Here is a 121,896-nt window from a genome sequence, read left to right as displayed (position 1 = left end):
GAATCAGGATGTGTCACCCTTCTAGCACCAACCAGGAGGCTCAACTGAGCTTTGGTGTCCAGAGTTTTTATTGGGATTTCATTACATAGGCAGAGGTCACTGACCATGAACCCAGTCTCTAGCCTCCCTCCCCTTCCCAGAAGTTGACCTGGTATCCCCTGTCTTGAAGCTTCAACCATCTAATTATGTGACCAGTTTTTCCAGCATGGCCAATTTCCATCCTGAAACTATCTAGGGATCCACCATGAATAACAAAGACACTCCTATCACTGACAAAATTCCAACAATTAGAAGCTCTATCTCAGGAACCTGGGACAAAGACCCAAAAGATTGCTTATTATACAGTGGTTGCTGCTGCTGCTAAGTCGCTTAAGTCATGTCTGACTCTGTGCGACCCCATAGACAGCAGCTCACCAGGCTCCACTGTCCCTGGAATTCTCCAGGCAAGAACACTGGAGTGGGTTGCCATTTCCTTCTCCAATTCATGAAAGTGAAAAGTGAAAGTGAAGTCGCTCAGTCGTGTCCAACTCTTCGTGATCCCATGGACTGCAGCCCATCAGGCTCCTCCGTCCATGGGACTTTCCAGGCAAGAGTACTGGAGTGGGTTGCCATTGCCTTCTCCTATACAGTGGCAGGTATTCCTAAATTTACTGAAGATAACTTTATGATACAAAATGGAATTTCAAATAAAAGTGTGCAGACTCAGAAGGCCAGCGCATACCCTTGATGTTTTTAGAGACTTCAGCATGGACGCCCTGGATGGGATAACAGTGAGCTACCCACCCCTGAAGTCACTAGGGCTGAGGAGTACTGTTTGCTTCAGAAATCTGTCATCACGCAGGACCAGGTAAGTGGTTCTACCTTCTTACTTACCATCACCCAGCCTCTGGTAACCAGGGTGATAGTAGGCTCCTCTTGACTTCCCATTTCTGCAGTAGAAATATTCATATTACCTAGTCCTTCCCCCTTCATTCAAATCTCATGGAAAGAGCACTACCCAAAGCCTTGGGTTTGATGTTTGCTCTGCCACTTATTATTCTTTTTTTTTCCCCCACATATGATAATATACATGTTTCAATGTCATTCTCCCAAATCATCCCACCCTTGCCCTCTCCCACAGAGTCCAAAAGACTGTTCTATATATCTGTGTCTCTTTTGCTGTCTCGCATACAGGGTTATCATTACCATCTTTCTAAATTCCATATATATGCGTTAGTATACTGTATTGGTGTTTTTCTTTCTGGCTTACTTCACTCTGTATAATAGGTTCCAGTTTCATCCACCTCATTAGAACTGATTCAAATATATTCTTTTTAATGGCTGAGTAATACTCCATTGTGTATATGTACCACAGCTTTCTTATCCATTCGTCTGCTGATGGACATCTAGGTTGCTTCCATGTCCTGGCTATTGTAAACAGTGTTGCGATTAACACTGGGGTAGACGTGTCTCTTTCAATTCTAGTTTCCTCGGTGTGTTTGTCCAGAAGTGGGATTGCTGGGTCATATGGCAGTTCTATTTCCAGTTTTTTAAGGAATCTCCACACTGTTCTCCATAGTGGCTGTACTAGTTTGCATTCCCACCAACAGTGTAATAAGAGGGTTGCCTTTTCTCCACACCCTCTCCAGCATTTATTGCTTGTAGAATTTTGGATAGCAGCCATTCTGACTGATGTGAAATGGTACCTCATTGTGGTTTGGATTTGCATTTCTCTGATAATGAGTGATGTTGAGCATCTTTTCATGTGTTTGTTAGCCATCTGTATGTCTTCTTTGGAGAAATGTCTGTTTAGTTCTTTGGCCCATCTTTTGATTGGGTCGTTTATTTTTATGGAATTGAGCTGCAGGTGTTGCTTGTATATTTTTGAGATTAATTCTTTGTCAGCTGCTTCATTTGCTCTTATTTTCTCCCAATCTGAAGGCTGTCTTTTCACCTTGCTTATAGTTTTCTTTGTTGTGCAGAGGCTTTTAATTTTAATTAGGTCCCATTTGTTTATTTTTGCTTTTATTTCCAATATTCTGGGAGGTGGATCATAGAGGATCCTGCTGTGATTTATGTCAGAGAGTGTTTTGCCTATGTTCTCCTCTAGGAGTTTTATAGTTTCTGATCTTACGTTTAGATCTTTAATCCATTTTGAGTTTATTTTTGCGTATGGTGTTAGCAAGTGTTCTAGTTTCATTCTTTTACAAGTGGTTGACCAGTTTTCCCAGCACCACTTGTTAAAGAGATTGTCTTTTCTCCATTGTATATTCTTGCCTCCTTTGTCAAAGATAAGGTGTCCATAGGTGCATGGACTTATCTCTGGGCTTTCTATTTTGTTCCGTTGATCTATATTTCTGTCTTTGTGCCAGTACCATACTGTCTTGATGACTGTGGCTTTGTAGTAGAGCCTGAAGTCAGGCAGGTTGATTCCTCCAGTTCCATTCTTCTTTCTCAAGGTTGCTTTGGCTATTCGAGGTTTTTTTGTATTTCCATACATTGTGAAATTATTTGTTCTAGCTCTGTGAAAATACTGTTGGTAGCTTGATAGGGATTGCATTGAATTTAGTATACTAGATTCAATAGTATACTCATTTTCACTATATTGATTCTTCCGAACCATGAACATGGTATATTTCTCCATATATTAGTGTCCTCTTCGATTTCTTTCACCAGTGTTTTATAGTTTTCTAAATATAGGTCTTTTGTTTCTTTAGGTAGATATATTCCTAAGTATTTTATTCTTTTCATCGCAATGGTGAGTGGAACTGTTTCCTTAATTTCTCTTTCTATTTTCTCATTATTAGTGTATAGGAATGCAAGGGATTTCTGTGTATTGATTTTATATCCTGCAACTTTACTATCTTCATTGATTAGCTCTAGTAATTTTTCTGGTGGAGTCTTTGGGGTTTTCTATGTAGAGGATCGTGTCATCTGCAAACAGTGAGATTTTTACTTCTTCTTTTCCAATCTGGATTCCCTTTATTTCTTTTTCTGCTCTGATTGCTGTGGCCAAAACTTCAAAAACTATGTTGACTAGTAGTGGTGAGAGTGGGCACCCTTATCCTGTTCCTGACTTTAGGGGAAATGCTTTCAACTTTTCACCATTAAGGATAATGTTTGCTGTGGGTTTGTCATGCTGCTGCTAAGTCGCTTCAGTTGTGTCCAACTCTGTGCGACCCCACAGATGGTAACCCACTGGGCTCCCCCATCCCTGGGATTCTCCAGGCAAGAATACTGGAGTGGGTTGCCATTTCCTTCTCAGCTTTTATTATGTTGGGGTATGTTTCTTCTATGCCTGCTTCTGGAGGGTTTTTATCATAAATGGATGTTGAATTTTGTCAAAGGCTTTCTCTGCATCTATTGAGATAATCATATGGCTTTTATTTTTCAATTTGTTAATGTGGTGTATTACATTGATTGATTTGCAGATATTGAAGAATCCTTGTATCCCTGGGATAAAGCCCACTTGGTCATGATGTATGATCTTTTTAATGTGTTGTTGGATTCTGTTTGCTAGAATTTTGTTAAGGATTTTTGCATCTATGTTCATCAGTGATATTAGCCTGTAGTTTTCTCTATTTGTGGCATCTTTGTCAGGTTTTGGTATTAGGGTGATGGTGACCTCATAGAATGAGTTTGGAAGTTTACCTTCCTCTGCAATTTTCTGGAAGAGTTTGAGTAGGATAAGTGTTAGTTCTTCTCTAAATTTTTGGTAGAATTCAGCTGTGAAGCCATCTGGTCCTGGGCTTTTGTTTGCTGGAAGATTTCTGATTACAGTTTCAATTTCTGTGCTTGTGATGGGTCTGTTAAGATTTTCTATTTCTTCCCGGTTCAGTTTTGGAAAGTTGTACTTTTCTAAGAATTTGTCCATTTCTTCCAAGTTGTCCATTTTATTGTCATATAATTGCTGATAGTAGTCTCTTATGATTCTGTGTTGTCTGTTGTGATCTCTCCATTTTCATTTCTAATTTTATTGATTTGATTTTTCTCCCTTTGTTTCTTGATGAGTCTGGCTAGTGGTCTGTCAATTTTATTTATCCTCTCAAAGAACCAGCTTTTGGCTTTGTTGATTTTTGCTATGCTGTCTTTTGTTTCTTTTGCATTTATTTCTGCCCTAATTTTTAAGATTTCTTTCCTTCTACTAACCCTGGGGTTCTTCATTTCTTCCTTTTCTAGTTGCTTTAGGTGTAGAGTTAGGTTATTTATTTGACTTTTTTCTTATTTCTTGAGGTATGCCTGTATTGCTATGAACCTTCCCCTTAGCACTGCTTTTACAGTGTCCCACAGGTTTTGGATTGTTGTGTTTTCATTTTCATTCATTTCTATGCATATTTTGATTTCTTTTTTTAATTCTTCTGTGATTTGTTGCTTATTCAGCAGCGTGTTGTTCAGCCTCCATATGTTGGAATTTTCAATAGTTTTTCTCCCGTAATTGAGATCTAATCTTACTGCATTGTGGTCAGAGAAGATGCTTGGAATGATTTCAATTTTTTGAATTTACCAAGGCTAGATTTATGGCCCAGGATGTGATCTATCCTGGAGAAGGTTCCATGTGTGCTCGAGAAAAAGGTGAAATTCATGTGTTTTGGGGTGAAATGTCCTATAGATATCAATTAGGTCTAACTGGTCTATTGTATCATTTAAAGTTTGTGTTTCCTTGTTAATTTTCTGTTTAGTTGATCTATCCATAGGTGTGAGTGGGGTATTAAAGTCTCCCACTATTATTGTGTTATTGTTAATTTCCCCTTTCATACTTGTTAGCATTTGTCTTACATATTGCGGTGCTCCTATTGGGTGCATATATATTTATAATTGTTATATCTTCTTCTTGGATTGATCCTTTGATCATTATGTAGTGTCCTTCTTTGTCTCTTTTCACAGCCTTTGTTTTAAAGTCTATTTTATCTGATATGAGTATTGCTACTCCTGCTTTCTTTTGGTCTCTATTTACATAGAATATCTTTTTTCAGCCCTTCACTTTCAGTCTGTACCGGTCCCTTGTTTTGAGGTGGGTTTCTTGCAGACAACACTTATAGGGGTCTTGTTTTTGTATCCATTCAGCCAGTCTTTGTCTTTTGGTTGGGGCATTCAACCCATTTACATTTTAGGTAATTATTGATAAGTATGAGCCTGTTGCCATTTACTTTATTGTTTTGGGTTCAAGTTTATACACCCTTTCTGTGTTTCCTGTCTAGATAAGATCCTTTAGCATTTGTTGAAGAACTGGTTTGGTGGTGCTGAATTCTCTCAGCTTTTGCTTGTCTATAAAGCTTTTGATTTCTCCTTCATATTTGAATGAGATCCTTGCTGGGTACAATAATCTGGGCTGTAGGTTATTTTCTTTCATCACTTTAAGTATGTCCTGCCATTCCCTCCTGGCCTGAAGAGTTTCTATTGAAAGATCAGCTGTTATCCTTATGGGAATCCCCTTGTGTGTTATTTGTTATTTTTCCCTTGCTGCTTTTAATATTTGTTCTTTTTGTTTGATCTTTGTTAATTTGATTAATGTGTGTCTTGGGGTGTTTCGCCTTGGGTTTATCCTGTTTGGGACTCTCTGGGTTTCTTGGACTTGGGTGATTATTTCTTTCCCCATTTTAGGAAAGTTTTCAACTATTATCTCCTCAAGTATTTTCTCATGGTCTTTCTTTTTGTCTTCTTCTTCTGGGACTCCTATGATTCAAATGTTGGGGCATTTAACATTGTCCCAGAGGTCTCTGAGATTGTCCTCATTTCTTTTAATTCATTTTTCTTCTTTCCTCTCTGTTCCATTTATTTCTACCATTCTATCTTCTACCTCACTTATCCTATCTTCTGCCTCCGTTATTCTACTGTTGGTTCCCTGCAGAGTGTTTTTGATATCATTTATTGCACTATTCATTATATGTTGAGTCTTTTTTATTTCTTTTAGGTCCTTGTTAAACCTTTCTTGCATCTTCTCAATCCTTGTCTCTAGTCTATTTATCTGTAACTCCATTTTGTTTTCAAGATTTTGAATCATTTTCACTATCATTATTTGGAATTCTTTATCAGGTAGATTCCCTATCTTTTCCTCTTTTGTTTGGTTTGGTGGGCATTTATCCTGTTCCTTTAGCTGCTGGGTATTTCTCTGCCTCTTCACCTTGTTTATATTGCTGTGTTTGGGGTGGCCTTTCCGTATTCTGGCAGTTTGTGGAGTTCTCTTTATTGTGGAGTTCCCTTGCTGTGGGTGGGGTTGGACGGGTGGCTTGTCAAGGTTTCCTGGTTAGGGAAGCTTGTGTCAGTGTTCTGGTGGATGGAGCTGGATTTCTTCTCTCTGGAGTACAATGAAATGTCCAGTACTGAGTTATGAGATGTCACTGGGTTTGGAGTGACTTTGGGCAGCCTGTATATTGAAGCTCAGGGCTATGTTTCTGTGTTGCTGGAGAATTTGCGTAGTATGTCTTACTCTGGAACTTGTTGGCCCTTGGGTGGTGCTTGGTTTCAGTGTAGGTATGGAGGCGTTTGATGAGCTCCTGTCGATTAATGTTCCCTGGAGTCAGGAGTGCTCTGGTATTCTCAGGATTTGGACTTAAGCCTCCTGCCTCTGGTTTTCAGTCTTATTCTTATAGTAGCCTCAAGATTTCTCCATCTGTCACTTCCAAGGCAGTTCCCTCTGTTTGTTTTAGCTTCTTCTGTTTGCTGGTCTCTTCAGTGTCTACACTTTTTTAGGCTCATGTGTTCAGTCGTGCTGTAGGGAGGGAGGAACACTGCAGACAAATAACACTGGCATGTGTTTGCAGTGTCCTGGCCACACGGGTTTGCCCCCGCTCATGGCCTGTGTGCTTTCCCTGTCTACACTGCTTAGGTTCTAGGTTGCTCTGCCGGGAACTGAGGCTGGCCCTGGGTTGTATGCACTTCCCAGGTCTAAGCCACTCAGGTTCAGGCACTAGGGTAGTCCTCAGAGGTGCAGACTCAGTTGGGCCTGCGTTTTGTGCCCTTCCCAGGTCCGAGCAGCTCAGGTGACCAGGTGTGTGGTGAGCACGGTCGCTGCAACCTACCACCTCCCCTGTCCCTGCCGCTTGGTTTTCTGGGTGTACAACCAGCGCATCTTCTCAGGTGGATGTCAACCATCCAGAATCCCAAGAAGTCTTAGTTAGCAATGAAGCCTGCTTGCAGTTTGGTAAATGATGCCTCTCTGGGGCCATGATTGCCCCTTCTGGCTCTGGCTGCCCTTGCCTGCCTGTCTCCGGTGGGGGATGGGCTGGTCTGCAGCCGGCTAGCTCTAGTCAGTCCTTTGTTCTGTGAGCGGGCCTGGTGGTGTCTTAGGTTAGGGCTTTTCACGTGGTAGCTATCCCACAGTCTGGTTTGCTATCCCAAGTTAGTTCCCTCAGATTGCCCTCGGGGCATTCAGGCCCAGTCTTTAAGCAATGCAGCCTGCGCCTCCATGCCCAGCTCCCACTTGCTAGTGGCGGATGCGGTCGTCTGTGCTGTTTCTCTGCTGGGAGTTACTGTTGGGCACATAATCTATGGGTTTTAATTATTTATTTATTTTTCCTCCCAGTTATGTTGCCCTCTGAGGTTTCAAGGCTCACCACAGACTTGCCAGTGAGAGTGTTTCCTGGTATTTGGAAACTTCTCTTTTTTTTAAGACTCCCTTCCCAGGACGGATCTCCGTCCCTACCTCTTTTGTCTCTCTTTATCGTTTATATTTTTTCCTACCTCCTTTCGAAGACAATGGGCTGCTTTTCTGGGTGCCTGATGTCCTCAGCCAGCATTCAGAAGTTGTTTTGTGGAATTTACTCAGCATTCAAATGTTCTTTTGATGAATTTGTGGGGGAGAAAGTAGTCTCCCTGTCCTATTCCTCTGCCATCTTAGGACAGCCCCACTTATTGTTCTTTACCTCTCTGAACTTTATTTACCTTATCGGGAAGAGAAGAAGAATAACCTCTAACTACTCAGGGAGACTGTTATATTCAAATAAGTTGCTATAAGCAGGAGGTCTTTTTATAAAGAGGTGATGTATTAATTTATTAGGGCTGCCAGAGACTCAGGAAAGGCAGACCAAGTGCCACAGACTGAGTGACTTAGCAGAAATTTATTTTCTCACAGTTTTAGAGGCTAGAAGGCTGAGATCAAGGTTTCAGCGGGGTTGGTTTCTTCTAAGATTTGATGAAGAGAATGCAAGTGGAACAATGAACAAACCAAAGGACACAATTAGACAATTGCTTGAGAAGCATCTGAAGCACAGGGTCTGGATGGTCTGGGCCACCAGCTGCCCACTTTTGTACAACTTAAAGGAGAAGTGAAATTTAACATGTTCAATTCTCTTATGCAGGGATTTACCTCTGGAAGTGTCCTAACTTTTTGCTAAAGGAACAAGTGTTGTCTGGTCTTATGAACACTGAGGAGGCAGAGTGTAGGTAGAAAGGCCTGTTCTTCCCATCTCCTCCTAGCCTCCAGTGAAGATGGAGGGTCACACTTTAGTGGACTAGAACTCTGAACTCCAGATAGTCATCACAGTAGCAGGGGATGTATGCATGCATGCTAAGTCGCTTCAGTTGTGTCCGATTCTTGTTGACCCTGTAGACTGTAGCCCACTAGGTTCCTCTGCCCACCGGATTCACCAGACAAGAATACCAGAGTGGGTTGCCATGCCCTCCTCCAGAGGATCTTCCTGACCCAGGGATCAAACCCCACGTCTCTCATGTCTCCTGCATTGGCAGGTGGGTTCCTTAATACTAGAGCCACCTGAGAAGCCCAGCAGGGGATGATCCAGAGGCAATTCTTGAGAGCTACTTGGCACCAAAGGAACGTTCTGGAGTGGAATGGAAGATCAAATTTCCAACTAAGTCCTGTAATGTAAAGAATGTTGCTCCCAAATAGGAGATGGGGTATCCATCAAACTCCTGAGCTATTATTTAATAAATGTTGGAACAATTTATTATTTAAATTGTTTTTATTTAATTAATTAATTATTTATGGATATTATTTAATTAAGTGATGTGGGAATAATTAGATAATAAGATCTTAGATCACACCAAAGCCAAAAATTAATTCCAGATGGATTGAATTGCTAATTGTGAAAAAAAAAGTAGCAGGTAAAAAAATGAAATTGTCACATATAAGGTACAACATAGGAGGATTTTTTCCCCCCTAATAATCTTGCGGCTGTCCCAAGCAAGATATGAAACCCAGAAGTCATAAAAGGAAAAAAATGCTAGATTGAACCACACAGAAATTAACAAAGTTACCCTAAATAATAGCCAAGATACAAACAACAGACAACCAGGAGGAAATACTTGCAATACATGTAACAGATCCCCCTAAGTAGAAAAAGAACACCAACAAACTAATACGAAAAGGCAAAACAATCCAATAGGAAAAGATCAAAGGATATGACTAAGGACTTCATGGAAGAAATCAGATCAGATTAGATCAGTCGCTCAGTTGTGTCCGACTCTTTTCGACCCCATGAATCGCAGCACACCAGGCCTCCCTGTCCATCACCAACTCCCGGAGTTCACTCAGACTTACGTCCATCGAGTCAGTGATGCCATCCAGCCATCTCATCCTCTGTCGTCCCCTTCTCCTCTTGCCCCCAATCCCTCCCAGCATCAGAGTCTTTTCCAATGAGTCAACTCTTCGCATGAGGTGGCCAAAGTACTGGAGTTTCAGCTTCAGCATCATTCCTTCCAAAGAAATCCCAGAGCTGATCTCCTTCAGAATGGACTGGTTGGATCTCCTTGCAGTCCAGGGGACTCTCAAGAGTCTTCTCCAACACCACAGTTCAAAAGCATCAATTCTTCCGCGCTCAGCCTTCACAGTCCAACTCTCACATCCATACATGACCACAGGAAAAACCATAGTCTTGACTAGACGAACCTTTGTTGGCAAATTAATGTCTCTGCTTTTGAATATGCTATCTAGGTTGGTCATAATTTTCCTTCCAAGGAGTAAGCGTCTTTTAATTTCATGGCTGCAGTCACCATCTGCAGTGATTTTGGAGCCCAGAAAAATAAAGTCTGACACTGTTTCCACTGTTTCCCCATCTATTTGCCATGAAGTGATGGGACTGAATGCCATGATCTTCTTTTTCTGAATGTTGAGCTTTAAGCCAACTTTAAATAGAAATAGTCAAAAGGCATATTTAAAAAAAAAAAAAAAAAGCCCTGAGACTTTACAACATTTAAAGGAATTTGCATTAAAGTATCAAATGATTTTTTCACCAACGGGTAAAAAACGGGTTTATATAAATATAGAACAGGGTCTGGAAGAATACGCAGTAAATTATGAACAGGAATTCATTTTAAAGGAATGTAATTGGGGAAGCAGAGCAGAAGTCTTTCAATTTGTTACTGTATATACTTTTTCAAGTGGTGGTTTATTGGTGATTTTTACTTTGGGGATGTTTTGCTGTATAATTTAATTCCTTTGGAAGCAATGTAAACATAAATTGTCTATGCTCAGGAGGCTTAGAAAGCTTTTGTTTGTTTATTTTCATTTGCAAAATCACAAACATGTATGAGTTAATTAAAAGAATCAGACTAGTTTTTACCTACTCTCATGTTTCAAACCATTATTTATGCATACTATTTGTCCTTGTACTTAATTCCTGGATATCTTCAAATATATGTTTTTCCCCAAACACTTCTTTCTAGATACCTCCTTCCCCTGAAATAGGAAAGAAAGAGGAAAAAAGAAGTAAAGAAAGAAAAAAATAAGGTACTATATGTATGTAAGGATTTAATTGTTTTAATACATTATTAAAAGACACTTGCTCCTTGGAAGAAAAGCTATGACAAACCTAGACAGTGTATTAAAAACCAGAGATATTACTTTGTCAACAAAGGTTTGTCTAGTCAAACTCATGGTTTTTCCAGTAGTCATATATGGATGTGAGAGTTTGGATCATAAAGAAGGCCAAGCACCAAAGAATTGGTGCTTTTGAACTGTGGTGTTGGAGAGGACTCTTGAGAGTTCCTTGGACAGCAAGGAGATCAAACTAGTCAGTCCTAAAGGAAATCAATCCTGAATATTCATTGGAAGGACTGATGCTGAAATTGAAGTTCCAGTAATCTGGCCACCTGATGTGAAGAGCCAATTCATTAGAAAAGACCCTGATACTGGGAGAGATTGAAGGCAGGAGGAGAAGGAAATGACAGAGGACGAGATGGTTGGATGGCATCACTGACTCAATGGACATGAGTTTGAGCAAACTCTGAGAGATGGTGAAGGACAGGGAAGCCTTGCGTGCTACAGTCCATGAGGTCGAAAACAGCTGGACATGACTGAGTGACTGAACAACAATTACTTTTAGGTGAGGACCCAAGTGACCAAGTTAACAGTCAGATGTCACAATGGGAAACAAATTTCCAGAAATGTCAAAAGAAAATGGTTTACTATGTGGCTTGCTATGTGGCTTCTCTTGTTAGTGGCTTTTGAATAAGCCATTTGAAAAAAAATGGCATATTACAAGACATATTACACAATTCCAAGAGCCAAAAAGCGTCCTGTGAAGTTATGTCCCTGTCACCTTCGTCCTAAAGGCCATTACTAATAAAAATTTCATGTGCATCATTCCAGAGATATTCCATGCATATGCAAACATTATATGGTAGACTACCATACCATTACATCTTGCTTTTTATTTTTAAAAATATATCTTGGAAGTTGTTGTGTATCAGTACATCTAGAGCTGTACACTGTTTCTTTTTTTAAAAAGCTCCAAATGATTCTAATGCATGGATTTATTAGAACTTATTTCATTAGTCCCTTATTGATATGTTCAGGTTGTTTCCATTATTTTCTTTATCTGTACAAACAACACTGTAATAAGTATCCGTGTATACTTGTGATTTTGAGAATGTGCAAGTATATTTGTAGGAAAAAATATCCCTACAAGTAGGACTTCTGGCTCAAAAGTAAGTACAACTTAAATTTTGAAAACTCTGCAGCAATTGTACTCCCTTAAACCATGATGGGGAGTTTGTTTCCCTACACCCTCAACTACATACTGGTATCAAACTTTTGATCTTTGTCAGTCTTATAGGTGAAAAATGGTTTCTAATGTAATTCTGATTTGTCTTTCTTGCAAGTAATGTGGAACATTTTTGCATGTGCTAAACAGCAATATTCCTTCCTCTATGCATATTTCCTCTTCTATGAATTATCCATTAATTATGCTTTTTCTTTCATTTATTTACTTTTAAACTTTCATTCAAGTTATAAAAATAATGTTTGCTACTTAAAGATTCTCTTGTTAGGTAAGAAAAAATCTAGCTACATGGTATTTATAAGAGATACTTCTAAATCAAAATAATCTAGAATGACTGAAAAATAGGAGAGACTAATAAAAGATACATCAAACAAATGCATAAAAATGAAGTAGGAGTACGAACAAAACTAGTGGAGGTGATGGAATTCCAGTTCAGCTATTTCAAATCCTGAAAGATGATGCTGTGGAAGTGCTGCACTCAATATGCCAGCAAATTTGGAAAACTCAGCAGTGGCCACAGGACTGGAAAAGGTCAGTTTTCATTCCAATCCCAAAGAAAGGCAATGCCAAAGAATGTTCAAACTACTGCACAATTGCACTCATCTCACACACTAGTAAAGTGATGCTCAAAACTCTCCAAGCCAGGCTTCAGCAATATGTGAACCGTAAACTTCCAGATGTTCAAGTTGGTTTTAGAAAAGGGATAGGAACCAGAGATCAAATTGCCAACATCCGCTGGATCATCGAAAAAGCAAGAGAATTCCAGAAAAACATCTATTTCTGCTTTATTGACTATGCCAAAGCCTTTGACTGTGTGGATCACAATAAACTGTGGAAAATTCTTCAAGAGATGGGAATACCAGAGCACCTGACCTGCCTCTTGAGAAACCCATATGCAGGTCAGGAAGTAACAGTTAGAACTGGACATGGAACAACAGACTGGTTCCACATAGGAAAAGGAGTACGTCACCCTGCTTATTTAACTTATATGCAGAGTACATCATGAGAAACACTGGACTGGAAGAAGCACAAGCTGGAATCAAGATTGCCGGGAGAAGTATCAATAACCTCAGATATGCAGATGACACCACCCTTATAGCCGAAAGTGAAGAGGAACTAAAAAGCCTTTTGATGAAAGTGAAAGAGGAGAGTGAAAAAGTTGGCTTAAAGCTCAACGTTCAGAAAACTAAGATCATGGCATCTTGTCCCATCACTTCATGGCAAATAGATGGGAAAATTGAAAACAATGTCAGACTTTATTTTGGGGGCTCAAAAATCACTGCAGATGGTGATTGCAGCCATGAATTAAAAGACACTTACTCCTTGGAAGGAAAGTTATGACCAACCTAGATAGCATATTAAAAAGCAGAGACATTACTTTGCCAACAAAAGTCTGTCTAGTCAAGGCTATGGTTTTTCCAGTAGTCATGTATGGATGTGAGAGTTGGACTATGAAGAAAGCTGAGTGCCGAAGAGTTGATGCTTTTGAACTGTGGTGTTGGAGAAGACTCTTGAGAGTCCCTTGGACTGCAAGGAGATCCAACCAGTCCATCCTAAAGGAGACCAGTCCTGGGTGTTCATTGGAAGGACTGATGCTGAGGCTGAAACTCCAATACTTTGGCCACCTCATATGAAGAGTTGACTCATTGGAAAAGACTCTGATGCTGGGAGGGATTGGGGGCAGGAGGAGAAGGGGACGACAGAGGATGAGATGGCTGGATGGCATCACCAACTCGATGCACATGAGTTTGGGTGAACTCTGGGAGTTGGCGATGGACAGGGAGGCCTGGCGTGCTACGATTCATGGGGTTGCAAAGAGTCAGACACGACTGAGCGACTGAACTGAACTGAACAATATTAAAGTCAAACAAACTAAATTCAAAGCAATTTAATATTTCAAATTTATAAAAGATGCTATCCATCAAATATATACAATAGTCATGAGTTTTTATGAAACTAAAAATGGATTTTCAAAATATAAAACAAAAGATGTTGGAAATATAAGAAAAATAGATATTCACAAATTCATAAAATTTGGGGAATACCTGAATGGGCTTCTCTCGTAAATTAACATAAGTAAAGCTACAGAGGATTTAAATAACAAAATTGATAAGTTAATAAACAGGAAATACATATATTTCAAACATGCATGTGAAACATTCAGAAAAATAAAGTGCTAGACCATCAAAGACACGTTAATAATTCTAAAAAACAGATCATATACACTCTGACCACAAAGTAATAATATTATAAATTAATAATAAATGAATGGTCCTTTTCAAAGCAAAAGGAAAACTACAACCATTTACAAGTAAATAAAGAACTTTCTTTATGACTGTTAGATTAAAAAGAAAATCAAAGTGGAAATTACAAACTATTGGGAAATGAAGGACAGTGAAAGAAATTGCATATTGATCTCATTGGATATGGCCAAAATAGTATCATGAAAATATGGGGACTTTGCTGGTTGTCCAGTGGCTAAGATTCTGCATTCCCAATGCAGGGGGCTTGGGTTTGATTCTTGGTTGAGGAACTAGATCCCATGTGCTACAACTAAGCACTGCTGCTACTGCTAAGTCACTTCAGTCGTGTCCGACTCTGTGTGACCCCATAGACGGCAGCCTACCAGGCTCCCCCGTCCCTAGGATTCTCCAGACAAGAACACTGGAGTGGGTTGCCATTTCCTTCTCCAAAGCATGAAAGTGAAAAGTGAAAGTGAAGTCGCTCAGTCATGTCCTACTCTAGCGACCCCATGGACTGCAGCCTGCCAGGCTCCTCCATCCATGGGATTTTCCAGGCAAGAGTACTGGAGTGGGATGCCATTGCCTTCACTGACAACTAAGCACAGCCAAATACATAAAATATATTTTTTAAAAAAGAAAATATGCAGCATTAAGTCCATTCATTAGGAAACAAAATTGTATTAAACAATGATTTTTTTTTAAAGGTTAAAAATATAATCGTATTTCCTGGTAGGAATCAAATGGTAGAGTCTGCCTGCAGTGTGGGAGACCTGGGTTTGATCCTTGGGTTGGGAAGATCCCTGGAGAAGGAAATGGCAACCCACTCCAGTATTCTTGCCTGGAAAATCCCATGGACAAAGGAGCCTGGCAGGCTATCATCCATGGGGTTGGCAAAGAGATGAGCATGACTGAGTGACTTCACATCAACAAAAATAAAATATATCAAGAAAATGAACCCAGAAGGCAGAAAATGAATAAAGATAAAAGCATAAATTGGATTTCCACTTCTGTTAGTACTGGACTCAACTCTCTTTCAAAGGATAATTTGAAAAGCTGAATCAAATATGACCAGCATTCTCTTAAAGGCATCAGCATCAGAGAACAAACAAGGCAATAAAGGGTTATCAGATAGAACTCCCAAGGTAAGTTAGGTGTTAGGTACCACTGTCCTCTTAGTGCATGCTGCTCAGAAGCTCAGGCATGTCCAGCTCTTTGCGACCCCATGGACTGTAACCCACCAAGTTCCTATGTCCATGGGAATATCCAGGCAAAAATACTGGAGTGGGTTGCCATGCCCTCCTCCAGGGGATCTTCCTGACCCAGGGATGGAACCCACATCTCCTGCTTGAATTCAAGTCTCCTGCATTGGCAGGCAGATTCTTTACCACTGAGCAACCTGGGAAGCCCGTTCCTCGAAGTAGTATTTCTCATTTTCAGAAATTCATGGGGCTATGTGAAGTGTAACTGAAGTCCATAACCCAAAAGGATTAAGGACTGGAAATCCACTAGCCTTCTAGAGGACGGCAGTACAGCTATAAAGCATCTCATTCCTTGAAACTGGAATTCTGGTGATTCTGGATTGTGGGTGCCTTTAGGCAACTGTCAATAAATAAAAGTAAATCTTCTGCGAGGAAAATGAAATCATCCTAAACTTCAAATTTGTTCCACCAGAAACTTAAAGAGTACATTTTCTGAATGAACACACAATCAAAAGAAACCAGGCCCAGGAAGAAACCTGACAATATACACAAAACCACCAGAAATAATGGACAATAGAAATTGCTCCACATAGCTTCCATATATTGGAGTTATTGGTCATAATCCTTAGAACTTTTGTAATGATGCTTACAAAAGTAAAGGAGATAAGAAAAAATAAAATTAAGAATTTGGTACAAAATTAGAAATATTTAAAAAATAGATTTAAGAAAACTAATCAAAATTGAAAACTGAAAAATACAATAATAGAAATTTAAAATTCAATGGATAGATTTAACATAGACACAGCTGAAGAGAGAATTAATGAGCTAGAAGAGACTAAATGATAGAACAGTACAGAAGAGAGGGTAAGATACTGGGAGGATATATTTAGAAAGTCTAACATATAATTTGAAGTCCTAGAAGGAGAGGAGAAAAGTAAATGGGGTAGAAGGAAAGTTTGAAAGTCTGAAAACTTCCAGAACTAATGAAAGATATTCAGTCACAGAGTCAAGAAACTCTATGACCCGCTAAGGGGATAAATAAAAAGAAACCCACAATTAGCTACATGAGCCATCAATCTAATTTTTGCCCTCTTGATCTTAACAGGCCTTTACTGCCTCTGCCTGCCTATAAATAACCAGTTCTTCAAATGCTCTTAGAACAAACTTTATCCTCCTGCTGGTTCCACCTCTAAAGGGTTGAGTAAACTTTGGCTCCTTGTTTATCTTATATGTGTATGAGTCATGTTTTTAACATTTTGAAACTTGTACTTCGAATATACATATATGAAACGAAGATTTCATGAAATAATTCTTCTCCTTCTTGAAATATTTTCTGTTCTATTTTATTCTTTTCCATCTTATTAAAAGTTCATTTTGGTCACATTCACTAAATGTAATCTCAATCCGGTAATCTCAACCTGCCTTTTGAAAAATCCTGCCTCATCTGACAAGGGAGTGAGTGGGTGATGGGGTGGGAGAGGGGTAGAATTGCATTAAAAAAAAAACACCCTAATATTTAAATTAGTTACTTTGGCTTCCTCCCTCCAAAGAATCAGACGACTCTGGATACAGGATCAGGTTTTCTGGGATTTTGTTTTTCCTTTGGAGGATTTTTTTTTTTTTTTTTTTTTTTTTGCTCTTTCTTGCTCAGCGCTCGGACTCCGGGATTAATCCTGGGGACTATTTGGAAAAAGCCAGCGGCCGGCTCCATCTGGCCCCTGGGAAGAGAGGAGGCCAGGCCGCAGGGCAAGCGAAGGCCGGTCTCCCTGGGTGGGGCCTCGCGGCCTCGGAGGGCTCCGGGGTTGTCCAGAACTTCGCTGCACTCCTCGCCGGAGTTGAGACCAAGCGAACTTCGAGTTCACCTCGAGAGCTCGCGGAAGTGCGAGGTGGGCAGTCGCGGAAGGGGCGGCCATCGTCAGAGCTCCGTCGGGCTCCCCTAAGTCCCCCGTGCATCTTCTGCCTTGGGGTTGTCCGGCCCCTTCCCGAGCCAGGAGGCTTCCAGTTGGAAAGGGTGACTTCTGTGAGTCCCTTAGGTCATATCTGGAGGGACTGAAGACCGCGAGGAAAAGGGAACAATAAGGGCCCGCCTTAGTCCGGCACGCCCTGGGCCACCGGTACCCTTGAACCCGCCCCTGCTGTTCTGTCTCTGTGCAAATTCCAGGCGCTCTGGCTCGAGAGCCAAAGGCGCGGCGGGGCGAGCCATGAACCGAATGGGCGCTCTGGGCTCCGCGAGGCTGCGATGGGCGCTGCTGGGGACGCGGGCGGCACTCCCTCGCCTCGGCTCGTACGGGGCCAGAGCCAAGGCGGCGATCCCCTCCGCCCTCCCTGCGGCCCAGGCGGCTGAGGCTCCCGGAACCGGGCCTGGCGATCGGAGGCTGCGGAGCCTGGACGAGCTTTCAGGGCCAGGGCAGCTACGCCTCTTATTCCAGCTGTTGGTGCAAGGCTACGTTCTGCATTTGCACCAGCTCCAGGTAACCGAGCGAGGGTGGTGGCGGTGGTGGTGGGGCTCGCGCCAAAGGGATGCGGTGAGCACCGGGACAGAAAGGCTGGGGATGAGGAGACAGTGAACAAAAAGTGGAGGACATCAGGAGAACGTAGCCCGGGACCGACTGGGGCTGTGGTCATAACCCTGGACGTGTGTAGCGGTTCTGAGTTGAAATGAACAAACAAGTCAAGGAAGGGCATGAAGCCGGAGGGCACAGGTAGGAGATAAGTCAGGAGGCTAGGATTAAATTGGGCAGAGGTTAGGAGAGAAGGGAACTGTCTTGGTAATAGAATAGCAGTTGCAAGTGTGCAAGCTGCGGGATGTTATAGAACCACTTTTTCTGTGGTGATATCCCTACCAGACTTCTTTCAAAGGAAGTGGTTTCTGGAGGATTGCAGAGGTTTGGCAGTTTGCAGGGTAAATTTGCCCTTAGTGGAAAGAAAGATGTCATTGCTTAAAAGAGTGAAAGCAAAATCATAGACATTAATGAAAAGGCACATTTTTGTTATTAAGAAATCAATATCCAGTGAGAGGTTTATCCAGTGGAACACTGTTATGAGGCAGGGATGGATAGCCCACTGTCAATGGACAGAGACTGGAAAACCCAATGTTGGTTAAGTTGGAGAGGTTTTAGGAAGTGAACCGAAGAGATTCACATGGGATCTGTCTTCCTGAGAACTATTAAATATTAATACACCCACTCTGCCCCGGGAACTTTTCTAAGAACTGAGCTTCAATAAATTATGGCCAATACCCGTATGGGGGTTAAATGCTCCTTTTGGGGAAGAGGGGGATTGTTGTTCAGTCACTAAGTGATGTCTGACTCTGCCACCCCATGAACTGCAACACGCCAAGCTTCCCTGTCATTCACCAGCTCCTGGAGTTTGCTCAAACTCATGATGTCCATTGAGTCAGTGATGCCATCCAACCATCTCATTGTCTGTCATCCCCTTCTCTTGCCTTCAGTCTTTCCCAGCATCAGGGTCTTTTCCAATGAGTCAGAGTAAACAAATCAGTAATCAACTTATTTCAGAAAGACCTGAGTGCCCTGGGAGGAGAAGCCAGTCTGGGGATGGGGGAGAAGTGGGACCTTTGATTAGACTGTGCCATCCAGGCACATGTGAGGTTATCAGTGATTGACAGGAAGCATAGACAGCCCTTGGGCTGGGCTGATGAACTGACTGGTCACCTAGTGGCTGTGCTGGGCAGTAGTAAAAAATGAGGAGGAACTGTGGGGACTTGGGATATGACAGGCCTTTGAGGAGGGCCTTGAAGGCCAGACTGCGGGTCCTGGGAGTTCCTCTGAGGGGTCATGGTGGGCTCTTGAGCAGGCATGGGGAGAAGATGGCTTCCAAGGGACACTGCCCTGTTATGTGCCATGGGATGGATTGGGCAAGAGAATCAGAGAGAGCCTCCGATAGCAATAGAAATGGCAGTATTTGAGCAACCACCTCCCCTCCCCCTCCGGAAACTGGACTGAGTTAACAATGAGAGAGAAAATGACTGTGAGGCTTTGAAAGTCCAAACTGAACAATTTCTCTGCACCTGGCTGGGCCACTGCCATCTCCCCTGGGGTCTTCTCTGTTGGGTTCATATTTTTGAGATATGGTGGGCAGGTCACAATGCACTCAGAGATGGTTAAAAAAAATCATTTGCTGTGTGCTCCGCTCCAAGAAACTAAGTAAGCCAAGAAACCAAAGTCCTGAGAGCTTCTCCTGCTTGATTTAACCTCTAGAAATGTGAGCAACCCAGTGGATGCCCCAAGGGTGGATACTAAGACTTCTTACCATTTCTTAGGGAAAGTTTACTGGGAAGCTTTCCTCAGGATTATCTCTATAGCAGTAACTACCAAAGAAATTCTCGACTGCCCTAGAAAGTGGAAGAGGAAGCAGGAGAAAGCCAGAAATGCGTGACCTTTTAAAGGAGAAATCAGGACTCGAATTTTGCAGAGCCTCCTGGCTCTAGCCTTTGTATTTCAAAGATCTGGAGTCACGTGAACCTGGGCTGCTCCATGGGCAATATATTAACTCCTCCGCTGTGTGGCTGGTGTGAGTTAGTATAGAGTGGAGGGCTGCACATCCTTAAAAGCCCATTAATACCCTTTTTTTGAGGAAGAGGATGCTTCCAGTGACTCATTTTTTATCAGTTCAGATCTGTTTGGTTGCCATTCTCACAGGTTTAAACTATAAACCAGCTTTATTGGTTCCTATTAGAAAAGTCTAATAATTGTGTTAGATTATTGTGTCTAATAATATACCTGTGTGCCCATCAGGTATATTTTGCTCCAGGTATTCATGAGACCATCCAACCCACCATTTTGTTCTGAAGTTCTCTTGGCTCTGCTGTCTCACAGAACTTAGTTGATTGGCCTGGGTTAATTGCCCATTTCTGAACCCATCATAGTGGCCAAAGGTGTGCTATAGCTTAGACTCATGCAGGCTCACTCTTAGAGCTGGGGCTGGGATCCCTGCCACCTAAATAGGTGTCGACTGCATAGGAGGAGGAGTGGAACTGAGATAAGGGTAGCCGACCATAATGTCCTCTGCACCATCAGTTGTCCAAAACTGCATATTACACATAAAATTAATAAAATCAGCTTAGGGAAGCATTGTAGGACTTAAGGGGTCGGACTGGGAATTGAGACATGTGAGAACCATGCAAGTGCATAAAAGCCAGTTCCCTTCTCTTTTCTAACTAAAATAATGACAAGAGTGCTGAAAAAGTGAAATGTGAACATATCTTAAATTTATATGTAAATTTACAACAAATTGATATCTTTCAAAGGTGTGGACCCTGAGAATGATAAGATCAACTGTCTATTCTGTAGCTCTGATTGTGGACTGCCTGGGTTGGTGACCCCTCTTCTGTCTCCCTAATGCTTCCTGTACATATTTGTCCTTTCATGCATCATTTTTTTTATATATGTATATACTTAAGAAAATTTTTTTTCCTGTGAGAAGCACATTGAGATTTACTCTTTCAGCAACTTTCAAATATACCATATGGTATTGTCATAGTCACCATCCTGTGTATTACACCTTGGGAGGTAGTCCTGTAATCCCCACTTATTTATTTTATAACTGAAAGTTTGTACTTTTTGACCACCTTTATCCATCTTGCCCTCCTCCCATCCCTCACCTCTGGCAACCTATGGTGATGGGTTTTCTGTATGTTTGAGTTTTGTTTTAGTTTGTTTCTATTTTAGATTCCACATATACATGAGATCATTCAGTATTTGCTTTTCTCTGTCTGACATTTCATTTAGCATAATTCCTTCAAGTATATCCATGTTGTAAATGGCAAGATTTCCTTGTTTTTTATGGCTGAATAATATTCCTGTGTGTGTGTGTATGTGACATTTTATTTAGTCATTTATCCACTGATCAACACTTAGGATGCTTCTATGCTTCTATGTCTTGCCTATTGTAAATACTGCTGCAGTGAACATTGAAGTAAATAGTGTTTTCATTTTCTTTGGATAAATACCGAGAAGTAGAACCACTGGATCATATCACAGTTCTATTTCTAATTTTTTGAGAAACCTCCATACTGTTTTCCATAGTAGCTGCACCAATTTACATTCTTACCAACAGTGCACAAGAGTTCCCTTTTCTCCACATCCTTCCCAACGCTTATTTTTTTTTTTGTCTTTGAGCCATTCTGACAGGTACAAGGTGATATTTCATTAAAGTTTTAATTTGCATTTCCCTGATGATTAGTGATGATGACTACCTTTTCTTTTACCTGTTGGCCATCTGTATGTCTTTTAAAGAAAAATGTCAATTCAGATCCTCTGCCCATATTTTAATTGGATTTTATTTGTTTGTTTTACTATTGAATTGTTTGAGTTCTTCATGTATTTGGATATTAACTCCTATCAGATATATGATCTGCAAATATTTTATCCCATTTGGTAGGTTGTCTTTTCATTTTATTGATGGTCTCCTTTGCTGTGCAGAAGTTATTTGGTTTAATGTAGTCCAACTTGTTTATTTTTGTTTTCATTACCTTTGCTTTTGCTGTCAAATCAAAAAAAAATCATCATCAAGGCTAACCTCAAGTAGCTTACCACCTATGTTTTCTTCTGGGATATTTATGGTTTCAGATTTTATGTTCAGATCTTTAACCATTTTGGGTTAAGTTTTGTGTATAGTGTAGGATAGTAATATTTTGCATGTGGATATCCAGTTTTCCCAAAACCATTTATTTTGGAGGCTGTCCTATTATATATTCTTTACTCCCTTGTCATAAATAATTTATAATATATATATGGGCTTATTTCTAGGCTCTCTGTTCTTCCACTAATCTGTGTATATGTGTGTATGCCAATACCTATTGGCATAATAGTTTTGTAATATACTTTGAAATCAGGACACAAACCCTCCAGCTTTGTTCTTCTTTCTCAAGATTGCTTTGAATATTCAGGGTCATTTGTAATTACATGTAAACTTTAGGACTGTTCGTTCTATTTCTGTGAAAACTGTCATTGGAATTTTAGTAGGAATTGCAATGAATCTATAGATTGCTTTGGATAGTATGGACACTTTAATAATACTAGTTTTTCCAATCCATGAGCATGGAATATCTTCCCACTTGTCTTCTTTAATCTCTTTCTTCAATGTCATAATTTTCAGTGAACAGGTTTCCGGGATATTTTATTTTTCTTGATACAATTGCAAATGAGAGTATTTTCTTAATTTCTCTTTCTGATTGTTTGTTATTAGCTTATAGAAATTCAACTGATTTTTGTATTTTGATTTTTTATCCTGAAGCTTTACTGGATTCAGTTATTGCTTCTATGAGTTGTTTTGGTAGAGTCTTTGGGGTTTTCTGTATATCAGGTCATCTTCAAATAGTGATAGTTTTACTTCTTTTCTGATTTGGATACCTTCTTTTTTTCTTGCCTAATTGCTCTGTCTAGGACTTCCAATACTATTTTGAATAAAAGTGGCAAGAGTGGGCATCTGTCTTGTTCCTGGTCTTACAGGGAAAGCTTTCAGCTTTTTAGTTGACTATGATATTAGCCATGGGCTTGTTACATATAAGCTTTATTATGTTAACAGTTAGTTCAGTCACTCAGTCGTATCCAACTCTGTGACCCCATGAACTGCAGCTTGCCAGGCTTCCCTGTCCATCACCAACTCCCAGAGCTTACTCAAACTCATGTCCATTGAGTCAGTGATGCCATCCAACCATCTCATCCTCTGTTGTTCCCTTCTCCTCCTGCCTTCAATCTTTCCCAGCATCAGGGTCTTTTCCAATGAGTCAGTTCTTCATATCAGTGGCGAAAGTATTGGAGCTTCAGCTTCAGCATCAGTCCTCCTAATGAATATTCAGGACTGATTTCCTTTAGGATTGACTGGGTTGATCTCCTTGCTGTTCAAGGGACTCTCAAGAGAACTCCTATGTTAAGAGTACATTCTCTCTGTACCCACTTTTGTTAGCATTTTTATCATAAACAAATGTGGAATTTTGTCAAATGTTTTTTTCTGTATCTGTTGAGATGACCCTATGATTTTTATCCTTCATTTTGTTAATGTGTTGTTACATTCATTGATTTGCAGTTCAACCATCCTTGCATCCCTGAAATAAATCCATCTTGATCATGGAGAATGTTTTTTGTTTTTTTTTTAATATGTTGTTGAATTTGGTTTGCTAATATTTTGGTGAAGATTTTTTCATTTATAATCATCAAGAATACTAGCCTGTACTTTTCTTTTCTTGTAGTGTCCTTGTCTGGTTTTAGTATTAGGCAAATTTCAGCATCATAAAATGAGTTTGAAAGTGTTCCTTCCTCCCCTCCCCCACTTTTGGGGAAAAGTTTGGTATTAATTCTTCCTTAAATGCTTGGTAGAATTCCCCAGTGAAGCCTCCTGATCTTTGACTTTTGTTTGTTAAGAATTTTGGTGACTGATTCAATCTTTTTACTGATCTGCTCAGATTTTCTATTTTTCCTGTTTCAATTTTGGTATGATGTGTGTTTCTAGGAATTTATCCATCCCTTCTAGGTTATTCAATTTGTTGGCATTTAATTGTTCACAATAGTCTCTTGTGATCCTTTGTATTTCTGTAGTATCAGTTGTAATGCCTCCTCTTTCATTTCTGATTTTATTTATCTGAGTTCTCTTCTCTTTTTTCCTTTGTGAGTCTAGCTAAAGGTTTGTCTATTTTGTTTGGCTTTTTAAAAAGCCAGCTGTTAGTTTCACTGATCTTTTCTATTGTCTTTTTAGTCTCTATTTCTTTCTCTTAGACCTTCGTTTTTTCCTTCTATAACTTTGAGGTTAGTTTGTCCTTTTTTCTAGTTCCATGAGGTGTAACATTATGTTGTGTGAGACCTTCCTTGTTGTTTTTTTCTTCTTCTTCTTTTTTTACATCCTTCTTATTTCTTAATGTAGGCATTTATTGCTGTGAACTTCCTTCTTGAAACTGTTTTTGCTGCCTGCCATCAATTTTGGCTTTTACCGCTCTTTGCAGCCTTTCCGCAAAGCTTGTTCCCACCTTCTACTGGACATTAACATCAAAGGCCAGATGATCTGTGACCTTTTGAACCCAGTAGGCTTTGTTCTGCCCAACACAGAGGATATCATTCCCATGTTCAGCAGCTTCATCACCATGTCAACCTCCTTGCTTGTCTGCATCTTGGCTGGCAGCATGGGCAGCCCCACAGTGACTCTGGAAAAGGATGATGTCTGGGTGTTCCCTCCTGCTTGGTCTCCATTGTTGCTTGATCTGCCCCAACAATCTACCCACACACCACTGCCACGTCAGTGCCCCTAAAAGCATGTTTGATAAGTTGTTCACTTGCTCAGGAATCCCCACAGGACCTGGGGAATCATCCTTAAATATCTCAAGCAAACATTTGCATCCCCAGCCTCCTTTACCTAGGCACCCCTTCTTTAAGTTTTGGTATGTTGTATTTTCCATTTTCACTCATCTTCAGTTATTTTAACTTCTCTTTTGATTTCTTCTTTGACTTAGTAGTTTCTGTAGCATGTTGTTTAATCTCCACAATCTCCATGTTGTTTTATCTCTTTAACCAGTATTTGTGAATTGTCCAGATTTCTTCTTGCAGTTGATTTCTAGTCATACCATTATGTGGGAAAAGATGCCTGATCAGATTTCAGTCTTCTTAAATTTATTAAGACTTCTTTTGTGGCCTAACATTTGATCTATACTGGAGAACGTTCCATATTTGCTTGAAAAGAATGTGTATGTTGTCGCTTTTGGGTGAAATGTTCTGTGTAAATCTGTTAAGTTCATCTGACCTAATGTGTCATTTAAAGTCAATGTTTCTGTATTGATTTTCTGTCTGGATGATGAAGTGGATTTTCTGTCTCCTGATGTATTGCTATCTTTTTCTCCTTTTAGGTTTGCTATATATTTAAGTGCGTGTATTTCTTTCTTTTCTTTTTAATGCTCATTTATTTATTTGACTGTGCTGGGTCTTAGTTGCAGCTCATGGGATCTTTGATCTTCATTGCAGCATGTGGGATCTTTAGTTGTGGCATGCAGGTCTTTAGTTGCAGCATTCTAATTCTTTGTTGTGGCATGTGGGATCTAGTTCCATGACCAGGGATTAAACCCAGGCTCCCTGCATTATGAGCACAAAGTCATAGCCACTGGACCACCAGGCAGGTCCCCTAAATGCATTTGTTTCTTATCATTGCCTATTTATGTGGCTTAGAGACTGGGGTGTGAAGTTCCAAGGGATGGGCCTATGTTTTTCCCAGCTCTGTGTCCCCCCAGCACCAGGCACAGTTTTGGGTACAGGGGAGGTTCTTGGTAATGTTTGATAAATAAATACATTTCATGTACCAGTCAAAAGGCTGTGAGTGGTACTGAGCAGTAGCTACATCTGGTGGTAAACTTTGTGAGACTCTTCTCAGCTCCCTAATCTGAGTTGTTTGACATAAGATAGAGTGAAAAACAGACGATAATGGAGATGGGCATATTGATCAAGACTGGCCCTTCAGGTTTTAGCTTTGCAGGTTCAGAAGCTAAATTTTGTCAGTTCATTAAGCATGGGTAGACTACTGGGGACTGACCCCCATTGGCCAAACCCATAGAAACAAATTGTGGATTGGAGTATTTATTTATAAAACTTAGCCCTCCCAGGGATCTTATACTTCATCACACAGAAGCCCCCTATTCTAGTTGCTCCTACCTGTCAAACTATCCCCAAACTTAGTAGCTTAAAGCAACAGTTTGTTATTTTCCTCATGATTTTGTGGGTCAGGAATTTGGGTAGTTCATATCAGAAATGGCATATGTCTGCTTCACAGAGGAGTGGAGCTTTAGTTTGAATGGGTGAAGATGTCTGAGATGGATCAGGTAGGGCCGTATATTTGGGCCTCAGGTCTGACTTTTAGCTGGTTTCCTTAACTTTTCTCCATGTCACATATGCTGGGGCTGGAATTTCCAAGATGGCGTCTTCAGTTGCATGTTGGGTGCCTGGACTGGTTTGACCAAAATGGCTGAGTATCTCTTTCTCCACATAGCTAGCCTGGGACTTCCTCACAGCATGGTGGGTCTCTGGATAGTCAAGACTTCTTCCAGGGTGCTGGTTTCCCCCAGAGTGGATATTCCAAGAGATGAAAGTGGAAACTGGCCTAGCATCATTTTTGCTGTATTCTACCCATCAGAGCAGTTACAGAGCACACCCAGAACCTAGAGAAGAGGATGGAGACCTGACCTATTAATGGCAGAGGTATCAAAAAGTATGTGGCCCTCTTTAATAGGCTTAACCTCTTCCTAGAATCCAGGTACCTAGGGAGAGAAATTAGTAACTGCTTTAATGGATTGCCTGGTGTACAGAACTAAAGCATAGAATTGCATGGAAAAAAATTTCATCTAGGCCTTGGATAAACCTGTTTGAACGTGCTTCTCTGGTGCCTGTTCATTAGATTAAGTATCTCTCTCTCTTCAGAGATAAACACTGCCTATTTTTGCTGTTTGGCTCCTCCTTCTGGGTTTTGTAATGACCTCTCTCATCCTGTTAACACATTCTTTCTTCAGTTTGGCTAATACCGTTGATTAGATGGATTTTCTTTCCCAGTGCTCAGGTTACCATCAAGCCTTCCCGAGATTATCCTCCAGTTACCTTGACTTGGCTCAAATATTCCTCAGTCTCATCTGGCAGACATTTACAAATTGTCCCTGAGACTCTGGTGGAGTCTAATGTATCGCTTTAAAGACTCAGGGATGGGAAATTTGAAACTAGGTATTAGGGTATAGGTGGCTCAGTGGTAAACAATTTGCCTGCCAATGCAAGAGCCGTAGGAGACTCGAGTTCGATCCCTGGGTCAGGAAGATCCCCTGGAGAAGGAAATGGCAACCTACTCTAGTATTCTTGCTGGGATAATCCCATGGACAGAAGAACCTGGTGGGCTACAGTCCGTGGGATCGCAGAGTCGGACGTGATTACCGTTACCATTAGGGTATAAAGTGTCACTTATACCAACTTAGCAAATGCACTGCCAGAATTTTTATCTTACAGATAAAATTTGTGGTCATTGAAATATTCCAGATTATTCAATATAGCAGTATTTCTGATTGGGAAATGTTAGAATGACCTACATGTCGCAGTAGGGAACTAATTAAGTTACAGTACATTCATACAATGAAATTTTATGCAACCATTAAAAAGAATAGAGGCAGGAAGGCTTTCCTAGTGGTCTAGTGGTTAAGAATCCGCCTGCCAATTCAGGAGACATAGGTTCAATCCCTGGTCCAGGAAGATTCCACATCCTGTAGGACAACTAAGCCTGTGCACCGTAGCTACTGAGTCATCACCTGAGAGCTGACACTTCTAAACCTACGTGCTGCAGCTGCTGAAGCCTGCATGCCCTAGAGCCTGTGCTCCATAACAAGAGAAGCCATCGCAATGAGAAGCATGGGCACTGCATCTAGGGAATAGTTCCTTCTTGCTGCCACTAGAGAAAGCCTGCATGCAGCTACAAAGACCCAGCAGAATCAAAATAAAAATACACAAATAAATTAAAAACATCTTAAAATGTTAAATCTTTTAAATCTATGTGTATTAATATGAATTTCTTGCTATGATATGGAAGGAAAGTAAGGTCCAAAACCATATAATATGCCATCGTGCTTAGTTGTGTCCAATTCTTTGTGACCCCATGGACTGTAGCCCGCTAGGCTCCTCTGTCCATGGAATTCTTCAGGCAAAAATACTAGAGTGAGTAGCCATTCCCTTCTCCAAGGGATCTTCCTGACCCAGGGACTGAACCAGGGTCTCCTGCATTGCAGGCAAAAGTTTTTTACTGTTTGAAATTTTTTTACTGAGAGAGAGAGAATGTGTATAAAATATCCCTGGGAGGACACACAAGAAATTGGTAATTTCAGCTGCTTCTCTGTAAGAGTCTTGAGTCTGGACATGAGACTTAGGAGAAAGACTTAACTTTTTACTGCAGGACTGCTATGAACCTCCATCAGAGTTTCCTCTGGCTTCATCCTGCCCAGGCATAATTCACCAACTTTTGAGTCTTTTTGTACCCTTTTTGTACTGTTTACATTTTAACAGTGTGCATATACATATTCCCTTTAAAATTTTTAAGAACAACAACAAAAGAATGGAGAGCAAGAGATAAAAGGATGGCTGACCTAGCTTCCTGGTCCAGCATAATATTTTGAAGTCTTTAATAGGTCTTCCTCTTGTACTCCTGTTTGGCTCTGTGTCCTTACTTTTGATGTCCACTTCTGTGTCTGCACCCTCTTTTTAGTTCTGTGTCCATTGCTCGTCACCCTTGTCCTTGTTCTTGGAATACTCTCATTGTTCCACGCCAGACCAGCCCAACTGGCAGGTGTACACAGTGTACAGAGGTTTGCCTCTGGGTGTGTCAGGAGCGTGGCTTTGGGCTGGGAAATACTTCTGTTTTCCTAATAGCCTCTCTGAAGATGTCACAGGCAATGCCTTTTCTTGGATCACCTTTAGATCTTCCTCTACTCTCAGCCCATTGTTTCTCTACAGTAAACAGTCAGAGGGAAATTCTTATTGTTCACCTATCCTGTGCATGTCTTTGTAACCTTATGACAGTGTTTCTGTCTTGCATAAAAGCAGACATTTTTATGATTGTCAAAGTAATGGCTGCACACATGCACAAAAGTGTTTTTTTTTTGTAGCTTTGTTTGTAAAATAAAAAATTCAGAAGCATATTAAATGCCCATCAACAGGGTAGATAGATTGTGATATAGTCATATAGTGGAACACTATGCAATAGTTGTAATGCATGCACAAGCTTTTATATATCAATATAGAACTTAGCAGGGAGAGGGATAAATTAGGAGTTTGGGATTAACAGATACACACTACTATATATAAAATAGATAAACAGCAAGGAGCTACTATATAGCACAGGGAATTATATTCAATATCTTGTAATAACCTATAATGTAAAAGAATATGAAAAAGAAAAATATATATACATATGTGTATATATATATGTCAAATGGAATTACTTTTTGTATACTAGAAACTAATACAATATTGTAAATCAACTATCTTCCATTAAAGAAATAGAACTCAGAACCAAAGTTGAGTATAAAATGATATGTGTTGTTGTTCAGTTGCTCAGTTGTATCCTACTCTTTGTAACTCCATGGACTGCAGCATGCCAGGCTTCCCTGTCCTTCTCTATCTCCTGGAGTTTGCTCAAACTCATGTCCATTAAGTGGATGATGCCATCCAACCATCTCATCCTCTATAACCCTCTTCTCCTCCTGCTTTGCCTTCAATCTTTCCTGACATCAGGATCTTTTTCAATGAGTTGGCTCTTCGTATCAACTAACCAGAGTATTGGAATTTCAGCTTCAGCATCAGTCCTTCCAATGAATATTCAGGTTGATTTCCTTTAGGATTGACTGCTTTGATCTCTTTGCTGTCCAAGGGACTCTCAGGAGTCTTCTCCAGCATCATGGTTTGAAAGCATCAATTCTTTGGCACTCAGACTTCGTTATGGTCCAGTTCTCACATTAGTACATGACTACTGGAAAAAACCATAGCTTTGACTATATGGACCTTTGTTGGCAAAGTGATGTCTCTGGTTTTTAATATGCTTTCTAGGTTTGTCATAGCTTTCCTTCCAAAGAGCAAATGTCTTTTAATTTCATGGCTGCAGTCACCATCTGCAGTGATTTTGGAGCCCCCAAAAATAAAGTCTGTCATTGTTTCCATTGTTTCCCCATCTATTTGTCATGAAGTGATGGGACCAGATGACATGATCTTAGTTTTCTGAATGTTGAGTTTTAAGCCAGCTTTTTCACTCTCCTCTTTCACTTTCATCAAGAGGCTCTTTAGTTCCTCTTCACTTTCTGCCATAAGGGTGGTGTCATCTGCATATCTGAAGTTATTGATATTTCTCTCAGCAATCTTAATTCCAGAGTGATTCATCCAGCCTGGCATTTTGCATGATGTACTCTGCATATAATTTAAATAAGCATGATATGTAAGATACTGTCAATATTTCTAGAAATTAAAAGCCACATGAAGATGATATGAGCTATCATTGTGTGTGTATATAATATTACATATTATATTACATATAATATGTAATAAAATTACATAAATATTGACAGAACAAACACTTTTCAAATTCAAGGTAGTGGCTGCTCTGGGGCCAGGGCAAAGGGAAAGATAAAAAGGGGACTTTGAAATGCTTTCATGTTTAAAAAATATTTAAAACAAATATGACAAATATTAAAAGTTCTTGATTCTGGAGGGACAGTATATAGTGTTACTTTTTAAATCACACACATTAAAATATTCATAATAAAAAATACAAGTAATCATGCTCATCGTGAGTCCATATGGACACCTGGCTTGGTCTGATCTTCGAGAAGAGCGCTCAAGGCAAGATTCAGAGCAAGGAGAACCTGGGAATGCTGTTAAATATTCAGCACCTTCTGTCACTTGGAAATGTGAATTCCACTTGTGTGAGGGGGTTGAGGCTAAACTCTTGATGACACTTGGACAGCACTGACTCATGACTGTCCCAGCTGGACTCCTCTTCACCTTTGACCCTAAATGATGCCTCTTGCTGGCATCTGTCAGGGGAGGCAAAAGGGTGCCCTGTGCCTGAAGTTACATCTCTCTGTCTGTTTATCTACTAGATGGTTGCCAGCTTTTCGGGCCAGGTTTGTTGACACTGGCCAAAAAGCACTTGGTGTTTATGAGTTCACTTTTGTCCTCCGACTGTTTACTTGCTGTTTCAGTGTTGTTTTTCCTGTGCTGAGAGCCTCCCTAAAGAACCATCATCAGTAAACCAAACAGGCCCCTGAGTAGGAGAATAGAACATCACAAGGCAATATTCCGTTTTTTTTTATTTGAAGGGAGATTTTAGATTGTAAAGAATCTGCCTATAATGCAGGAGACCTGGATTCGATTCCTGGTTTAAGAAGATCTCCTGGAGAAGGGAATGGCAACCCACTCCAGTATTCTTGCCAGGAGAATCTCATGGACAAAGGAGCCTCGAGGGCTACCTACAGTCCATGGCGTCGCAAAAAGTCGAACACGACTGAGTGACTGTCACTTTCACTTTTACATGATTTTAATGTGTTTTTTTTTTTTCCTTCTGACAGCTTTCTTGAGATATAATGACATACCGTACAGTCCTTCAGTCTCTCATGTTCCAGGAGGATCACAAAGTCTGCCAAAACTCATGTTTTGAGCTCTTAAGCTGTAGCTCAGGTCTTTGAATGTGTGGATATGTGTGTGAGTTTGCCCCATGGCTCCAACCCTGACCTTTCACTGATCCAGCTAAGGATTCTCAGAGGCAGAGATCACCCCATCAGACAGACATTCTAAATATTTACTTTTATATATTTATTTAGCTGCATCGGGTATTAGTCTCAGCATGTGGGATCTTAGATCTTCATTGCGGCACATGGGATCTAGTTCCCGGACCAGGGATCAAACCCTGGCCTCCTGTATTGGGAGCACGGCGTCTTAGCCACTGGATCACTGGCGAAGTCCCCAGATAGATATTCTAATTTTACTGTTAGGAGCTCATACCAAATCTGTTCTGTTTGTCTTAGGCACCATCAGGTGGAAGTCACTACAACCATGACTCTCTCTAGTTTGACTAGGCGATTCATAGGGTCGCAAAGAGTCGGACACGACTGAGTGACTGATCTGATCTGATCTGATCTGATTTGGACTGCAGCAGACTACCGGAGAAGGCAATGGCAACCCACTCCAGTATTCTTTCCTGGAGAATCCCAGGGATGGGGGAGCCTGGTGGGCTGCCATCTCTGGGGTCGCACAGAGTCGGACACGACTGAAGCGACTTAGCAGCAGCAGCAGCAGCAGACTGCACCCAGGCTCCCTGTTCAGGGGACAACTAGAGTTGTCAGCAACCACACCTCCCCCACCTCAGCTGGGCCACAGAAGTTCTGGGCAGTGTGATTGTCTATTGCCACCCATGCTGAAGCATGTAGAACAACCCGTGACTGATGAATAAACAAAAGAGGCCAACGGTAGCAGGATGAGGCCGAACAGGCCAAATCAATGTCCAGAAAGTTAATCTTGCTCTGTCATCTTTAGTGGAGACTAGTTTTCTGATGTCACTGGATCTTGGGACATTTCTGAGAGTTTTCAGATCACATTCTCTCTGGCCAGTGGTCAAGTTGAGGGTGGTGACAGCAGTCTGGATTAAACTGGTGAGATGTCTGTAGACAAGAACTGAAAGAGAGAGATTAATAGTCCCTCCCTCCACCCCCAGCCTCCCAGGGTTGATCTCCGATGTCCCACACGCTACAGGTGCGCCTGTCATTTTCACAGCCACATGATCAGTTTGAGCAGTCTCTCTAGCAGTCACTCTATTCTTTGTCCCCATCCTCCTGTGTCTTACCCTCACATGATCCCTGGTTTCTCCTGAGGTGCCTCAGTTGTTTCTTTCTTGTATACCTGGTACCACCCTAGAAATCTCCCACCTCCTGACATGGGGGCCACATCAAGACCACCTTAGGAGTTGTCACCTCAAATCATGGTCATTAGCATCAACATCTATGATTGTGCAACAGCGGCAAGCAGAGATGGTGACTGAAGAAGCATCAAGTTTGAGTAGTTCACTCCCTGACTCATCTTTCTACTTGCAAATTCCGGTGGCCTGGTTTCCCAAGGGGGTAGGTGTGGGAAGAAAAATGGAAGAATGAGAAGAAGGAATTATGTAGTTCGGGTGTCTTACAGCCTATCTGGACCTCTTGCCACCTTCCCCACATCATAATGAAAAATTGCTTAAACAGGAGGTACTCTTCTGGTGAATTGCCACATTTATAGTCCAGACTGATTTTCTTAAGTGTCCACTGGGAACTGAGCCTTGGTTGTCCAGTTAGCTTTTTCAGTTTCTCCTTTAAGTGTCTATATCTTCTTTCAATGGCACCTGCTCCCTGGGAGTGATATGAGGCATGAAAGATCCAGTGAATACCCCAAGTAGCTGCCCACTGGTAGGCAGTTGTTACTATAAAAGTGGTGCCACTGTCTGATTGGCTGCTCTTGGGAATCCGAATATGTAGTACAGTCCATCTAAGAGTCTTTCACTAGTGCTCCACCCCCATCTGCTGTGTGGATGAAGATGGCAGTGCCACGCCCTGGAAAGGTATCTACTGCAGCCAGTGTCCAATGCCATCCTTACGAGAATGATAAGGGACCTACACAGTCTATTTGCCAGGACAGGCCAGATCCAGTACCCCTTTGCTATGTGCCCCAAAGTGTCCTTTGCCACTGGCCTTTGTAGCTGGCAGTCTGCCAGGCTTTCTTGACTTTGTGTGCTCAAACAACTTGTTTTGGGGCTCAGTCTTGGATTGTGAACCATTTACCCTGCCTTGTGCAATGCGCATCCCAGCTCTTATGAGTTTGCTGATTCCACTGATGTTCATCCAAGAACACCTTTTCCATAGACATCACCTGGGTCACACACAGGGAATTTGGATCTTGTGTAATCTGCTGCCATAATGGTATCTTCAAAAAGGCGGAGACTTGACCATCTAGGCATCCTGCAGCCAGGTAACAGCCCAAACTGCCCTGAATCAGTGAAAATGTAACAGGATATTTATGCATAGGTCTTCTCAAGGCAAGTACCATAGCTCGTAACTCTGCCCAGTGAGCGGCGTTTCTGTGCATAGTTTTTTTGTTTCTTTGTCTGCACCTTGCAGCATATAGGATCATAGTTCCCTGACCAGGGATTGAACCTGTGCCCCTGCATTGGGGACACAGAGTCTTAACCACTGGACTGCCAGGGACGCCCCTTCCATGCATATCATGCATAGTTTTAAACATTTTTCTTCGTGTTGCACAACAGTAGCTGCTCAGTACACCCCACGGCCTTCAACTTAGCTGATCCATCCATGAAACAGGCCAAGGCTTTGTCAGGAACCTCAGTGTGTTGAAGCCCCCAAGAAACCCAACGTTTACGTATATACCCTGCATTTGAATCAGCACATCTAGAGAGTGACTAACCACTTAATGCTAGGTTTACTTCTTTCCTGGACATTGTTCTCATTTCTTTCTCCCCCACCCCCTCCTTTTTTTTTTTGCCTTGCTGTACAGCTTGTAGTATCTTAGTTCACTAACCAGGGATTGAACTTGGGCCACAGTAGTGAAAGTACAGAGTCCTAACCACTGGAGCACTAGGGAATTCCCCTGGTGTTCTCCTTTCTGACTCACCTCCTGAGAGGCACATCAGGGTGCAGCAACACTTTGCTTTGTCTATCTCTCAGTGTCCACCAGAACTCAAAAACAAGCAAGACAGTATCTTTCAAATGGAGTGTTCTAAGTGGTGACGTCAGGCAAGCACCATATCCAAACCCCTAGAGAGCCAGTGCCTAGTAGCCACATAACTTTGCCACAGCTCCTGTCTGCATAATTGTTAGTCACTGGCACAGGCCTTGTAGATGACGATCATCATGTTCACATGGCATTCTCCCTTGAACTTATGTGCGTCTATGTCCAAATTTCCCCTTTTTATGGGGGCCCCAGTCATACTTATGACTTCATTTTAACTGGATTACTTCTATAAAGACATCATCTTAAAATAAGGTCACATTCTGAGGTACTAGGCTTAGGACTTCAACAGATAAATTTGCCAGTGGGACCCAGTTCAAGCCATTAACACCCTCTCTTAGCCTGAAGGGCACTTATCTCGATCTGTGTCTAGGCTTCCATTCTGGAAAATCGGTTGCCTAGAACCAAATAGTTTTCCAGCGTCTCTCTTTGGGGCACAAGAGAAGATCTAACTGTCCCTCAAAGATTGATGGTACCCATTGAATAAATTGCTCCACCTAACCATCATCTGGGCATTCGTGATTTCCACTATAAATCCAGGCCTGAGTTACAGTGGCCCTCCAGGAAGTTATAGTTTCCCCTCTGTGGGAAATTGTGAGTGATTGTGGGTGATTGTGAGATGATGGCTTCATTGTGGATATAAAGACTCACTGCAACAAGCCCTAATTAGTCTTTGCCTATTCTTCCTCCACCCTCATGTCATCAATAATGTATTCATGGCCAGAGTGGGTAGGAGCTTCAGTTCAGTTGCTCAGTTGTGTCCAACTCTTGGCAACCCCATGGACTGCAGCACGCCAAGCCTCCCTGTCCATCACCAATTCCCAAAGCTTACTCAAACTCATGTCCATTGAGTCGGTGATGTTATCCAACCATCTCATCCTCTGTTGTCCCCTTGTCCTCCTGCCTTCAATCTTTCCCAGCATCAGGGTCTCTTCAAATGAATTAGTTCTTCGCATCAGGTGGCAAAGTATTGGAGTTTCAGCTTCAGCGTCATCTCTTCCAATGAATATTCAGGACTGATTTCCTTTAGGATGGACTGGTTGGATCTCCTTGCTGTCCAAGGAACTCTCAAGAGTCTTCTGCAACACCACAGTTCAAAAGCATCAATTCTTCGGCGCTCAGCTTTCTTTATAGTCCATCTCTCACATCCATACATGAAAACTGGAAAAAGCATAGCTTTGACTAGAGGGACCTTTGTTGATAAAGTAATGTCTCTGCTTTTTAATATGCTATCTAGGTTGGTCATAACTTTTCTTCCAAGGAGCAAGCATCTTTTAATTTCATGACTGCAGTCACCATCTGCAGTGATTTTGGAGCCCCCCAAAATAAAGCCTGTCACTGTTTCCACTGTTTCCCCGTCTATTTGCCATAAAGTGGTGGGACCAGATGCCATGATCTTAGTTTTCTGAATGTTGAGCTTTAAATCAACTTTTTCCACTCTCCTCTTTCACTTTCATCAAGAGGCTCTTAAGTTCGTCTTTGCTTTCTGCCATAAGGGTGGTGTCATCTGCATATCAGAGGTTATTGATATTTCTCCCAGCAATCTTGATTCTAGCTTGTGCTTCATCCAGTCCAGCGTTTCTCATGATGTACTCTGCATATAAGTTAAATAAGCAGGGTGACAATATACAGCCTTAACGTACTCCTTTTCCTATTTGGAGCCAGTCTGTTGTTCCATGTCCAGTTCTAACTGTTGCTTCTTGACGTGCATACAGATTTCTCAGGAGGTAGGTCAAGTGGTCTGGTATTCCCATCTCTTTAAGAATTTTCCACAGTTTTTTGTGATCCACACAGTCAAAGGCTTTGGCGTAGTCAATAAAGCAAAAATTTCTGGAACTCTCTTGCTTTTTGATGATTCAGTGGATGTTGGCAATTTGATCTCTGGTTCCTCTGCTTTTTTTAAATCCAGTTTGAACATCTGGAAGTTCACGGTTCATGTACTATTGAAGCCTGGCTTGGAGAATTTTGAGCATCACTTTGCTAGCATGTGAGATGAGTGCAATTGTGCAGTAGTTTGAGCATTCTTTGGCATTGCCTTTCTTTGGGATTGGAATGAAAACTGACCATTTGCAGTCCTGTGGCCACTGCTGAGTTTTCCAAATTTGCTAGCATATTGAGTGCAGCACTTTTACAGCATCATCTTTTAGGATTTGAAATAGCTCAACTGGAATTCTAGGAGCTTGAAGTCAGTCATTAGGTGATGAATTGATTTCCATCTGCCTTCTCAACAAGCAGAACTGGTGTGGCTTTTGCATCTGCTACTGGGAACAACCAAACTTCTAGAGTCTCATTAGATTTTTAGCCAAATCTATCTCCAGTTTCTCCTTTCCTGCTCCTTATAAGAAGGGGTCTCAGTCTATCTCTGAGGAGCTGATTACCCTGGATGAATAAAGATATTTTATGTATAGTCACAACCTCCTGTCCTAGCCAGGCAATTTCACTTTCCTGGTAATACAGAAGGGAAAGGAATAATCATGGAATGCTTCTAAAAAATTGTGTGGGGTCCTTTCCCCTTTAAAAGGACTTACCTGGTGGCTCAGATGGTAAAGAATCTGCCTGCAATGCAGGAAACCTGGGCTCAATCCCTGGGTTGAGAAGATCCCCTTGAGAAGGGAATGGCTACCCACTCCAGTATTCTTGCCTGGAGAATTCCATGGACAGAGGAGCCTGGCAAGCTAGTCCATGGGATCTCAAAGTCAGACACGACTGAGCAACTAACACTTTTCTCTTTAACTCTAACCACCAGTAGAATTCATTAGTCTCTCAGGACAATGGTTAAGGACTCCTGTCCCCTTGTCGCTAAGTCCACGAGCAATCAGGTCCTGCCACTGCCCACTGGGATCCCATTCCATACCTTGTGAGTTGGCCTGCTGGGGTCCCACTTTCATTTTTAAAAGGATGTTGTGACTTTATCAGCTTTGGGGAGGTTGTTGTTTTTCAGTCCCTAAGTTGTGTCTGAGTCTTTACAACTTCATCAACTGCAGCATGCCAGGCTCCTGCGTCCTCCACTGTCTCCCAGAGCTTGCTCTGATTCATGTCTGTTGAGTTGGTGATGCTATCTAATCGTTTCATCTTCTGCTGCCCTTTCTCTCTTTGCCTTCAATCTTTCCCAGCATCAGGGTCTTTTCAAATGAGTCAGCTCTTCGCATCAGGTGGCCAAACTATTGGAGCTTCAGCTTCAACATCAATCCTTTCAATGAATATTCAGGGTTGATTTCCTTTAGGATTGACTGGTTTGATATCCTTGCAGTCCAAAGGACTCTCAAGAGTCTTCTCCAGCACCACAATTCAAAAGCATCAGTTCTTTGGTGCTCAGCCTTCTTTATGGTCCAGTTCTCACATCTAATACCTGACTACTGGAAAAACCATAGCTTTGACTATGTGGACCTTTGTTGGCAAAGTAGTGTCTCTGTTTTTTTATACTCTGCCTAGGTTTGTCATAGCTTTCCTTCCAAAGAGCAAGTGTCTTTTAATTTCATGGCTGCAGTCACCATCAGCAGTGATTTTGGGGCCAAAGAAAATAAAATCTGTTACTCCTTCCTCTTTTCCCCTTCTATTTGCCATGAAGTGAAGGGACCAGATGCATGATCTTAGTTTTTTGAATGTTGAGTTTTAAACCAGCTTTTTCACTTTCCTCTTTCACTCTCATCAAGAGGCTCTTTAGTTCCTCTTTATTTTTTGCCAGTGGTTATCATCTGCATATCAGAGGTTGTTGATATTTCTCCCAGCAATATTTGCGGGGAGAGGGTTCAAAATCCCATGTAGTCTGTCTGTCAGGAGCAGGTGGGCAACACCCCTGGAGTATGGTTCCTTTTGCAAGTACAGTATTTATATCAGGAACATACTGCTTTTTAGTTGGTAAAAGATAGCAGTTTTTCTTCGACTGCTAGAGGGATTCTGTGTTATCACTCCAACATTGTTTTCAGAAACCATTTGACAAGCTCACTCCAAACCTTGTTGGGGCTTAGCAGTCAGCCCTGCTGAGATCTTTATCTTGCTAATCAAGATTTCCTTTGGGGCTTCCCTGGTGGCTCAGTGGTAGACAATGCAGGAGACACGGGTTTAGGTTTGATCCCTGGTCCAGGAAGATCCTGTGTGCTGCGGAGCAACTAAGCCCGCAAGCCACAAGTATTGAGCCTGTGCTCCACAACGAGAGGAAACCACTGCAATGAGAAACCTGCCCACTTCAACTAAAGAGTAGCCCCCCACTCCCCGCAACTAGAGCAAGTCCATGCAGCAACAGAGACCCAGCACAGCCAACAATAAATAGATAAATAAAATTATTTTTTAAAAAAGACATTACACATTTAAAACTTTGGACATTAGAGGAAGTTTCCTAACATTTTGGAAAGTCACATAATTAAACATTGTATTACTGGTTTCACATTTTTGCCAAAGTAGTAGAAGGAATGGCCTCAGACTCCTCACTTGCAGGATCACTTCCCCTTTTGTTCTCTCTTCACTGTAATTCTTGCCCCAAACTATTATAGTTGCTTTTTTTTTTTTTTACAGAAACCCAGACACAGGAATGTAGAACAGGCACCTCAGGAATTCCACAGTGGCTGGAAGCCCAGGGGTCCAGCTCAGGCAGCCAACCCCACCCACTACCAGAAAGGACAAATTTGCACTTACTTTCACTTTTCAGTGGCCAGTTATGGACAAAATAGATAGGACTGTGAGAAGATGCAGGATGGGTCTACTCTCTCCTAACCTGGCCGCCCAACCCCTCCACCCACCACCACTTTCCTCCTCCCCTCACACGCTAAAGAAGAGCCCTAAACAAAAGGGGTCAGATGACTGCGATGCTGAGTTGTGGAGTACCAGGTTGTTGGGGAGCCCCTGCTAGCCTTCAGGAAGAGATTTTATTATCTGTAGCTCTTTTCTAAGAGGGGAGAACAGCACAGCCACATTGGTCAGAACTCAGAGGCGATGGGAAACTCTTCAGGATACCGGGACTTAATGCCTGTCAGGAGATATAGGGGACATAGGGAGGGAGATAGCTGGGTGACAGCTACATGTAGGTCTCCAGTTCTGTTATGGGAGGAAAGGGCATTCAGCCTCAGGGAAGGCTGGTGTGGACAAAAAATGTTGCCTGCCGTATCAGTCAACACAGGATACTGTGGTCATTAAGTCACTGGCCACTGGACCTGCCCCCAGCAATCAGCTGAGAGGGGATCCAGGGTAGAAAAGAGCAGGATACTGGCCCTAGGTAGCTAAAGTGCATATCAAAGGAATGATTTCAATGAGCCCAGACTCTTGCATATATGTGACAGGGACAGAATAAAGGGACAAAGTAGATAATTAAATAATTAATCCTACTAGGGGATTATAAGTAGATAAAATATGGGATACCCTTGTTAAGTTAATGATTACTTAAGAAAGCAAGTTTACTTAACCACAAGACCGAGCAAGCTTGCTTAATGAGCAACACAATCATGCAATAGGAACATGAGACAGGCCCCAAAACAATAAAACAACGGTGGCATGAGGCCCACAGCCTGCCCAGTGAGCTCAGTAAGTTAGGACACGCTCTCTACACACATAAAAAGCAATAATTTGTGGACCTAGCTTGACCATGTAAGGACATGAAAACTCCCCTGCTCAACCTGGAGGAGGAACTAATGATGGAAGCATGACATCTACTCAAGAAAAACAAAAAGGTCTTCTCCCACCACCCTGCTTTTCCTTTTATTATAAAACTGTAGCCAAGTAAGTTCTTGGGGTATAGCATCCTCACCCGGCTGCTTGTAAGCCTCACAAACATCCTATTCTAATAAACCACTTCTTGTCATTACTTTGCTTCTTGTGGAATTCTTTCTGCACCGAGACATAAAGAACCACACAGAGCTCTTCAGAGGACCCTCAAAATGCCACCCAACAGTTTCACATAGAAAAGCACTAAGTTCATTAATTGCAGATGTCTGGTTTTCTTTAAGTAACAGTAATCTTCTGATGTTCCAACTACCTGGGTTTTGTTGCAAAAGCTGTTACATGTACTGTTTCCTCACTTACCTCTTTGGAGCAGTCCCTCAGAGCTATCTGAGAGGCTGCCTTCTGGGCTTAAGGCTTCAGAAATTTCACTTAATAAAACATAATTCTCAACTTTTAGGTTGTGCATTTTTCTCGGTTGACACAGGGTTCAAGCCTCTGTGTCTGCAGACACATGCAAGATCAGGAGGGTGCCACCGCCAGTCTATTACCCAACACAGTGACAGAGCCCCTGTGCTGGAACTGAAACCAGGGCAAAAATCTCCTTCCAGGCAATCTTGACCCCTCAGCTGAAACGAGCAGGACAGCTGTGGATGACTGACTTGAAATCAGAACCCATGACAATGAGACAGGCACATTTTTTTTCCTATAAGATGACCCTTGTTCTAAAAAAAGGCAAATAAATATGAGTTGCCTACTATTATTTGTGATTACATAACACATTTAAGAGAATGTCATTTTGACTTAGTTGAAGTAATTTGCAGAGGTAATACCTGGTAAATTTCTCTATTTATCGTAGAGAAATCAGAAAATATAAAGACACAAAACAAAGAAAATCCAAATCTTCAATCTCAGCACCCTGTACATATTAAGTGTCTGGCACACATAGGTGTTAATAAGCTTTTGTGGGCTTTCCTGGTGACTCAGTGGAAAAGAATCCACCTGTCGATGCAGGAGACATGGATTCGGTCCCTGGTTCGGGAAGATCTCACATGCTGTGGAGCAACTAAGCCCACGTGCCACTACTCTTGAGCCTGTGCCCAAGAGCCTTCCTGTGCACTGCAAGAGAAGCCACCGCAATGAGAAGCCTGCGTACCGCAACTAGAGAGTAGCCCCTGCTTGCTGCAACTAGAGAAAAGCCCTCACAGCAATGAAGACCAGCACAGCCAAAAAGAAATAAATAGAATTTTTTAAAAAAGCATTTGTGAAATGAATGCATAAATATACACATAGTCTTCAGGGTATTAATCCTGCTTGTTTGTCTTTGGTGAATAGACTTCCACATTTCCCCCATGCATCATCCACATATTTACTTTTTGAATGAATGCATACCATATACTCTCTTTTATAACCTGCCCTTTACTAAAATATGAATATCTTTTACTATCACTTGAGTAACAATTTTTAATGGGTATTGCATTGTGGCTACATGAGAATATACTGAAGCTTGTTATATTGTTATATGTTTAGATTTTTTAATGTATAAAGGTTTGGTAAATATATCTATCACTAAATATCCTGCACATCATGAATTAGCTCCTTAAAATAAATTTTCCTAGAGATGGGAATACCAGACCACCTGACCTGCCTCTTGAGAAATTTGTATGCAGGTCAGGAAGCAACAGTTAGAACTGGACATGGAACAACAGACTGGTTCCAAATAGGAAAAGGAGTATGTCAAGGCTGTATATTGTCACCCTGCTTATTTAACTTCTATGCAGAGTACATCATGAGAAATGCTGGGCTGAAAGAAGCACAAGCTGGAATCAAGATTGCTGGGAGAAATATCAATAACCTCCGATATGCAGATGACACCACCCTTATGGCAGAAAGTGAAGAGGAACTAAAAAGCCTCTTGATGAAGGTGAAAGAGGAGAGTGAAAAAGTTGACTTAAAACTCAACATTCAGAAAGCGAAGATCATGGCATCCTGTCCCATCACTTCATGGGAAATAGATGGGGAAACAGTGGAAACAGTGTCAGACTTTATATTTTGGGGCTCCAAAATCACTGCAAATGGTGACTTCACCCATGAAATTAAAAGACGTTTACTCCTTGGAAGAAAAGTTATGACCACCCTAGATAGCATATTTTTTTTTCTTTTCTTTTTTTTTTTTCTTTTTTTAATTTCAAGTATACACAGATAGATAGCATATTGAAAGACAGACATTACTTTGCCAACAAAGGTCCATCTAGTCAAGGTTATGGTTTTTCCAGTGGTCATGTATAGATGTGAAAGTTGGACTGTGAGGAAAGCTGAGTGCCGAAGAATTGATGCTTTTGAGCTGTGGTGTTGGAGAAGACTCTTGAGAGTCCTTTGGACTGCAAGGAGATCCAACTGGGATTTCTTTGGAAGGAATGATGCTGAAGCTGAAACTCCAGTACTTTGGCCACCTCATGCTAAGAGTTGACTCATTGGAAAAGACTCTGATGCTGGGAGGGATTGGGGGCAGGAGGAGAAGGGCACAACAGAGGATGAGATGGCTGGATGGCATCACTGACTCGATGGACATGAATCTGAGTGAACTCCAGGAGATGGTGATGGACAGGGAGGCCTGGAGTACTGCGATTCATCGGGTCGAAAAAAGTCAGACGTGACTGAGCGACTGAACTGAACTGAACTGAAAGTGGAATTGGTGCAGTAAAAGATTTCATCCAGTGCCGGGAGCCAGCACGGGAGTTCCCACCCATGGCAAAGGTTGTGCAGAGAGCTCTGGTGGGCAAGGCGAGCCAGAACTCGAGGGGTGCCTCTCTGGGCCTGCCTGAGCGTCTACCCAAAAACCAAAATCTGTTTTACTATTTCACGACTTTTACCAACTCCTCTGACAGTCACGGGGGTTGGGGGCGGGGGGGGCTATCCCTAACCACCTTTTCTCTGAAGGAAATCAACTTAGAGCTCAAGCTAATTAATTAGCCTCCTGGGCATAATAGGAGTGTTTAAATACAAACCCCTCAGATGGCTCTCTAACTTGCCTGACAGGTTTACCCGGACTTCTACAGCTACACATACGATTGTTTACAGTCTCCCAACCGCGGAGAGGCACGGGAAGCTTAAGATACTCAAATAATATAGAGCTTCTCGGAGAGTTAGAAATTGTCAGAATAGAACTAGTAGATTTCATTGTTGAGCCAATGCTTGCTGCCAAGTTTCCACATCCCCTGTATTGTATCCTTGGAAGTGTATTAATTAATATAGTTGGGATGTAGAAAAAATAAGTAGTGGCCTTGGTGTTAACAACTTTAGACCCTTAAGGTAATAAATTCTTTCCTTTGTTGTAAACCCACTGCACCTTTGCCCTATAGGAATGCAACTGTATCTAACACCTTCGGAGGATGGCGCCAAACTTTAAAATAATTACTCCTAGAGAAAATAAGTCTTATGGTTGACAAACCTTTATCAGAGTCATAAAATGTTAACAGGCCTTCTGGCCAGAAGATGATGTAAATCACCTAAACCATTTGTATATGATAAATTTGCAGAAAAGAAAGCCTGGTCTCAATAAGGATCAAAGACTGCTGACTTTGCATGATTTCATACCCCCTATTATCCTCTATGTGCAACTTAGGGTATATAAGCTCCCTTTGAAAATAAAGCTACGGGCCTTGTTCACCAAAGCTTGGTCTCCCTGTGTCGTTCTTTCTTGTTTCCTTTTCTTCCTTTTCTCTTCTGTTCTTCCTTCATGCCAAAACAATTGGAGCGCGGGGGTCTTCTGCGACTACTTATTTACCTGGGCTTCTAAGACCCACTCGAGAAGGTGCCTAAGGTGGGGCACCTTCCACTATTTGAGAGGGCGCCTGCGGCCTCTGTGGTCAGAGCTAACCTGGTGTCACAGGTTATATTGATTTTCCGCGTAAACCAGTTATTATTGAGCATCTAATAAATCTCTGCTTTGCTATTCTAATCACCAACGCCATCCTCCTGAGGGAATCCCTGGATCCAACAGGGGCTGCTGCTGCTGCTGCTGCTAAGTCACTTCAGTCGTGTCTGACTCTGTGCGACCCCATAGACGGCAGCCCACCAGACTTCCCTGTCCCTGGGATTCTCCAGGCAAGAACACTGGAGTGGGTTGCCATTTCCTTCTCCAATGCATGAAAGTGAAAAGTGAAAGTGAAGTTGCTCAGTCGTGTCCGACTCTAGCGACCCCATGGACTGCAGCCCACCAGGCTCCCCCATCCATGGGATTTTCCAGGCAAAAGTACTGTAGTGGGGTGCCATTGCCTTCTCCGCCAACCTGGGCTGGACCCCGGTAATCCTGGCCTTTGATATATATTGGCTGCCAAATCATCCTCCAGAAGTTATAAGGGCAACAACTTTGTGCAATAGGGGGAATTCCCATTTCTAAAAAAAAGACTCTGCTGGTGTCTTCTTCCCAGAGCAAATAAACAAATGAGCAAACACCCCTTAAAACCTGATCTTTAATCCTATATAAGTAGCTGGCAAGGCAAAGGAAAGGTTGGTCTGGTCCTCTCTTCTTCTCGATTCACAAGAGAGGAAGTCTTGGAACCACAGAAGAGCCAACTCAGGGGAAGTTCCCTCACTCCCTTTCTGTTCTCTCTTTGCTGAGGGGAAATCTCAGCAGGGCCCTTTCTGAGCCTCTGGAGGTTTTAAGTTATCACAAACTTCTAGGCTTTTTCTTAGGGGAAATTCATGAAGTATAAAACAATGAACCATTTTAAAGTGCACAATTCAGCAGCATTTAGTGTATTATTAATGTTATAAAACTACTGCCTCTCTCTAGTTTCATAACTTTTTCAAATTTTGATACCCTAGAAAGAGACCCTGTTATTAGTCACTCCTCATTCCCCTTCATGCCACCCTTTGGTATAAACATTAATCTGCTTTCCATCTTTATGGATTTGCCTTTTCAAATATATCATATAAATGGAATCATACCGTATGAGACCTTTTGTCTCAGCTTCTTTCAGTTAGCATATGTTTTCAAATTTCATCCAAATTTTAGCTTGTATTGTATTCCCGTACTTTGTTCCTTTTTATGGTGGAATACTATTCCATTGTATGTATATCCCGCAATTTGCTTTCCCATTCATCAGTTGATGACTTTCAGGTTGTTTCCACCTTTTGACGACTCTAAGTAATCCTGCTATAATCATTGCTGTACAAGTTTCTGTGTGGTATATGTTTTCATTTCTGTTAAGTATATACCTAGGAATGGAATTGCTGGATCATATGGTAATTCTTAATGTTTAACTTTTTGGGAACTTGCCAAATGGTTTTCTACAGCAGCTGCACTATTTTTACTTTCCCATCAGCAATGTACAAGGGCTTCAATTTCTCCACCTGCTTGCCAACAACTTGTTGTATTCAGTTTTTTGGATTTAAGTCATTCTAGTGGATATAACCCCAGGAGAAAGAAATGGCAACCCACTCCAGTATTCTTGCCTGGTAAATCCCTTGGATGGAGGAACCTGGTGGGCTACAGTCCACGGGGTCACAAAAGAGTCAGATACAACTTAGTGACTAAACAACAAGTGGATATAAAATGCTTCCTTTTTATGGGTTTGATTTTCATTCCTTAATGATCAGTGATGTCGAACATCTCTGTGTGTTTATTGGTTATTTGTATATCTTTGGAGAAATGTCAAGTGCTTTCATCCTTTGAAAATTGGATTGTCTTCTTCTTGTTGAGTTTTAAAGAGTTGTCTGTATATTCTGGATATTAAACCCTCATCAGATATATGATATGCCAATATTTTCTCTCATTATGTAAATTGTTATTCACATTCTTGATAAAGTCCTTTGATATGCAAAAGTTTTAAATTTTTATGAAGTCCAATTTTCTATTTTTTTCCTTTTATTGCTCATATGTTACTATTCAAATCTAAGAATCCATTGCTAAATCCAAGATCATGATGATTTTCCACTGTGTTTTATTCTGAGAGTTTTATAGTTTTAGCTCTTTTATTTAGAGTTTTGGTCCATTTTGAGTTAAGTTTTGTACATGAAGTGAGGTAGGGGTCCAACTTTGCTCTTTTGCACTTGGTTATCCATTTGTCCTAACACCATTTATTGATGAGATTGTTCTTTTCCCCCTGAATGATCTGGGCACTCTTGTCAAAAATCAATTGACCATAGATATTTAGGTTTATTTCTGGATACCTTTGATTCTAGTCCATGGGTCTATACGTGTATCATTATGCTATTACCAAACTGTTTTAATTACTGTAGCTTTGTAATAAGTTTTAAAATTAGAAAGTATGAGTCTTCCATCTTTGTTTTTCTTTTTAAACATTGTTTCAGCTATGTGTAGGGCTCTTGCAATTTCATATGAATTTGAGGATTGGTTTCTGAGAAAAGCCCATGAAAAGTTTAATGGAGATTGCATTGAATCTGTAGGTCACTTGGGGGAGCAGTGCCATTTTAACAGTATTAAGTTACCCAATCTGTGAACATAGGATATCTTTCCATTTATTTAGGCCTTTAATTTCTTTCAGCAGTGTTTTGTAGTTTTCAGTGTACAAGTGTTTTACCTCCTTGGTTAAATTTATTATTAGTAATTTTATTCTTTTGGATGTTATATATTAGTTTACTTTGGCTGCTCTAACAAAATACCACAAACTGGGTGTCTTAAACAACAAAATTTTTTTCACAGTTCTGAAGGCTGAAAGTAGAAGATAAGGTACCAGCATAGTTGATTTCTGGTGAGAGTCTTTTTCTAACGGGTAGAGCAGGCACATGCCCATTAGCTGGAGACTGTTGGTGTTACAGCCTTAGCACAGTAGTTTGAGGTCCCACTATACCAACAGTGGACCTCACTGTGGTCCTTGTGGTAAAGGGTACAGTAAGAGGTGGATCGTAGTCTTCTCCCCAGGGCGCTCCAGGCCCTCAGGCCTTGGGGCTGGTGGGGTAATCTAGAGAGGCCCAGGGACGGGCTGAAGGCTGGGGCTATGTCCTGAAGAGCTCCTGAGTCCTTGCAAGGGCCGCCCACTAGCTGGCCCCAGGCTTCAAGGCAGCAGTGAACTTCTCCCCTATCCCCACCTCTGCAACCTAATGGCAGTGGCAATATTCATGGGTCACAGTCCATGTAGGCCTCAGAAACTGGACACTGCCATGGAAGTAACCTTCATCCAACTTCAGGCTTTCCATTCAAATAGTTTCAAAAATAGGTACAGTTTAGATTGGTTATTTACTCCTAGGAGGTGACCAGAGGTCAGGGTTAAGTTGAAAGGACATTTCACGTCACTACTTCAGGTCCAGCTCTGTGGTTGGGGCTATTTTCAAAGAAGGGTGATTCTTGTGAGCTGGTTGGTTTGTGCTACAACAAGTATTCCTATTGGTCCTATACAAATGATTGTCTCAAGTGAAAAGCCTGAGGGCCAGCTCGGTCCTGGGTACCTGGCTCCCTCAGTGATGACAGCTGGGCTGAGCCTGGGAACCTGGCCCTGAAGGTGCCAGCAGCTGAGAACTGCCTCTTCAGCCAGGCATGGGCACTGGCGGGAGGACCCAGACTGGGTACTAGATGAATGCTGCTGAACAGGGTCATGAGCCCACACAGGGACCCCCTCCTGTTAGCCAGGGCCTGGATCTGAGAGGGTGAAAGTTGAGCCATGGGCCCTTGCCCATTTTTGTCAGAATAGAGAATAACATTTGTCTTGGTGGAGGTTTATAGGTACATGGTGACCTGACTGTGATCTGACCTCAAGAACAAAGGATCTGACACCAAGAAATTTTTTTTTTTTTTGGACATCAAGAAATTTGCAACAACTAAACCATGCCCCGGGCTTCCCAGGTGGCGCTAATGATAAAGAATTGGCCTACCAATGCAGGAGATACAAGAAATGTGTAGTTTGAGTACTGGGTCGGGGAGACCCCCTGGAGGAGGACATGGGAAACTACTCCAGTATTCTTGCCTGGAGAATTCCATGGACACAGGAGCCTGGCAGGCTGCGGTCCATAGGGTTGCAAAGAGTCAGACACGACTGAGCAACTAAGCACGCAGGCACAACCATGCCCCTCCTTCTCCTTCATCTTTCTTATAAAAGGGCTTTGCTGAAAGCTTTCAGGAAGTTCAGGGATTTTAAGGCATGAGCCACTCACTTATCTCCTCACATGGCCCTGCAGTAAGCCTTTCTCTGCTGCAAATTCTGATGTTTTGGTATTGTTTGGCCTCATTGTGCACTGGGCACACAGACTTGTATTTTGTAACAGTTTTTCTGGCTTGCAGACAACTACCTTCTCCCTGTGTACTTAAATGATCTTTGCTTGGTGGGTGTGTGTGTATGTGCACACACACAGAGAACTCTCTGATGTCTCTTCTTAGGAGGATACTTACTGATCCTACTGCATCAGGGCCCCGCTCTTATTTAATCTTACTTTCTTAGATGTCTCTTCTCTAAATATACACTGAGGGTTGGGGCTTCAACCCATGAGTTTTGGAGAGATGCAAACATTCAGTCCATAAAAGATGCTATTATAATTATCTATTAGAATTATTCTCTTAATTTCCTTTTCACATTATCCTGCCAGGCTTTTTAAAATTAATGCCTGCCCCAGTGGAGCCGTTGTTATCAGTGTCCTATGTATCCTCTCCCCTGCTTCCTTTCTGACTCTGTCTCATAAGCTCTGTTTTATCTGCAGCTTGTTATTCTTCCACTTGATTCATTGGCAACTGCTAAATATTTACTGAGTGCCTGTAATGCGTTTATCAGTGTGTCTAGCAGTAGGGGAGGTATAAAGAAGTACAACATGGTTCCTGTCCTTGAAGACTTTCACTTTAGTTAAAGAAACAGACATCTACATCTACAAAATAATTTGGGAAATGAACTTCCTTGGTGGTCCAGTGATTAAGACTTCACCTTCCAATGCAGGGGGTATGAGTTTGGTCCCTGTTCAGGGAACCAAGATCCTGCAAGCATCTCGGGCGAAAAACCAAAACATAAAATACAAGCGGTATTGTAACAAATTCAATAGAGACTTTTTAAATGGTCCACATTAAAAAAATCTTTAAAAAAATTAAGGAACCATTTATAAGCATAAGTAATCCAATTCTTAACTACGTGGCTCACACCTTAGGATGTAAATAAACTGTAAAAGGGTAGGTCACAGCAGTGTCCCCAGCCCCTAGATCAGTATAGGAGGAACAGGATATGAGCTCAATAAATGAGTATTGGATGAATTTAATACTGTCCATCTTTGGAATTTCATCTGGCAGAGGCTAGCCCTCCCATTCATCCTGGAAGATGATCCCCAGGGGACTCTGGTCTGCAAAGGGGCATTTAGATAGGACGTATCTGAGAACGCTAGGGCTCTCTAACTGGTTCAGGTTACGGCTTAATGGTAGGCTCACAGACATAGCACACATCTCTCAGCAGGTGTTCTGGTGTCTTTCTAAAATAAGTTCTTACATAAATAGATCCTTGTTAAGTTCCACCGAGTAAACTAACTGAGAAGAGGAGTATGAAGGAAGAGGGAAGAAAGCAATGTCTAGGCATGGGGGAAAATGTCCCAGAAAATTCCAAACCAATAGCCAGGAAGTGGTGCCAGGAGCTTTGGATTCCAGGCAAGAAGTGGTGCCCAAGCTTATTAATCTGGTCCTTTAAAATACGATTTTTTTCTGATTCCAAGATGAAGGTAGAATACTTGAAAAACAAATCACAGTATAAAGAAGAAAGTAAACTATCTATAAACCATGACCTAGAGATAAGTATTGTTTGCATCATTATATAAAAACATTACATGTCATTTTACTTGAACTTAACAGAAGGAAAAGAAATCAAACTTCAGATAAGAAACTAGTATTTAATGTCAACAGTAAGACCCAGTAAAATTGATGATTCTATGGACTATGAGTTCTATAATTTGCATAAAAATCTCTTCTCTATAATTAAAAAAAGTTTATTTATTTTATTTTTGGCTGTGTCAGGTCCCAGCTGTGGCATGAAGGATCTTTGTGGTATCTTTCAGTACAGTGTGCGGGCTTCTCTCTAGTTGTGGCACACACCTTGGAAGTGGCAGCAAGTGGGCTCAATTGCCCTGTGGAATGTGGATCTTAGTTGCCAACCAGGGATCAAACCCGTGTCCTCTTTATTGAAAGGCAGACTCTTAACCACTGGACCACCAGGGACGTCCCTTGTGTCCATAATTACAATGTTTCTTTTATAGAAACCCTTTGGACTAATTTTGATATTGGAACACATCCGATCCTCTTAAAACATATTCAGTAACAGATTATGAAAGATGAAGTACTTGGGAAAGCACTATGTTTCATTTTATTTCAGGGTAATTTAGCTAATAAATTTAATCTTAGTATTTCTGGATTTTTTAAAGTTTTACCTCCCCCTGCCAAAACATATTGTTTTCTCCCTTATTTTCAACAACTATAAAAACATCATTCATTTGCAATGTCAATTTCATAGATGTTATGTGTCTCAACTGTCAAGTGCTGTAGAAATTCTAAGATAAAATATTGAGAATTACTTTCCTTAACACAGCTAATAAGATTTTTTATTAAAAAAATTCATGCCACATAGTTTACTTCATACTTACATCTTGATTTTCTCATTCAGCTTCTTATTTTTCCTGGCATTTCTAGTTGTGTTTCTTTTTTCTTATTGGTTACACGAGATGCTTATCTTCTCATGTTTGGAAGCAAACTGCAGGAAATTTAAATGCCTTCTATGACAGGAGGTACAAGAGATTCAGGTTGGATCCCTGGGTTGGGGAGATCTCCTGGAATAGGAAATGGCAACCAGCTCCACTATTCTTGCCTGGGAAATCCCCTGGACACAGAAGCCTGGCAGGCTACAGTCCATGGGGTTGCTAAGAGTCAGACATGACTGAGCAGCTGAGCACACACACATGAAGGGGCCATAGACATTCTACTGTACTTCACTAAGGGCTCAGTTTCCCTAAAACCATGGACCCCCAATACCCATACCTCAGCCTACTCCAGTTTACCAGGTATCTCATTTTTCCAAAATTTCATTCCTCTAAGACCTTAGTTCCCCCAGTTCTGCCAGCTACTCATTGCTCTCAATACTTTAACTCCTGTGTCACCATTTTGTCCAGTGTTCTCCTTTTAAGACTACAGGCCATCCCAGCACCTACCTCCTACACAGTGAGTTTTGCCCAGCCCACCTGCTCTGGTGTGGCCATCGGACATTTCCTCTATCCTGTTTCTCCTCTCCAGGAAGTGCCTGCTTGCCTAGGCCATCATGATTCAGCTTTGGTTGAACCCCACAGGTGCTGAACAAGGCCAAGTACGGCCCAATATGGATAAACCGAGTAGGGCCTCAGATGCACGTGCACCTGGCCAGTGCCCCACTCCTGGAGCAAGTGATGCGCCAAGAGGGCAAGTACCCGGTACGGGACGACATGAAACTATGGAAGGAGCACCGGGACCAGCAAGGCCTGTCCTATGGGCCCTTCACCACGTGAGCTGGGGCTGGAGGGACTGGAAGAGGGCCCCAGAGGCCAGGCCCAGGAAGTGGCACTGGGCAGCCAGAGGATAATGGGCAGAGTAGGATCTCCCTGTGTCCTCCGAGCCTGAGTCTAGAAAAAAGCCTCTGTGTCTAGAAAGCGGTGGTTGGGTTGGACTGAAGCCCATGGACCATTCATTGGCTTTTCCACTAATATATCCTATGACTATAAACGGATGAATAATATACCCTCCTTGGGCTTATGTTTCTTATGTATAAAATGGGAAGCTTGAATTACAGGATCTCCAAGGTATCTTTCAGACCTTTCAAGCTCCATGATTCTGTATTATGGTTGAAAACATATTAACTCAAATCCTACTGGGACATATTTACTTATAGTTGAAAAAAAAAAAAAACACAGCAGCATCATATTAGTTGGGAGGGCTCAATTTAATTTTAAGAATATTTTCCAAATTATGTATTATATGCTTGTTGTTGGTTATAACTTTCATGGATGCTCTCAACACAGAGAGATACGTGTAGGTTTTAGCCTCAAAGTCATACCTAGAAAAGTTAAGATTATTTTGGCAGTGACACATTGAAAGATAAGCTGAGTATATTATATATTCAAATACCAATTAAGGTAAATAATTGAGAATCATTGGTGATAAACCATTCCCAGTGCCACAACTTGTAATTGGGTATATTACCAGGCTTCTTTTTGCTATAGTATGTTAAAAGAGCTTCCAAAACAATGAATGGCTTTTTATTTTCCCTAGTTGTCTGACATTCACGTTTCTAAAGTTATTTTTTTAAGGGATTAAAGTTAATCCAGGTGGTTGAAGTAATAGCAACAACACTGATAATAACTGAGTGTTTATGACACACCAGACATCAGGCGAGTCTCTTTACATTTATTATTTCATTCTAACCTCAAAACAAGGGCGGGAAGTAGATAGTATTATTAATCCCCATTTCACAAGTAAAGAAACTGAGGCCTAGAAGGGTTTGGTTTTTGCACGACTTGCCAGAAGTGACGCGGTGAGTAGTGACATAGATCTCTCTGATTCTGGAAGAAGGACTTACTGCCTTGACGTGTTTGGAAAGGAACAGACTGCTTGGAAGGTTCATTTTCTGTGTCTTTGATGCCTGTATGTTCATTCTGTCATTTCATAGCTTTCTCTTTTCCTGGTTCCTTCAGAGGTGGGTGGTTTCAGAACTTAATTCCTTGGTCCTTTTTTCTAAGTTTTGAGAAGAGAATAGAGAATGTTCTTTAAGAGATGTTTAGCCTGATATCTGACCTTGAGGGCAAGATTTGGGTCTCAAGGATGCTGTACAATATTTGAGACCCAAATCTTGCCAAGAGAGTAAATCCTTAAAGTTTATATTTTTATGGTGACAGATGGTCAGTTCAGTTCAGTCGCTCAGTTGTGTCCGACTCTGCGACCCCACGGACTGCAGCACACCAGGCTTTCCTGTCCATCACCAACTCCCAGAGCTTACTCAAAACTCATGTCCATCAAGTCGGTGATGCCATCCAACCATCTCATCCTCTGTCGTCTCCTTCTCCTCCCACATTCTAGTCTTGTTATGGTGATCATTTTGCAATGTATTCAGATGTTAAATCATTATATTGAAACAAATATAATGTTGTATGTCAATTATAACTCAACAATAATAATAATAATAAAAGATTTGGGTCTCAGTTTTTCACCAGGTCAGGCCATCACTGGACTTGATGGTTCAGATTTAGAGCTGGAGCTAAACATATATATATATATATATATATATATATATATATCCCTTTGTGATCTATTATACCCATTTCCTCTAAAGCCAGTTTCCTAAATATGTTATATAATATATGTATTTAAAATCTATTTTGCTAACTTATGAGACTTTTTTGTTTTAACATATATATATATATATATATATATTTAAAATCTCATTTTCTGAAGCATTGTTTCCCAAGAAATATTTTAAAAACCACAGAAGGTTCTCATTTAAGTTCTGCAAATCTATTCCTATTGTTGGGAGAGTTTTACTCTTGGAGAAGCACCCAAAACCTGAAGTTCCAATAAATACGTCTGTTCTGGTTTTCATTTCTTTTCTAGCAACACTTTTATTGCAGTTTCCCCCAACATAAGATGTCGCTAGTGTAAAGAACCTACCTCCAAATGCAGGAGACCTAAGAGATGCGTGTTCAATCCCTGGGTCGGAACGATTCCTGGAGGAGGGCATGGCAACCCACTCCAGTATTCTTGCCTGGAGAATCCCATGGACAGAGGAGCCTGGTGGGCTCAGTCCATAGGGCCATAAAGAGCTGGACATGATGGAAGCAACTTAGCACACACACCAATATAAGAAAGAAAATTCCTAGGGTTTGAAGTTCATTTATTTATTTATTTACTTTGTTTTTTAAGGTTCATTTAAGTAAAATATATTTTTCAAATTTATTGAAGTATAGTTGGCTTACAGTGCTGTGCTGTGCTTAGTCACTCAGTCGCATCCAACTGTTTGCAACTCCATGTTTTGTAGCCCACCAGGCACTTCTGTTCATGGGGATTCTCCAAGCAAGAACACTGGAGCATGCCCTTCTCCAGGGGATCTTCCCAAACCAGGGATCGGACCCAGGTCTCCCACATTGCAGGCAGATTCTTTACTGTCTGAGCCACCAGGGAGCCCAATAGTTCAAAACAAAAAACCTGATTCTTGCCTTAATACTTGTGAATGTTTTTCTTTTTTAAAGACCGTATGAATTTTTAAAATTAGAGAGTAATATTTATTGTAAAAATTCCAGTAATAAAATATCATCTCCCTACCCCTTGGTCCCATCCCATCCTCCTAAGTAATCCTGACAATTTGGTGTATATTCTTATCTTGTTGTTGTTTAGTCGCTAAGTTGTATCCAACTCTTTGTGACCCCTGGGCTGTAGCCCTCCAGGTTCCTCCATCCAAGGAATTCTCCAGGCAAGAATACTGTAGTGGGTTGCTATGCCGTGCTCCAGGGGATATTCCCAACCCAGGGATCGAACCTGCCTCTCTTACATCTACCTGCATTGGCAGGTGGGTTCTTTACCCCTACTGCCACCTGGGAAGCCCTATATTCTTCTCTGTGAACATACAGATATGCATGTAGATATATATAGGGTTCCCTCTCTTCCTCTTAAAATTTTACCATGTTATACTTATTACTCTACATCTAGCTTTTAAAAAAATTGACCCATACCCAGCTTGCTTAGGAAAGGTAATGGGTTTGGGGGACTGCTGAAGATGGGAGTAGCTCCTGAACATTAAGCCCCTGAATGGGAAGTGTGTGTCCATCCCCATGAGAATCCCTGTCTAACCAGGGTGAGGACCCAAATACCTACTGCATGGTTATGGCAAGACGAACTGGGGCATCAGCCAGATAATGCTGTCTCCTTGGCGCCTTGAGCCTAGCAGAGCACAAAGGTCCTCTGAGCACCTCAAGAACCCTCAGTTGCTCTCTTTTATCCCTCATCATCAACACAGAGGGACCAGAGCCACTGTAGCTGCCTAGCTCATTTCACATACAGAAGATTATAGAGTTGTGTCATCCTAAGATAATCACAGTCAACATTCATTAAGTATTCACCCATTTGCCAGGCACCAATCTAAACACATTAATTATCCTACTAAGATAGGTGCTCTTATTATTCCTATTTTACAGAAAGGAAACTGAGGCACAGAGAAGTTGAGTCACCTGCCTAACGTCACTCAGCTGACATCATCTGACCTATGATTTGACCCTAGGCAGATTGGTTCAGAGGGCTTCCCAGGAGGCGCTAGTGGTAAAGAACCCGCCTGCCAATGCAGGAGACGTAAGAGATGGGAGTCAACCCCTGGGTCTGGAAGATCCCCTGGAGGAGGACATGGCAACCCACTCCAGTATTCTTGTCTGGAGAATCCCTTGGACTGGAGGAGCCTGGCTGGCTACAGTACATAGGGTCGCAAAGAGTCAGATACAACTGAAGCGACTTAGCACGGCACAGGTTGGCTGAGATGCCCACCTTAACTACTTCCTTTATGCTGTTAGTGAAATTCTGAAGTTTTGTGATTTGAAGATTCTGTCATTTGAGAGTTTGTGATTCCATAATTCTAGGTCTAGGGTCTGAGATTTTCCTCAACTCTGTAAGGGTCTCAGTGGAAAGACACCACCTGACCCAGTCCCCACCAGATACTGACACTGGTGCCACTCTTCCATCGTCGGCAGGATGGGAGAGCAATGGTACCGGTTGCGCCAGACTCTGAACCAGCGGATGCTGAAGCCAGCCGAGGCTGCGCTCTACACGGATGCTCTGAACGAGGTGATCAATGACTTCATGGATCAACTGAAACAGCTGCGGGCAAAGAGTGCCTCGGGGGACCACGTGCCTGACATCGCTCACCAATTCTATTTCTTTGCCTTGGAAGGTACTCTGGTGGGGAGAAGGGCCGGGTGGGCGTGTGTCAGGGGTAGGTGTGGGTTAGGGGTAGGCTGTACTCCCCTCTGATGACGGCCACCATGTACCTCCAGCTATTTCCTACATCCTGTTTGAGAAACGTATTGGCTGCCTGGAGCGCTCCATTCCCAAGGACACCGAGACTTTCGTCAGATCTGTCGGGCTCATGTTCCATAACTCGCTCTTTGTCACCTTCCTCCCCACGTGGACTCGTCCCCTGCTGCCCTTCTGGAAGCGGTACCTGGATGGCTGGAACACCATATTCTCTTTTGGTGAGGAGTCCAGGGGAAGAAGTGGGGGCATGGGTCCCAGGCTCAGTGCAGTAACAGCCCCCAGTACTCTCTCCCAGGACTTTCTCCCTCGGTCCTTGGAGAGCATGGCTTTTGGCCGCATCCTCCCGGTTCCCCATTGTCCCTGTAGGAAAAAAGCTGATTGATCAGAAATTGGAGGAGATAGAGGCCCAGCTGAAGACAGAGAATCCAGAGAAGACCCAGATATCTGGTTATCTGCATTTCCTGCTGACCAGCGGACAACTCAGTCCTCGTGAGGCTGAGGGCAGCCTGCCCGAGCTGCTCTTGGCTGGAGTAGACACGGTGCGTGAGAGGGGCGGGCGCGGAGGCCAGGGCCTCCCAGCTCTCATCCTGGGCCAGTTTCCCACTATCCTCCACCTGAGCCTGACCTTCGTCCCTCCAGGTACCTGCTTCTCTTTCTGTAATGTGGATTTAGAGCTGGAAGGAAAATGGGGGTCATTCAGCCTTGCGGAGGTGGGCCAGGAGTGGTTCCAGTGTGAGGGATTCGCTCACTCCCTGGAGCCTCTCTGACAGCTGGGAAGTTTCATCTCATACCAAATCTACTCCTTCATGCTTTCATCTAAGCAGAAAGTTGAAGAGCTTGCCCATAGCACCTTCTTAGTAGGGCCTCTTTCGTGTGCTTTTGTCCTGTTGGGTTTCTCCGTTAGTCTCCTTTGCTGTTACGGTGTGATTCTCTATCATATCGGTCCTTATCCTGCATGAAGCCACGTTGAGCATTGGAGAGAGGGTCCTATAAACCCTGGAGTCTAATCCTGCTGTGTAAAAGTGTTAGTCGCTCAGTCATCTCTGACTATTTGAGACCCCGTGGACTATAGCCCACCAGGCTCCTCTGTCTATGGGATTCTCCAGGCAAGAATACTGGAATGGGGTGCCATTCCCTTCTCCGGGGGGTCTTCCTGACCCAGGGATTGAGCCCGGGTCTCCTGCATTGCCGGCAGATTTTTTACCATCTGAGCCCTCTGGAAAGCCCTGCCATACTCAAAGCAATTTAATTTCTCTCCCACATTTTGCAAACATGCAAACACCTTCCCACCATCTAACTGGGCCTCTTTCCTAGAAATCCCTGCTCACTTCATCTCTTTACCTCCCAGACATCCAACACGCTGACGTGGGCCCTGTACCATCTTTCAAAGAACCCAGAGATCCAGGCGGCCTTGCATAAGGAAGTGGTGGGTGTGGTGCCCGCTGGGCAGGTGCCCCAGCACAAGGACTTAGCCCGCATGCCCCTGCTCAAAGCTGTGCTTAAGGAGACCCTGCGGTAGGATACTGTCCCTGGGAACAAGGGTCTGTGTGTGGAGGGGAGCTCAGAGACAGGAGTGGGAAGTGGGGGCTGAGGGACTGTGGCCAGGGTCAGAGATGAGATGGGAAGAGGGGACTGGGGGACCAGAGGGGTGTGGCCGAGTGGGTGGGCACTCTGACCCTCCTTGGATCCAGAGACAGGTCTGCACTTTCTTTTCCCTGCAGTCTCTATCCTGTGGTCCCTGTGAACTCCCGGGTTGTCGTGGACAAGGAAATTGAAGTTGGTGGCTTCCTCTTTCCCAAGAATGTGAGTAGGGCTGGAGAGCCAGGGTTCCTGGGGGCACCTCACAGACCTACACTGATGTGCCACCCAACCTGTGTGTGCAGACCCAGTTTGTGCTCTGCCACTACGTAATTTCCCGGGACCCTGACATCTACCCCGAGCCTGACAGCTTCCAGCCCCAGCGTTGGCTGAGGAAGAACCAGCCTGATGCCCTCAAAACCCAGCACCCGTTTGGCTCTGTGCCCTTTGGCTATGGGGTTCGGGCTTGCCTGGGCCGCAGGATTGCAGAGCTGGAGATGCAGCTGCTGCTGACAAGGGTGAGTGGGGAGAGACTGGAGGGGTATGTGGGCCAGGGGAGCTGACAGGGGAGTGAGGCACGGGTGGGGGTATGCTAAGGAGGGCGGTGGATGGAGGTCACAGACTCTAAGCGCCCCTGTGCCGTTTACCTCCCAGCTGATCCAGCACTATGAGGTGGTCCTGGCCCCTGAGACGGGGGAGGTGACGAGTGTGGCTCGCATCGTTCTGGTTCCCAACAAGAAGGTGGGCCTGCGTTTCCTGCAGAGACAGAGCTGAGCTGGGCCCTTGTTTCCCCACTTTCCCAGCACAGGGAGATGAACCTCAGTGTGCTTCCTGCAGAACCTGAGCTTTTGCTACTTTGTATCATGTTGAGCATCTCCCTCTCAGACAGAAGGCTGCTGTCATGGCACATTGCTAACCTTGAGGGAAAATACTGAATAAAGGGTTTTTTATTCATAACTAGAGATCTTTGTCATTCTTGTTGACAACCCAGCACCTGAAGCTCATTCTGTGGTTGGGGAACAGGCTCTCCCACTTAGGAAACTTGGTGGGAGGCAGAGCCGCCTCCCTCCATGGAAACTGAGCACATCCTATGCTTTCCCAGACCTCACAGAGAAATCTTGGCCTTACCTAGCATTGGCTGAGGCCCTATCCAGGCGGAAGCTGCCAGTCCACTCCCCAGGCACAGAGAGGACACCATATTTTGAACAGAAAGTGCTTAGATACAGGCAGTGAGGTCACAAACATGGTCGGAAGAGCCCTAGGATAGGCCTACAGGAATGATTCTAGGGGCACCCCTGGGGAGGCTCATCAGTCCAGGAAGCCACACTCAGGAGGATGGGGTTTGGGAAACTCACTACGACTGTTGGCCCCAAAGCTACTCCATGTCTCCCAGATCTGTGCTGACTAAACAGAAAAAGAAAAGATGCCCCCTCCTCCCAACCGCCCTGACAGCAAAAGGAACAGGAGCTGCAGAGGGTGGTCTCTGCCTCATGAACACCTTTCAGATCTCTTGCATACAGTTAAGAGGCAGAGCCTAGGTCCTACCTGGGACTCCAGCTTTGAGACAGTCTGGGGATTGTAGTATTTAGTTTTCCAGCCCCTTCAGTACAGGAAGCCAACTAGAAGGAAAGTGGGTTGGCATGGAGATCCAGTGCTCAGTAACACAAGCCTAAAAAATCAACTAATCCCAGCCTCGAGGAGGCACAGCCCCAGTGGGAAATTTCTGCTGAGTCACAGAAAGCTGGACTTTCTTATGTCTGTGGGGATTTGAGTTTGAGCCTACTAAAAAAAAAAAAAAAAAAAAACAACACACGTCATTGCCGTGATTAACATCCTTCCACGGCTCCTCAGTCCTGAGTCAAGGTCTAAAGTCCTTACGGTGGCTTAGACGGCTGGTGTTCCAGCAGCCTGCTCTGTGCACTCGCCCACTGCCTCCACCCTTTCCACAGTGGTGCCCCAATTCCTTGTATCTCCCCCGAGCACGTTCTGCTCTTTCCAGCCTCAGTACTTGGTACTTCATGTCCCGTCTCCTTGGAACACCCTCTTCACCAACTGGTGTATCGTCTCAGAGAACTTGCTTTTCTTCAGGACTCAGCTCAAATGTCACCGCCTCTGCAAAGCCTTCCCTGACCTCTCTGGGCAAGCACGAACACTTCCTCTTGTGCTATCCCCTGTCCACCCATAAATCCAAGCACTCAGCATGTTCACTGCATTCTAGACCCGACTGTCTTCCCAGCCAGCTGGGAACCCCACGGAGGGCACAATCCCAGTGTCTGACTCTGTGTCTAGCACAGAGTTAATCAAGGTAATGAATAAATGTTGAATGAGAAGAGACTGGACTGGAAGGAAGGAAAGGAGAGTGGAGGCTACAGAGCTTTCTATATTAAAAAGAGAAACCTGGAGAGAACTGAGCCGGGATGCTTGATTACAAGCCCATGACTCTCAAATCCACCAATGTAGGGCTTCACCAGTGAGAGCTCTCTGTAAATGTACAGGATGGGGCTGGGCACTGAGGGGGCCAGAATCTCTGCACAGAGTCGACCGGAGAAGACTGCTGCCTTTCCCAGTGGGCTGCTCCTCCAGACCACCAAGGGTCAGCTGCCCAAACCACGGGGACCCCTCAGTGCTCGCATTTTGGGTCGAGGGTGGAGGGGAGGAGGAAGTCATGTGATGTGGCTGGGATTGAGGTTTTTAGCAGCTGCAGAAGAGTGTCAGGGTTCATGGTCTGTGGCTCAGTTAATGAATTTATAGGCTAATCTCACATCAAAATCTGTGAAGATCTGGTATATCTGTAGGTTAGAATAGTATTCAGCCATAAAAAAGGAATGAGGTACTGATTCATGCTACATCATGGATGAACTTTGAAAACATTATGTTCATGAGGGAAACTAGACACAAAAGACCACATCCTGTATGATTCCACTGACATAAAAACTTCTAGAATAAGCAAATCCATAGAGACAGAAAGTGAGCTAGTGGTTGCCGGGAGAAGTGTGTGGGGAGTGACTGCTAACAGATACAGAGTTTCTTTGGGGTGATAAGTATGTTCTGAAATTGGATAGTGGTGATGTTTGCATGACTAGGTAAATATACTAAGTACTGCTGAATTGTACACATTGAAACAGTGAATTTAACAGTATGTGAATTACATCTCAATTTTTAAAAATCTATAAAGACCAATTTGGTGAGATTATTGTAGAAATAGCTGCCACTGGAAGTTATACCTCCAAAGATACCACAGAAAACTGAGGCAGCAGTGCCCTGCTGTACATCTGAAGGGCCTAAAATCCAGTCTCTAATCAGAAATCAGAGATGCAGAACCAAGACAAGAGCTCAGAGGATGGGTGATGTAATGATGTCCTCGTGAGGCTGAATCAAGAGCCAGCTGTATCCCCTTACATTTTGGTGAAGTGTAGGCACAGCCTCAGAGGCTTCCCCCTGCAAGTGACAAGTGACAAGTGACAGGTTGTGTTCTAAAAGACGAGCTGAAGTGCTATTAACGTAGCTGTGAAACCTTGCCCAGAGTTTGCTACTGGAGAGTCCACAGACACAGCTCTGGGAAGAAAAGTGTCAAAGACTCCTACTCAAAACAGGAAAAGACAAAATTCAGTATGGGCATGGTCAGAAGCTGTCTCTTTATACTTGAGGTTCTTTACATTTTTAAAAATTTATTTTAATTGAAGGATAATTGCTTTACAGTATTGGGTTGGTTTCTGCCATACATCAACATGAATCAGCCATAGGTATACATATATCCTTCCCTCTTGAATCTTCTCCCACCTCCCTCTCCATCCCACCCCTCTAGGTTGTCACAGAGCCCTGGCTTGAGTTCCCTGAGTCATAAAGCAAATTCTCACTGGCTATTTATTGAAATATAGAAAAACAAATATGGCAGTTAGCATACATGAAGTTCTTTGGCTTTTCTTGGGAATTAAAAATGGCATCTCTCAGTTTATATTCCATCTCATTGCCTAGACAAGTCACTTAGCATAAATGGAAAAAAATTACTTTCTTTGTCAATGATTCATTCAAATATATAAAATACCTTTTGGATACAATGTTGTAAATAAACTCGGCTCCAATTAAAAAAAAAAAACCCATAAGGCTTAGAAAGCATTCACGGGGATTTCCCTGGTGGTCCAATGGTTAAGATTCCATGGATTTGATCCATGTCAGGGAACTAGAGCCCGAAACCTACAAGTAAGAGCTAGCACAGTCAAACAAATTTGAAAAAGAAAAACACACACCACAGGATAGATGTGATATAATATGTGGTCTCTTTCCCATGCAACTTTCTCTCTGGAGAGTGAAAAACCAGGCCATCAGCCCTGGTTTGAACCATGTGGGGCATTGCCTCGAAGACAGACCCTGCTGCACTCATCCTAGAGCTGGGCAAGACAGCTCTCCCCAGGTCCCCAAGGACACTCACTTGAGACAGCACTGAGGGCACCCCCATCCCATCCTCCCACTTGAACCCAAGACCCAGGACCTTTCTAGGTGGGGCCAGAGCAGAATCGGCGCTGATGCACTGGTTATAGCAAAACCGGAAACGGAAGTTGAGTGTCTATGAGAAAATGCCTTCACTTACTGCCTGACTCATCAGCACAGATGGCCCCACTCTGTTGCTCTGTGAGGTAAACAGAGTAGGATCATATTCTAGAAACACTAACCTCCCCCACCACCCCCCCACCGCAACAGCAGACCTGCAGTGTCTGTTATCACAGGGGAGGGGGTGACACAGCAAAGCCCAGCCTGACTCAGTGGGGCAGATGGCAAGAACTCAAGATGCTTACAATGCATTTGGAAGAGTGTGTGACGGGCCAGAGCAAAAGGCCCCTTCTTTCCCCAACTACGTGAAGATTCCACAGGCTGGTGGGAGTTGAGGAAACAAAGAGACTATAGACTGACATTTGGCAGGAGGGATGAGAAAAGGAAGCAGTGTCTGAAGTGAGAGGGGAGTATGACAAACACCTCAGAGAAGTTCAGAGATGAGAAGGGTAGGAAAGCCCTGGGCCCCATGTTTCCCGGGTAGAGGCTAGGAGAACAGGAAAAGTCAGGGTAGACCAGACCACTTGCTGCCTGTCTCAGCAGGTGGGCTTAGGATGGCCCCACAGAGCTTCCTGAAGTCTAGAGGGGTGTGGGACCAGGAGCTAGAGTGTCCTCACACCCCAGCAGGCAGACCCAAAGAAGCTTCATGGTGGGAAGAGAGGGGGCACCTAGCAGGGGCCACGCCCACTGGTGACCAACCAAGGGACAGTCACATGGAAATGGGGATGTTTCAGCAGGTGCTGGCATGGGTGGATGATTGATGGCTGAGGAGCAAAGTCTTACATCCCAAGACTCCCCCATCACTGAACTTAACCCCGAGAAAAGGTGGGAGGGGAACCCCAAATTGACTGAGATTAATTTCTACCACCTGGTGAAATGGAGTTCATAAAAGAAGTTACATTCAGTGTTAGAAAAATTATATGTTTCTTACAGGTTAGAGTTTGGGGTCTGAATTGTACCCAGTACATAAGTAACTAACATTTTCTTTATAATTTTGTTATAAACAAACGATGAAAAAGACATTTCAGTAGAATAACACTCCATAAGCAACAGAAACGCCACTTGCAGAGTTTGTCAATTACAGATTTTCCTTCATGTCTTTGAATTCAGAAAGGATGGCGCGGGGTGGGAGTGGGGGGTTCTTGCCACGAGTTCAGATCAGATGACCATAGCATTTTCTGACTGAAAATGATAAAATTTGAGTTCATGGGCTGTTCGTTTCCTTTTTGTTGTCTCAATGGTTCATCCTCAGTGATCCAAATGCAGGCCCTCCCTGGAGACTGAGAACACTGCTCGATGGTGAGAGCTAAGGCTGAGAATGGAGCGGGAACCCTACTCAAACCGGCAGCTGTATGAAACTGCTGCTCTGTGGGGCCCTGCAGGCAGCCCTGAAATGCAGTGCTCAGGGAGCAGGAGGGCAGTGACAAAGTCGGGAGGAACCGCTAGGGCAGCGTCCATGGGGGAAGCACAACTGGGACTCCAGGAGCTGGGGGCTTGACGCCAGGTAATCCAGAAGCGGAGGAATCCAGAGCCCCTGCCTGAACTCCAGAGCCCCTGACTGAGGGCTCCCCACCCCACTGGGGCCAGGTGGGGGAGAGCAGCGTGGGTGGCACAGAGCAGGCAGCCCAGGGGAAATCCTAGTGCTTCTGATTCCAAGAGCTCCGGACTTGACTCAGCTGTTCTCTTTAATTTCATCATTCACGGTAGACCGGGCATTCCTAAGGGCTTCTGGGAGCACAAGCAGGGCAGGGGGCAATTGGGGAGGGCTAGAGAAGCCTGTGAGGGAAAGAGGAAGACTAAATAAGGAGGGGAGGTTGCCTTTCCGATAGGAGAACCTCAGTCTTGCTATCCTTTGCCAAGCAGGTGGAACCTGTGCCCCCACCCTCTGCACCCCCCTGGCAAATGTGCTGCCAGGAAAGAGTGTGAGATCATGTCCAGTGGACTGCGATGATTACTTAGAGAGACAAGCTCTCTCCTTTCAGTCTTAGTTCTTACTGGGTGTGGAAATTCCATTCAGCCCAGGTTTAGTAACTGGCTCTCTCCCAGTAGAAGCCCAAGCAGGCGGAAATTGAACGGTGAGAGGGCAGGTCAATTTTCCCAGGGGCCCCTGAAGTCACATCGCTGCCCTTGCCTTTACTGTGGCCCCTGTCCACCCCTCTTGTGAGGGCCTCCTTCACCTCAGCTGAGAACGGGACAAAGCAGTGGCCCGCAATGAGTCCTGATACTTGCAGCTTTCATGGGGCTGCTCAGCTCCGAGTTGGGCCCCTCCCCTCCTCAGCGGGCCCCAATCTGAGATGTGGGTTCCCCCGGGAGTCTGAGGGGCTGGGAATGAGGTCAGTAGTACAGAGCAGAGCCTACCTGAACAAGAGTGGAACCTACAAAAGGGGGTGGGGGAGGGGAAGGCCGAGTCCCCGGCTCCCTTCACTGGCTTCCAGGTGTGGAAGGTGGCCCGAGAGTGAGGACTCCGATGTTCTCAGGCCCCGAGGGCGTCGATGCCAGCAGGGCTGAGCACTAGAGCTTGAAGGATGTCGGAGAGGGACACCACGCCCAGGAGGTGCTGGGTCTCATCCACAAGCACCAGCCGGTGCACCTGTGGGTCCACAGAGGCTCAGTGAGGGGGCGGCGCCATGTGGCTACAGCAGCTGATGAGGTTGATACCAAGAATCAGGGACAACAATTTGACATAACTGGAAGCGCAAGAGTCTGTCTCCTAGTAAACTAGTGTCTCCCAGTTAGCAGGAGCTCTGCCTGCCCTGGGGTGGTCACCGGCTGGGGCCCTTGGCCCGAGGGCCCCAGGGACAGGACCCGTCGCCGGTCAGTGTGGACACCGAGAGCTTGGCCATGTGATGGGAGGATGGGGCAGGTGCCTGATGGATAGAGCAAGCTGGAGCTGCTCATGAGAAGGCTGGCCCCACGTGTTGGGAGCGTGTCTGAAGGGGTGTGGGGTACCTGCTCCCGGGCAATCCGGTCGATGACTTCCCCCAAGGTCTCGTGGGGCTGGCAGGAAAGGACTCCCTCCAGACACAGCGTCCTCCGCCTCAGTGCTTCTCCCACACTTATATCCAGGTGGTTGTACGTTTGTTGGGCTGCCAGGTGCTGGGCAGGGAGGGAGCAGAGCTCTTCATCAGCCCTCAGCCAGACTCCAGCCCCTCAAAGCTCAAGGACCCCCTGGTCATCCCTATCCTCACACCACAGCCTCCCTGTGGCACCCCCAGCGCTTACAATCCATCCCCCCCATGCACTTACAATCACATCAAAGCGGGAGTAGAGGCCCACGACCTGTCCTGCAGGAGTTGGAGGGGCAGGGGGAAAGGTGAGAAAAAGACAGGGGAAAGATTCAGGTCAGAACCAGGATGCTGTGCAAGGGCCTAGCGTGGGCTTTCGGAACGAACTCCTCAACATCCTCCCCACCCCTCCAGGTTGCTGGCTTTATAACGAGGCATCAGGCTGCCACCACCCTGAATCCAGGGATAAAACAGTGTCTCAGAGACGGACACCCGACACCATGCCTCCCGATGTGACGAGATATGAGTATGTGGCATCACTTCTGAGATAGTCTAGCCTCAAATATATAGCCTGAATCTGCGTGAGTCTTTAGATCTAATTTTCAATTTATAGGAAACACAGGAACAGAGGACCAATGTAAAGGCCACCTGCAGAAAGCGAGCAGGCAGATCTGTGGAAACGGGACATGCTGCAGAACCCAGGCTTCCCATCATCAACGCCATGAAAATTAAGCAGGGAAGGAACTGTTCTAGAATAAAAGACACTTAAGGGATAAAAGAAGCAAATTCAAAGCATAGACCTTAATTGGATCCTGATTTGAACAAATCAACTGTAAAAAAATAATTATTGGGAAAAACAGGGAAATGAGAGTTAGGATAGGATTTTAGGTAACATTAATACATTATTTGTAATTTTGTCAGGTGATGTAGGAAATATACTTATTTAAGAGATGCAGATGCCAAGTGTTGAGGTGAAATGACATGATTCTATACTTTACTTTACTTCAGCATAAAAAAAAGAGGAAGAACTGGTTATGGCAATGTGTTAATAGTTAATCCAAGTGGATCCATGAGGTTCATTACACAGTGTTCTCTACCATTTTTATACATTTGAAATTTTTCATAATCAAAAATAAAGTAAAACATTTCTTGATAGCCAACTTCATTATGCTATTTTTAACTTTGAAGCAGTTTACAGCTGATTCTCAGAGCAAGAACCTGATGTCTGGCTTAGAGAGGCTAAATAATTGATCCAAGGCTCAAAGCAGGCAGAGACTTCCAGCCCTGACTCCATCCTGGATCTCGAGCTAATGTCACATAGACCCCGGCTCCCCACAGCCCCACCCCAGCCAGAATCCCCATCCTGGGTGCAGGTACCAGCTTCGTTGATCACCGGCAGCGCAGACACGCGCCGGTCCACAAATATGTCCAGCGCGGTGAGGATGGGTGCCGTTTCCAGCACCACGGCCAAGTCTCGGAATGTGCCGATGCCCAGATCTTGGATGGTGCGGTAGAGGAAGGAGGGCCGGGGCAGCAGGGTGCGCTGCTTGGGTTGGAGACAGGTAGGGTTCAGGGTGGAATAGCCCACAGGGGGCTCCCAGCTGCTCCCTCCCAACCCCTAGGGCAGAAGCCTTCTCTGCTCCTCTGGTCGTCCCCTGAAGCTGTGCCCGGGCTCACAAAGATGTGCAGGAACTTGAGAAGCCGTTTGTGTGTGAGGATGTGCAGCACGGCGCCTGAGACTGGGTCCAGGACCGGCAGGCGGTGGATACGGTTCTTGATGAGGGTGTAGACAGCTTCAAACAGGCTGCAGAAGTGGGAGCGATGAAGCTGGGGCTGCCTGGGGAGAGATGCCTTTACCCCAGCCCCGGGGAAGGAGGACAGGGAGCCGAGGCTGCCTTATCTGCAGTCCACCAAGAATGAGCCCATGACTTCAGAACTGAGGAGCTGGCGAGGGGGGTCTGTGCAGGGCAAGGAGGCTCAAGTGATTGTCTGGGGACGCTTACCTGTCACTGGGAGAGATGGAGACCAGAGGCTTAAAGCAGCCTTGAAGGTAGATCTCTGCAGAAAAGCAGAGTCAGGGCAAGGGAGCTGGCCACCCTGTCTCACCCAGCAGCCCCCAGACTATCTCCCCTCCTTTGGGCCCTCTGAGTTCTCTATTACCCTTCCCCTCCCACCTCAAGGAATTGCCCCCTGCCCATCCTCTAACCCGGGTCCTTGGCCCCACACACCCTCTACACAGCCCCTTTGCAGGACCCTTTACCCACTCACCCCTCCAGGTCTCAATCTTGTGTTCTTCAATCTCATAGATCTGGACCTAGAACATCAACAGAACTCCCCAAGTCAGACGTGGGCTTCCTGAACTCCTTCCGCCCCAGTCCAGGTGGGTGCCCCCAGGACCCTGAGCCCACTCCTCACCAGGGGGGACCGGTAATAGCGATGCAGAACCAAGATGAAGTCTGTGATAGTCAGCATCCCTGCGGGGGGTGGGGGAGGGCAGAGAGAGGAGTGGGGTTCACCCTGGACCCTGTGGCAGGAGGCAGGTGAAGGGCTCAGCCCCTTCTCCATCAACTGGTCACAGCTGCCCCACAGATGGGGGTCTCCCAGCCAGCCTGTTCCCCCCAAGCCAGGGCCCTGCCCCAGAGCCCAGCCCCAGAATCGCCCCACAAGGTCCCCCTTTTCCCCTCCTCACCCACGAAGCTCTGCTTCTTGCTGTCCCATAGAGGTGCGGCCCGGACACCATTGGCCACCAGGGCAAAGAAGGCCTTCTTGATCTGAGCCACAGGGAGAACAGTTGAGGGTGAGTTGCTCACCACCCCTCAGAGTCCCCGGTCCTGACCAGGGGCCTCCCAAGGGGCCTTCTCACAGGCCCTCTGCTCCAGGAGCCTGCCTGACACTCGACACGACCCTCGTGGGCACATTTGCTAGAGATAAGGCTGCAGGTGGCCGGGGGCACTAGGTGACCCCTTAACAGGCACACCAGGCTGAAAATGTAGGAGACAAACCCAGTATTTCTACACCAAAGTCCTAAGTGTACAGACGCACACAGGATAATTTGTGCCAATCTAAATACTAGAGGTGTAATTCTCTGATATTTACAAAATATTTTTCTCTAAATATATTTTACATTGACTCATTTTGGCCTCATCTGAGGCAATACTATCCATACGTGCTGGTTGTAGCTTTGTAACACACATCAAAATAAATACAAAGCTACTAAATTAAATATTTTTGCTCATATACCGCTAGAATCAAAATGATATACCTTGTTTCTACCCTACACTACATCCTGCTCTTCGATACACAGCAAGAAGAAAATGCTTTCTATACAATTCGGGGTGTGAAAAATGCTCCCAGTCATCCTGGATTGGCCCAGGAGTCCTCTGAAACTTGTAGGGTAAAGCAGGCATTCCTGTCCCCATTTTAGAGATGAGTGAAGTAAAAAGACCGACCCCAAACCCTATAGATACTGAGTTGTAGAGCTGAGATGACAATTAGGGGGTGCACACAGAGAGCAAAAGCTCCCCTCCCCCGGTCCCCGTGGTGCCAAGAAGGAGTTCTGGAAGGGATGTGTAGCCGGGCAGGGCTGGCAGGGGATCCTGGGGGCTGTGAGTATGCAGGTGGGGCAGAGCGGTGGCCTTACCTGTAGCATGGTGTCGAAGATGACCAGCTTGGAGCTGGTTGCCATGGCATCGTAGCAGGTGTGCTCCTGCATGAAGTGCATGTAGACCTGAGCCCCTGGCTTCCGCAGCTCATCGTCCCAGCCGAGCCTGAGCACCGGCACCTGCGGGGACGGGCACTGGGCCGGCCTCTCTTCCACCAGGCCGAGCTCATCCCCCCATGCTGCTGGGGCTGAGAACTCTATGCCCTGATCCAGATCGTCTGTGCTGGAGCCGGAAGCGGAGGCTGTACAGTCAGCGGGGAGGCTGTCTCGCTCTGTTGTGGGGGTGCCCACCGCGGACAAGGGAGTGGCTTGGGCCAAGGGTGTGGCCTTGGGGAATGTGGCCTCCAGCCCGGTGGACTCAGCAGCTGCCCTGGACTGGGGACCTGTTCAAGGGGAGAGGACAGTAACTCCATCTTCCAAAGCATGTTCCCATCTGTTGTCTCCCTTCATCCTCAGAGCAGTGTGGGAAGCCTGGATGCTGAGGTCCCCATTTTGCGAGTGAGAGAGCTGAGAAAGTCACACCAGAGGGTGGCTATGTCCTGAGCTGGCCTTGCTGGGCCCCTGGATCAGCATTGCAGTTGCCCTCTCTCATGTGGGGAAACTGAGGCCACAGAATGTCATGCGTTGTGTTATGGAGGGATCCAGGGCAAGGCCAGCTTCAGTCTCGGGGACTTCCCACTGCCCCCAGTCCCATTTCCCCAGAACTGGCCGTGGCCTCACCTCCCTCCAGGCCTGGCAGCTCCCTTTCCTCTACATCCTCCTGGCTTTTCCATCTTGAGACCTTGGTCCTCTGTTCCCCAAGGCTTATTTCTGCGCTGGTGGTCATGGCTGGTGATGGCCATGAAGTGCTGTCTCCTTGCTCTAGGAAGCTCATCTCTGGAAGGGGGAATGGGGCCTGTTTGGTTAATGGGGAGTAACATAGTAATACAACTGAAATGTTATTAACAATAATATTCAATATTTGCAAACGTCCAAAGGTCTTTTCCTCCAATGTATTTCTCATTCAAACCTCATAGCAAGCAACTTATAGTATCATCCCTATTTTCCTAACAAGGGACCTGAGATCAGAGAGGTTAAGCAATTTGCCACAGATCACACAGCTAACATGTGATCAAGTCAGGAGGCTCCAAATCTTCAGACTCTAGATCCACCCCACTCCTTTCTTCTTCTGAAAGAGGAAGGAGGCGAGAGGGCAAAGGAGGAAGAAGAAGCAAGTATGAACAAAGAAGGAAAAGGAGAAGCCAGGCTAGTGGGGTGGGGGAGATTGGGAGCCTAGAGATGTGGGAGGAAAGGAAGTGGAAGACGAGGCTGGGCCCATGAGGAGGGGCAGCCCCACCTACCTTGATGCTCGGGTCCCCCAAAGCTGCTCCAGGAGGGGGTCTGTGTGGAGAAGAGTGACTGAAGAGGTGGGGAGAACATCCTACACTCAGAACCACAGGAGCTGCCCTTCCCACCACACACACCCCCACAGACACACATAAACACATTCAACCCACCCAGACACTTACATACACTCAGAAACTCGCATATTCAACCCTCCCCAGACACACGCACGAGCACACAGACTCACACCAGGAATGTACACATGCAGACAGCCTCCTGCTCCTATACACAGAGAAAATCGTGGTCAAACACACCCAAATGCACGCACACATGCACATAGCCATGCGGCAGGGTGCTCTCAGCCCTGTGGCCTCAGCTGCCCCAGCTCCCGGCCCCCCGGGACCCCAGTACCCCACACAGTGCGTGCTCCAGCTCGGCGGGCTCCATGAGCGAGTGCGCAACACTGTATCTGGGCAGCACTATTCTGGGCCCGGCCCCTGGCACCCTGCCCTCCCGGATCGGGTTCTCTCTGATTGGGTGTCAGGCACTGGGGAGGAAGGGGTCCACCCCGCTGCTGCTCCAGCCCTGAAGCCGGGGGGCTGCTGGGGAGGTGAGGGGAGGGGTGCACATGGAATCCTGATGCCTGGTTCTGTCTGCCTCCTGGGTGTCCGATGATGGGAGAGAAGGACCCTGCTGTGGGGGGAGGGTGGGCACTGGGGTGGGAGGAGGGGGTCTCTCAGAGCCCTGGGGTTTCTTCTCTGAGAGCCCTTCTCATCTTTGTCAGGTGCCAAAGGAAGGAAAACAGAGGCAGTTGAGCTGAACTCTCTTCCTTGTACAAACCTGGGTCATTGGTGGTGCTGGAATTAGAAAGGGCAGGTTGCAGCCGGCTGGCAGGTTGGGGCTAAGAGGTTTGTGGGTGGTACTGGGAGAATGGCCAGTGTGTGTCCAGATGTCACCATTCGAGCCCCAGGGGCCCGTTCTTCTCTAGGTGGAGGAGCTGGAACTGGACGGTTCAGGCAGGTGGGGAGTCCTGAGAATCACCTTGACGGCGTGTGGTGGGCTTGCACTTGTCTCCAGTGTGACAGACACCTGTTTGTGCCTGTGGAGGTAGGTCCAGGTGTGCAGGAGCCACTGTCCCCTCATGCCACTGTGTGTGTTGTTCCTGTGTCTCCTGGAGCCAACAGGATCCCAGCTGGCTCTGGTGGCTGCCCACCCCCCACCTTCCTTAGCATTCCTGGGGCCTGAGTCAGTGTCCAAATTGGGAATGCTGACCCAGCTGCTCCAGCTCTCCTCTCTGCCCCCCTCCCCTTCCTCTTCTCTTTCCAGCCTCTTCCATCCCCGTCTCACCATGGAGTGAATGGATGCTCCATAATGGGTTATTGGATTTCTTGCTGAGTTAGTGAGTGTATTTCCCATCACCCCTCAAAGCCCCTGTACTGCCTACGGGGATGGTGGAGGAGAACAAAGCCAGGAAGAGGCCGGCCTGCCATGTGTGTCTTGGTCAGTACTGGGGCTGGATGCAGTTCCCCTTCTGCAGGGCCCCTGAGGCTTGTTCCTGTCTGGTCCCAGATGATGGAATAGCAGAGGCACAGCCAATGGGACATTTCAAATGGGGGAAAGGTCACGTAGACCATCCCTGGAGATAGATAGTGTCTAGGTCCTGTAAAGCCCCGTCCCCTTATTCTCTGGACACCTTCACAGCCAAGCCACATATAGAACATGTGCAGCTCACACCACTGCCTTCTCCCGCAATACCTCATTCTCCCCTTTACCTCAGACATATTTCACCTGCAAGACCAGAAGCAGGGGCTCCTCTTCCAATAAAGTCTCCCTTGATTGCATCACCCTTATTGTGGTTGTTCAGTCGCTCAGTCGCTCAGTCGCTCAGTCACTTAGTCGTGTCCGACTCTTTGCGATTCCATGGACTGCAGCACACCTGGCTTCCCTGTCCTTCACCATCTCCAGGAGTGGTAGTTTGCTCAATCACCCTCATTGCACTGATGCTATAGCCATGCTCTGTGTGCACATCTCAGTGTACACTGGGCTGGCACTCACATAATTATTCACGTGTGAATGTCTTTTATCTCTTAGTAAACACTGGGTACCTTGATGACCATACTATGTTGGTTGGATGTGAGGGAAAATCTGTTTTGGGGTCAGATTGACCTTGTTAAAATTCTTGTTCTGCCATTTGACCTTGGAAAGCATTGCTTGTTCTCTCTGAGCGTGTTTCCGCGAATGTAAAATGAGGATAAAAACATTCTGTGCCAGACACTGCCAGTTGCCTCCTAATAACTCTTTCTCTCTTCTTGCTTTTGTAATAGAATCACTTGAATTTTAACTGGAATGGCTCCCTATAACAAAGACCTAAATTCCCAGCTCTTGCAGTTAAATCTGGCCTTGAGACTTAATTTGACCAATGTGAGTGGTAGTGATGGGAGCAACTTCTGGATCTGGACTTAAAAGAACGAGCACAAGTTCCTTTCCTCCTCTGATGGCTGGAATGTTAATGTGATGGCAGGAGCTAGAGCAGCTATCTCACAGCCAAGATGGAAAATGCTTGTTCAAGGTTTCAGAGTCACCCTTCCAGGTTTAGACTGTCTGGAGACTACAACACTAGAGAAGTAAACTCCTTTGTTTAAATCATCCTTAAATTGACTCTTTGTTATATCAACCAAACATGTATCCTAACTAATGCAAAATCTGATATCTGGAAATGACACTGCTTTAAAAGTCTAAAATAAGTGGCATTGGTTTGGAAATTGGACTTCAGGTAGCAAAGAAAACTATTGCATGCTGGTAAGCTGGTGACCATTGTTATGTTACAGCAACACATATGATCTGTCATCTATGATGCCTTGAAAGGTCATCATATGCTAACAGAGCCTGTAGCTCATGGAAACTGGTATGTATTGGCTTCTGCTGGCTGCTACAGGCAAGGTCTTATAAGAGAAATGCACTCAGGCAGTGAGTTGTAAGTGGTGGCTTGAAAGAGGCAACCTTAGCAAGGGTTACAAACCTTTCTTGAGTGCACCCAATTCTGTAGATAATGGAAACCAGTCCCATGGGCAAAACAGGAAAGTTCCCTGGTGGCTCAGACAGTAAAGAATCTGCCTGCAATGCAGGAGACCCAGGTTCACTCTCTGGGTTGGGAACCCCATCCCCTGGAGAAGGGAATGGCAAACTCACTCCAGTATTCTTACCTGGAGAATTCCATGGACAGAGGAGCCTGGTGGGCTACAGTCCACGGGGTTACAAAGAGTAGGACATGACTGAGTGACTAACACTTTACAACCGAGCATATTTTTTTGACAACCTCAAGGTAGCCACCAGCAGTTCAAGAGAGAATGGGAAGAATGCCAAGTCCAGAATAATCAAGCAGGAAAATGAGAACTTTGGCTCTGGTTACACAAATATGAAGTCAATCAGAAGCCTTGGGAGATTTTAAGGGTGTAACATTGGCAGAGAAACTATAAGCCTGGTCAGCAAAGACTGGTTTGCTCCTCCACCCACCCAGTTGTCCCTAGCCCTCAAAATCTGCACCAGCAGAAAGAGTGCTGTGTAAGGTCCGCAAGGACGGCCATGTTCACCAGCAGCCTAGGGGATGTCGCGTGAGAAATAACTTCCAAGAGGCAATGGCAGAAGCCACTGGGAGAGTAGAAAGCTTCGCTCCCGGAGAGCAGGACCAGCAGTGGCTGGATGAGCCGCCCTGGAACCGACTCCTCTGTGGGGAAGCCATGCTGCAATTCCTGTCCAGCTGGATTTAGTTATCACTAAAGATCAGGTGACTGCTGGCTGTTTGCCATTCTTCGTGTTCTGGAGTTTATTGTTCCTCCTCTACTGTTACCCTGGGGAGGGGGAGGGCCAGATTACCTGCCTTTTGGTTCACAGGGCTCTAGACTCTGAGGATCCCATCCATACCCAGGGCCCTCACATATTCTGAGTTCTGAGCTGGAGCTGAGTCTAGATGGAACTCTGCCTTGCCTCTCTTCATTGTTATTATTGTTCAGCCTCCCAGTCATGTCCAATTCTTTGCAACTCCATGGACTGCAGCACACCAGGCCTCCCTGTCCCTCAGCATCTTCCGGAGTTTGCCCAAGTTCATGCTCATTGCATTTGTAATGGCCTCGACTCTGGTGGCTCGGATGGTAAAGAATCTGGCTCTCTTCAGAAGGTGCTAAATGCAAGGTAGGGTGAGGAGTGGCCCAGTATGGGCTCTGGCAAAGCAATAGTTATTTTCCCCTTCTTCTTCCTCTACTGCTAATTCCCCACAATTTTAATGAAGTGCAGGATTATATTTCCCAGCTTTCTTTGCAGATAGCATGGCCATGTGACTAAGTTTGACCAATGGGATCCACACAGCAACGTTATCTGCAACCTCTAAGGATGCCCTCAGGAGGAAGGAGCAGATTTTCCTCCTCCTACTGACTGGAATTATGATATGATGGTGGGAGCTGGATTGGTCATTTCAACTCGTCGGTGGAAGGTTGAAAATAATAGAATTGAGATTGAAAATAATAGAATCTCATCCACTCCCCATCTCTGAACTGTTATGTTATAAAAAGAAATAAACATCTATCTTGTTTAAGACACTAATCAATAGAAACTTTGCTACAGCAGCCAAGCCTCTGTATGACTAATGTATTTACATGGCAGGATCGGGGTAGGGTGAGAAATTACAAGTGTATATAATGATGCTTCATATGTATGCAGTGCTAAAGATCTGCCAGACACTGCAAAACACGTTGTGGGCAGTATCCCAGGCAGTCCCTCACAACCCTATGTGGTGAATGCTTCACTGCTATGATTCTACAGATCACACGATCAAGGCACAAGGGATTAAGTAACTTGATCAAAATCTCAGAGCTAGAGAGATGAAAGTAAAAGTTGCTCAGTCATGTCCGACTCATTGAGACTCCATGAACTATACAGTCTATGAAATTCTCCAGGCCAGAATACTGGAGTGGGTAGCACTTCCCTTCTCCAGGAGATCTTCCCAAACCATGGGTGGTCTCCCACATTCCAGGTAGATTCTTTACCAGCTGAGGGAAGCCCAAGACTTTGCCCAGGGTCAAACCCAGTGTTTCTGAACTAGCATCACACTCTCAGCCACTAAGCGTAATATAAACGAAGCACAGGCCTGGCATGTAATATATGCTCAGTAAGTGGTTACTATAATTACTACCTCACTACCTGCTTCCAGTCCCCCTAACTCTCTAGCTACAGGGTTCTGAAAGCAGGTAGGCTGGGGGTGGGAGAGGGTGGGGGGGGTCTCTGACTCTCCAATAGTCATCTCATGGTGGCACCGAGGTTGGGATGGAAAAGGGCCAGGCTGGGGCACACACTAGCACTGCCCAACACTAAAATCATAGTGATTTTCCAGTTGTGAAAAAGGAGCTCCCACACCTGCTCTTGCAGCCAGCCCAGCCCCACCCATCCTCTTCGGCTGGGCGAATCAGCAGAAGGTACTGGCTTTGGTTGGGAAATAAATACTCCTTGGGTGTTAGAGTTTAGTCTCTGGTAATGGTATCATATTTCTTGAAACCCTCCTTCTCGGCTCCATCTCAAAACTGGGGGTAATAAGGACACTGCCCTCTGACCCTATGGGGAAATTGGCCACCATCTCTGAATTGCTGATTTGTCTGGGACATGAGGTTGGGATCCTGTTTAAGTGTTATTTTTATATCAGAAGGAGTAAAGCAGCTGGAGGGGGTCAAGAGAATAGCCTGGATGAGACCATTACTGATAAATCACAGATGGGGTCCCCTGTGCCAGAGTGGTTGGGAGGCTGTGAGAGCAACCTTTATGCCAGTCACCCAGACCCCAGCTCCTGTCCTGTCTGTGTGTAGCTGAAACCAAGCAGCGTCTGTGCCAGTGTCCCAGGGACCTGGACTGAACCAGCACCTTGCTACTACAATTTAGTCAGCCCCGCAGGCCCCATTACTGGGCCTTTTTCTGTCAACTGTTGGAGATTGAAATGGACAGATGGTGCTTTTGTCTACCCAGGATCCATTTCACCCTTCTTTTGGCAACCCCCCAAGTTTTCCTTCAGGGGACCACATTTCCTCCAATCTCAGAGCATCTGAATCTCAGAGGAGCTCACCCATCAGTTCCAGGAAGTATACAGCTGACTCAGACTTAGCCAATGAGCACATCAGATTCCCCTGACCACAGTGAAGGGATATGGACCGAATTAGCCCAATAGAAGTGAACCCTGGGACTTCTGCTACAGGTAATGGGGACTCTTTCCCACTGGGTTTGGAGCTATGAGGATGTATGTGTGGAGATTCTGCTACCACACAGAGCAGAGCTGCTTGAAAATGAAGACAAAAAAGAGAGTAAAAGAACCACGATATAATAAGAAAGATCAGGTCCTCTTGACATTCATTGAGCCCCTGGATCAAACTGTACCTGAAGACTTTATACTGTTTTTTTTTTTCTTCTGTTACATTAACCAATGGAATCTTTTTGCTGTTTTTTTTTTTTTTTTAATGCAGTTTGAACTGAGTCTTCTGCCACCTGCAGCTGAAACAGCCCCGATACCAGATTTAACAAAGAAACAACCCCGAGACACTTGCAAAAGCTTCTGGGCGTGATGTTCATTCACTACACTTTCCCAAGAAAAGAGCACATTTGAAAACACAATTAGAATGATCAACAAGATGTCAGGGGATAGCAGGCTAAAAGTTACTTTGATAAAATGCAGTAAAAGAAGAATTGGAATGGGACAAAGTTAGAGAAGGAAGGCCTCATAGAGAATATGAGTTTGAACATAGCAATAATAATCATGACAACAGCAACTGTTTGCTGAACCCTAACTATGGACTAGGCACCAAGTTAAGCAGTTGACATATGTGAAGGGATAATATTTTGAAATAATATCCAAATTGAGGGGTACTTCTTTCTCCCCAATAGTCATTTGCCCATTTGAGTTTCTCTGCTTATAGTCTCAAGGAAGAAATGATTGCTTTTGAGTTTCCAAAGTGATTTAGTCTTCTGGGAATACCTTTGGCTTAAACAAAAGATTTGAGAGCTTTGACAGGCTAGGTTATTGAGAAAACATATTCCACTAAAAACACCTAGTGAATAAAGAGCATCTTCTTAAAAGCACGGAAAAAATAAGATAGTAAAGATTAGGCCCAACTGAAAGGAAAACAGGCACACAGAGAAGTTAGTGAGAAAAGAGGTGGCTTTGCTCTAGGGCAGAGGTCCGAAAACTCTGGGATCTAATACCTGATAATCAAAGTGGAGCTGATGTAATAATAACAGAAATAAAGTGCACAATACATGTAAAGTGCTTGAATCAGCCCCAAACCATCCCTTACCAACCCGGGTCCATGGAAGAACTGTCTTCTATGAAACTGGCCCCCGGTGCCAAAAAGGTTGGGAACCGCTGCTCTAGAGCATCTGCCAATTCTAGCAAGAGCCATATGGGGTTATGGAGGCCAAGGACTCATACAAGTTGGGAGTATGTTGGAGATACCATCTATTAAAAAACTGGGGTCTCAAAAAACCACATCTTCTACGTGAATTCCAGAAGCAAGCTAACTCTTACACAGGTTGGCAGTCATTGTCTTCCCCGTCTGAGTGGTTCAGGGAGTGTCAAGGTTCAAATTTGCTTTAAGGTACGGTAAGGTCAGTAATGACCGCAAGGCCTGGCAGAAGCAAACAACAAATGTTCTCTGGAAAAAGTTATCTCTTCCAAAGCCACAAATAATTTCAACAACATCCAGCACATAGTTGAAAATAATTAGATATACAAGGAAACTAGGAATTATGAACAAGAGCCAGCATAAAATACACATAGCAGGAATAAACCCAGAAGAATTTCAGAAACTGGAATTACAGACACTTTATTTATAACAAATGTTTCTTTAATAAAATAGGAGACAAGTTTGAAAAAGCCTGGAGCAAATGCAAAGCTATAAAAAGCAGAAGACTTTTTTTTTTTTTTTAAGCAGGGACTTTCCTGGTGGTCCAGTGGTTAAGAATCTACCTACCAATGCAGGAGACACAGGTTCGATCCTTGGTCCAGGAAGAGTCCTCATGCTGCAGGTCAACTAGGCTTGTACCACAACTACTGAGCTTGGGCCTTAGAGCCCGTGCTTCTCAACAGGAGAAGCCACCGTAATGAGAAGCTCACGCACTGTAACCAGAGAGTAGCCCCTGCTCACCGCAACTAGAGAAAGCCTGCCCGCAGCCATAAAGATTAAATAAATAAGATAAAAATGTAGAAAGTTATTAAAAAAAATTTTTTTTTAAGCATATAGGAACTTCCCTGGTGGCTGAGTGGCTAAGACTCTGAATTCCCAGTGCAGGGGGCCCAGGTTTGATCCCTGGTCAAGGAACTGGATCCCACGTGCCACAACTAAAGATTCGATGTGCTGCAATTAAGACCTGGAGCAGCCAAATAAATAAATAATTTTTTTAAAAAAGCACATAGAACTAGAAATGAATGAGAAATACACAAATGAAAGCAAAAACTTAATAAATAAAAGCAGCTTGAAGAGAAAACTGAATTTTGGGTCAGGATTTACCCACAGTGTAATACAGAAAGCTTAAAATTTTGTAAAAATACATATGAAAGAGAGTGAGAGGCATGAGGTTAAGTTGAAAAGCCTACAATATACTTAATAGAATCTCAGAAGGTGAGTAGAGAAAGAAAGGGGTAAAAGTGCTTTTTGAAGAGATTAGTTGATATTTTCTGGAACTGATAAATGATAATCATCACTAGATTGGAAAAGCCTATGAATCCCAAAGAGGATAAATGAAAGAAACCCACATGTAGAAACATCATAATGAGAACTGCAGAAAATCAAAGACAAAGAGAAAAAATGTGAAAAAAATTACAGTCTAATAGTTGACTTCTTGGTAGAAAATGGAAACCCAGAACTGAGTATAGTACCTTCAGAGTGCTGAAAGAAAGTAACTTCCAACTTACAATTTTATACAAAGAGAAAATTTATAAGGAAGAGAAAAAAAAAATTTATGACAAGCAAAAACAGAGAGTTCATCTCAGGAAAGGAAATTTCTAAAGAATGTGCTTCAGAAAGAAAGTGATCCCATATGTTAGATATGAGAAATAACAAGGAAAATGGTTTTTAAAAAATAGATAAATCTAAATGAATCATAACTGTAGAAAACCACATTAAGCTTAAGAATTATAATGTCCTGTGAGATTAGAATTAAAATACTGCCAACCATAGCATACAAATCAGAGGTGGTGAAAATGGAGTATATGAAGTATTTGAAAATCTCTGTGTTATCTGGGAAGAGGAAAAAGTTTTGATTAACTTTCAATTTTTTTTTATTAATCATGCATACTGTAATGTCTAGGAAAAGCCCTAAAAGAACAGAAACAGAGCTAGCAAATAAAAGAAGGAAGAAAGGGGAGAGAAAGAAACAACAGAACAAATGGAACAAATAGTACCTCTGAAGGATTTCAGAAGATAAATATGAAACAGAGTGACTTCTGTAGCCCCAAGAGGAGGTAAAGATCTCGTGGTTTGGCAGGAAGAGAAGAGTTAGATGGGAAGCAAGGGTGAGCAGCTGTGGGTCCCTGAAGAGGGACAGCCTATCTTTTGCCTCCTACCTGTACCCCCTAACCCCTCACCCTGGCTAGTGTGTTAGGTATTTGAGAGCAGAGGTGGCCTATGCTCAATTCCGAGATAAAATCCAAAGTAGGAAGTGTCACATGGTGTTATGTGGGGAGAGGGGCCCTTAGGTCACTTTACAGAGTTTCCCCAAAGCCAGCATGGTAAGAGGAGCATTCCTTGGATTCTAGCACCCAAAAGCACTGCAGGAGGCCAAGCTGTTGAAAGTCACATGACTTTGATCCAGTCTAACATCCGCATGGCAAGAGTGTTTACTGCGAGACCAAGAGTGGGACAGAAACGGAGAGAGAGAGAGAGACAGAGACAGAAGATGGGAAGGAGGAACAGCATGACAGCAACCTATATGGTCCATCAGCTAAGGACCATGTGGTGTGATGGATGCCTCTGTGGGTGCCCAGGTGGACAGCTGATGACTGAGAGCCCGAATACCTACTCTGGCATTCCAACCTCAGCTTCATGTAAGTACTCAGAAACTTAGACGCAAACACAGGAGAGTTGAGGAGACCCTGATTTCATTGAGATTAAATTTCTCAGACGGCAGGCTGTAGCAGTATCAGGCACAAATCATAGAAAACTCCATTCAAATTGGTTTAAACCAGATGGAGATTTTCTGGTTCACTTAACAGGGCGTCCAGGGGCAAACTGGGCTTCCAGGGATCTTGACCCAGTGGCTTGGATATACTTGGATATACTTCCCCTTGATCGTCTTAGTCGTGGTTTCCTCTGGCGCCAGCTTCAACTACTGAGGTGGTAGCAGCAGTTTTGAACTCCTTATCAATGCCCAACCACACCCAGAAGAAAAGAGACCATCTTTTCCTGTACTTTCTTTTAAGAGAAGGAAATACCTTCCAAAAAACCTCCGCAAACTTCTGTTTGTATCCTATTGGCCCAAAGTGAGCCATGTACTTATTCTAGAACCAATCCCTATCACCAGAAGAACACAACTGACGTAAGACTCAGTTCAGTTCAGTTCAGTCACTCAGTCATGTCTGACTCTTTGTGACCCCATGGACTGCAGCATGCCAGGCTTCCCTGTCCATCATGAACTCCCAGAGCTTGCTCAAACTCATGTCCTTTGAGTCAGTGATGCCATCCAACCATCTCACCCTCTATTGTCCCCTTCTCCTCCTGCCTTCAATCTTTCCCAGCATCAGGGCCTTTTCCAGTGAGTCAGTCCTTTGCATCAGGTAGCCAAAGTATTAGAGCTTCAGCTTCAGTCCTTCCAGTGAATATTCAGGACTGATTTCCTTTAGGATAGACTAGTTGGATCTCCTTGCAGTCCAAGGGGCTTGCAAGAGTCTTCTCCAACACCACAGTTCAAAAGCATCAATTCTTTGGCGCTCAGCTTTCTTTATAGTCCAACTCTCATATCCATACATGACTACTGGAAAAACCATACCTTTGACTAGACGGACCTTTGTCGGCAAAGTAATGTAAGACTAATTGAGATTCATCCTCGACTGAGGTCAATCCTCCTAGTGGCATGGCTGCTACAAAAGAAGGAGGAATAGAATGGATTCACAGGAAGACCACAACTACGGTCCTCCCCTTTAGCTGCCCAGTATTCACACTCATCCTCCATTCTTCATTACACACACTTCAGAAACGCCCATACCTAATGAAATGTGCTCCGGCCTTACTGAAAAAAGCACCATCCAAACTTCATCTCACTATGTATCCAGGTGCAAACCCAGCATTCTGGGAGATGTGCAGGTCTCTCCATCGAGTCAGCTGTATGCACCTGATTTAAGAGAAACTGGCTGGGGATGAAGTGATTGTTTCTTGTTACCTGTGTTTAGAGAACTCTGAGCCTAAGCCTCCTCGGATTAAAAATGTCTGCTATGGAGGCCGCGAAACTGATTTAAACTAAAAAGCGACAAAAAGAAACCAATATGAGTTGTGTGTACTCATTTCTCACCTGCTGATTATAATAACCGTACTGCTTTTGCATCTGATATGCCAAAATCCCTGAGCTCAAAGTGATGTCCTTTGATTAGCAAAAGACCTATTATTTTCCTCTGGGATTAGCCCTTCCCCCAACTCCTTCTCTGAGCTTGAGTCTGTTCCGCACACAGTCAGTTCTTTCATGTTGGCTGGGGTCCCGTGGCCCTGCTGCCCTTTGCACTAGCCACCCTCTCCACTGGCTGAGGTTGCCCCACTGCCCACACCACTTCCTATGCCATTTCCTTACTCCTCTGACCACAGACCTCTGGGGCTTCTGTCTCTCTCTTTGGCCAACAGAAACTTTCCACCTACTTCAGATCAGCTATTTCAAAATGGGTTCTCACAGTCAAACTTCTGACCCCTAGAAATATCCTTCGTTCCCTTGTACCAGAGCCTTCTTCTTCCGAGTCTCAGGGTGTGGAGTGCAGACTGGATTATGGTCAAGTACAGTCTCACTTTCTTGCCTCCCGGGTGGTGGTGGTAGTGTAGAACCTGCTGCCAATGCAGGCAGACATACGAGACTCGCTGGGTCAGGAAGATCCCCTGGAGAAGGGCATGGCAACCCACTCCAGTATTCTTGCCTGGAGAATCCCGTGGAGAGAGGAGCCTGGAGGGCTACAGTCCATGGTGTCACAAAGAGTCAGACACGACTGAATGACTTAGCATATATGCACACACACAGCCTCACTTCCCACCTGGCTTCGCAGCATCCTCCAGCATCCCAGCCCTGCTGCCCAGTACAGATTTCTTTCACAGACTGTGATTTTGCCTCTGGGCTCGTTAGCTGGCTCGCTTTCCCCTGGGGGAAAGCTTCTTCAGTCTACCTTCTTCAGGAAAGCCTACCAGTCTACCTTCTTCAGGAAAGCCCAGCCCACCAGCTGCACATGTTTAAAGGCCAATGACAGGTCAAGTTTTCTCCTGCAGAGCCCCTTGGTGGCATGCAAACTCAAGGGACTTCAGTCCTGAGAGGTCCGATTAGTCTACCTAGAAGCACAAAGAGAGGTCTTTTGAGAAGTCTGGGCCTCAGCAGAGCTTCTGCTCTGCCCAGCCAGCAGTATCCCCCTGGCTATGTAATTTTCAGCAAACCGCTTATGTTCTTTGAACCTTGATTTCTACATCCCTAAAATGGCTAAAGCAGTGCTGAGAGAGAAATTTATAGCATTTAACATGTACATTAGAAAAGGGGGAATGAAGAAGATGGGAAAGATATTTTTAGTAATACAGAAAGGTATTCAGGACACACTGTTAAATGGAAAAAGCTTAGTTGATAAGTCACGTCCAATTCTTTGTGACCCCACGGACTTTAGCACCCCAGGCTCCTCTGTCCATGGGATTTCCCAAGCAAGAATACCGGAGTGGGTTGCCATTTCCTTTTCCAGGGGATCTTCCTGACCCAGGGATGGAACCTCAGTCTCCTGCATTGGCAGGTGGATTCTTTAGCACTGAGCCACCAGGGGAGCCCATATTTTATGGTAGTATATGCTATAATATAGATAATTATTTCCCATTGAAATTTGTTTATAGCTTTTTTAGAAAAACCCATTACTGGTAATATACTAACGAGCTGTCTTACTTAAACAGCTTAAAATTTTAATTTTTATAATGTGAACTTAGATGAGTCTTGTGGGGAATACAATAGTTTCCTCTGTTGCTACGTTTCTTTTCCTCATGTATTTAAAACTATTTTTGTGAGAGCAGGAGAGAGAGAGAGGAAGAGAGACAGAAACAGGGAGAGAGAGACTAATTTTCAACACCCGCTCAATTAATGGAGGCTCCTAAAAGAATGCAGGGCTGGAATGGGAAAGATGCTCTTGGATTCTGTCGGTTTGGTCTCTCATTCCAATTAGCCCAGAGAGATAAATGTCCTGCCCAGAGCCAGGCTAGGACACTGCTCGCCCTGCGTCCACACGGAGCTCTTTCACCTGAGCAGTCCTGCCCCTCCAGTCAGTCCCCTGGTTACCCCGTCTCTGTTGGCAGCTGTCACGCTGTGGCTATCTCCTCCCTTTACTGGGTCTGAAGGGTGCCTCGAATCTGCTCCTTGGGGTCTGGCGCCCTCTGCTGGCTTTGAGGATTCACCACAATCGTTAAAGGACCACCCGATCTGCCCTGAACTTAGCAGCTCATTCATTCCCCAAAGTCATAGGGGAAACTGAGGCTGCAAGTTGGGAGAGTGACTGGATCCAGAACACAAAGCAAAGAAACTTCTTGGGCTAATACTTGGGCCTTCTGACCCTTCTTTCTGCACTCCTTCTGGCACACCGGCATTGGAAGAAATGAAGACGTAGGAGATGGCAGACTTGACTCCAAGGCTGGCGAAAAGTCCACCTTCCACATGTATCTTCAGGAGCCCTCCTGCCATGTTGGGGAAGGACTGAATGTTGAGCTGGACTTTTCCATTGCTGTATTCTAGGGCAGTGGCCCTACTTCCCTCTCTCAGTTTAGTCAGTTCAGTCACTCAGTCGTGTCCAACTCCATGGACTGCAGCATGCCAGGCCTCCCTATCCATCACCAACTCCTGGAGTTCACTCAAACTCATCTCCATTGATTTGGTGATGCCATCCAACCATCTCATCCTCTGTCATCCCCTTCTCCTCCTGCCCCCAATCCCTCCCAGCATCAGGGTCTTTTCCAATGAGTCAACTCTTCGCATGAGGTGGCCAAAGTACTGGAGTTTCAGCTTCAGCATCAGTCCTTCCAGCGAACACCCAGGACTGATCTCCTTTAGGATGGACTGGTTGGATCTCCTTGCAGTCCAAGGGACTCTCAAGAGTCTTCTCCAACACCACAGTTCAAAATCATCAATTCTTCGCCTCTCAACTTTTCTTTATAGACCAACTCTTACATCCATCCATGACTACTGGAAAAACCATAGCCTTGACTAGACAGACCTCTGTTGGCAAAGTAATGTCTCTGCTTTTTAATAACCTCAATACTCCCATCAGAGTGTGGATGGATTTAATAATGCCCTAGGCATAGCCTTTGCTTCCCCAGACTCCATCATTCACAGCTTCCTTCATGGATTTTGCATGTCCATGAGTCACTCAGACTATAACTTACTTAATATGTTTCTTTAAGGTGTCTCATTTTAAACTTCAAAGTCTGCAGGAATGAATCACTTTTCCCTGGGTGATGACCCATAGATGCATCTGGTTCCCTCGGAATTGTCTTTGAGCCCTTGCTGTCTGCATTTTGTGCAAGAAGACTTGATCCCACTCAGAATTCTTCCCTTTAAAAACAAAATAAAAACCATAACTTGCTGGAAAGGGCGTGGAGAGAAGGGAACCTTCCTACACTGTTGGTGGGAATGTAAATTGGTATAGCCACTATGAGGAACAGTATGGAGGTTCCTTAAAAAATTAAAAATAGAGCTAACATATGACCCCGCAATCCCACTCCTGGGCATTTATCTGGAGAAAAACATGATCTGAAGGATATGTGAACCCCAACATTCATTGTGGCACTGTTTACAATAGCCAAGACATAGAAGCAACCTAGACATCCATCAACAGACGAATGGATAAAGACATATATATTATAGAGGTATTTTACCTGGTGGTCCAGTGGCTAAGACTCTGAGCTCCCAATGCAGGGGGCCCAGGTTTGATCCCTGGTGAGGGAACTAGATCCCACATGCTGCAAGAACAACAAAAAAGATTCTGCATGCCTCACCTGAGACCTGGCACAGCCAAATAAATAAGGAAATAAATAAATATATTAATACAATGGAATATTAGTCAGCCATTTAAAATAATGAAATAATACCATTTGCAGCAACATCGATGGACCTAGAGAGTGTCACACTAAGTCAGATGGAAAAGGAGAAGTATCGAATGACATCGCTTATATGCGGAGTCTAAAAAGAAACGATACAAATGAACTTACAAAATAGGAAGAGACTCACAGACTTAGAAAATGAACTTATGGTTGCTGGGGGAAAGGGATAGTTAGGGACTTTGGGAAGGTCATAGACACATTGCTGTATCTAAAATGAATAACCAACAAGGACCTACTACATAGCACATGGAACCCTGCTCTATGTTACGTGCTGGCCTGGACAGGAGAGGGGTTTCGGGGGAGAATGCTGCTGCTACTAAGTCGCGTCAATCATGTCCGACTCTGTGTGACCCCATGGACTGTAGCCTATCAGGCTCCTCTGTCCCTGGGATTCTTGCCCCAGGCAAGAGTACTGGAGTGGGTTGCCATTGCCTTCTCCGGGGGGTCGGGGGGAAGAATAGATACATTTATATGTATGGCTGAGTCCCTTCGCTGTTCACCTGAAACTACCACAACACTGTTAATCGACTATCAGTTCAGTTCAGTTGCTCAGTTTTGTCCAACTCTTTGTGATCTATGGACTGCCGTATGCCAGGCTTCCCTGTCCTTCACCATCTTCTGGAGTTTGCTCAAATGCATGCTCATCAAGTTGGTGATGCCATCCAACCATCTCATTCTCTGTTGCCCCCTTCTCCTCCTGCCTTCAATCTTTCCCAGCATCAGGGTCGTCCAAAGAGTCAGTTCTTCGCATTAGGTGGCCAAAGTATTGGAGCTTTAGCTTCAGCATCAGTCCTTCCAATGAATATTCAGGGTTGATTGCCTTTAGGACTGACTGGTTTGATCTCTTTGCTGTCCAAGGGACTCTCAAGAGTCTTCTCCGATACCACAGTTCAAAAGCATCAGTTCTTCGGTGCTCGGTATTTTTTATGGTCCAACTCTCATATCCATACATAACTAATGGAAAAAACATACCCCAACACAAAATAAAAAGTATAAAGTTTTAACTGGAACCTATTATACAGAGTGAAGTAAGCCAGAAAGAAAAACACCAATACAGTATACTAATGCATATATATGGAATTTAGAAAGATGGTAACAATAACCCTGTGTACGAGACAGCAAAAGAGATACCGATGTATAGATCAGTCTTATGGACTCTGTGGGAGAGGAGAGGGTGGGGAGATTTGGGAGAATAGCATTGAAACATGTATAATATCATGTATGAAACGAGTCGCCAGTCCAGGTTCGATGCACGGTACTGGATGCTTGGGGCTGGTGCACTGGGACGACCCAGAGGGAGGGTAGGGGAGGGAGGAGGGAGGAGCGTTCAGGATGGGGAACGCGGGTATACCTGTGGTGGATTCATTTCGATATTTGGCAAAACTAATACAATATTGTGAAGTTTAACAATAAAGTTAAATTTTAAAAAATGAGATAAACAGAAAAAAAGAAGTATAAAGTTTTGGGGAAAAAAACAACTATTACTAGGGAATGAGAAACTGGTATCCTTCAGATACCATTCTCAGTCTTCACTTAGTCCTCATTACACTCTTTAGGGGTAGCTACTGTCTAAATTGAACATCAAGGCACAGACAGACTGGTCCAAGGTCTCACAATTGAGAAATAGTTGAACTGAACTGGATCACACTCTACTTCTAAAGCCAACTGATGTGAACTTGCTGATCTTTTGAAATTAAAGGTAAAATGGGGGCTTCCCTGGTGGTTCAGTGGTAAAGAATCTGCCTGCCAATGCAGGAGACATGGGTTCAATACCTGGTCCAGTAAGATCCCACATGCCACAGAGCAACTAAACCTGTGTGGCACAATACTGAGCCCATGTGCTGCAACTGCTGCTGCTGCTGCTGCTAAGTCGCTTCAGTCGTGTCTGACTCTGTGTGACCCCATAGATGGCAGCCCACCAGGCTCCCCCGTCCCTGGGATTCTCCAGGCAAGAATACTGGAGTGGGTTGCCATTTCCTTCTCCAATGCATGAAAGTGAAAAGTGAAAGTGAAGTTGCTCAGTCGTGTCCGACTCTTAGCGACCCCATGGACTGCAGCCTACCAGGCTTCTCTGTCCATGGGATTTTCCAGGCAAGAGTACTGGAGTGGGATGCCATTGCCTTCTCCAGTGCTGCAGCTACTAAAACCCAAATGCTCCACAAGAGAAGCCCCACAATGGGAAGCCCGTGCACCACAACTAGAAAGTAGCCCTCGCTCGCTGAAACTAGAGAAAAGCCCACGCAGCAATGAAGACCCAGCACAGCCAAGTAAATAAATGCAATTTTTAAAAAGTAAAATGATGCAAAGCAATAGTAAGAGATACTGACCAGTGCAGCATCTGTGCTTTGGAGGGACTCATTGTGCAGGTGGGAGGCAGACAGCAGACATAGGAATACAGGGGGGTGGGCCGTGTGTGATAGCAACAGGGGACCAGGAGCAACATCCAGCATGTGGGAGTATAAGAAGATCAGAGAAGATGTGGGTCCTAAGTCCCAGGGAGGTGGAGTGGGCAAGAGCATTCCTGGCCATGCTTTTCCGATGCCACAGGGAATGGCATTGATACTGCTGGGTCCTCTGAAGCCCCTTTTGATCACTTATAGGTCATTCAGTAACATTTATCCATGGGAGCCCTTCTTGATGGGGTAGCTCTGCTTCAGCCTTCTGCTAGGGTAGGGCTGTGTCCTATGGGACAGGCAATCAAGGTGGGGGTAAAGGTGCAGGTGGAAGGATAAGCTGGACTCATAGTTCTACCTCTTGATGACTATGACCTTGGCCTCAATTTCCTCATCAGCCAAAAGTCCCATAGAGGTGCCCCGTGCTTCCCCTTCACGGAACAACTTGCTGCCCGTCTATGGGAAGTGGGGTCAGCAGCCTCCAGCTGTCTGCTGCTTGAGGATCAGGTGCAGACAACCCACTCTCCCCTTCTCCAGGCTGCGGGCACATCTGCCGACTGAGTGAAGGTGGGCGGGGGGGAAAGGCCCAGCCATTTTAACCCGATAAGGGACCCTCCCTCCAGAGGTCAAGGTCTCAGTGTCGGTGGAGGCTTTGTTCCATTTCTGCCTCTGTCCAGGGCAGAACAGGGGCTGATTCCAAATAAACCCTTGGCACCCCAGACTCCCTCTCAGTATCTGTTTCTGGAGAACCCGATCTGTGACATAGCCGTTTTACACACTCAGGACAGAGGAGGCATGCTGCGGGTTTTGATGAAACGAGGTTGGATGTTAATCTAAATGTGAGAGTTGTCCAACTCATCGGGACCTACCTTCTGACCAGACCAAGAGTCATTTTGGGAGGAGGCACTGAAGGATGCAGGACAGTCAGGCAGCCTTGCTGCGTGATTTGACCTCACAGAACCAGGGCAAATCACTTGAAAACAAAAGGGCTAAAGGGCAGTCAAAGGAGGCTTTGGAGAGAGAGCGGTGCTGAGACGGGTGATGTTTCCAGCAGTGCATCACTTTAGGTAGTAGCTCCACAGACATTCATTGAACATACATAACGTGTGAGAGCGCATGCTAAGAGGTGAAAAGTTTTGGAGAAAAGCCTCAAAGAATTTCTCTGACCCTGACTGTCCCCAAGAGCTATTCCTTAGCCCTATGAGCTCTGGACATTTTCCTAAACAGTTCTCTCCTTCTTTGATTTCTTTTCACTGAATAACTGAAGCCTCTATAATAAAAAATGAACTTTAGCCAAAGAGTAAATAAATAAGCAAAAAAACTCAAAATGCTTTTTCACCACTGAATATAGCAAATTGTTCAGTCGCTCAGTTGTGTCCAACTCTTTGTGACCCCATGGACTGCAGCATGCCAGGCTTCCCTGTCCTTCACCATCTCCCAGAGTTTGCTCAAACTCATGTCCATTGAGTTGGTGATGCCATTCAACCACGTCATCCTCTGTCGCCCCCTTCTCCTCCTGCCTTCAATCTTTCCCAGTAGCAGGGTCATTTCCAATGAGTTGGCTCTTCACATCAGGTGATCAAAGTATTGGAGCTTAAATCCTTCCAATGAATATTCAAATTTTATTTCCTTTAGGATTGACTGGCTTGATCTCCTTGCAATCCAAGGGACTCTCAGGAGTTTTTTCCAACACTACAGTTCGGAAGCATTAATTCTTCGGTGCTCAGCCTTCTTTATGGTCCAACTACTTGTAAGATTTAAAAAGCCTCCCCTGATCCTTATTGCTGCACTCACTGTTTCTACTGCATAGTCTTTTAAAAAACTTATTTATTTGTTTTCGGCTGCGTTGGATCTTCATTGCTACTGGGGCTTTCTCTAGTTGTGGTGAACAGGGGCTACTCTTCTTTGCCACGCATGGTTGTCTCATTTCTTGGCTTCTCTTGTTGCGGAGCATGGGCTCTGGGCATACGGGCTCAGTTGTTGGGCTTGCAGGCTCGAAAGCAGGGGCTCAGTAGTTGTGGAACACGGGCTTAGTTGTTCCATCGCACTAGGTATCTTCCCGAACCAGGGATAGAATTTGTATCCCTTGCATTGCAAGATGGATTCTTAACCACTGGACCACCAGGGAAGTCCTGCATAGTCTTTATTGTAAAAATAACAATTTGGGTGCTCTTTTGGTCACTTGGCATTATTTTATAGGAATTGTTCTTTGTTTCAATACAGTGAATGTATTTGTCACTGTAATGCCTGCACAATATTCTATTGAATGATCAGATCATACATGGTTTAACTAAACCCTATTACTGGCTAAGTACTGCATAAACTTCTAGATCTTCACAGACATAGAAAAACATATTTATAATTACATTTGTATGCATAGAATAAGTTGTTTTTTTCCTCTTAGGTAGCTTACACTGGATATCACCCCAGAGGTAAAATCATGCAAAGCACATGATTGATCAGTTTTGTCAGCATGTCCTCTGGAAAGCATGGTCAAATTTATAGTGCCACAAGCAATAGGCAAGGGTTTTCTCGGTCAGTTTTGAATTTAGAAATACCTTCTAAAATTTTGTTACTGACTTAACAAATTGATGTTCTTCTTGGTTCTAATATTTTTTAAATTTGCAGTTCTGTTATGGTGACCTTGCAGAAAGTATTCTCTTAAGGCCTAGGGACCAGTGTCCCATCTTGCCAAGAGATGGCGCTGTGACTCTGTGCTTAGGCTTCCTGAGACAGCCTAAGCAGCCTGTTAGCGGGGGGGGGGGGGGGGGGGGGGGGGGAGGGCAGGGGGGTGTGCGTTTGTGTATGAGTACCAGGAGAGGGGATGTCAGGAAATCCTCTGGTTTCCCCCCACTGGAACCCCAGTTTCACACCTGAGGTCCGAAAGACCTGGTTTTGGTTAGGAGGTGACACCCCACCTGCTGAATCTGCTTTGCCCCCCACCCCCCAGGAGTGTATCTACCACCCTCTCAAACTCAACAGAACCCAAGTTCCACTGCAGGCCAGACATAGACCTGTTCAGGCACTAAGTCCTGTCTGACTCTTTGCCACCCCATGAACTTCAGCACGCCAGGCTTCCCTGTCCTTCACCATCTCCCAGAGCTTGCTCAGACTCCTTGAGTCAGTGATGCCATCCAACCATCTCATCCTCTGTGGCCCCCTTCTCCTCCTGCCTTCAATCTTTCCCAGCATGAGAATCTTTTCCAGTGAGTCAGCTCTTTGCAACAGGTGGCCAAAGTGTGGAGCTTCAGCATCAGCATCAGTCCTTCCAATGAATATTCAGGGTTGATTTCCTTTAGGACTGACTGGTTTGACCTCCTTGCAATCCAAGGGACTCTTAAGAGTCTTCTCCAGCACCACACTTTGAAAGCATCCATTCTTTGGCGCTCAGTCTTCTTTATTGTCCAACTCTCACATCCATACATGACTATTGGAAAAACAGTAGCTTTGACTACATGGACCTTTTGTAGGCAAAGTGATGTCTCTGCTTTTTAATATGCTGTCTAGGAGCAAGCATCTTCTTTTTTTAGTGTCTTCTAATTTCATGGCTGAAGTCACCGTCCACAGTGATTTTGGAGCCCAAGAAATAAACTCTGTCACTGTTTCAATATTTTCCCCATCTATTTGCTATGAAGTGATGGGACTGGAGACATAGATCACACCTTCTCAAAAACTCACAAGCAAGTGGAGGACAAAATCAACTTGAAATGCTGTACTTCCTATAAAACAGCTTCTAAGTGCACTGAGGGATTGGGAATTGGAAAGATTGTCTCCAACTACAGGATGGGGTCTTGGCGGATGTTGGGGCTGAGCTGGGTCAGCTGGGACAAGAGGTGGGTGAGCAGAGCATGGAGGGGAGGAGGTGGGGGCCAGGGGTGGGGGCCTGACCAAGAACCTTTGTGAGTCTAGAGCTCTGGTGGAGACTAACAGGCAGATGAGGTTGGGGAGACCCCAAGAGAGCCCAATTGTAGTGTGGCCTGAATGCCACGCTAAGAAGCATGGACTTGGTTTTGTAAGAGGTATGCTCATGGAAGTGTCACAGCAATAAAATGATGGGGTTATCCTTGTGCTCTGGCAAAAGTAGCCTGAGATCTAACTGATTCAGCGGTTTTCCTAAGCGTGTTCTGTGGATACATCAAGGGGCATAGCCCGTCAGGCTCCTCTGTCCTTGGGATTTCCCAAGCAAGAATACTGGAGTGGGTTGCCATTTCCTTCTTCATGGGATCTTTCTGACCCAGGGATCCAACCAGTGTCTCCTGCACTGGCAGGCAGATTCCTTATCACTGAGCCACCTTGGCTTCTGGGAAAGCGTGATGCTTTTTTCCCCCTCCTGCCTCTGTGGTCCCTCCTCAGTCTCCTTTGCAGCCTCTTCCCCTTCATCCAGCCATGAAACATGACTTCATGAAGGCTGCTCTCACTCCGCACTCTCCGCTGGGCTCAGCTTAATTACACCCTACCTCAGGATGACTCAGGCCTCCCCTCTGAGCTCCAGACCCATATATCCAATTGCCTCTTTGACAGTTCCTTCTGAATGTTTTCAAAGCATCTTTAATTCATGTCTCAAACTCTCCCACTCAAGTTCGCCAAATGCTGGTCCTCTTCCAGCATGCATCGCCTGAGTGGACATCCCACCATTCATTCTGTTGTGGGGCCAGTTAAAAATCTCAGAGGCACCACCCTTGCCCCCTCCCTCTTCCTCATCCCATTTCCAACCTCTCCCCAAGTCCATTGACTCCACTTCCCCCACAGCAGTTAGCACTGTCGGCTTCTTTCCTTATCTCTGTGTGGTCCACGAAGGTGGAAGCTGCAAAGGCTTTCCTGGACCACTCAGGGCCACTGCGGAATCTCCTAACCGATCTTCTTGCATGCACTCTGGCTCCTCTGCAATCCCCTCTTTTCAAAATGGAGAGCTGATAGTGTCACCCACTGTCCCAGTGAAATCTCCACTGCTTCCCATTGCTTAAAATTTTTTTTTTATTAAGATGATACAGAAAAGAGTATAGAACCAATGTACAAATGAAACACTCTTGAAACCAGCTGCCATGAAAGGAGGCAGAACTTGGCTGCCATCCCACTCCATGTGCCACCTTCCCTCACCCCCAGAGAAACTACTAACCTGACTTTTATGGTAAGCATCCACAGATGCTTCTTTGTCATCCAAGCATGCATCCTGAAATGTTAGAGTTCCCAAAATACTTTGCTGGTTTTTAAAATTTATGTCTGTTAGTTCTCTTTTAATCTAGCAGCTCCCCCCTATCTTTTACGCTCCCTTCTTCAAATGTATTTAAAAGAATTCCCATTGCTTTCAAAGTAAGAAAAAAATTCCCTTCCATTCCTGTAAAGTTTTGCTTGGTCTGATCAGCCCCCGCTCCAGTCCCTCCAGCCTCTTTCCCCCCAGGTTGCTTTCTACTCTCTTGTCAACCTCAAGCCAACCTTGAGTGGATGCTCCTCCCCCCACCCTGGTGCCTTCTTCATATCCCTGCAGGGCTTTTACACAGCTGTTCGCCTGGCCAGAAATGCTCTTCCCTCCCTTGTAGCTCCCAGTTAATTCTGACTTATTTTTGTATCTCACTTGGGGGGTTCCCCCCTCTGAGAGGCCTTCTCCACCTTCCCTGACTTGATCAACCCTGCTGCCTGAGCCTCTCACAGTGGTCTCTCTTCTCTGAAGCGCAGGTCAGAGTTGTGATTTTTCCACTTGTTTGTGAGATGATATGATTAAAAAGCATCAGCTCCATGAAAGTGAGGATTATGTTTGTTTTTCCTCACCATTGTCTTTCCACTATTTAGCTGGGTGCCTGGCACATCGGTGGAGAAGGAAATGGCAACCCACTCCGGTATTCTTGACTGGGAAATCCCATGGACAGAGGGAGCCTGGTGGGCTACAGTCCATGGGGTCATAAAGAGTTGGACACAACTGATAAACTAAATAACAACAACAACTGGCACATAGTATGTGTTCTATAGAAAAATTTCTGACTGTTGTCCAGGGAGAGAGAGCCAGCAGACACCAACGCGGTTAGGAGGGAGTCTGGGTCTGAAGACCTGGGTGGAGAAGATCTGATTTCCTGAGAGGTGAGGGCTGAAGCAGTGAGGATAGGCGGTGTGACCTGGGAAGGAGTGATAGTGTGAGAAGAGGATGGGGACTTGTCTCCAGAACCCCAGAGGCCATGCCAGGGATATTCTGCCTACCCCATGGCCTCTAATGCTGGAGCCAGGCCTGGACGGGGATGCCTGGGGAGGCTCCTGGGCCCAACCACTCCTCCTTGGGGCCACTGGGGCTGAGCTAAGTGGAAACAAATGTTCCCTGGCTTCCCACCAGCCCAGTCCTGGTGGGCGAGCAGCAATCCCTCCCTCTCAGCCTCTGCTCCCCCCTCCCCCTGTCCCACCCTCCCACCCCACTGAGTTCTTTCTCCCTTTGACTGATGGAGTGATGCGAAGGCTGGAGCATGGATAGGGTTGAGAGATGTGGAAGATATAAAGCAGGTGGGTTCTATGGGGAACCAGGGCCTGGGGTGGGGGTTCCCTTGGACAAAGGCCCAGAGGCAATCTCAGGAGAAACTTGACCTAGATTGACTAAAGGGGAACCAGGCATTGAGTTCCCACTCTGGGCTGGAAAGGCACATTCTCATGACTTCAGGTGGGCTGGAAAAAGTTGGACTAGCATCTGGGATTCAGAAAGTAGAGGACAGCGGTTCTTCCTTTCTTCTGTCTTTTTCCTTCTCTCCATCTCTCTAGAGGGCTGGCCTTTCCTCTCTCTCTCTTCTCCTGGGACCCAGAGACCCAGGGCCCTGAGGAATTCTCAAGTCCCATCACCACCCTAAAGGAATGAGAGTCAGGTCTCATTGCTGGGGAAGGAGGAAGGGAGGATGGTGGGGAGGGACCGAGAGGGAGAGAGAGGTGACTGGGAGGGGAAGAGTCAGGCCCAAATTCCTGGGCTCCTGCAGTTTCAGTCGTTCTGAGAAACAAAGAAACAGAGAAAATGATTTAGAGACAGACACAAACAGAGACCGAATTATGGAGATGGGAAAGACGTGAAAAGATGCACAGAAAGACAGTGAGAGAGAGAGAGAATCCGACAGAGGGCTCCGCTTTCCCCTGCAGCGAATCTGATGTTATCTATCCCCAGCTGCCTCTCTCCCCCTCCACAGTCCCCACTTCTGCCCCTCCTTCCTCTCCAACCCCATAGCCAGACTACCCTGTTTCTCCTTCCCCGCCTCTCTTTTAGACGACCTAAGGTGGAGGGATGGGGGAAGAGGTGGAGGGGGCCTGGAGGACAGAGAGAAAGAGATCAGAGTGGCACTCCATCCATGCTACAGAGGTGGTGTGTGTGTGCACGTGTGTGTACATGTGTGTGTGCACGTGTGTGTGCGTGATCTCCAGGAAAGCCAGCATGTGTCTCAGTCTGAGCCAGCCCACCTATGTGGCCAGCCCTACCTGTGGATGAAAGTTACCCAGCGTCATCTAGGAGAGGCGAGGTGTCCTGTGGTTTCTGCGGGGCTGTCTGGAAACCTATGCCCAGCTGTGGGTGTGTGTGAGTGCATATGTATGTGCGTGCATCTTGATCTGTCTTTGTGTGCCTCTGTTTCCATCTCCTAGTTTCCCAGCCCTTCTCCGTGGAGGGTCTTCCAAGGTGATAGTGATGGCTTGAAGCCTCAGGAACATCTGAACTCATCTCTGTGAAGGTTTGAGGGCTTCAGGAGTGAAGTTATGGCTCTCGCTCTGCCCAGATGCCAGCCAACTCCTAGATGGGGGTGCAGAGAAGCAGAAAGCAGTGGGCAGAGGCAAGGTTGCCCTTGGAACAGAGGCCTTGAGAACTGAGGCTTCAGGAGACCTGCCCATCACAGACTGCAGCCCACCCCTCCCTGCCCCAGTGCTTCCACAGGCACTAGTGGGCCAGCTGTTTCTGGAATGGGATTCTGGGGTGCTTGAGTTGGGGGAAGGATGAGGACTTGGGAAATCCAGGGGTGGCCAAATATTCTACAAGGTCTGGCCAGAGAGAGTACTGCAGGAGGGTGGGGTGTTCTGTGTGTGATTTTAGGAAAGGTGGGGGGTGGGGGCAGAAAGGCCGCCTGCGGGGGAGAAGGCTTCTTGGCAAACGCCCCAGTTTCCTGAGCTGATCCCTGCTCCCTGCCACTGCTCCCAATTCTGTTGTTTCAATAACATCATTTTTATCCACCCCACAGAGAGACCATGTCTTAGGAGGGGGAGGTGAAGGGCAGGGCTAGGGCATGAGGGGGTGGTAGTGAAGAGAGACTGGGGTCTGGAGGGAGCAGGGACCAGATTTGGGGCGCTCCCTCCTCAGGCAGAAGCAGGGCGGTCCCAGAGCCCTGGTCCCCTGATGACAAAGACAAATACATTAAAATTCTTGCCTCGGAGAAGAATGCAGGATCAGGAGAGCATTTCATAATCTGCAATAACAGTAGCAGGGTGGGGGTGGGAGGGCAGAGGGTTCGGAACCCAGGCAATAGTTCCCAGGGGATTGGTCATTGGCCACCTGCAGCCTCTAGGGACCCCCCCCAACCCCGGCCCCGCCCCCAGCCAGAGCCCTCCAGCCGCCTGTTCAGCACCATCTGGCCTGAGTGTGGGCCCAACCTTGGCTGCATTGTTCAGTGTGCAGGGTCCAGAGTTGGCACTGCCCTACAGAAACAGCAACTGGGTGCAAAATTAAAAGGTGCAGAGGCTGTGCCTGGCATCTGGTTGCTATTAAAGGCTAAAATGGGAGGGGCTGCACTTGGGCCACGCCCCCTACCTCTCTCAGCCCCTAGCCCCCGTCTCTAGAGCACTCCAGCACCCTCACCAGAACTCTCAGTGCCCAGGACAAGGGGTTAGACTGATTCAACTTGGACACCACGGCCCTAGGGTGGGGGTCCCAGCAAAGCCAGGGGCTTCCCTGTGTGCCTAGGCCAATGTTTCTCCATTTCTTTTCTCTTCTCCACTTGCTCATCCTTCCTTTCCCAGATCTGCCTCCTCCCCTGGGACCTGCATCTGTGGTCTTTTCTTACACCCCCAGCCCATCTTGATCCGCTTGTCCCTACACTCAGAATCTTGGCTTCTCTCTGCTCACCAGGGTGTTTCTCTCTCTTATCTCTCTTGGCAGTGGCCCTACTCCCCAAGTTCAGGTGCTCCCCACTCTCCTCCCCCCCACACACATACTCCAAAAGACCAGGAGCTTCCTCTAGACGCCTGAAGTTTCTGCCACATGGGCTTGAGGTCCTCCATCGTTATCTCCAGCCAGGAGCACCAGTACAACTTGATGGCTGTTCTGGATAGAGGTGGAAGGGAGACTGGCCCTTGCCATGGAATGTCCTGCACCACCTGTCCCTCTGCACCCCCGGGGCACACGGGGCGGGAGCGGGGAGCAGGGACTACAGCTCCCTGCCAGCCTGCTTGGCGTGATGAATGGAGCTGTCCTTTCTCCCCACGGGGGCCTTTGATCTCCCCTCGTGGGGAGGGGGCCAGGGGCATCAAAGACATTTTTGTGGCATTAGAGAATCAGATAAAATGCCATCTCACCTGCAGCTGCCCTCCCACCCGCTCCGGCCCGGCCAAGTTGGGGGAACAGCGATGAGGCAGGGACCCTCGGACTCACGAGGCCCGGCTGCAGTGAGTCCTGACCCTTCGCTCTGCAACCTCCACTCTGTCGCTCGCTTGCACGTGCGAGCGCTTGATCGCAGGCCATAAAGAGGTTCTTCTCTCTGGCTGTCTAATCTGCCCTCCCGCACCTCCTCCCCTGAGTGCCGGCCTGATGAGGCGGGGGCTGGGGAGCAGAGTGGAGGCCCATTGCTTCCTCCCGTGTTCAAGAAAAGGCTGAAAAGGGGGGCTTGCGGCTCAGAGGCGGGGTCCGGTCAGAGGTGACCCCCTCTGGAGTCTGCCCATCGGGCCATCGAGTTCTACACCCCTCCCCGGAGCACCCAGCGCCGGGGGCAGACTGCATCTCCCGGCCCCCGCTCCAGCATCCCACTCCGCACCGCCCCCCAACCCAAACTCCCTCATTCCTGGGAAGTTTTCTCTCTTTACAGTCAACAAACCTGTCAAACGTCTCCCTTCCAGCCCGTCCCCCATTCCTTCGCTCCTCTTCCTTCCCCCCGCTTACCCTTCTCCACCCTGCTTCCCCGCCCCTCCTTGCCCCCGACTCCGAGCGGCGGCGGGGGGCTCCCAGGCCTTGAGAGAGGCGAGGTGAGGGGGCGAGGCAGGCGGGTCCCCCAGCCACGAGCGTGTTCGGGCCCCGCCCTCCGCCGAGCTACGCGCCCGCCGCCCCGGGGCGCTCGGCTCCCTCCCGAGAGTCCCGCCGCCTGACTGTCGCAACTGCCACCCCCACGGCCCCCCTGCCCCTCGCCCCCGCCCCAGCCCCGCTCCCCTCCCACCCCCGCCCCCGGCTCTGATTTCTTCTCCCGAGCGAGCTCGGCAGGAGACACAGGCTCTGGCTGCCCTGTCCGCTCTCCGCCTCCGCCGCGCCCTCCTCGCCCAGGATGGGCCCCCCCGCCGCCGCCGCCGCCGCCGGAGCCATCGCCTCCCGGCCGCCGCCGCGCTCGCCCTGAAGCCCGGGCCCCCGCGCGCAGCGGCTGGCCCCTCAGCCCCGCGCCCTGCCCGCACCCGCCGGCCCTAAAGCTGTCACGATGCAGCCGCCCGCGCCCTCCCGCCTGGGGCTGCTCCTGCTGCTGCTCCTGAGTCCGGCGCACGTCGGCGGACTGTGGTGGTGAGTGCTGCGTCTGGCTGCCCCCGCGGGGCCCCTGGAGCTCGGACGTGGGGACCTCGGGACCGAAGGTGGGGCTCCGGATCGCGCTCCCGCCGCCTCCCGGCTCTACCTGTGCGCGGAGCCCAGCCCCTCCGCAGCTGGAGACGCGAGGGGGAGGTGCGTGCCGCTCCTGCCGACCTCCTCTAGGGGCATTTCTGTACTGCCACTTAGACGTGCCCACACACCCCCTGCCCCCCTCCCTACATTCTACTGTATTTCCTCCTCCTGTGTCCCACCCCAACCGCAGGTTACGCGCTCAACCCAGGTCACCGAGGAATCAGCGGATGGGTAGGAAAGAGATACGGGGAGACGGGGGCAAGATCTGTAGTCTGAGATACAAATGAATAAAAGAGTGTGTTAAGACGGCTTTGGATTTAGGGGAGAGAGGCTGAATTTGGGGGAAAGAGAAGAACAAGGTGGGAAACCACTGGAAGGGAGAGTCAAGTAGCTGCCTCTTCTCGCCCCACTTTGCTCACAAACCCACCAGCTTCTCTCTGGGCTCCTTCAGAATGGGTGGTAGGGGCGGGAAAGGGAGCGTAAAGGGGGAAACTGAGTCAGAACCTTCGCTTTCTCTACTTTCTCCTCCCCGAGCAAAGAGGAGGAAAGGCAGGAAAAGGACCCAAGCTCCTGGCCCTTCCAGATGTAGAGGTCATGGATGAAAAAATGTGCTGCTGGGAATCGTGGAGGGTCCTGGTGGAAGGGAACAAGGCCTGGCCAGCCAAAGGTTGGGGTCGAGTTCCCAGACTGCCCTAGCTAGAGCAGACACATAGGCAGCTGAGGTTGCGGGAACTTGGAGTCTTGCGGGATGGATAGAGGCTGGGGAGGTGGGTGCCCGGCCGGGACCGCTCAGCGATCCGGATCCCGTAGACTTTTTTTTTTTCCCCTTCTCAGTCTTGGGAGCAGCGAGGACCCGCCCGGAATAGTTGTGTTTAGAGAGGAGGGACTTGGACGATACCGCTGGTGCATTAGCCAATCCTAACAAGTCAAAACCTTGTCTATTTGCATACCGCCATATCATTGGCTGGATTCTCTACCCTCCACTCCTCTCCAACCCGGGGATTTGGAAGAAGGGGTGGGGCAGGCAGTTCCCTCTTTTCTAGGAAGATAGCTGGATGCCCACACAGGGAGCTGCTGGCCACGATCCCACTTCCATGATGTAGGAGAGAAGTCCCTCAGGGTGTCAGTGAGGGGGCCAAGCCAGGGCGACCTAAGTCTCGGCCAGGCAACATGAGTCCTTGGATCCTGACTTAGAATAATGCAGTAGCAGCTTTGAAATAAAGAGAACTGCAATCTAATCTCCCCCCATTGTCAAGCCTATGACCTTGGGCAAGTCACTTCTCCCTGCTCCCTGACGTCTCAACTGTAAGATAGGGAGTCAGTCCTCCTACCTGGAAGGGTTGATAGGAGGATTGGGTGGGATGACCTACAACATTATCTGACGTTGGGGAGGTGCTCCTAAATGTAAGTCCTTTCCTCCACACCCCAGGTTCTGGCCAGAATCCCCAAGGGTGAAAGGGGGATCAATTTAAATTAAAATCTAGGGTTTCTAGCAAAATTTTGCAAAGGGATCTCTATCTCTTATTCCCCATACACACCTGTCCTAACTTTGCCCTTTCTCAAAGTATGGAGACAGAGGTTTCTCCCTGAGGGCTGTTGCCTTCCTTCCCCACTCCACTCCACCCCCTACTATTTGTCCCAATTTTATCATCCTTCCGCTTAAAAATACCACTTCCTCCATGACGCTGCCCCTCTGTCTTCCCTCCCTTGCCTTCTCTATGCTTTCACTGCAGTCCATGCATTGGACATTATACCAGTTAGGCATTTCACTGACTGCCCTCTCCTCTTGGGTCCTCTTTCCCTGCTCCTGGGAGGCGGAGCCTTTGTCTTTAGGGCCCTGGAGACTAAAGGTGCTGGGGAGAGCTGTATGGCGTTCTGCTGGGATTTATGTTCATGGTGGCTCCTTTGTTTGGGAGGGGCTGCTGGATGGGAGCCATGACAGAGGAAGAGAGACCTCATCCCTTGGAGACTGACCCTGAAGCTGGAAAGGAGGGAGTGGGGGAGGAGGGGAGGAGGGCAGGTGTGGAAGAACACAGAGGCCTTCATGGCCACAGCTGCAGGGCAAGCCGGGTGAAGAGTGAGGAGTTGGAGTGATAAGGTGTCTAGCAACTGGCTCACTCAGATACTTTGGAGAGGTTGTCCCCACCCCTGAGGCTTCACCTGAAGCAAGAGCTTCTTCAGGCAAGAAATGTCCAGGCTGCTCCCTGATGTCTAGAACTGGTTGGCTGGATCTTTTCTTCCTGCTTCTCAGAGAACACTGACCAGGCCAGAGCTCCAGCAGTGAACAGGAAAGCAGCTGGCCTCACAGCAGCTCATTGCAGTCCATGCTGCCATTCTAGCAGCAGCCAGGCTGGGAAGACATAGTTCCCCAGGAACTCTGAGTGACCGGACTGTCCTGGTTAGGAAAGGAGGGCTCTGGAGGGGCAGTGGCCCAGGCCTTAGGCTCACGGACCTGGCTCGAGGTCCACCAGAAGTTTCCCATTCCAATTTCTTCCCTCTTCCCCCCTTCTTTCCCACCGCCCCTCTTCTCCAACGCTTTCTAAACTCTGCCTCTGACCTCTGTCTGTCTCTCTCTCATCTGTAACCATATCTTTGTGAATCACAGAATCCCAGATTCCAGGACATTGGCCAGGCTCTCTTGAGGTCATCTTGTCCAGCTTACTGCCTCCAGGCTATCCAGCTTATGCTCTGGCCCTGACAGATTCTGTCCTGGTCATCAGCTCCCAGCCCTCCCATCCTGCTCTCTGCCCCTTCTCATCCTCCCCCAGGAAGTTCTTCTCAATATCTGGCCCATCTTTATTTATACCTTCAATCAGTGGATGTAGAAAATAGCTCACTCTCACAGAATAGCCAAATCAATCTCCCTTCTTCTTTCCTCTTTCCATTTGATATTTTCTGTGAAAGAAACTAACCCTCCTGTTGTCCCACTCGGAAAAGCACCACTTGGTCTCGCTCCCTTCCCCCATCTCATCTTCCCTATGAGAACAGGAGCCAGGCACTGGTCAGCTCTGGCCCCTCGGGGAGGCAGGGAAAGGACCCAGGCTTCTTCCTGACACCCAGGCTTTCCAGTTGTGACTCCCATCACCCCTTCCCATCCTCTCGTTCTCTGGGGCCCCTGACCCTTCATGGTCAGTCTTGTTGCTGGCTCCCACAAGCTTAAGATGGGGTGGATGGTGGGGGTAGGGTGGCCATCCAGGCCTCCCCTCCCAGCCCTCCCCACCCCTCGCCTTGGCAGCTTCCCCTGGAAGGAGACAATGGGGCTGTGAGCAGAAAAGGGCAGGGGCAAAAGGAGGCTGGCTTGGTCCAGGCCAGAGCATGCCCTGAGCCCACCAGAGTCCTGGCACCGTGACATTTCCCGGGGGGTGCAGTCCCCTCCTGCCCTGTTCTCATCGGAAGCCAGGAGTTGGGTGGGAGCGGGAATTGGCGGGGGAAGTCAGCGGGAGGCTTGATCATCAGGGCCCAGCCAGGGGGATTCCAGAATGTGTACTTTGATGAAGAAATGCAGCGGTGGAGGGGATGAGGCGGTGGGGGGTGGGGTGGGGTTGGGGGGTGCGGGCAGCCGGGCTGCAGTCAGGCTGGCGGTAGGGCACCCAGCCAGTCAGAGCAGGAGGTGCTCATGAACACAGAAGCCTGTCCCCTGGGAGTGGGGAGAGCGCCCTCTAGCCTGCACCCTCCTTCCTGCCAGGGGCAGGGTGGGGCGAGGCCCTGGGTGCTTTCCCCAGACAGCTTGAGGAGGAGCACAGGGAGGGAAAGGTCGCTGGGCAAGTACTTCACCCACTTTCCACCTGGTCTCTTTGGCTGTTTCCTCTAGCTTAGAGCCCTCTGCTTAATCCAGAAATTAGATCTAGAAAGGACCTTACAGATCATCTGGGCCAATCTTCTCACTCTCAGTGACAGAAGTCTAGCAAAGTTCAGGGACAGGAGGTGACTTGCCCAAGGCCACCCAGAATGCAAGTAGCTGAGGGCTGGGGACCAGGAGTCCACCTCCCTCTGAGTGCTGTGTCCTGGTGTGCAGTAGGGGTAGGGGTCAGGAAAGGGGTACAGGCCCCTGCACAGGCCCCTTCTGCTCCCCCCGTCTCACAGTGCTTCCCCACCTCGGTATGAGAGAGCAGATGGCACAGGACAGACTCTCTGCAGGATATCCAGTGGATGGTCGTTGTGTCCAGGCCTCTGACCAGCAGCAAGCCATCTTGTGTGGGGAAGTCATTCAGGGCAGGGAAAGCCCCTGCAAGGGGAGAAGTGTGAGGAGGTGGGAAGGGCAGCACCTGGGACTGGGCAGAAAGAACCCAGTTGGGCCGGGGGAGGGGGGCGGGTGTGGAGCCAGGGAATGGGGTGGCTGGTGGGCGGTGGGGAGGTAGGGGTTAATGGAGCTGGGGCATTACTGACTTTGATGTGGTGGTTGGGGTGGGGGTAGGGACTGGGGGAGGGGGAACAGTAATTACTGAGTTAGACAGAGCAGGACAGGACAGGCGGGCTGGGCACAGGCCCGGGCCCAGCCTCCTCGGCAGCCCAGCCGTCAGGCAACATTTTTCTACCCCTTCTCCACCACCCACCTCCCCCACCCCTGTGCAGCCCCCACCCACAGCCCCAGGGCTCAGGGCTCCCTCTGCTGGCTCTTGGGAGCTGAGGGTCAGACTAAGGAGTACCCAGAATGAGTGCGGGGAACTAGTGGGGATTTGGCTGTGAGACCCTTTAGAGGAGCAGGCATCAGAAAGGTCTGTGATCCTCTTGGCCTCAAGAATCCACCCAGGAGCGCCGGCTGGAGAAGGGAGGCGGGGGGTGGGGGGATCTTGGAGGGTGCTCCTGGTCCATGGATTAGACTGGCAGGGGAGGAGGAGATACTGAGATTCAGGCTAAGGAGAGTTGGAGCAAAGTATGTTCTCAGGAATTCACACATGCTGCCTGATTGCCGTGCACTGTGCAGGCCCAGGAGATGGTTAAGGGTGTGAATGGGAAGTCACCTATGGGAAGACACTTGTGGAAGCCCACTCTCTGGACAGGCTCTTTTCAGAAGTAGGCAGGTATTATTATTTATTTCCACTTTACAGTTGAGGACACTGAGGTTCAGAAGGTTAAGTTTCCTCATCCATTCAACAAAGGCTTGTAACAAAGGCCAACCTCCCCGGCTAGGGGCTTGCTAACATTGTGGAACCAGCAAAGGACAGAGCCTAGATCCAAACTCAAGTCCGATGGATTCTCAAGGCCCCGAGTTGTGTTCTGCTAATGACATTATACTTCTCCCTGAGATCTTTGGAATGAGTTTATATCTAATTGGAAAGAGAAGACGAGAAGATGTAACAAAACAATTATGCCACCGGCCAGGATGACAAACAACACTCCCGCCCCCATGAGTGACACCAGGAGTGAGGCAGGTGAGGGAGGTCAGTGAGGGCTGGGGCCCACCACTGGCTCCTTAGAGCAGGTGGGATCCGAGGCGAGTTTGGAGAGATGCTGTGTGAGATTTGGATGACTTAGAAGTGAGGAGGGGGGCGGGGTTGTCTCTGAGTCTGGAAACTTAGCGGTATGATCTGGGATGGATGCAGAGTCAGCCAACCCTGATCAGACTAATGACCATGTGGAGGACAGTATGCAAAAGCCCCTGAGGTATCAGAAGCCCTCGGGGTGGGAGGGCTGTTTCCTCCAGTCCCTTTGGTTTTTAAAATATTCGCCTAAATTTATTGCAATGGGGATTCCCCCATTGAGTGGCCGGGGTCAGTCCCCTATCTTGCTTGCCTGTACAATAAGGGTGAACTGGGTGGAAGTGGACTAGAAAATTTTCCACCCTCTGAAGCCAGGCATGGGAAGGTAAGTTAGGCCAGAAACCCAGGCCTCCAAGGCTTAGATTCACAGATGCTGCCAATAGGAACTGGCTGCCCCCGGATGCCACCTCATTTGGCTACTTATTCTACCAACCGAGGTCCCTGGGAAGGAGATCTTGGCACAGGAGGCCAAGCCAGCTAGAATGGCCAAACCCAGGCTTGTTCCTTCTTGTCTATGTACTGATTTCTTTTAGGGCTAGCTTTGTTTTTTCTATGCCCAGGAGCGGCTATTTGTTTAGGATCTCAGATCCTACGTATTATATATTTCCTACCACCATTGTGCTCCAACCGCCAGCCCCCGCCCAACACACAGATGCTTCCAGACAGGCACCTCTTCCCTAGGCTGATTTCAGGCCAGTGCGAACTCAGAGGCCCCCAAAGCAGAGTTCAGTCCCTAAGCAAGCAGAAGGGAAGGAAGGAGGGCAAAGGAAGAAGGGCGCTGAGGGAGTTATTTTGTGATTCGGTTAAAGATGGTGTTAAAGTTAGAGAGGCTATTCTAGTCTGTCTTGCCAACTCCTTATCTTCCTGACGCCCAGAGAGGGAACTGACTTGCTCAGCATAGCTCAGCTCACCCAGAGTGGACAGAGACCGGAGTACAAATGTGAGGCCTGGTGTTTTGCCCAACGCTTCCCTGCCAGTCCCCTTCTGGAGTTTCCTTTCCTGTGACTTGAAGATGGGAGTGAGGACAGGAGGGCAGGGAGCAAGCTGGTCCCTTGGGATTCTAGCTGCTACTATTGCCCATCCCTCCTCCTGACTGGCTTGTAAACAAGTCTAGTTCCCAGGCAGCCAGCCAGCCTGAGGAGCCAGACCCAGACCAGAAGCTGACTCCAGGGCAGCCCCTCAACCCTGTGCAGGGCCAGCCCCACCTCCTGGGGGGCTCTGCCTGTCGTGCTCCTCCTGATTCCTCTCCTATCTCAAGCTTCTGGGAAAAAGACAAGGTCAAGAGGTTCTTTCCCTTTCTCGCCTGCACACCCCACCCTCTCCTACTTCCCCAGAGCAGGAGGGGGGAGAGAAGCGGGATGGGACAGAGTAACCTTGGGAAGATAAGGCCAGTCAGCCTTGGGAAAGTAGGGAGTTAGCAAAGGGCAGGATTGGGGAGGGGAGACTGGGGAACTTGGCAGCTTGTGGGTGGAGTGGGGAAGACGGGTTTGCAGAGTCCCAGGCTCCCAGGTTGAGTTCTCAAGATGCAGGTGGCAGAAGAGGAGCTGGATGGCTGTGTGGAGGCCTGTTTCCCTGCCTCTAAATCCAGCTGGGGAGAAAATGTTTCTGGAAGCTAATTAGGAGTCATGAAGCCACATGTGGACAGGGTTCAAGTGAGGACCTTCTCCTTAGATGGCTCCTTCATTCACTCAAAAACATGTATTAGATGATATTCATTGGAGAAGCATAGTAATCATTCACAATATGCAAATTTTCATAATAAACATTGGAGGGGAAATACAAATTAAGCAGCTAAAAATCTGCCATGGAGAATGAAAATAACAGTCCTAACTCTCAAGGTGCTCCATAGTCTTGTTTACCAACCTTGTACAACCATACTGGAAGTTGCCCCCAATTATTTTTGTAATGAAATGGGATAAGTAGAAGGGGGATGAAGAGACTGATAGAAATAAAGATAGATAGATAAAGACTGATCAACTTGTACAGCCAGGGGTTTTCCTACCCTTGGCCCACTTGCCCCTGCCCCATCTATTACTTCTCTAGAGATGCGAAAGGGTTGGGGCTGGACCTTCCCAGGTACAGTGGGAATGCAGTGATGGCAAGTCCTAAGCATGGAGGCAGGCAGGTTTGGATTATGAGTCTCTCCACTGAGGAGAGAACTTTGGTTCCTGGACTACTGGGGTAGGGGTGATGACACTGACCGGACAGGGTGGTGATGGGGGTGGGGTGGAGTGTGGTAGGACACTTTACAGGATTGAGGACTGAGCTCAAGGATTGAGCTTACACATCTTCCTGCAATCATGTCTCCAAGCATCTCACTCCTTAGTGAGAGAAGTTCTACCTTAAGACCTAAATTCCTCCTGCTGCTATTTAAGCCCATTATATCTCATTGTTGTGGGCCCAGAACATGCCTGGGCAGCCCGTACTTGCGGAGCAAATGGGGACAGTGGGGTGGATGTGCACTAAAGCTAAGCTGAAAAGTAGGCCACTTTGACCTTTGGTACATATCTACCAACATTTTCCTCCACGTTTTCTTTCTCATGGTGTTGCTTCTCCCCGCCCAAAATCTTATTCCACCCCCTGCTAAAGGCTTTTGAGTGGTTTCAAATTACCCTCAGCCTAAATACTCTACCTAGTTATTCCTACCAGACAGAGATCTCAGCTAAGTGCTCAAATAAGAGCATTCCAATTAAAATAGTCCCCTCCAGGTGTGAATACCCAGCCGAGTGAACCTTCAGGGGTATGATGTACAGCAACTAAAAGGAAGTGCTAGCCTCGGATGAAGCAAAGGCTGAGAATGGAGGGATTTCTGAAAGTGTGTGAAACTCCCGGTAAGGTCTTTACCCACCAAGCCCAGGAGTATCCCCTCCCCAGTCAGTTATGTTATCTGCCCTGAGACCCCCCCGCCCCGTGCACGGGTCTTGGCTTGCTGCCATCTTGCTCTGGAAAGGTCACAGACCCTGGAGCAGGAGAAGGGGTCAGTGTCATCTACTTTACAACATGGCTTCAGAGACTCAGTCCCCAGTGCCTTCCTCCTGCTCAGGGAAACAGGGAGATATCGGGGTTGGGGTTGGGGGTGAGGGGTGGAATCTGACAGAAGGAGAAATCTGGGCTAGAGAGGAAGGGGGTGTGACTTTCCTCAAAGGCGCCCTTCCCTGACCGCTCTAACATACCGTGGCTTGCTGTATTGCTGGGATTGCCCTACCTTTCTTGCATCAGGGCTAATCAGCTAACACAAGACCAGCTTGTGGTCCACTAAGACCAGATCCTTTTCTGACACTGTCTACTCTTCTTTATATTTCTTTATAATATGTACCTTCTTTTCTTTGACAGCTTACTTTTTTTTCCTAATTGAGTTTATTTGTTATTTTTATTTTTGGCTGTGCTGGGTCTTCATTACTGTGTGCGGGCTTTCTCTAGTTGCAGAGAGCGGGGGCTATTCTCTAGTTGCAGAGTGCCCAGCTTCTCATCGCAGTGGCTTCTCTTGTTGCAGAGCAGAGGTTCTAGGGTGTGAGAGCTTCAGTAGTTGCAGCACATGGGCTCAGTAATTGTTGCACACTGGCTTAGGTGCTCAGAGGCATGTGGGATCTTCCAGGACCAGAGATCGAACTAGTGTCCTCTTGCTTGATCTTCCTTCCGTTAAGGTCCTCTTCCTTTCCCTTTTGGGTTAGGCCTGGTGAATTTTAACCTTGGTCTACCTGGTGCCAGATGCCTTCACCTTGAGTCAAAATCCTGTAAGGATTTATTAATGAAGGTGTACACAGAAGGATAATACTAACTCTTTGATCTATAGCAACTTCAGTCTAGAATCTAGCTCAGAGGGGACACACACACACACACACACACACACGCACGCACGGAATAGTAAGAGAACCAGGTGGGACAATCTCTGTCTCAGTTGGGGGTGCTGGTGGGGCAAGAGGCATGTCACAGCTCCCGGCTGTGGGCTGGGCGGGGCTGGTCTCCTGCCCCTCCCCCAAGCTCTTCGAGTTACAACCATGGTCTGCTGTTCTTTACTTCCCAGGGCCGTGGGCAGCCCTTTGGTCATGGACCCTACCAGCATCTGCAGGAAGGCCCGGCGGCTCGCAGGGCGGCAGGCTGAGTTGTGCCAGGCCGAGCCAGAAGTGGTGGCCGAGCTAGCGCGGGGCGCCCGGCTGGGGGTTCGGGAATGCCAGTTCCAGTTCCGCTTCCGACGCTGGAACTGCTCCAGCCATAGCAAGGCCTTCGGGCGCATCCTGCAACAGGGTCAGTGTGGGGAGGACCCCAGGAGGGGGCTGTTGTCTCGCCGTTGGAGAGTCAGAGGAGAGGGTGGGGGTGGGGGGAGGCCCACGGAGCCCCACTTCCTCCACGGGTCAAAGGACACGGCCCCGATCACGTCTCCCAGCCCTACGCCACTCTGCCTCGCGCCCACCGCAGCGCCCCAGAACCCAGCCCAGGTCTTGCTGTCTGACCGCCCCTCTCCGCTTCCGCAGACATCCGGGAGACGGCCTTCGTGTTCGCTATAACGGCGGCAGGCGCCAGCCATGCGGTCACTCAGGCCTGCTCCATGGGCGAGCTGCTGCAGTGCGGCTGCCAGGCGCCCCGAGGCCGGGCCCCACCCCGACCCCCCGGCCTGCCAGGCACCCCTGGGCCCCCCGGCCCCGCGGGATCCCCCGACGGCAGCGCTGCCTGGGAGTGGGGAGGCTGCGGCGACGACGTGGACTTCGGGGACGAGAAGTCGAGGCTCTTCATGGACGCGCAGCACAAACGGGGACGTGGAGACATCCGTATGTTGGTGCAACTTCATAACAACGAGGCGGGCCGGCTGGTGAGTGGGGACAGGCACGTATAAGGGTGCGCGCGCGCGCGCGTGCGCGCGCGTGTGTGTGTGTGTGTGTGTGTAAATGTGGGAGTGTGGGTGAGTTTGAAAGGATGTGGAGACTGTGGTATATGAGGAGGAGTGAGTTTGTGGAAGGGGTGAGTGGGGTACACGGTATAGGAGTTTGTTAATGTGTGGGAGGCCACTGGGGAAGATTGGCTGGGGGTGTGGTTGGGCCAGTGGGAGGCAAGGTGGCTGACCTAGAAGAGGGAGTCACTTGGGGGGCCTGGGAGGGGTAGGGGCTGATGCCCTAGTGGGCAGGGTAGGGAGGGGACACTCAGGGAAGAGGACCCAGGACCTTTAGGGACCTCAGGTAGGGAGGACATACTTCTGAAACAGGACAAGTAGGGCAAAGCTTGGGTGGCTAGGGGCTGCCAGGGCAGGGCCTGAGGAGGGAGACCAAGGCCAAGGATGAGAGAAAGGACAGAAGCCCAGTAAAGGCATGGGATCTGGAGGTTGGGGAGCTGGGAGAAGTGAGGGAGGCTCCAGGGACAATGGTCTTGGAAAGGAGTGAAGGACGAGGAGTGGATCCTGATGGTAGGAGGGGTCAGGCAGAGGCCAGGAAAGCTGTGACAGTCTAGGCACTTGTCAACTGGCTGCCTGGCAATCCCAGACCAGTCCCTGCCCAGAGCCCTGGCAGCCTCTCCCCTTCCCTCTATGATGAGGAGGGCCTCAGGAGCTCCTGTTTAGGGACAAGAAGCAGTATGAGTCAGATGTTCCTGGGGCGGGGTGGAGGGGAAAGAGAAGAGGCCTAGGAGGGGGCCCATAGACTTCAAGACTGTAGATAAGGTTGGCCCCTGGACTCTGAGCTTCCGGAAATGATCTTCCTGGGGCATCTGACCCCATAAATCTCTAGCAGGGTTGTGAGTTTTCCATTCCAGCTTCAGACATAAATGGTAAATAAAGGGCAGGACTCCTGGGTTTCAGTTCGCAGTAGGGCATTCATAGGGGCCCTCCTGCACCCTATGCCTCAGTTCTAGCATGTGCCAGGGAACCCCCATATCCTATGTCTTGTAGGGTTATGGCCTGAGGCATTGGGCATGGGTGGGAGGAAGAGGGGACTTGGAGAGGAATGTCCAGACAGGCCCACATACCTGTCGGAAAGGATTGGGGAGGGGTGGCGGAGACAGAGCCCAGGCAGCCTGCTCTGCCTGGGGCCCTGAGAGCAGGAATGAGAAGGCTGGCTGGCAAGAGGAATCCGTGCGACAGCTGCCACCTTTACCCTCTCCCTCCAGGGAGAATCTCACCCTTGCTGTCCATTCCGCTTTCTCCCCCATTCCTTGGCTTTGGATCCTGGAATCTTTACACTGCATACTGTCCCCCACTCCCCACTGCTCCCACTTCTCTATCATTCCTCCTCCTTTCCCGGGTGTCGGGCCGTGATTTCCTCCTTCCCACTTTGCGCGCTCTCGCTTTTTTATTTGGCTTTTTTTTTTTTTTTGGTCTGCTCTTTGCTGTCTTCCATTCACCACCCTCCTCTATCTTATTTTCTGTCGGTCCTCTGGGCCTTTCTGCGCCCCACCTCCCGGATCTGTTCCCATCCGCCTGCTCTTATGCTCCCCGCAGGCAGTGAGGAGCCACACGCGGACCGAATGCAAGTGCCACGGGCTGTCCGGCTCGTGCGCGCTGCGCACCTGCTGGCAGAAGCTGCCCCCGTTCCGCGAGGTGGGCGCGCGGTTGCTCGAGCGCTTCCACGGCGCCTCGCGTGTCATGGGCACCAACGATGGCAAGGCTCTGCTGCCCGCCGTCCGCACGCTCAAGCCGCCGGGCCGCGCTGACCTGCTCTATGCCGCCGACTCGCCCGACTTCTGCGCCCCCAACCGGCGCACAGGTTCGCCGGGCACCCGCGGCCGCGCCTGCAACAGCAGCGCCCCGGACCTCAGCGGCTGCGACCTGCTGTGCTGCGGCCGCGGGCACCGCCAGGAGAGCGTGCTTCTCGAGGAGAACTGCCTGTGCCGCTTTCACTGGTGCTGCGTGGTGCAGTGCCACCGCTGCCGCGTGCGCAAGGAGCTCAGCCTTTGCCTTTGACCCGCCGTGGCACCCGAAACTGCGCGCGGAGCCGCCTCTCCGTACCTGCGGGACCTCTGGGCGCCAGCAGAGGGCGCTGCCTCGGCCCGGCTTCCCCCTGAGAAAGTCCATCTTCCAGGCCTCTGGAAACTGCGAGGCGGTGGGACTTGAGACTTATGCCGGTTCATCAAGGCCCAGGGCACTGAGGGAGCCACCCGACAGGGGCTCCCGGGGACTTCATGAGGAGACCATATAGAGCCTCTCTCCTCGGCCCCCAGACGGAAACCAAAGAGCCAGTTTCTAGGCCTCTGGATGTGGGGCTCCTCAGAACTACTGGCCATGGGGTGGGTGGGTGAGTTTTGTATCAATAAAGATATTTAAACCAATAGGATATATCAATAAAGATATTTAAACCTAGGCCCAGAGTTTTTGGGGCGGGGCGGCTGCCATGGGACAGGCTCTGAAAGGAGTGAGTGAGTAAAGGGAGATGGTTTTGATAGAACGGGCCTCTCAGGGGTCATCACCTGGGTCCCCATCTGTCTTCCAGAACTGGGCTCTCCTGGTGGTGAAGAGTGCCGGATCCCGCCCTTGGCATTCTTCTTATTCACTCTGGTACACATCTAGGGTCTGTATCTGCAAGCTGGGGGAGAACTGGGATCCCCTTTAATGGGCAGACTGAGGGGATCTAGGGAAAGAGGACCAGAAGCCTCTGGTGGTGTGCTGAGTTCTCAGGTCAGCCTTTGTCCTAATTCAGGGTGTGGGGAGTTTGTTTTTCTGTTTCTGGGAAATTTGAGAGTAGACTTATAAGGCCACCCAAACTCGAATGTTAACTTTATAAACGGTAGAATGTGATGAAAATATCCTTAGTAACATCAGATTTTGCTGTCATCAAAACTAGCTTCACCCCCACTAACACTGAAAAAACTTAGAATGGCATTTCCAATCAAACTTAGAGGGAGGTGAAGCAAAGCTTTGCCAAGGTTTCTCTTGGTATCCAACCACGTTTCTGCCTTTCTGATTCCTCTTGGAAAGCTAATGGTGAGGGTAAAGGGACAGAGGAAGGTTTGGGGTTCTGGGTTTTCCAGAATTGAGGGTAAGGCCCCCATCTTTCTCCAGAGAGAATGGAAGAGGACATAGCCAAATGGCTGTGATTCAGAGCCCCCAGTGTCCCCACAGTCCAAAAACTGCAGTGGAGAATGACTCTCCCATCAAGGTATGCAGAGCAAAGCATGAACGTTAGATTCAGGTACTCTGGGTTGGAAACCAGTGCTGTTGCTTAGAAGTTTACGATATAGGCCATCTTAGTCCCAGTGTCTTTACCTATGCCATGGGAATATAATTGTTTTAGTTATCCATTGCTGCATAACAAACAACCCAAAAGTAATTATTCCTCATGATCCTTTAGGTCAGGAATTTGTCAGGACTCAGCTGGGTGGTTCTGCTCTTTGTGACAGAGCTGTTGGTTGTAGTCATCCACTTGGCTGATTCTGCTGGTGGCTCTGCTGGGATGGACAGTCCAAAAGCCTTCACTCATGTATGTCCAGTGTCCCAGAGTTTCTCCAGTAGCCTTCTCTCCATGTGACCAGCTTGGGCTTCCTTACAGCATGGTGGCCTCAGCATAAAGCTGGATTTCAAATTATACTGTGCCAAACTTGAAGGCACAAATTGCAAGTGTCTTGTTAGGGTCCAGCCTTGGAAGGTACCCAGCATCACTGTCATTCCCTTTTGGTTGACACAAGTCACAGAACCAGTCAAAATTCAAGGGGAGAAAACAGACTCCTCTTCTCAATGTGCTGAGTATTTGCTAAGTCACTTGTGTCGTGTCGGGTTCTTGGCGACCGTATGGACTGTAGCCTGCCAGGCTCCTCTGTCTGTGGAATTCTCAGTAGGACAAGGGCAACTTGTTACACCCATCATAATCTATCCACATCCTCAAATAATTTTAGGGCAGATTCTTTGAGATGTGCAAAGCACTTAGCATTTGATGCAATAATTTATGTCAGGTTTGTATTTAATAAATGGTAGTTACTGTGAGAAAGGGGATAGAGACCTGATGCTTTGCAGGCATTGGGCAGGCCTTGACTGCAAATGAAGATACCCAACTCAAACTAACTTAGGCCAAAGGGAATTAATTAGTGGATCTCATACCTGGAAATGGTTGGATGGCATCACTGATTTAATGGACATGAACTTGGGCAAATTCCAGGAGATAGTGAGGGACAGGGAGGCCTGAGTGCTGCAATCCATGAGATCACAAAGAGTTGGACATGACTTAGCAACTGAACAACAACAAAAATACCTGGGAAGTCCAGGTAAGTCTGAATTTAGGCACTGCTGAGCCCAGGGGCCCAAATGATTGACATCACCTCTCTCTCTCTCACCCTGACTCCCAGGTCTATTGTTTCTACTTGTCTGTCTCTCTTTTCATACTGTCCTTATTTTCTCCTGCTGCAGACAGACTTCCTCTATATGGCAGCCTTATGTCTACATTCTTAGACTCTTAGTGCCACTGACCCAAAAAAGATCAAAAAAGAATGGAATTCCCAGCAGAAGTCCTAAGGAAGCTGGGATCAGGTCAACTTGACCCGCTTGCCTATCCTTGAACTAATAACAGTGCAGGGTGGGGTGTGTGTGTGGGAGACTTCCCTGGTGGTCTTGTGGTTAAGACTCCCCGCTCCCAATGTAAGGGGCATGGGTCCAGTCAGTGGGAACTAAGATTCCACATGCTCCATAGTGCAGGAAAAGAAAAAAAAACTAGTGTCCAGGGAAATGTACCACCACAACGGGCATTGGTAGCCCCCCTAGAACCACAGGGAACTGGGGCACAGCGAGGAGAGAAGATTTCTTCAAGTGAAAGAGAGGGAAGGGGAACTCATCCTGGGTATGACAGACCCTTTACATGGCTTCCAGGGCATCAGCTCTCCCCTGACAGTACCCCCTACACACACCTGTGTGACCTCACGTGGTTCAGCCCTCGAAGATCACATCGCTACCCCGGAGTGAAGCCTGTATGGAGAGGAAGTATTAGGCTGCAGTGAGAAGGAAAAGACATTTAGGTTTTCTTTTCTTTTCCAATCTTCTTCCTCCTGGCTCCCTCAAGTCAAATACCTGGGCTTCAGGGAAGTATCATGGAGAATTCGGACTCAGAATCTCTTGAACTAAGGGGTTTGGCTAACTTACCAAGGCGGGAGAATGGAGCCAGCATTGTGGGCCCATGGAAGAAAAATGAAGCACTGTACGGGATAGGGTTTTCATTCACATTTCTGCCTTCTCCAGGCTAAGCACCAAAGAATTGATGCTTTTGAACAGTGGTATTGGAGAAGACTCTTGACAGTCATTTGGCCTGCAAGGAGATCACACCAATTAATTCTAAAGGAAATCAACTCTGATTATTCATTGGAAGGACTGCTGCTGAAGGTGAAGCTCCAATACTTAGGCCACCTGATGTGAAAAGCCTGCTCATTGGAAAAGACCCTGATGCTGGGAAAGACTGAAGGCAGGAGGAGAAGGGGACGACAAGATGGTTGGGTGGCATCACTGACTCAATGAACATGAGTTTGAGAAAGCTCCGGGAGACGCTGAAGGACAGGGAAGCCTGGTGTGCTGCAGTCCATGGGGTCACAAAGAGTCAGAACAGACTGAGCGACTGAACAACTGCCTCCCCTGAGAGTTCCCTGGCTGGGTGCAACACTTACTGTTTAAAAAAAAAAAGTCTCCTGCACTTTTCTCAGAGGCCACCAGAGGGTGCACAGAGCCCAGCTTCCCTGTTAACACGGCTCACAGGACCTGCAGGACATCTGGGGAACTCAAGAGAGTTGTCAGTAAGAGAGGGTAGGATGGAAAGGAAGTAAGGAGACCCACGGACAGCTAGGTCAAGCTGCTAGGGATCCAGACTGTCTGAGACCTCTAGGCTGACCCAGATGTAGGGCTGGGATGCCTGCCTCTGTCTCTACTGCCGGGTTCTGGTGCCGGGTAGTGGTAGGAGGCGGTGATATGCGGTGTGGGATGCTGGATTTCCTCTTCTGTGATGCTAGGGAGGACAACTGAGGCAGTGGCAGAAACTGACACCATCCCTAGTAGGTTAAAAGGAATTCAGTGGGCGTAGCACGATAGCAGTGGGGGGTAAAAAGACCTAGTTTGCCAGCTTGAGCTGGGCCAAGTCAGTTCCCCTCTCTGAGCCTCAGTCTCCCCACTATGAAATGAGGGTACCTGATAGCACATGGTAAGAGTGCTTGCAGACTTTGAACGGGCACTCATGTGTTAGCGTCCATCTTCTGTGACCAGGAGAGACTGGGAACTACAGCAGGAGTCGGGGAACTGCCTTCTGTGAAAGGTGAGAGTGGTGGCCCGGGAGGCACCATTTTGACCATTATCCTGGTCCTCTTTAAGCTTGGAGGTGGCTCTGCATCATTGCCCTGAGGACTGGGATGGGGGCTGGAAGCAGAACTCAGAAATGCCCCAACACCATGACCACCCCACCTCCCCTGTCTTGCTCACCCAGCTGCCCAGCCTCAGGCACAGTCTGAGCCATCGAGGTCCCCTGCTGGCTGAGTGGTGGGGGACATGTGGAACTGGGGAGATGGGGGAAGAGCACAGAGGCGCTCCAGATGTGTGCGTGACCACATCAGGGAACGCCGGAACAAACAGGCAGAAGGGCGGGAGGCGGGAGGAAGGCCCAGGACTCAGGAAGCTCTTCCCCTCCCCTTCCCGACCTAACACACAGGGGTCTGGGAGACTGGAGCTGCCGGCTCTTCCCCCTTCCTTACCTTCCTGAGGGGACCATGGTCCCTGAGGCCTGGACAAGAGGACAAAGAGCTGCCTCATCACTCTGGGGCTCCTTCCCTCCCTTCTTCACAAAGCTAGCCTTCTCCAGCAGAGCATCAGGACTAAGCCTGGACTGGGCTCAGCTGGGGCCATGGGGGTCCCACCTGTTCTCACCCTGGTGCCTCCCTGGCCCTCCCTTCCCCTCAACCTCCGATGGAGCCGCCACAGCTGGAACCATTCTCCGGCGCTGCCTTTCATCCCTGGTCTCCCCCACCCCCAGTGGCCCCTGTAATTGTGGTCTCAGGCAGCGGCTGCGGGGGCTGGGGCTAGGCTGAGGGCCAGAGCCCAGGGCAGGGCCAGGGCGGGGCTTGGGGGCTGCTGATAGGGGCTTGCCCATGGCATGGGTCTTATGAGGTTGGGGCTCCAGCTGCAGACACCCTTTCAGGGTTTCATCTTCACATATGCCAAGGCCAGCCCACATAAGCCCTCGCTTCCCAGGGCTAGGGAGAAGCGCCTCAGATGGGGCACTCCTGGACCCTCATGACAGCAGGCTAGTGCCATGCTTGAGTGCCAGCAAGGCTTGGGCATTGTTTGCTTCCTGGAGTTTTCAAAGAAAGGGTCTTCTCCCTCTCCCTTACATTTCTGTATTTCATGAATAGTGGTAGGGGAGCAAAGAGATCAGTCTTCATCTGATGAAGGCCAAAGGGAAAAAAAAAATCAGCCACTAAACCAGGTCAGTGGCATTTCCCAAATGTGGTCCCCTTGAAAAGCGCTTGAGACATTGGTTAGAACTGCAGACCCCCAGGTCTTCCCTCTGGAAAGGCTGATTCAGCTTCACAGAGTCCAGAATTGGAATTTCCCACAACGGCTTACCCCAGGGGAAACATACAATGCATCAAGCGTGGGACATGCTAGTGTGAATGCTAGATGCGGAGTAAGGAGGTCTGCAGCCTGGATTGTGAACCCATTGCTCGAGCCTTTCTGGGCCTCAGTTTCCCCAGCAGCCAATGGGAGTATAGCTCCCCAGTCTGGCTTGTCCCTGCTGGTGCCCTCTCCCACTCTGGGCTCACGCCTCCTTCCTGGGTTGAGACCGGTTCTGCCCTGCCCCTCCCCATACCCTTCCCAAACCTTAGACCCAAGCTGTCGCTCTTCCTGCAGCCTGGTAGGGGAGAGTGGGGAGGGCAGGGGGCGGCTGGGGTCAAACCCGGCTCTGGCTGACGCAGACTGCTTCCTGCCCCCGGCTGTTTCCCTGCTGTCCAGCCAGACTGCTCCCCCCACTGCCCCACCCCCACCCCAGCAGCCTCAAGCCCTTAATTCCTGACAGCTGCGGTGGCTCCCGGCAGAGATGGGGGAGAGGAGGAGGGAGATGCCGTCAGCCTGCTGTTGCTCAGGCCGCCACCACCACCTGACAGTCTAGGGACAGGGAAGGCCCCACCCTTCTCGTTCGATTCCCCAGGGGGGGCCAATTCCAGGAATGGGCCCCTTTTTGTCTCTGAGCCCAGAGGCTTTGGTCGTTTATCCTTAAGCCAGCAGGGGCTCTCTTCAGAGAGGGGGGCAGTGAGGTTGGGAGGGATGCATATGTATAGAGTGAGAGGCTTGTGCCCATTTTACAGAGGGGGATGTCAAGGCCACAGTGGGAATAGGTTTTGCTATCAGGGTGCAGGTTAGAGCCAGAAACAGAAGCTGGAGCTTCTGTCCCTGACTCTCTGGCTTTTGGGCCCTTACCTGGGTCCGGTACACTCAACATGCTAGGCAAACCTAGTGTTCAGCTGGGATGTGAGGACAGAAAAGAATCCCAGAGAGGCGTGGCCCTGAGCCAGGAAGCTGGTGTTCCGGAGCTCCCAGAGGACCAAGAGACAGGGCCAAGGTGAGACCTGGGATATCTACAGGCTAGACATGGGGAAGGAGGACTCACTGTTGGGACTGCTGCTGCTATGCTCAAGTGGGCTTTGATTCAGCTCTTCCACTAACTTGCTGGGTGACCTTGAGTAAGTCATGACCCTTTCTGAGCCTCAGTATTTTCTTATGAAATAAAAGGGGATGAAATAAGATAACCTCAAAGCACACTTTTAGGATTAAAAGACTCTCTAATCCCTCCTCTTAGGGTATGCCACCCCTGGATGCTCTGCTCCCAGACAAGTATTCACTGGAGTCCCAGGACTTTTACCTTCACTGGCTCATTGATGAGATGAGGTGGGTCTCATTAACCTCATTTCACTGAGGCAGAGGGTGGCTTCGTTTCCAGGAGGCACCTGTTGAAGGTCACACAGCCAACAAGAGCAAGATCGGGGGGGCTGCCAACCCCTCTGCAGGACCCCACACCTGCCTCAGCAGCCAAGCCTGGGAAGTCCCTCCTGAGGTGGGGGAGGCGAGCAGAGGGCCAGCCCCTGCAGGTGTGTATATGCGGTGGGGGGTGGGGGGCGGGGGATGGCTCCCCAGCAGCTGCGGCTCAGTCAGGCGCACACACCTCGCAGTAACACACACCTTCCCACACAAACCAGCCAGCCGGCTCACTGGCACCGCCCTGGGCCTGATCGCGCAGACCCCAACACCTCTTCTCCCCGCCCCTCCCCGCACGGTCTGCACAGCCGCTCCCACCCCAATGCTGAGCAGACACAGTGGCCTCGGGAGGAGTACACGCCTCTGCCCCCCTCCCCCGTCGTCGTGACGTCACGTGGGGTAGAGCCCTGAGACTCGGGGAGTGGGGGGGGGGGGGTGGGGAAGGAAAGGGGAGGCGGCCCGAGCTCCCCGAGCCGGGACAGTCACTCACTCTTTTGGGCGGTGGGGCCGGGCACAGACAGCGCCGCCCCCCCGCTACTCCCCCCACCCCGCCGCCCGCCTCGCAAGCCCTCGGAAGCACAGGCTCACTGCGCTGTGCTCTGGGGGCTCCCCGGCACCCCAGCCTCTCTTCCCTAGCCCACAGCACCTCCGGGCCCCCCTTACACTCAAGAGGCACCAGGAGTTGTTGCAGGGGGGCCTCGGGAAATTCCCCGAACCCCTGTGCCAGGAGGTGCCCGGTGCGCCCGCCCGCCCGCCGCCCCCCCACCCGAGGGCGGTGCCCGGGGGCGCTGCCCCATGGAGCAGGGAGGCGGGCACCGTCTGCTCCGGGAGCCGTGACCCGAGTCGGAGCTGTGTGTCGCAGCCGCCCCGACCCCCCGCGGATCATGCGCCGTCGCCCCTGGCTCGCCGGTCCCACCGGGCTGTGAGCCCCCAACTCCTGGCCCATCACGGCCTGCGCGCGATGGGCAGCACTCACCCTTGCCCCTGGCTGCGGCTCCGACCTCGGCCCCAGCCGCGGCCCGCGCTCTGCGCTCTCCTCTTCTTCCTACTGCTGCTGGCTGCCTCCGTGCCCAGGTGAGCCCTCACCTTATGCCCCGCCCTCCTGGAGAGCTGGGACCCCCAGCCACAGGGGCCTCTGCGTGCCTGCTGGGGCAGGGGACCCTGAAAGGAGGGAGGGACGGTGTCGCAGGAAAGTGTTTGTGACCAATGAAAAGAGTACTCTCACAGGAGGGGATTGAACTGGTGACAAAATAAGGGCAGGCCAGGGAGACAGGGCAGTGCCCAGAAGAGTGATGGCTACTAGAGGGGGAAGTGTGTGTTTAGGGGGCAGCAAGTGCCAACCTGGAGTCCCTGCTATGCTGGCAGTACACACCTCACCCCAGGAGTAAGCTCAAATTGCCAAGCTTTACCTTGGAGATTGCCCCTAGGCAGAGGCAGGGGTTGGGAGCCCAAAGGGGGTTGCCCAGGTGGGGTCAATGAGAGATGGCAGCTAGAAGGGTTCTTAGGGTGCATATGCATGTGTATGTGTGTGTGTCTTTCTGTCTGTGGTCAAGTGAGCCCAGCAAGCTGACTTGTAAACAGCAGTCTGTGTGTGCACATGTGTGGATACGAGGGCTCATGGATCAATGTATGTTCAGATGAACATGTGTGTGAACTTGTGAGTGTCCGTGTGTATGTATATAACTATGTCTGATGAAGTGTGCATGTGGGTAAGTGCTCCTGCATCTGTGTGTCCATTTCAATGTGTGCAGAAGTGTGTCTGCATGAATGTGACTGTCTGAAGCATACAGTTGGGAGTGGTCTCTGGGAGAACGCTTCGCTTGAGAGCATCAATGCCTGGGGATGTACTTATGAAATACTCTGTGTGCAGGCATACCGGATGTGTGCCCATTTGCACATGTTAATCGGTGTGGGTGTGCAGCCCTGTGGGCTGTCTTGGAGGGGAGGATGGTGAGAAGGTTGAGAAAAAGGAGAGTGCTTTGGGGGTATACTGATAGGCTCAACCCTCGAAAGCAGGGGTTGGAACTGAGGGATTATGGCCTTTGGGACAGTGTGTATAATTAGATGGGGCCCTCCTAGCCCCCCAAAACGCTCACCCACCCCAACCCCACCTGCCTGCAGGTCTGCACCCAACGATATCCTGGGCCTCCGCCTCCCCCAGGAGCCCGTGCTCAACGCCAACACGGTGTGCCTGACATTGCCAGGCCTGAGCAAGCGGCAGATGGAGGTGTGTGTGCGCCACCCTGACGTGGCTGCTTCAGCCATCCAGGGCATCCAGATTGCCATCCATGAGTGCCAGCACCAGTTCCGGGATCAGCGCTGGAATTGCTCTAGTCTGGAGACTCGAAACAAGATCCCTTATGAGAGTCCCATCTTCAGCAGAGGTAGCTGCCTCTTACCCCTCACCCTTGCCCTGCCCACCCCATTCAGCACCCTCACTCCAGAACTGATCTACCAGCCATCCCCTAACCCACTCCCTCAAGCTGGCAAGCTCCCCAGATGCTCATCTCTTGGCCCTTGTTGCTCTCCTCCTGCCTCTTTCTGCTCTGGGCAAGTCCATGGTTGGGGGGAGGTGGGCAGTCAGACAAATGGGGCATATGTGGTTCCAGGCTGGGTTGTGTGGGATGCAGGTGGCAGGTTTCATGCCTGAGAACTGAACTCCTGGGTTATCCTGCCCTGAGATTGACTGCATAACTCAGGCCCAGGAAATACCCATATCGGTCACCTGTCTCAATTTACCCTATACCCAACTAGTAAATAGCATTTAGGATGAAGGGCCTGTGATGAAGTACCCAGAATCCACATGAACCTTTGCCCAACAGTGTAGGTGAGGGAAGCCTAAGCAGGTAAAACTATACTTCTGCAGAAGCCTTTCCCAGCGGGGAACACCACCAGCCTCTGTGTCATCCCTGCTGCCCTGCAAACCCTCTCTGAATCAGAGGCACTGGGTGTGTGCCTGTCTTCTGCCCAGTAGGCTTCACTTACCGTTCTGCCTATCCCTTTCCCCATCATGGCTGGGAGAAGCTGCAGCCTACTATCTGTCCGCCTCCCTGGACTTTTGGCTGACCCACCCGGACAATCCCGAGAGTGGCTTGGGCTGGAGATGGCAGGCGCTTTCCTCACTCAGTTCCACTCATACCCACCTCCTGCCCTGGTATTTTAAGCTTTGATACAGGTCTTTGGAAAAAGATGGGGGTCTTGCCTCCTGGATGGACCTAACTGGGTATATCTCTCCTCCGTGCAACTACTTGGGTGGGACAGCGTGGGGACCTGATTCCTTGGGACTTGTACGATTCTCAGGTGACAGCAGAGGAGGCCAGGTACCCCTGTACTCGGTGGCCTTTGGGCCCAGGGGCTTTTGGGAGAGTCAGACTTTAATGTACCCTAATTTCAGAAAGAACTGAGTCAGGGGCATTCCCTGTCCACCAGGACCTCTCCGCGCATCCCCGGAGCCCCCAGACCAGGGTCTACCCCAGCTTCCCCCAGCCCAGCCCCTGGTCGCCCGCCCCGCCCCCGCGCGCTCTCCCTGCTCCCTCCCCCGCGCGCCCGGGGCGCTGTTTCTCCCGGCCGAGCCCAGCCCGACGCGTGTGGCGGCATGCAGCCGCGAACTAATCCC

General features: G+C 47.1%; 4 protein-coding genes across 16 annotated transcripts in view; 3 read left to right on the top strand and 1 right to left on the bottom strand.

The window, feature by feature from the left end:
• Positions 1–17,526: 17,526 nt before the first annotated feature.
• CYP27A1 (cytochrome P450 family 27 subfamily A member 1) lies at positions 17,527–58,794 on the top strand. Of its 3 annotated transcripts, none has more exons than XR_015142005.1 (9): positions 17,527–17,849; positions 51,567–51,757; positions 55,977–56,176; positions 56,280–56,477; positions 56,626–56,898; positions 57,608–57,774; positions 57,981–58,062; positions 58,143–58,355; positions 58,492–58,794. XR_015142005.1 is itself a non-coding variant. In XM_086339708.1 (9 exons), the coding sequence occupies exons 1-9, from the start codon at positions 17,580–17,582 to the stop codon at positions 58,609–58,611; spliced, it is 1,614 nt and encodes a 537-aa protein (XP_086195834.1). In that variant the 5' UTR covers positions 17,527–17,579; the 3' UTR covers positions 58,612–58,794. The 3 variants fall into 3 exon arrangements, 2 of the variants coding, with proteins under 2 accessions (XP_086195834.1, XP_086195851.1); XM_086339708.1 differs by having other exon boundaries at positions 56,626–56,798; XM_086339725.1 differs by lacking the exon at positions 51,567–51,757 and having other exon boundaries at positions 56,626–56,798.
• Positions 58,795–61,488: 2,694 nt separating this feature from the next.
• On the bottom strand, positions 61,489–72,415 carry PRKAG3 (protein kinase AMP-activated non-catalytic subunit gamma 3). Of its 10 annotated transcripts, none has more exons than XM_086339786.1 (14): positions 72,147–72,415; positions 71,215–71,473; positions 69,772–69,927; positions 69,031–69,434; positions 68,080–68,161; positions 67,806–67,864; positions 67,659–67,704; positions 67,394–67,448; positions 67,068–67,194; positions 66,768–66,936; positions 65,632–65,669; positions 65,335–65,481; positions 64,744–64,975; positions 61,489–64,161 (listed from the first exon to the last, which is right to left on the bottom strand). In XM_086339786.1, exons 3-13 carry the CDS (start codon positions 69,923–69,925, stop codon positions 64,859–64,861), a joined length of 1,398 nt encoding a protein of 465 aa, XP_086195912.1. In that variant the 5' UTR covers positions 69,926–69,927; positions 71,215–71,473; positions 72,147–72,415; the 3' UTR covers positions 61,489–64,161; positions 64,744–64,858. The 10 variants fall into 10 exon arrangements, with proteins under 10 accessions (XP_086195912.1, XP_086195930.1, XP_086195878.1 ...); XM_086339804.1 differs by having other exon boundaries at positions 66,768–66,933; XM_086339752.1 differs by lacking the exons at positions 71,215–71,473; positions 72,147–72,415 and adding exons at positions 70,392–70,449; positions 70,786–70,831.
• A 22,127-nt stretch (positions 72,416–94,542) lies between these two features.
• WNT6 (Wnt family member 6) lies at positions 94,543–111,653 on the top strand. Of its 2 annotated transcripts, none has more exons than XM_086339695.1 (4): positions 94,543–98,795; positions 108,396–108,616; positions 108,844–109,178; positions 110,796–111,653. In XM_086339695.1, the coding sequence occupies exons 1-4, from the start codon at positions 98,716–98,718 to the stop codon at positions 111,255–111,257; spliced, it is 1,098 nt and encodes a 365-aa protein (XP_086195821.1). In that variant the 5' UTR covers positions 94,543–98,715; the 3' UTR covers positions 111,258–111,653. The 2 variants fall into 2 exon arrangements, with proteins under 2 accessions (XP_086195821.1, XP_086195823.1); XM_086339697.1 differs by lacking the exon at positions 94,543–98,795 and adding an exon at positions 103,707–107,202.
• Positions 111,654–117,503: 5,850 nt separating this feature from the next.
• WNT10A (Wnt family member 10A) overlaps positions 117,504–121,896 on the top strand; it is a 14,634-nt gene continuing 10,241 nt past the window's right edge. Inside the window, exons 1-4 of the mRNA XM_086339683.1 lie at positions 117,504–117,867; positions 118,246–118,393; positions 119,143–119,354; positions 120,402–120,664. Coding sequence (XP_086195809.1) covers positions 117,746–117,867; positions 118,246–118,393; positions 119,143–119,354; positions 120,402–120,664 — 745 coding nt within the window. The 5' untranslated portion in view covers positions 117,504–117,745. The remainder of the gene's footprint in view (positions 117,868–118,245; positions 118,394–119,142; positions 119,355–120,401; positions 120,665–121,896) is intronic.

The sequence above is a fragment of the Bos grunniens genome, chromosome 2 (assembly GCF_055505025.1).
Source record: "Bos grunniens cultivar Pamir isolate PY7600 chromosome 2, Bosgru_T2T1.0, whole genome shotgun sequence".
NCBI lineage: Eukaryota > Metazoa > Chordata > Mammalia > Artiodactyla > Bovidae > Bos > Bos grunniens.
The sequence above is the reverse complement of the archived record's forward strand: the minus strand, read 5'-3'. Positions and strand labels throughout refer to the sequence as shown.

Coding starts and splice junctions, on each gene's coding strand:
- WNT6 (XM_086339695.1), top strand. CDS start 98,716: ATGCAGCCGCCCGCGCCCTCCCGCCTGGGGCTGCTCCTGCTGCTGCTC. Junction 98,796..108,395: donor CACGTCGGCGGACTGTGGTG/GTGAGTGCTGCG, acceptor TTTACTTCCCAG/GGCCGTGGGCAGCCCTTTGG. Junction 108,617..108,843: donor CGGGCGCATCCTGCAACAGG/GTCAGTGTGGGG, acceptor CCGCTTCCGCAG/ACATCCGGGAGACGGCCTTC.
- PRKAG3 (XM_086339733.1), bottom strand. CDS start 70,530: ATGTGTGTCTGTGGGGGTGTGTGTGGTGGGAAGGGCAGCTCCTGTGGT. Junction 67,449..67,658: donor CAAGATTGAGACCTGGAGGG/GTGAGTGGGTAA, acceptor GCTTTTCTGCAG/AGATCTACCTTCAAGGCTGC. Junction 64,976..65,334: donor ACCGGATTGCCCGGGAGCAG/GTACCCCACACC, acceptor GTGGACCCACAG/GTGCACCGGCTGGTGCTTGT.
- CYP27A1 (XM_086339708.1), top strand. CDS start 17,580: ATGAACCGAATGGGCGCTCTGGGCTCCGCGAGGCTGCGATGGGCGCTG. Junction 51,758..55,976: donor TCCTATGGGCCCTTCACCAC/GTGAGCTGGGGC, acceptor CATCGTCGGCAG/GATGGGAGAGCAATGGTACC. Junction 57,775..57,980: donor GTGCTTAAGGAGACCCTGCG/GTAGGATACTGT, acceptor TTTTCCCTGCAG/TCTCTATCCTGTGGTCCCTG.